The sequence below is a fragment of the Hypanus sabinus genome, unplaced genomic scaffold (genome assembly GCF_030144855.1).
Source record: "Hypanus sabinus isolate sHypSab1 unplaced genomic scaffold, sHypSab1.hap1 scaffold_1018, whole genome shotgun sequence".
NCBI classification, from domain to species: domain Eukaryota; kingdom Metazoa; phylum Chordata; class Chondrichthyes; order Myliobatiformes; family Dasyatidae; genus Hypanus; species Hypanus sabinus.
This window is the reverse complement of record NW_026779070.1, coordinates 1-125000: the sequence shown is the minus strand read 5'-3', so window position 1 is coordinate 125000 and position 125000 is coordinate 1. Positions and strand designations below refer to the sequence as shown.

At 47.6% G+C, this 125000-nt stretch overlaps 1 protein-coding gene across 3 annotated transcripts; it reads right to left on the bottom strand.

The window, feature by feature from the left end:
* Positions 1-59524: 59524 nt before the first annotated feature.
* LOC132386130 (oxidized low-density lipoprotein receptor 1-like) lies at positions 59525-124994 on the bottom strand. 3 transcript variants are annotated; one of them, XM_059958425.1, is made up of 9 exons: positions 124073-124994; positions 114033-114127; positions 112793-112903; positions 109671-109790; positions 66655-66771; positions 64908-65237; positions 61944-62086; positions 60704-60768; positions 59525-60366 (listed from the first exon to the last, which is right to left on the bottom strand). In XM_059958425.1, the coding sequence occupies exons 2-9, from the start codon at positions 114118-114120 to the stop codon at positions 60195-60197; spliced, it is 1146 nt and encodes a 381-aa protein (XP_059814408.1). In that variant the 5' UTR covers positions 114121-114127; positions 124073-124994; the 3' UTR covers positions 59525-60194. The 3 variants fall into 3 exon arrangements, with proteins under 3 accessions (XP_059814408.1, XP_059814407.1, XP_059814409.1); XM_059958424.1 differs by having other exon boundaries at positions 114033-114122; XM_059958426.1 differs by lacking the exon at positions 112793-112903 and having other exon boundaries at positions 114033-114122.
* Between the last annotated feature and the right edge of the window lie 6 nt (positions 124995-125000).

The following is a 125000-nucleotide window of genomic DNA, read 5'->3' as shown; positions in this document are numbered from 1 at the left end:
TGTTATGGGGCTACATTATAGACCAGCAAACAGTCTGCTGGATTAGGAGGAAGAAACCTGCAGAAAGATCGCAGACTGTTGCAGTATATATAAAATTGTTATAGCAGGTGATTTCGGCTTTCCACGTATTGACTGAGTCGCCTACTGCTCAAGGACCGGTGGGATAGAGTTTAACAAAAATATTCAGGGATGATTCCTTGATCAGTCCCAGTGAGAGAAAACACTACTTTATCATCTACTGCGGAATGAGACGGCAGGTCTCAGCGCTTTGTGCAGGAGAAGACTTTGTATCGAGTGATCATAAAGTCATTTGTCTCCAGGTGATTATAGAAAAGTATAGGGCAGTCGTTGGGTTGAGATTCGGAAATGGAGCAAGGCCATATTTGTTGGGTACAGAAAGGATCTGGAATGTGTGGATTTGGACAACATGTTTTCTGGAGCTTTAATTACCTTGGCAGCTTTACGTCACAAGATGCTGGATGTAGAGTAGAAATAAAAATAAGAATTGTCATTGCCAAAACCAACTTCCAAAAAATGAAACCCATTTTACCTACTGACAGATTTCTATGACAAGAAGGCTTAGGCTACTGAAATACTACTTCTTGTCAATCTTGCTGTGTGCTTCCGAAACGTGGACTGTAAGACCAGAACTCAAAAGAAACTTAGAAGCAACAGAAAGGTGCTTTCTTAGAAGAATGCTGAAAATATCACATAGAGATGGGGTACTAATGAGACAATACTCCAACGTCCCCATATAGCAAGATCTTTAGTGAGAACATAAAATGAGAGGAAACTAAAATTCCTGGGCAATGTCATCAGGAAGGAAGAAATGCAATGTTTTGTATTATATATAACCATCTAAAAATTACAGCACAGAAACAGGCCATTTCGGCCTTTGTAGACCGTGCTTAACGCTTACTCTCACCTAATTCCACTGTCCTGCGATCATCCCATAACCCTTCATTCCTTTCCTGTCCATATACCTATCCAAGTTTAACTTTAATAACAATATCGAGCCTGCCTCTAACACTTATACTGGAAGCTCGTTACACACAGCCAGCACTCTGAGTAAAGACATTCCCCTTTGTGTTACCTCTGAAATTTTGCCCCCTCTCCCTCAACTCGTGTTGTCTTGTTTGAATCGCCCGTCATCTCAATGAAAAAAGCCAATGCAGGTCAACTCCATCTTCCCCCTCATAATTTGAAATACCTCCATCAAGTCCCCCCTCAACCTTCTACGTTCTAAAGAATAAAGACCTAACTTGTTCAAACTTCTCTAACTTCCTTTAATGCCCCTCCTCCTCTCTTACCCCATCCCTGATTTATTTATTTTCTCCCTTCCCCTTTTAGTTCTCTCTCTGCCCATCACTGCCTGTTCTCCATCTCCCTCTGGTGCTCCCCTCTCCTTTTCATTCTCCCTAGGACTTCAGCGCCTTGTTCCTTTCCCTTCCCCAGTTCTGTATCTTTTCTTAGCCAATCACCTTTCCAACTCCTTGCTTCACGCAACCCCTTCCGGATTTCTCCTATGTTTTCGCGTCCCTCTCCCCTCCTCTCTTACTATCTTTTCTTTCAGTTAGTCCGGACAAGGGGTCTCGGCCCGAATAGACGACAGTGCTTCTTCCTATTGATTCTGCCAGGCCGGCTGTGTTCCACCAGCCTTTTGTGTCTGTTGCCTGAGTCTGCAGCATCTGTAGATTTCCTCGTGTTTCCTATACACAATACTTGGATTTATAAAGGGAAGCATACCAAAAGCTTTCATCACCACCCTATCCACATGAGATTCCACCTTCAGGGAACAATGTACTATTCTCCCTCGATCACTCTGTTCTACTGCATTCTTCAATGCCCTACCATTTACCATGTATGTCCTATTTTGATTATTCCTACCAAAATGTAGCAGCTCATACTTATCAGCATTAAACTCCATCTGCCATCTTTCAGCCCACTCTTCTATCTGGCCTAAATCTCTCTGCAAGCTTTGAAAAACTACTTCATTATCTACAACGCAACCTATCTTCGTATCATCTTCGGATTTACTAATCTAATTTACCACCCCATCATACAGATCATCAATGTATATAACAAACAACATTGGACTCAGTATAGATCCCTGAGGCACACCACTAGTCACCGGCCTCCAACCTGACAAACAGTTATCCACCACTACTCTCTGGCACCTCCCATCTAGTCACTGTTGAATCCATATTTCGACTTCAAAATTAATATCTAACGATTGAAACTTCCTCACTAACCTTCCGTGCGGAACTTTGTCAACGATGATACTGGTGTTCTGAGCTGTGTATATTTCAATGCTGTAAGTTTTTTTTTAAAGGCGGGTGAGCTCAGGGCATGAATTAACACATTTTGATGATATTGTAGACATTATTGAGTCCTTGCAGGAGGAACAAGTCGGACAGACCAATATTTCTCGGATCCCTATTTTCAGCCGTCTACATACGGAAGGAATTAAAGGAGGTGGGGTGACATTACTCGGGAGGGAAAATGTCACCGAATGCCAAATAGAAAACCTACGGTCACGCAGGCCGCAAAGCACAGAGGTAATGTACAAGACAGAAAGATAACTATCAGATGCATAATATAACAAGCAGACGGATAACAAGACAGAGATAGACCAGGCAACCGGTAGCTTTTTCATCCATCCTCGGAGAGAAATGACTAATAGCGCGGTGGAAGTGGAGAGGGAGTATCTTTTCAGGAGAGGTGAACGGCAATGTTTTGTTTGCCCAGAGAGTGCGATGAGTGGAATGTGCTTTCCGGGTTGGTGGTGGAGGCAAATCGACATAGGCGTTAAATTGGCTCTTTGGTAGGCACGTGTATGTGCAGGGATTGCATGGAGATGAGCAACTAAGTCGTAAAACCGGCTTAGATAGAAGGTATAATTGTTATAGCCGAGTTTCGGGCCGAAGGGTCTGCTCCGTTCTGTGATTTCTGGTCACTGCTCGGCATGAGGAAACAGAGTGATCAGGGACTATGACGATGGATTGGCAAAAACAAGGAATGATTTTTCAGCAGACGGAATGGGCAGTGATCGATCCACAAGGAGTGACAGATCAGACTCAAGCAGATGGATAATCTTCGTTTTAACAGCGACCCTCATTATCACGGGTATCTGCTGGAGGATTCATGGTGAGTTTCACACCGGTCGGAACGACCAAACCGCAGAGAATAAAAATGGCCACTGTAACAGCGACACATTCCCATCATTTCCCAGAAAAACCCTTTACGGTGATATCAACACACCCCTCACTGTGGTACTGACGGGTCTCTCAGCATGACCACGACTCACCCCTCACCGTCACACCGACACAACCCCCACCAACACGTCCCTCAACATGATACCAACATATCCCTCAACGTAATACCAATGTAATACCGAGTCACTGTAACATTGACACGTCCCGCACTGTGACGTAGAAACATCCCAAACTGTGACACAGACATGTCCATCACTTTTAAGCCGACTTATCTCTTATTATGACAGTAATTGCCACTTCACCGAAACACCGACGTAACACTCACCGTCACAATGACACCTTCCTCGCCGTGACACCGACAAGCCCTCAGAGCGTCACCCACTCAGTCCGCACCGTGTCAATAACACTACACTTACCGTGACACCGACACATCCACCGTGACAACAACAGGTCCTTCCTCGTGAGACAGACACGCCCCTCACCGTGACATCGGCATTTTGTCCACTGTCACACCAATACACCGGACATTATGACACCGACGAGTCTCTCTTTGCAACACCGTCACACCTCGCACTGTGACTCCGACATATCTCTCACCGTGACATAGAGAAACACCGCGATATGACCCGGTGCATTTCTCACGTTGAACTAGAAACACCTATCACAATGACAGCTAGACGTCTCTCACTGAAACACCACTCGGTTTGACACGGAATCAACTATCACCGCGATACTGACGCAGCTCCCATCGTGTCACCAACAAAAACCTCGCTGGTAACATAATATACCCCTCAGCATGTCCCAGACACGTATCGCACTGTGGCGCCGACGCCCCTCACTGTGCCAACAGCACACACCTCACTGTTACACCCTCACCGTGACACTGACACACTATAAACGCCAAACATCCTTCACCATCTCAGATCTCTCCTGAACGAAACTACAAACTCCTTTGGGCAGAAAATCAGGAGATCAACAGGAACCAACGCCAATGTCGAATACCAGTCCAAGAGTTAAAATCAACCTTTGAATGTAAGATATGTGAGATTTCCCACCCGTATGACCCCAGAGAACCTGTCACAAGGAGACTCCGAAACACACCTCACAGTAACACCGACACGCCCGTCACTGTGACACTGAGACACCACTGACACCTACAGGCTCCTCAACGTGACCCGTCCAGCTCCGCACCGTGACAAAGACTTACACGTCACTGTTACACCCCTCACCCCGAAGCAAATACCCACACCTAACCCTGGCACAGACAAAACCCTTACTGTGATACCGACATCTAAATTCACAACGGCGCCGACAAAGTTTTATCCATCATACCCACACACACCTCAGTGTGGCAACCGAACACACACCGTGGCCATGACATGCCTCCCACGGTGACACAGACACCATTCTCAATGAGAGCAGCATCCACACGTTACACAGATACTCCACCCACCGTGACACGAACAGACTCCTCACTTTGACATTTCCCTCTCCGTGATGTCGAGAGACACCTCCATCACAGCAACACGAGCATGCCCCGCGCTGAGACTGTGAATTGATCATCACCACGATACCGACACAGACCACATTGTAACAACAACAAAACCTTCACCAGGGCATTGATAACCCCTCAGAGATACACAGACACGCCCCTCATGTTTCCGATGACGCCTCTCACTGTGACACCGGCACATCCTTCACTGTGACACGCTTCACCGTGACACTGACTCAACACTCTCTGTGACCCGTTCGGTAGCGTGACGCTGACTCCCGTTTCTCTGTAAACGCTAAACATCCTTCACCATCTCTCTCAGTTTCACAGATTCGTCCGTCTTTTAAACGAATGCATAGCGATCTCCGTCAGCAGTTCACTGAGATGGAAACGAAGTACAGATCTGTCAACGAAACCAAGGCTCAAATCTGTGAATTGTTGACCAGCAGAAAAGGTGAGGCATCATCCCCCTCTTTCACCCTCTCCTCATCACAGGGCAGGCATGGAGAGACGATGCGTCACTCTGTGTTTGACCAAGTGATGTGTGATGGGGTTGCGTGGAAGAAGTTGCATCTTCACTACTGTGTGGATCCAGCTTCACTCTGTGTCTGACAGCGGGATTGTGTGATGGGACAGTGCACAGAGATATTCACCACATGTCTGACCCCTGAAGTGTGTCATGGCACCTTGGAAAGAGAGTTTCAATCTGAATCCCGGAGTGTGTGATGGGTTCGTGGAGAGACAGCTTCAGTCTGTGTCTGATATCGGGATTGTGTGATGGGACGTTATTGAGAGACGTTTATTCTGTGTGACAATGGATTGTGTGATTCGATGTTGTGGAGTGCGCCATTGGAGAATGTGGACGGAACTTCCCCTTGTGTGTGAACACTGTGGGGTGTGATTGAACGGTTCAGAGGGAGCTTCACTCTCTGACACGCCAATAATTGTGTGATAAGATGGGAGGAAGAAGATTCACGCTGTGTTAGACTAGGGTGTGTGCGATGGGACCATTTGGAGGCAGCTTCTCTTTCTGTCTGACCGGTGGAGTGTGTGATGGGGCCATGGAGAGAGAGATTCATTCTCCGTCTGATTGTGAGTGTGTGATCGGACGGTGTGCAGGGAGTTTAAGTCTCACCCCTCACCCCGTGTTTGTGATCGGACTCTGTGTTTGACAGTGCGTGCGTGTGATGGGAAGGTCTGGCTGGGCGGTGGGGGGTGAGTGCTTTTGGGATGGGATGTGCCGTGGTCATGATTGTGTCTTACACCAGTAACGGTGACGCGTGCCTGGACGGAATGCCGCCCCATATCTGGAACCAGCGTTGTTTGATTGGACGGTTCGGAGGGAGCTTCCCTCGTTCTCCGACCCCTGTACTGTGTTACGTCACTGGCTAGAAGGCGCATTATACTCTGACTGACCACGGGGGTATGCGGCGGGATGGTGCAGAGACTGTCTCATTTCCTATCTGATCACGGATGGGTGTATAGAGGTAGTGTAGAGGGTGGTTCACTCTGTGTTTGTCCGCAGTACTGTGTGATGGGAGAGTGTGCAGGGAGCTTCACTCCATGATTGACCAAAAGAGGGTGTGATAGTGCGGTGGAGTGAAAGCTTCAGACCGAGGTTGACCCCAGAGCTATGGGACAGTGTGGAAGGAGGTTCACTCTGTGTCTGACCCAGAGAATGCGCGATGGGACAGTTTGGAGAAAGCTTCACTCTGTACCTCACCTCGGCAGTGTGTGACGGGACGGTGGGGAGGTAGCCTCAATCTCTGTCTAACCGCGGCACTGTGAGGTCTGACGGTGCAGTGGGAGATTCACTCCCTCTCTGACACCAGGATCGTGTTTTCGGATGCTGTACAATGAACTTTTCTTTGTGTCTGACCCCGAGAGTGCGAAATGGGACAGGGAGGAAGAAGATTCACTCTGTGTTTGACCACAGGAGTGCGTGATGGGACCGTTTGGATGGAGGATCACTATGTATCTGACCCCTGGAGTGTGAGATTGGACGGTGCGGAGGAAACTTCATTCTGTACCTGATCGCGGGAGCGTATGATGGGGCTGCGTGGAGGAAGATTCACCCTGTGTCTGACCCCGGGTGTCTGTGATGGGACGAGGTGGAGGGAGATTCACTCTGTGTCTGACCCTGGGACAGTGTGATGGGTGACGCGGAGACAGATTCACTCTGTGTCTGAGCCCGGGAGTGTGTGATGGGACGGTGTGGAGGGAGATTCACTCTGTGTCTGACCCCGGGAGTGTGTGATGGGACGGTGTGGAGAAGCTTCACTCTGTGTCTGACCCCGGGAGTGTGTGATGGGACGGTGTGGAGGGAGATTCACTCTGTGTCTGACCCCGGGAGTGTGTGATGGGACGGTGCGGCGGGAGATTCACTCTGAGTCTGACCCCGGGAGAGTGTGATGGGTCCACGCGGAGACAGATTCACTCTGTGTCTGACCCCGGGATTGTGTGATGGGACGGTGTGGAGGGAGATTCAGTCTGTGTCTGACCCCGGGTGTCTGTGATGGGACGAGGTGGAGGGAGATTCACTCTGTGTCTGACCTCGGGAGTGTGTGATGTGACGGTGTGGAGGAAACTTCATTATGTACCTGATCGCGGGAGCGTATGATGGGGTTGCGTGGAGGGAAATTCACTCTGTGTCTGACTCCGGGAGTGCGTGATGGGACGGTGCGGCGGGAGATTCACTCTGTGTCTGACCCTGGGAGTGTGTGAGTGAGGAGGGATACCGATTCAATGCCTGACTCCGGGACGGGCAGAGGGAGAATCACTGTTGCTTGTTTCTGAATTCCAGGCGATGCTTGTTCCAAGGACTGGATCAGAAATGAAGACCGGCTTTATTTTCTATCCCCGTTTGCAATTCTCTACGGTGAGGCGAAGCAGCATTGTTGTAACTCAAAATCAATTCTTCTTGAAATAAATTCAGCAGAGGTAGAGATATGTTTCTGATCGACGGAAGGTATATATATATATATATATATATATATATATATATGTGTGTGTGTGTGTGTGTGTATGTTTATATACACCAGAGTGAATCTCGTTTCACATTCTCCCATCACACACTACTGCCGGGATCATGCACAGAGTGAAGCTCCCTTCACACCGTCCCATCACACACTCCCGGGATCATGCACAGAGTGAAGCTCCCTCCACACCGTCCCATCACACACTCCCGGGGTCAGGCACAGAGTGAATCTCCCTCCTTACAGTCCCATCACACACTCCCGGGGTCAGACACAGAGTGAAGCTCTCTCCACACCGTCCCATCACACACTCCCGGGGTCAGACACAGAGTGAATCTCCCTCCACACCGTCACATCACACACTCCCGTGGTCAGACACAGAGTGAATCTCCCTCCACACCGTCCCATCACATGTTCCCGGGGTCAGACACTGAGTAAGGCTTCATGCATCTTGCCATCTCATTCTCCTGGAGTGAGATACAGAGATAACTCCTTCTGCACTAGCCCTTCAACTCTCCCTGGGTCAGACATAACGTGGCACACCTGAAATTCAATCATTCATGATACTACTTTAATTTCACAGAATTTTGTTAACAAATTTGTCCAGGACCAAGGCAGTGCATTCTGGATTGGAAAATGCAAAGATGGGTGAGATTTGGGGTCTTGCATGTTCCTGAGAATAAAATGAGTCGTGAGATTGATACAGGTTGCGAGAGTCGAGTGGGCGGTAGGTTTAGTTTGCGGTCTGGCACAGGCTGCGGGAACGTTTGGGGACTATGGTGCTCTTTTGGGAACTGACCAACGTTGTTTGAGAGTGTGAAGGAGTGGCAGTATGTTGGGGTCTGTCACATGTCCGTGGGGAGAGATGAGGGAGGGGTGTACTTTGGGTTCAGACACAGATCTGTGGGGAGAGAATGGTTCAGTGGGAGTACTCTGGGCACAAAGTCACGTCCGTGGAGTGCATGGGACGTGGGAGATGTTTTGATGATTGACACAGGTCGCTAAGAAGAGGGTTGAGCAGTGGGATTATTTCGGGGACTTCGGGTGCTGTGGGGAGAGAGTCAGCCAGTGGGTGTACCTTGGACTGACACTGATCGGTGGGGTGGAAGTGGTGAGTGTGAGTACTTAGACAGATAACACAGTTCTGTGGGGAGACATTAAAGACGTGGGTACATTTTGAGGACTGACATTGGGCTTTGGGGGACACTGGCGCTACAGGAATATTTTGGGGACTGACACGGAGCTGTGAGGCGAATGTTGGGTACTGTTATTATTCTGGTCTCTGAAACCGATCTGTGGGGAGATAGTGAGGGAAGGGATTACTTTGGGGTCTGACGCAGGGCTGCAGAGAGAGAGAGAGTGGGTCAGTTTGAGTATTCCGGTTACTGTAAGGGGGGATGTGGGAGATTTTGGGGTGCCACAGGCCAATGATGAGGGAGGGCGTCTGTGATGTAGGGGATTGACACACAGCTGCCAGCTGGAGGTGCATTGAAATTCTTTACCCCTCCCTGATAGGAAAATGGCCACGAATGTCGTATACCAGATGAAAGCTTGAGGCTTCGAATGCGGTACATGTGAATGGTTCGGCGAGTTTGAGATTTGCACTGAGTTTCGTCAGCGCTTCATCTGTGAGAAGTCTGCACATTTATGCCCAGGGATTTCTGACCAGATCCAGATTCTCTGTCAACAGGCAGTGGGTCCGACTTGAAACAAATGATAACGCGCTCTTTCTAACCCATTTCCTTCTCTGACTCACATTAACCCACCCGCTCTGCCCCTTACCCTTACCCTGTTTTCCTCTTTCCCTCTATCGCAATCTTACCATCTCACCCTCTCTTTACCCTCGTCCCGATAAACTCTCTCTCTCATCCCTCTCCACTCTCGGCTCCTCCATTTCATTTGCATTTTTCTACCCCCCCCCCACCACGACTCTCGCCTCCCTTCCTCCCAACTCTTCCCCCTTCTATCCCGGTCTCTCCCTCGATTCTCTATTCCCCCTCTACACACTCTCCGCATTCCTCTTGTTCCCTTGACTCTACACCACTCGCTCTCCCGCTTCTGTCTTCAGCTACTCTCACCTTACTCATATTCGTCAATGTTCTCGTACCCGCGCCCTGGGGAAATAGAGTGCATGCATTCGCCTTAGCCGTGCCCCTTGTAGTTTTATACACCTCTATGAGGTCACTGAAAGAAGTCTCAGAATTCCCATCCTCGCTCCATTACTGAGTTCCCTCCTGTCCCGGCAGCATCCTTGGAAATCTCCCTCTGCAATCTTTCCAGTTCGTTGAGATTTTTCTTGGAGCAAGGCAAGCAGAACTGAACTCCATACTCCAAGTGCGGCCTGACCGACGTCATCTGCAACTGCAACGTGACCTCCGACTCCCGGACTCAGTGTCCTGACTGATGAAGTCCAGCGTGACAAATGTCCTGTCCACCTGTATCGCATCTTTTCTACCGGATTCACGGTCTGTTTTATTATCTGTGACTTAGACCACCTGAGATTTGTTATTTCGAAGGATCAGTAGCGCGCAAATATGTAAAATTAATGTCAAATGCAAAAAGCTAATAAATGCCGCAAAAATGTGGAGGTGGTGCTGATGCGTTCAATAATATTCTGGCGGAGGGGAAGAAGGTGTTCCTGGTTCATTGAGTTTTCAGTCTCCTGTTCGTTGTCAACCCTCCTTCCCAGCCGACCATCCCCGTCACCGTCATCCATGACATCCCCTACAGCCCTCCCCGTTTACCCCACCTCCATCTACTTCTACAAACCCTGTCTAAATCACCCCTCCATCCCCTACACTCCGTGCCGACTCCATTATCTCCTCCTTCCCCAAATCCTCTCCCCGTCTCCCTGACGCGCTCCATCCCCTGCAGGTCCACCACGATTCTATTAATCCTCTTCCAGCTCGACCCGTTTCCCTCTCTCTCAGTTTATATGGATATTTGTGGAGTAAGGGGGAGAAGTAACCTCTGTTGTTTCTCCATCCAGCCCCCTTCCTCCGGATATCGATCTCTCGCTTCTGAGCCTCTGCAATGTGCTGTGTGAACAGGCCGATCGTTTGGATCGATAACAATTCATCCCAGTGACCGCTATCTCACCACCATATACGTGCTCCCGACAAAACCAACCCTTCTTCCAATTCCATCCTGTTCCCTGCACACTTCCGGAACAGAAACGCATACACATTCTACGAGCCGGCACACAATTCAAGACTTCAGGATCGGCAGAGTTTTGGGGATTGGTGAGAGGGAACCTTCGGAACATCGTAGTTTCTGAAGGGACCCGGGGCAGTGAGCTTCAATTTGTGCCTGAACCCGGTTGTGTGCGCTAGGACGGTCCGGAGAAAGCGTCACCCAGTGTCTAAATTCAGGAGAGTGTGATGCGACTGTGTGGAGGGAGTGACACTCTGTGCCTGTCCCCGGAAGTGAGTGTGGAGGGAGCTTCACTGTGTCAGACCCCGGAAGTGTATGATGAGACGGTGTGGATGGAGATCCAGTCTGTGTCTGAACCTAGACGTGTTGAATGGGATAGTGTGGAGAGATTTTCACTGTGTGTGTGTGTGCGTGTGTGTGTGTGTGTGTGTGTGTGTGTGTGTGTGTGTGTGTGTGTGTGTGTGTGTGTGTGTGTGTGTGTGTGTGTGTGTGAGTGATGAGCCAGAATAGAGGGATAGAGCAGCGGGAAATTGGTTTTGAGCGGAAATAAGAAGGTTTCTATCTTTGACTCTTCAAGGAGGAAGCTTGGGTGAGAGAAGACACAGAACTGTTGGTGGATTTGTTTACTGATTAATTATTGTTTCTTTCTTTATATTCGCAAGGTCAGAGCAGTAGCAATGTCTGGCCGGACAGTTGAATACTCCTTTGCGAGATGTGGGAAGGCAGGGAGTCCTCAAGAGCTCCTGACAACTTCACTTGTAGGAAGGCCATCCAGATGCGCCTTCTAACACACTGTGTTACAGAGTTGGATCTGAAACTGGATGAACTCGGGATCATTCGGAAAGCCGGGGGGGTGATAGGGAAGACATACAGAGATGTATTTGCACCTGATGTGTAGGATACAGGAAACTGCGTGAGAGCCAGGAAGGCAAAAGGTGTTAAAAGCCAGAGTCAGTGCAGAGACCCATTGTGGACAACCCGCTCAATAACAGGTAGACCACTCTGGATACTTCTGGATGGGAGGAGATAGGTGCAAATTACCAAGCCGGGGAAAGTCTCACCGGTCAGGTGTCTGGCACTGACTGTGGTTCTGTGTCTTAGAAATGAATAGACTGAGATATGGTGAGCTGTATTGATAGGGTTGTCTTTGTTGGGGGAGTCGAAATAAAAACTACTGTGGACGAGAACGAGATTCCTCGATGGAATGCTGGCGTTATCGTAAGGGAGCCAGATCCACAAACTTGTGTATGTGCAGGTGTGCCCAAAATTAGAAAGTACATTCAGCCTAAAATGTGGCTAAAATGTTAGGATTGGAACGAGCTGTTCAGATATGTGAATCACTGGGATCTCTTCCTCGGAAGGTGCGCCGTCTATAGTTGAGACGGTTTCATTTCATTTCAATTCAATTCATTTTAAGCTTAATTGCAATTTCAGCACACATTACCGCCAGGGCCAAGCTACTAAACAAAATACCAACTGTCACACGAGGCACACAGCACATATAATATGTATAAAATAGAAAGATTAGAAGCATATATGAAAGACTTTAACGCTTTATGTACACGGCCGCACAAGCGTGCATTTACATATATAAACAGTTTCTGGTTCCAGGCGCATTAAAAACCACCGAAATCTACAAACTACAACAACCGAGCTTGCCAAGCGAACGCTGGGAGACAGCACAGAGCCCTGCCCGGAGGCCGCACCACACCGCCCCTCGTTGTGAAGCTCCTTCATTTCCTCCGCCATCTGGCAACCTGTCAGTTTACACCTGAACCGGAGTGAATCTAATATCCCAGCGGGAAGGTTTGCCATTAAAAAAAAGTGTCGTTGTGTTGTTTAAGATCGAGTTGCAGGGGGATGATAACCAGAATGATTGTACAGATAGTGGAATCATTGTTGGACGATGTTGTTAAGACCTCAGACAAAGTCAGGAAGCAACAAGGCTGAGCCCGTTGAGACTCATGTTCTGAGCTGCCTCCGATTCAATGTAGGAAGTATTGAACGAAAGGCAGATGAGCTCAGTGTAGGGGCCAACGACTGGAAACATGATGGTTTAGCCATTTGTAAGATTTTGTAGCAGGAGGGGCAAGTCTGTTATCTCACCCTTCCAGTTTACCACTGTTTTGGTTGTTCTAATGTATATGTAGTTTAGGCTGAGGCGAGTTTTTCGAGGTGAACTGAGGAATAAGAGAGGTATGAACTCCTGATTATCGACCACCGGGAGTCTTACCAGCAAAGATACAAGTATCCGTTGGAGTCTGTTGCGATTTTCAAAACAGTGTTTATTAGTCAAATATACAAATCAATATCAACAATGCAAACATACAGATAATCCACGTTAGCAATACTATACCTAAAAGTGTGGGTATAATAACAATCAAGCTCATTCGTCGTCGAGGGGATAATTCATTAACATGGGAAAGTATAAATGTCAGTTCAGTTCATGAAGCCTGAGGTAGTTGTTGGTTCTTTTGTTGTAACCGTTGGAGGGAAAGATCGAGAGAGAGATGGAGAGAGAGAGAGAGAGAGAGAGAGAGAGAGAGAGAGAGAGAGAGAGAGAGAGAGAGAGAGAGAGAGAGAGAGAGAGAGCGATCAAAAGGTTGAGCCACAGTCATTCAAAGCTTCTTTTATTTTCTGATCCGTCGATATGTTGTTGCGGCCATTCAGGCCTCTGTCCTTTAGCTAGACCGTTCTTCAATGGTGTACTCGTCACCTAGGCAAGGGTGGACACACAACCAAGCCCCCACCGACCTCGCTATAAACACTGTTTGTTAAAATTGACCGATTCTTCGTTCGGTCTCCTATGCCCCTCACTTTTTTTGTGGGTTCCAACATTTAAGCAGTGCTCACTAGTGTGTCTCCTGGTGTGTCTGAGGGGTGTCTCCCCAGACCTCACTTTTGTTCCTACTCACGGGGTCTCAGGTGTCAATCAGTTTTGAAAGGCTCAGTGCATCAAACCAGCCCACTCCGGCTGTCCACTGAGGAATTTTAATGAACAGAATAGGACCAAGTAGACAGCCCTCTCCAAAAGACATAACAGTAAATCAATGGCTTGTCTCCCCCCTCTTATCAGCAGCAGATGATTCAATTTGTTTTCCTCTTATCTGTGTGTCTCTCTCATTCTCTCTCATGAGCAGCGTGGTAACAGTAACGGTTTGTGATTCTCCCAAGCGGGAGACATGGGCAACTCTGCACCCTTCTGCCCATCAGAGCAGTTCATCCTTGGTAACATGGGCACAAGCAGTGTGGACAGTCGGCATTTCTTTCTCTGAGGAGGACCTTTAAAAGGCCAGAGGGCATATAGTTCATTAGAAAGGAAGAACAGTAACTCAATATTTCGTTCTTGCACTGTTTCTGCAGTGTGTAACTTCGTGGATGTTCTGTATATTTTCCCGACTCTGCTGCTGTAAAGACACACTTTAGTCAGATAGTGATGTTAAACCTGACTCAGAATGTTCAGAGAAGATGTGCGTTCAAGTCAAGTCAAGTCAAGTCACCTTTATTGTCATTTCGACCATAACTGATGGTACAGTGTACAGTAAAAACGAGACAGCGTTTTTCAGGACCATGGTGTTACAAGACACAGCACAAAAACTAGACTGAACTACGTAAAAAAAAAACAGCGCAGAGAAAGCTACTCTAGACTACACACCTACCCAGGACTGCATAATGTGAACAAAAAAACAGTGCAGGCATTACAATAAATAATAAACAGGACAATAGGGCAGTAAGGTGTCAGTCCAGGCTCTGGGCATTGAGGAGCCTGATAGTTTGGGGGAAGAAACTGTTACATAGTCTAGTCGTGAGAGCCCGAATGCTTCGGAGCATTTACCCAGAAGGCAGGAGGGAGAAGAGATTGTTACAAGTTTTGATTTGTATACTCATCGTGGTGGGCACAGTGAATGAATGCAAGTGGCGGTGGAGGATGCAGATGTGATAGAGGTTATTAGATACCAGATGAATGTGTGGAGAATGGAGTTATGCAGACCTAGCTCAGGTTGAAAGGATTGATTTGACAAGGCATACAATGAGCATGTCCATAGGTTCAGAAAAGCACATTGAGCAGCAGGGCCTGATTTCCTGCTGTACCATTCTATGTTGTTGAGACCACGTCTGGAAAACTGTGAGCATCTCTGGTCGGCCGCCTCTGGAAGGACTTGATTCACCTAAAAGCCGGAGTAAGAATTCACGGCTTTCGTTGCGGGGACTGGAGGCGATGCAACACCAATTCTTCTCTCCGTCGCCACAGGCCCCGCTGTAACGATGCAATCGTGGGATAATGAAAAGGGTGTCCAACATAGAATATATCGCATAGAAATCTACGGAAAATCAATGACCCTTCGGCCCACAATGTTGTACCATCCATGTAACCTGTTCTGGAATCTGCCTAAAATTCCATACCTCATAGCCGTCATTTTTTATCTAAATTCTACTTACCTGTCGAAAAGAACCTTAAAAGTCCCTAATTATTCCGCCTCCATCACTGTGCCCGCAGTCTATTGCACGGACCCACCAAACTCTGTGTAAATAAACTTAACCCTGACATCCTCCCACACCCCGCCCCCGGACTTACTGCCAATTGTTGTGTCATTAGTAAACGTACTAACACACCCCTCTACTTCCTCTTCCAGGTCATTTACAAAAATCACAATAAGGAGAGATCCCAGAACAGATCTCCGCGGATCACCACTGGTCACTATATCCCATGCAGAATACAAACCATCTATAACCACCCTTTGCCTTTTGTGGGCAAGCTAATTCAAGGTAAACATGGCACGTCTCATTGGATCCCATGCCTCCTTAATTTCTGAATGAGCCTCGCGTGGGGGACATTATCAAAAGCCATACTGAAATCCACGTATACTACCTCCATTGCCCTAACTTCATCAATGAATGTAGTTTCATTGTCTGATAATTCTATCAGGTCTGTAATGCACGACATGTCCTTGAAAAAGTCATGCTGACTACCGCTAATCTGATTATGCCACACCAAAGACTCACGAGTCCTGACTCCCAGGATCTTCTCCAACAACCTGCCCACGTCACTAGTCAATAATTTAATGGGTTATCCCTAATCCCTTTCTTGAACAAGAAACAACATTTGCGACTTTCCCTTCTTCCAGTACTTACTTCCACCCAAGTGATGATGCAAAGATCATTATCAGAGACTCAGCAATCTCTTCCATCGTTTCCCACCACAGGAGGCTGTCTCGGTGAATTATCTAACTTAATACCTTTCAAAACCCTGAACACTCCCTTTGTCTCAATCTCATTAAGTACCTCTGCTACCTCCTCCGATTCCATGCACACGCTTCCACTACTGACCCTCACTGTTCCTATTCTGACACGGCTCCACTTCTTGCTCTTCACATACTTTACCATGTGGTTTTCCTTAATCCACCTCACCAAGACCTTCATAGTTTCCAAACTCTCCTAATTTTATTCTTCAGTTCCTTCCTGGCAAGCTTGTAATTACCTGGAACTCTGTAAGTATCCAGCTTTTTATTTGAACCTGTCGCGTTTTCGTGTCTTCGAATCCAGATTCTTCACATCTCTTGCACACCATGGTTCTTTTACCTTCCATTCATTCCCTGCCTCGATGGAACATGCAAATGCAGAACGCCGTGCTTCTGTCCCCTGCTCTATCTCTGCCGTGCATTTCCCTGAGAACGTCTGTTCCCGATCTGTGCTTCCAAGTTCCTGCATATTAGCATTTTAAATGCCACAAATTATTCATAACACTAACGTTACATTGTTTATCCCCATGAGTTTAATTGAGTTTAGATTAACCAGTTTGATAAATTCTAAGGATTCCTTTTGGCCTGAGAGTGTAGTAGTTCATAAACATATTAAGGAAAACTAGTATGGTATATCAACCACTGTTTACATGTGGGTCAAACGATACTTTAATTAGCATTGTCGGTGTGCTATTAGTGCCTGAATTACAGGTATGATACAGAAACAGTATACAGAGCAGTATTGGTTTCCCACATATTCGCCTGACAGTAGGTGGGTGATATTTTTACATGTGGAGTTGTAATTTGTTCAGATTACTATTCTGATTTGATGAGTCTTAAAACAGGTCTTTCTGCTGGAGGTCAGATTTACTGTTATAAAATCATTAATTGTAATTCCACATACAACGTATTGATTTACATGTCATCTTCTGCAAGATCGTAGCTCACAGCGGCGTTGGGCGGAAGGAGCGAGTTGACGATTTTGCTGAAAAACAGTTAAGAGTCAACTCTGGATATGGACCTTCCACTTAGAAATCAGAAGCTGAGGAATTGCGGGGTTAACAATTGTGGGCTTTTTCCATGACTTCTGGCATAATGGGAACAAGGGCGCTTAACAAATGGTTAACATATCATACTAATTTACTGAATGTATTACAGAATACGTAAAAGTGTTATGTTGATGTGAAAAGGAGGCTAAACAAGAAGGGAAGGAATTACATAGACGTGACATAGACTTGGCCAAACATTGCTTAATTATTCCTTGTGTCATGTTGGGAGACATCATTCTGGGTCGTGTAGATTTTGTCATAATGAAAAAGTTACACACATACTATTTTAGAGTGAGGCATATCAGATAGAAAGAAATCAGATTCACGATTCAATACAATTTTTAAGGTTAATAGTTTTAATTTAAAAACGTTCCGAATTTGTGGGAGGGATTTTAATTTATTTCACAACATTTTGTTCCATTGACTATAATCTATTGGGTTTTTGGGTTAATTTATCATTCACCAGGAAAGAAAATAAGCAGCGAAGGTTTTATTTACAAATTTCCAGCACCGTATGACAGTCCAGTTGGTGGCACGAAAGCGCATTTAGGTTAGACTGTCCACCGCTCCTTATTCAAATCCCGCCCTGACCTCTTTGTCGTTAACTACTCATCCAAGGGGAAGGCCGAACCTGGTTTGATTGATATTCGAATAGACAAACAGTACCTGAAGAGTGCGGCAAGGTCGGACTGAGATTGATGGACGTGAATGGGAACAGATCGACATATTCACATACCAATGGATGGTCGGCTTTCCGGAATAGTTCTTTGACAGAAATCTGGTGGGGCCACGGGGGTTCAGGATCGGCAAGACAGTGGTTTTCCGCCAAAACCTATCCACACTCCCTTCCCCCCCCCCCCCTACACACACACACAAACACACACACACACACACACACACACACACACACACACACACACACACACACACACACACACACACACACACACCCACGCGCGCGCGCGCACGCGCACACACACTATTGTCACGGAGAAGTCAGTCGATGAGGCAACCCGGCCGGGAATTATAACTGAGGGTGAAATTGATATGCTGGAGCCCGGAATGGAGACACTTCGGCCGCCTCTGGATTGTACTCAGGACCTGGATTCATTAATGAGCTGAAGCACCCAGGTGACCGGATACGTCACGGCACTGATCACGTGCTCCCTGAATTTCGACTGTGTGACCATGTAAATAATGGTGTTGGTGCTGCTGCTGAGATCCCTCAGGAAACCGCCGACGTAGTGAAAGATCCATTCAGAATCATTGAAATCAAATCCTTTTCCTGAAACCTGATAATATATGACATTTAACGTGTGCGTCATCCACAGGAGGATGAAGCTGCCGGAGAGGGTGAAGAGTAAAACCACAGACCTCCTCCTGCTCTCCATCTCCGGGTCACTGCGACTCTCCCTCTTGCTCTCACCCTTCAGCCCCTTACGGACCCGACTGGCCACTAAAATGTGCCTGACTGTCAGAGCGTTGAGCAGCAGGATCCCAGCATAAGGTAGGAATGGGGTTAAAAATGTATCAAACCAGTCGTATCCAACCCACCCGGGGTCAGTGAAGTAATTCTCCAATTCAACACAGAGCCACGGTATATTGTCGATGATCATCAGGTGTTGCAACGTGAAATATCGCAGAAGGTTTTTCAGACAGAACAGTACGCCGGTTGTTGTTAGAACCACAGCCGCAGTTTGCCCGGTGCAATATTTCGTTTTCAGCTTCGTGCAGCAAATAATGACAAACCGATCAAAGGTGAAAGCGACGGTGAACCAGACAGAGCAGTCAGAGGCTGTGAATCTCAGTACATGGATAACACTGCACACAGGGGTGATGTCCAGGAAATTCACCGGGAAGTAATACACATTCAATTGAAACAATATGACCTCGGTGTCAATAGTCAGTAGATCCGCCGTTGCCATGGCAACCAGGTAGCGGGTGGTGCAGGTGGAGAGGCCGCACTTCCCCCGGGAAAGGATTACGATTGTCAGAAAATTCACTTGACAGAGAGAGAGAGAAGGAAAAGAACATCACCCAGAACATTTTCTCGGGGACGCAACACGGGATCGAGATTCAGCTGAAGATCCGGGGCTCGAGATTGTAAAATATGGAAATCAGACACGGGTTACAGTGACCCCTGACCTGCCTTTTTTTCAATTTGGATGTAGGACGAGCTGAGGAATCGGCGGCGAGAACACCGAGCGGCATGAACAGCAATGATCTGTGGTCTCCCGAGTCCAGTCGGTGAAGGGGCTGATTTAACTGATTTCACTGATTTAACCGTGACTGACCGCGCCTCTGGAAACTCTGCATCTGATGGGTCCAATAAAGGATCCGGAGGGGAGCCACACACACAAATTACTGGAGCAGCTGGCACGTCAGGCAGCAAGAATGGAGTTGTACAGACTCGCCGAGACCGTCCTCAGGACGAAGCCGTGCAACAATTCACGACACAAATTATTGGGGTAAAATAGGTCGTTTCCAGACAGCCGCCGAGCAGATTAGATTGGAACGTGTAGTGGTGTGTGTGTGTGTATGTGTGTGTGTGTGTGTACGTCAGAAGCCAGCTAGCAAACAGCTTTATTATTTATCCCCAGCGCGGGTCTTACACAAACACACTGGACAAGGATTGTCTGAATTTGCCCTATCTGTATAACACTCCTCACACTGTATTCCTCAATGAAATTTCCCATCGTGTTTCGAACTTCAAGTCCCCAGCCAACAGTCCCTGTAAATTTCATCAGGCCAAATTTATCTCCCTACTATTAAAGTTTTTTCCATTATTCACGAGGAAGAAAGATTGCCTCATCAAAAATATTAATATTAGCTCAAGATTGTTTGCTTTCTTATGTCTAATCATACACTAACATATACCATCCTTTCCTGGAGACGTCCGACCTGCATTAATAATAGCCCTCTTAATTCACACATAGACAACTCAACATCACTGATACTATCATTGCTCCACCTGACTGCCAACACACCAGTGCACTCACTGAGAACCTTATCCCTACACATTTAACCTCTTCGCTTAAGTTATCTTGTTTATGATTCGCGGCAAATGACACAGTCAATAACCCAACCGTCTCCATTTGAGTAGCAATCATTTTACCCTCATCAATCAATACTGAAACATCAGGTTCATTACGGACCGTACTACACATTTCCTTTAATGATTAGCCAAACTTCCCTAAGTTTAATATCCCTTCCAGAATAATCTCAATATGTCCTCCAGTAACGGCTTTTCGCAATCTTCAACAATTTCCTCAGCACAGCCTGTAGCCTTTTTATTGTTGATAAGGTCACTGGGAAAATGATACTTCTTAACTTGCCTAAACTCTTCAATTCCCTCCCTAATTTATCCTATGCACTCTTCAGTCCACCACGGTGCAGCTTTTCTCCCATGAATTCCATTTTAACAGGAATCACTTTCAATACTATTGGATGAATAATGTGACATTACATTTTATTGTTAAAATCGACATCAACCTCAACATTCAGCCCTGACAGACGCTGATCACGTAAAGCTTTAAACTCATCCCAATTTGGTTCAACAACAAAAAAAATAAAATCACGTCCGCCCGATCTGCCTCTTGTCCCTGATATAAATCTAAACAACGGCTTATAAAGACAGACAGATGTCACTTCCCAATCTTTCATCACCCATAGCGTCCAACATGCTGACGACAGCCAATATGTTCTGAACTAAAACTAAGTATCTCCGTGTATCAGAGTAATTATAAATATTGTGTTTCGTGTTGAGAGTTTCCTGAACACATATCACATCGGGAGGATTTCACAAGTCAGATATCATGTATTTTTATAGAGTATGGAACATCGCATTCCTCTGCAGTATTTTAATCCCATAATGTCGACTGGGATTCAGACACCAAACGCTTCAGAGCTTCATTTACAGCTTCCCACATAGCATCGGATATAACAAGATACTCCTCTGCAGGTTTCAAAATGCTTTCAATTTCCACAGTTTGATGTGACAACTCAGCGACAGAATTCGCCAGGTCGGTTCTAAACATTACGAAATTTATTTTATCCAGCTGTAAAGTACCGTTAATAAGAGAACTGTCATGCCGACATAGGTCCATTGATTTCACGGGCTCTTCTCCCACTGGGAAGAGAAGAAACTATCATCGTTTTGTTTAACTGTGTACAAGATCACTCTCACTGACTGACGATCATATGAACTGACCGTCGTATGAATTCATATTTGGCGACAGGCACCTCGGCCGCTGACAACTGCGGGAAAAAGTGGATCTGAGCAACGACAGGCCGCGTGCACATCTGCCCCAATCTCAGCCCAACCACTTCTGCTCCTTCGCCATTTTGGAGTTGATCGATTTGCTGCAGTCGGTAGGTCGCCAGCCCGCGGTTAGTCTCTTCGGGCGGTGTTTGTTGTGGATCAAGAACAGTGTTGAGGAGCGAACTAGGAGCAAACGCACCATCAATAACTCTCGGAGACGTGAGCTAAGGTAGGCTTTTATTGGCTGGAAGATAGCACAAGCAGCAAATGACTACCACAGAAGCAGTCAGCAGGGGGGCCGTGTCCAGACAGGTATATGTAGTTCACCACAATGACTACAACTCCCAGGCGGCTATGCGCCTCCCCAGCCCACAACCCCAGTTCAACAACTGCCGCTGAGAAAATCCAAAGACTGCCCGATTTCCCGTTATCTGGGCAATATCCTTGTATACCACCGTCCAAAACCTCCAGAACTTTTTTTTTTCTCTATAGTTTTATTGCAACACTTCAGGTGCGATTAAACTAGAGATCCATGAAAGTGCAGAGTAACTACTTCACACCAGAACTCAGCGCCGCGACTAGTAGTGACCACTACCCATCATCCTATGCAGCTACTTTCAGTGAGTTATTGTCATTGGCGCTCCGGCTCGCCGGCGAATGTTAACAGTGCCTTGTAAGATTTCCCATCCTGTCTCTCGTCCGTTCTCTTCACCTCAGATTACAAGTTAATTGAAACAATTGAGTGAACCATTTGCCGATACATTTATAAACAACAGAACGCGTTACGAGCCGGGGTTACTTGTGAGATAATGCCAGCTGTATGGGAACGAATCATGGCCAATCGTCACACCGAGTCCGCACTGACAGCAGATACACCATCGCACTGATGTTTCATTAATGAAGACCGTCTAATCTGTTCTGTCGGTTCGCAATCAGAGCAAGACATTAACGAACAATTAAACGACCTATTGTGAAGGCAAATTATATCGGTAACCACAACCTTCAGGAAAGGAGCGTCAAGACGACCAGCTTTGAGGTCACGCTCCAGCCGGAAGGACGTCAGTAGAATCGAGGAAGGTGTCGTCTCTTTAACAGAGGCTTGGTGAATTCGGGACATGTGAGAAAAATTTTATAATTCGGTACAGAAAGAATACAAATTCATGTTGAGAGAGAGAGAGAGAAAGACAGAGAGAGAGATCAGCATTTCGATACCAATTGTGGCCATTGAGGCTACGATTAATGTCTCTTTTTTTTCGCCTGTGTCTGAAACAATTCACCGAAACAGGTAAATATTGAGTTTACTCGACAGCACAACGAACCAAGGTGAGTTGTAGTGAGAGGTTTCAGAAGTATTCCTTCAGGAAGGGTAGGGTCCGTTCTTTCACCACTTTCAACAATGGGAAGTGCGTGTTGAATCAAATGAAACATTTCAGTGGAATGTTCAGCTTGAGAGACGCCTAGTCACCCGGGCACTGCCAGCATTAAAACTCACGAGTGCTCCAGGTGAGGCTCGAACACAGCCTCGCCATTTCTCCGCCGCGTACTGACATGTAAGTACCTCGCGCTAACCGATTGCGCCACTGGAGCCCAGTGCTGCAAATGCGTGTTTTTACATATGGAAAGAAAATTTAGAAGCCTTTTACAGATATCATAGAACATAGAACCTAAAAATATACAGCACGTGAAAAGGCCATTCGGCCCACTATGTATTGCCATACCAGACAAAAAGTAAATCAAAGGCACTCAAACTATAATCCCTCCATCCTACCATGTCCATATCCCTCGATCGTCCTTACATTCAAGTGCATATCGAATCAGCAAATGTGCACATCAAATACCACCTATAAATTTCCTGATATTGCAAGTATTGCTGGTCGAATCTCAGATGGAGACGAGAGAGCGAACAGGGGCGAGATACGCCAATGTGTGGTGTCACAGCAACAACCTTGCACTGAACGTCAGAGAGAGGAAAACAGATTATTGTGGACTTCAGGAAGGATGGAGATACCGATCCTCATCGGGGGGACGGGGGGGAATCAAAAGTGCAGAGAAGAAGCAGTTTCCAGTTCATGGGTGTTAAGATCTCTGCGGACATAACCTTGTGCCAGCATATCGATGCGGTTATAATGAAGACAAGACAGCGGCTATACAGTACTTCCGTACAATGTCCTCTGTATGTTACTCAAAAGGGCTTCTTTGGTTGGTTAAGAGTGCGAATGCTTCTTTGTCTGATAAGCGTTTCTCTCGCAGTTGTTTAGCTTTAGACTTCCTGCCGTGGGGATTGTATTCATTTGTTATTCATTTGTTCATTGCTAACCAATGAGGCTGGGAGCTTGGGGGAGGAGTGTCCCGGGTTTTCAGGAGAGGAGGGAAGGGGACGCCGAGGAAGGCGGACGTGCGCTGCACTGCTTGGTTGAACAGCGGGGTGGTCCCAGGACGTGGAGGTCGGAGAAAAGTGACGAGGGGCCGAACGATGTGCACGAAACTGACTGAACTTTGATGTTGGCGCCTTTTACTTTTTCTTTTCTTTCATATATATATCTAATGGTTCCAGTAAGCGAGGGGCGAGTTTCTTAGGCTCGTTTTTGAGAGGGATGTCTTTGGATGAAAGCCACACCAACTGCCCAGGTCGATACTCAGGCGCAGGAGTCTGGGGATTGCGCAGATTTATATGGATGCTTTCGAAATTCTGAGATCTCACAGAGTTTTGGTGTCTGCGGATTTGAGGTTCCCAGCGGGTTTGATGCACACGTGGATTTTGGGTACGCTCTTTCTTGAGGATGTGTGCGTATCTGGGGTACACATGGGTTTGAGATGCCCATGAGATTTTTCCGAGCAGTTCGAAACAGTTGAGAAAATGGCAGCCTCGACATCAACAATCCGCACTCAAAACATTCGTGTACAAATCTTGATCCGCCAACACACCCAGATCAATGTGTATCCCCAAATACGTTTGCACGGCCATATTTGAGACTAAATTTCGAGTGATGTCTAAGTTTCTTCCTGAAATCTCACCGGCGGTTGTTTTTTTCGACTTCTCTTAAATTGCACTAATTTCTAAAAGCGCGGCGCAGTACCTTTAAAAGTAAGTTTTAAAATGTTGCAGTATTGATTAAGAATTAGACCAATAGTCTGTAAAGTTGCCCAGCGCTCCGAATATCGGAATTTACTTTAGCAGAGGCTTTGCTTCGATAAATCAAAACAGCCCGCCGTGAATCCACAAAACACGTGCACATCACCAAATCAGTGCGCAATCCAAACACACTGACACACCACATAGATAATAGACAATTCCAAAGCAGAATTCATGTCCAACAGTTCAGAATATGGCTATTCCATAAAATTCGCACCACCCGAAAATATGATTTTAACTGTTGATTGGTAAACAAACAGCCCCCGGAATATGCGAACAGCACAACATCTAATTACGTCTCCGTAATTGACTACAGACCCCTAAATTGGCGCGTATCGCCAAATCCTTGTGCGTATTTGCCCCCAAACCCTAAATCTACTCACACCCAAATTCAGCGCTCACCACATATATTTGTGGATTCAATTTTAAATCCGTGCGTATTCCCAAATCCAAGTTCACACCATAGCAGTGTGCACCCCTTATTCTCCGAAAATGCCCAATATCTGCACGACCCAATTCAGTGCGCACACCAAAACCGCTGACATCCTGACATGAAGTTTAGAATCCTTTCAAGAATTCATTCCTCGACATTAAAATCCGCACACAGCCCAAAGTTAATGTGCAACTTCAAATGCGCCAACAAGCCTAAATCTTTATCTCACCCCAAATCCGTGATTACATGTACACTGTCCCAAATCCATGTACACCTCAAATACGGGCTCCATCAACTAGGAACGCACCCTAAAATTCATTTGAATATCATACCCGCGGAGAAAACCACTTGCACATTAGATTATCCCAGAGGAAGTATCATTTAGAATAATTCACGTCAAATTTCAAATTAAATTCATTATTCACGTGATCGAAATGAAACAACTTTGAGATTCGGCACACTTTCAAACCGCAGGCACCGCAAATACGTGAGAAATCCCCACAACTTCAAAACCGCACTAATTAGATTATCTCAAAAGAAAAAAAAACAGACAAAATCTGTGTACAACGAGCCCCACAAATGAATGTGAAGGTTTCAGCGTGTTTGGGCTGCGCACGGTGATGCGCACCAATTTGATGATGCACGTGGATTTGGTGATGCGCACCAATTTGACGATGCACATGGATCTTGTGACGCGCACCAATTTGACGATGCACATGGATTTGGTGATGCGCACCAATTTGACGATGCACATGGATCTGGTGATGCGCACCATTTTGACGATGCACATGGATTTGGTGATGTGCACCCATTTGACGATGCACATGGATCTTGTGACGCGCACCATTTTGACGATGCACATGGATCTGGTGATGCGCACCAATTTGACGATGCACATGGATTTGGTGATGCGCACCAATTTGACGATGCACATAGATTTGGTGATGCGCACCATTTTGACGATGCACATGGATTTGGTGATGTGCACCCATTTGACGATGCACATGGATCTTGTGACGCGCACCAATTTGACGATGCACATGGATTTGGTGATGTGCACCAATTTGACGATGCACATGGATTTGGTGATGCGCACCAATTTGACGATGCACATGGATTTGGTGATGCGCACCAATTTGACGATGCACATGGATCTGGTGATGCGCACCATTTTGACGATGCACATGGATTTGGTGATGTGCACCCATTTGACGATGCACATGGATCTTGTGACGCGCACCATTTTGACGATGCACATGGATCTGGTGATGCGCACCAATTTGACGATGCACATGGATTTGGTGATGCGCACCAATTTGACGATGCACATAGATTTGGTGATGCGCACCATTTTGACGATGCACATGGATTTGGTGATGTGCACCCATTTGACGATGCACATGGATCTTGTGACGCGCACCAATTTGACGATGCACATGGATTTGGTGATGTGCACCCATTTGACGATGCACATGGATCTTGTGACGCGCACCATTTTGACGATGCACATGGATCTGGTGATGAGCACCATTTTGACGATGCACATGGATCTGGTGATGAGCACCAATTTGACGATGCACATGGATTTGGTGATGCGCACCAATTTGACGATGCACATGGATCTGGTGATGCGCACCAATTTGACGATGCACATGGATTTGGTGATGAGCACCATTTTGACGATGCACATGGATCTGGTGATGAGCACCAATTTGACGATGCACATGGATTTGGTGATGTGCACCAATTTGACGATGCACATGGATCTTGTGACGCGCACCAATTTGACGATGCACATGAACATGGTGATGTTCGCTGATTTGGGTTGCCTTTTTCAGTCGTGGGACACAGATAGATTTGCTGAGTTGACGGATCAAAAATTGCGTCCGGTTTATTAATACCGAGGCTGCCACTTTTTCCATTGTATTTTATTGATTGTTTCTCCGGGAAAATCTGATGTACCAATGGCGGAGTCCGCGGGTTTAGGGTGTGCACTGAACTTACGATTGCGCAATTTTATTTCTTGTCGATGAATATGGGTTGCACACGGTCTTGTGGTTCATGTGGATCTGGGGTTGTGCTTGGATTTAGAAGTGTTCTCTAATAAAGAGTTGCAAACTGATTTAGGGGAGTGCTCTGATGTAAGGGTGCGCACCTTTTAGGGATAGCAAATTTAGGGTAGAATCTCCACGTTTTTGTGAGTGAATATCGATTTGGTGACGTGGTGGTTTTTAACAGACAGCCATTTTCTGTTAACAATGATTATCCGTCTGGGTCTTCTAATATGCCTGTGGTACTTGAGGATGTGCGCAGATGTGGGGCTGCAGGATTACTGATCCGGATTTTAGTGTAGTCTTGAATACGGGGCTGCACACGGATTTCGGTTGATCGGTGTGTCGCCGATCTGCAAAAGGACTTTGGCGCACACATGGCTTGCTAACCACGAGACGGTCATTGATAATCCCTTATGCCTCTCGGGTATTAGAGGGTTTGGGGTGCGCACCGAATTTGGGTTTGCGCAGATTTAAGGGTGCTTCGGCATAAATGGGTGGCAACCGATTTGCGATGCGAACAGATTTACTGAAATCACCGGATTTGGGGTTTCATGCAGATTAGGTCATTTTAGGTGAGTTTCGCCGAGTACTTGTGCACAGTGGTGTGTGGATTTGGATTTTGATGGTGCTTTCTAATTGCACTAAATTGCACAAACCAGTATGGGTGCACAGGACGTCAGTATGGATTTGGTCCTCGCGATTTTTTTAAGGTGAACGCTGTCACTCTAAAGCGATCCTTCCTTTGGGAAAATCAAATGTGTACACGTGAGTATCAGCAGGTTTGGTGAGGTACACGGTCTTCGATGCTCCCGGATTTGGGGACCTGACAAATCTCACGGTTGTTTAATTGATAGATACTTTATTAATAAATACACTTCCAGTTTTCTACGCTGCTCTTGCTACGATTTTTAAGTTGGAAGTTGCTACTTTCTGAATTATTTGAAATGATTTCTCCTCTCGGATAACCTAATCTGTAAGTGGGAGGTGTTGACAGGTTCGGAGTGCGCACCCATTTGGGTGTGCATACGGATTTGGGAGTGCACGTGGATTTTGGTTGTCGGTGGAATTGGGTATAATGCCAAAATTCAAATTGCTTATTTTACAGATACTCGGATAAATAATGCACTTTAACGTTGAGCCTTGTTCTTGCTATTTTTTAAAAGTGGATTTAGCTATCTTGTGAAATGTTTGAGATGTTTCTCTGAAAAGGATAAACAATTGTACATATAGGGGCGGACTCGGAATTTGGGGTTCTCAGAGATTTTGACATGTGCGCAGCGAGTTTAGGTACACACGGATTTGGGTGTGTCGGTGTACTGGGGGGGGGGGCTTGACGAATTACAATGTTGTTTCACTTACATATACTTTACTAATAGAATTCGGAAGTTTGTTTTAGATTTTGGAATGCGAAGCAATTTTGTGAACTGTTTGACCGGACTCGTGATTTCGGATAATCCAGCGTGCATGTGGGTTTGTCGTCAGAATTGGGGTGCATGTGGATTTAGGTCGAGCTCTTACTCGGTCATGCGCACAGATTTATGGTTGAATTCGGACTTGGGAATGTGCGCAGATTTAGGCGTCTGTTGTCTAATATGGAGGTGAACAGGTCTGTGTGTGTCAAATGATCTGGAATTGCAGCTGCATTTTGAGATTCGTGCTGATTTTAACGTCGAAGCAGTCATTTCTGATCGATTTGAAATGTTTCCCTCTGAGATAATTTATAATGCATGATGGAGAATCAGTGTGTATGGAGAGAGGACTGATTTCTGGGATTACGCAGATTTAGGGCGGTGTCGGCAAATATACCCTCGCACAACAGTCTGGGGATGTGAACAGATTTAGTGATGTGTCCGACAATGTGAATGTTTACTGGTTTTGGCAAATATGTCCTCACACACTACTCTGAGGATGCGAACAGATTCAGTGATTTGGACTTGTTAGATATCTGAAGGTTGTTTCATTCAGAGATAATTTCAGAACCAATGCTCCCTGAAATTTTCATCGGTATTCTTGTAACTTTATGCTGAACTTTATCTTGTGAACTGTTCGAAGTTATTCTTCCCAAACTCATTCGATTTCGTGTGGGAAGAGTTACATTTTGACGATGGTCTGTGAGAAAGTTCAGTTCAATCCACAGAACTGAGGTGAGAGAGAGGTATTTGTAATCTGAATAAACAGGGGTCGTCGGTCTTGCCCTTCTCCTGTGAATTCTTCAAGTTAGTCAAATGTGACTCCCCTAAGGGTACCTACTTCAGTGGAAAATCTACTCACCCAGGCCAGGGTTAAACACACCGGTAGTTTGCACAGCGTGACCCTTGCACTCACTGTGACGGCCTCTGATCAATCTCACTTGATCGATCCTCAAACCACCCTCGTGTGCACTCGAAGAGTTCATCCAGTGACTCCTTCGTCACCAGTCTCTGTGAGTCTCTTCTGTTTGTCTGCCAGAAAGACAATCGACATTACACAGGCTGAACATCAGCTGTCCTTCATGTAACTCCTCCTCTCTCTCCATAGCAATTCGGGCAGCAGTTGAAGACATCTGCTTTTCCTAAAACTGTATTTCGTCTCTCTCTCTCTCTCTCTCTCTCTCTCTCTCTCTCTCTCTCTCTCTCTCTCTCTCTCTCTCTCTCTCTCTCTCTCTCTCTCTCTCACTCTCTCTCTCTCTCTCTCTCTCTCTCTTTTTTCTCTCTCTCTCTCTCTCTCGCTCTCTCTCACTCTCTCTCTCCTTAAAAGGAATGAAACTTAATGAACAATGAATGAACAAAGGGAATGAAACTTAAGATCCCATCACAGGAGGGATGTATTTCCTCACAGTGTGGTAAGTCTGTGGAATGGGTTCCACAGGCGGCTGTGGAGTCTGACTTTAGATATATTGAAGTCAGAGTTGAACAGGTTGTTGATTACTCAGACCATGAAGGGATGCGGTGGAAAGGCAGGAGACTGGGGCCGAGGGGGACCTGGGTCAGACATGATGAAATGGCGCAGCAGACTCGATGGCCTAATTCTGCTCCTCTATCTCATGGTCTGATTTTAGGTTCCCGTGTTGCCGGGTGTCAGCATCTCAGTGGATCTGTCCTGGTGGGACCAACACATTCATGCAAACACGGAGAAAGGTGTCATGTTCCCGACTGAACAGCGCCAGGCTTCCAGAAGCCGGCACGCCCATTCCCCGGAGTGTGGAGAGCTGACACTTTCCCTATAAGTGTCAGACTGACAATTATCGCTCGTCAACATTGCGTCTTGGAATGCACTGGTGAGGCCTCACTTGGAAATACTCTGGGCGGTTCCCGGTCCATTATCTACACCGGCTAGATGAGCTTGGCATTGAGAAGGGTTGAAAGGAAGGACACGGGAATGATTCCGGGATCGAAACACTTATCAGATTTGGAGCGTTTGAAGAATGAGGGGGCTATGGGAAGAGGGTTGTTGTTGAAATCGATCGAATGTTCAAAGGCTTCGATAAAGTTGATGTGGAGAGAAGATTCCCCATGGCGAGACCGGTGGACCCACATCGCAATGAAGATGCGACCTTTTAGAACTGATACTGGGAGGAATGTGTTCAGCCAGAGTATGGTAAATCTGTGAAATGAGTTACGCAGGCGGCTGTGGAATCCGACGGTGTGTGTATTGAAGTCGGAGGTTGATAGATTCTTGATTACTCAGGGCAGGACGGAATACGGTGAAAAGGCAGGAGATTGGGGATGGGGGGTGATGGACCTGATTCAGACATGATGAATTGACGCAGCAGACACGATGGCCTGTTTCTGCTCCTGTATATCGTGGTCTGACTTTTGTGGGCCTTCACAAGACAGGGGACAAGAGCCATGACGTTAGGACACACCTGGAATTTTTTTCTTTAATTCTGGTCGCCTCTTTATACGAAGAATGCATAACACATTCATGCAACACATTCAAGCAAACACGGAGAATGTGTCATGTCCCGACTGAATAGCGCCAGGCTTCCAAAAGTGTGGAGAGCCTTTAAGACTCATTATTGCTCGTCCACATTGCTTCATGGAAAGACCGTCGTTGACGTCACCGAGCTGAGCACTTAGTGCTCAACCGTAGGAAATCCATTTCGAGAACTATCCTTTGTGATATAAACTTTAGATGTCTTTACTGTCGTCCTGTTTATTTCGAGTCTGGGTTTCAGTGTATTCCAGACCATACTCTACACTTCCCATCACCACCATAGATCTCCCGTTACAGAAGGAATTACGGCTTTTGAAGTTGGAGAGGATTTGCTCTTCCATTGCAGACGAGAAAGTGATCGCTGGGAGCATTCCGGCTTGTTGCATCGCCGCCTGGTGTCGAGGCTGCAACGCACAAGGTCACAAGAGGCGTGCGAGTGGTGTAGAATCAAACAGCTCCATCACGGGCACAACCCTCCCCAGCATCGAGGACATCGTCAAGATGCGATGCCTCGACAAGGCGGCATCCATCAGCGAGGCCCCTCACCCCGGGGACAAGCTCCCTGCTCATTACTACCATCGGGAAAGAGACACAGAAGACTGGAAGCTCAAAGATCCTGGAACACCTTCTTCACCTACGCATCACACATTTGAATGAATGCCTCGACATTTTTGCGGGATTTTTGTTTTATCTTTTTGCACCTTACATTAATTTTACATACTTGTCACGTATTGATCATACAAAGATACAAAGCTCAGGGCGGATAAGTTACGGATATGCGATACAGTCCTTTGATGCTGGGAGCGGGAGGCAGGAAAGTGACGGGAAGGAAAATGGGGATGAAATATGGGGAGATGGATGGGAAGAAAAGAGAGAGAGAGAGAGAGAGAGAGAGAGAGAGAGAGAGAGAGAGAGAGAGAGAGAGAGAGAGAGAGAGAGAGAGAGAAGAGAGAGAGAGAGAGAGAGAGAGAGAGAGAGAGAGAGAGAGAGAGAGAGAGAGAGAGAGAGAGAGAGAGAGAGAGAGAGATTAGAGGTAGGAGTGTAAAGAGAGAGCGAGATGGTGAAAAAGAATGCCATAGGTAGAGAAAGGAATCTAGGGTAGGGGCAAGGGGCCGAACCGATTCGCTTGTCACAGTCGGAGAGTGAGCTGGAATTGTGGTCAGAGAATAATGTCACTTCATTTATGTCGGCTCCACGGGCTTTTGACAAAGATCCCGGATCTTTTCAGGAATATCCCGGAACAAAGGTGCAGACTTCTCACAGATGAAACGGTGCTGATCACTTTTACAATCCCAAGGCCAACGAGATTTACATTCACCGCATTCGAACTTCCCAGCGTTCACCTTGTACACGACGTTAGACGCCATTTCCCTGTGAAGGAGGGATGAACATTTTCAAAAGGGAAAACACAACTCCAGCAGACTGTGTCCTGTCTCAGTCCCAAAATACTCCCACCGATGCAATCTCTCCTCACCGACGGATATCAGTTTCCAAAATACTCCCACTGATTCAATCTCTCCTCACCGACCGGTGTCAGTCCCCACAATACTCCCAATGACTCAATCTCTCCTCACCGACCGGTGTCCGTCCCCAACATACTCCCACTGACTCAATCTCCGCTCACTGACCGGTGTCAGTCCCCAAAATACTCCCACTGACTCAATCTCTCCTCACCGACCGGTGTCAGTCCCCACAATACTCCCAATGACTCAATCTCTCCTCACCGACCGGTGTCCGTCCCCAAAATACTCCCACTGACTCAATCTTTCCTCACCAACCGATTTGAGTCTCCAGAATACTCCAACTGACCTTCTGTCTCCCAACATACGTTCCACTTTCTAAAATAGTCTCACTGACCCATTCTCCGTGACCCTGTAACAGTCCCCGAATAATCCTTTGCCCAACGCTCTACCCTCAGAGCAATTTCAGTTGCCAAAATAACCCCACGATCACACTTTCTCCCCACAGTAAACTGTCACACCCCAGCTTACTCCCAGAGCCATACCCAATCTCCACAGCCCAACGACAGTCCGCAAGATACTCCCGAAGCCCTCTTCAACCCCCAACGGAACCTTGTCAGTCCCCAAATTCAACCTGTTTTTCCAATCTCTTCACAGCCCGTTCTCTTTCCCCAAAATACTCTCACTGACACTCTCCCAAAGCCGGGTGTCTGTACCGAAAATACTTGCACTTCCCACTCTCACCCATCAGCCCTCAGTCTGTCCCCAATATGATCCCACTGTCCAACCTTCTCCCTACAGACCTGTGTCAATCACCAAAACACTCTCACTTCCCATTCTCTTCCCACTGTCCATGTCAGCCCACAGATTAAACCAACTGTCCGCTCTCTACCAAGGGCCCGTGTCGGCCACAAACTAATCGCATTGCCTAATCTCACCACACTGACCCGTGTCAGTCCCAACTTAATCGGAATACACCATTCCCTGTCCACAGTACCCCTCCCCAAATACTCCCACCGTCGCATTTTCTCCCTATTGACCTACAGACCACAGTCGCCGAAACACTCCCCTTTCCATATTCTTCATACAGACTGCGCCGGTCAACAAATCAATCACACTGCCCAGTCCCTTCCTACGGGGATACCAGGACACAAAATACTCCTACTGTCTTACCCTCTCCCATAGACCCGTTTTTGTCCCCAAAATATCCGCAGTGACCCAACTCTCCCCACTGAATCGAGGCAGCACCCAAAAGCTCCCCGTACCGCGCCTCCCCCACAGACATGTGTCTATCCCCAGAATTAATCCCACTACCCAATCCCTTTCGAAAATCAGGCCTGACCCCAAATCTCACCCCTCTTTGCATGTTCCAATCCAGTATGAAACGTCTTGGCCGCGGACACGGTTGTTAACAAAATTCTGTGAAATTAATTTGCTATCATTAATGATTGAATTCGATCTCAATGTAAGGAGCGTCACTCTGTGTCTGACCGCGGGTGTGTGAGATAGGTCGGTGTGGAGGTAGATTCACTCGGTGTCTGACCCAGGGAGTGTGTGTTGGGACGGTGTAGAGGAAGATTCAATCTGATCTGGATATATTATCTGTCCATCAGACACATACCTCTTTCTCCTCTGTATCTCTTTGAAGAAGTTTTGAATCAGCGACAGAACAGAGTTGCTTCGCCCCCTGGTAAGAACTTTCAAAGGAGGAAATGAAATAACACAGGTCTTCATTTCTGATCCAATCCTTGGAACATGTTTGCTCTGGAAATCAGAAACAAGAACAGTGAATTACTCATTACATCCGCTGAGTGTCAGATGCAGAATGAGGAACCCGCCACAGAGTCCCATCACACACACCAGGGGTCAGACACAGAGTGAAGATCCCTCCACACCTTCGCATCACAGACTCCCGGGTTCAGACGCAGAGTGAATCTCCCTCCACACCGTTGCATCAGACACTCCCGGGGTCAGACACAGAGTGAAACTTCCTCCACAGTGTCCCATCACGAAATGCCGGGGTCAGACACAGAGTGTAACTAGCTCCACATAGTCCCATCACACAGTCTCGGGGTCAGACACAGCGCGAAGCTCCCACAACACTGTTACATCACTCATTTTTGGGATTAGAGCTTCTTTGCTCGTCCTGTGAACGCAGCGTGAAGCTTCCCCTGTGGCGCCGCAATAACGCACTCCCGGGTTGAGACAGCAGGTTCCCTGACGCACTGCCAGCGTTCAGACACCAGGTGGCGGTCTCGCCGCACGTCTCAGCGCACTTTCCCGAGAACACCCTCCCCTCCCTCTCTGCCTTCTGATTAGGTGCGGGAAAATTTCTGATATTACCTCAGCATTTCTGCTGCTCAGCATTTTACAGATTTCAGTCTTGGTTTGGCTGAGATTTTCGCACTTCATTTCGCGGTCATTGAATTTGCCTCGGAGATCAGTTTGCGTTTGATGCTGATCAGACAGATCAGAGTTCAGGACGGAGAGGATGTTTTCCAGGACCAGCAATTTGTTTTCAAGGATGGAGCGCTTGCTTTCGACGACAAACAATTTGCTTATGAAGATGGAGACGTTGTTGTTGAGGGCCGAAACATTCTTGAGACAGGTCCTTGGATCCAGTCGGGAATCTCGGATTTCCTGCTTTTAAGGGTTGAGTTCAGCTCGTGGAGTTGCAGTTGATGCTGGGTCCTGTTCATGTCCTGATATTTTTTCAAAAGGCTCCGGTATTGGATGCGATCTGACACTGACGGATCTGTAACGCTGAGAGAGATGGTGAGCGGGGTGCCGGCGTCACGGTGAATCGTGTGTTGGTGCCGCAGTGAGCGGTGTGACGGTGTCACGTTGAGGGGTGTGAGTGGGAATAACAGGATCCTTTTCTGGTCGGCTGCCAGTGACTGGTTGTGTTCCGCAGGAGTCGGTGTTGTCACCGCTTATGTTTATGTTGTATAGCAATGATTTACATGATGGAATCACAATATCCAAGGACAAAGGAGCAGAAGTAGGCCGTTCGGCCCATTGAGTCTGCTCTATCACTCCACCATGAACTAAACCATTCTCTCGTCTAGTTAAATTTTCGGGCTTCTTCCCTATATCCCTTGATAAACGGACTAATTAGATACCTATCAATCTCATCGTCAAACACCTTAAATGATCGGGCATCCACAGCTGTATGTGGCAACGAATTCCACAAACCCACCACGCTCTGGCTAAAAGAAATTCTCCTCAACTCTGTTTTAAATGGGTACACTCTATTTCTAAGACGGTGGCCTCTTGTCTTGGCCTCAACCACCAAGGGAAGCAGCCTTTCCGCATCTACTCTGTCCAACCCTTTCAACATTCATTTTTTCTTGTAGATATTTCATCTACTCTGCGCCGAGTTCACGCGCCTGCGCAGTCGTGCCTCTTTTAACCCAAGTAGTTAAAAGTAATATCGTTCAACTTGACTGCCAAAGCAAACTCATGGCTTCCTGTAGCACGCCTGATTTATTTCTTAAGTATGTTCTTGCACATTTTATATTCCTCAAGCGCCTTATTTGCTCCGTTTGTCTAGACTTGTCATATATGGCTCTCTTCTTCTTTATCAGATTTCCAATATCCCTTGAAAACCAATTTTTCGTATTCTTATTCATTTTTCCTTTAACCCTGACAAGAGCATACAGACACTGCTCTCTCAAAATTTCTGCTCTGAAGGACTCCCACTTGCTAATCACATCCCTGCCAGAGAGCAACCTGACCCAATAGACTGTTTTCAGATCCTTTCTCATTTCTTCAAATTTGGCCTTTACCCAGTTTAGTACCTCAACCCGAGTACGGGATCTATATTTTTTCCATGATCAAGTTGAAACTAATGGCGTTATCATCACTGTACACAAAGTGCTTCCCTATACACACTTCCATCACTTGTCTTAACTTGTTTCAAAATGGGAGAACTGATGTTGCTTCCTCTCTCGTCATTACCTTTACATATGGATTTAGAAAACTTTCCTGAACACATTTTATAAACGCTAACACCTCTGAACCTTTAACAGAATGGGAGTGCCAATCAATATGTGGGAAATTAAAATCCCCTACTATCAAAACTTTATGTTTCCTGCAATTGTCTGCTATCGCTCTGCAGATTAGCTGCACCAGTTCTCACTGACTACTGGGTGGTCTGTAATACAACGCCATTAAGGTGGTCATACCTTTCCTGTTTCTCAGCTCTGCTCCAACATATGGCTTCGGTAGACAAGCCCTCTCAAGTCCTGCCCGAGCACTGCTGTAACATTTTCCCTCTCCAGCAATGCCATCACCCCACCCTTCATCCTTCTGCGTCTATCAAGTCTGAAACATCGGAACTCTGGAATATGAAGCTGCCTGTCCTGCCACTCCTGTTGCCAAGTTTCACTAATGTCCACAATGTCATAATTGCGTGTGTCTAATCCACGCCCTCAACTCGTCAGCCTTCCCCACAATCCTCCTCGCATTGAAATAGACCACATCCGAAGCTTAGCCACTCCTGTTGCCAAGTTTCACTAATGTCCACAATGTCATAATTGCGTGTGTCTAATCCACGCCCTCAACTCGTCAGCCTTCCCCACAATCCTCCTCGCATTGAAATAGACCCACATCCGAAGCTTAGCCACTCCTGTTGCCAAGTTTCACTAATGTCCACAATGTCATAATTGCGTGTGTCAATCCACGCCCTCAACTCGTCAGCCATCCCCACAATCCTCCTCGCATTGAAATAGACCCACATCCGAAGCTTAGCCACTCCTGTTGCCAAGTTTCACTAATGTCCACAATGTCATAATTGCGTGTGTCAATCCACGCCCTCAACTCGTCAGCCTTCCCCATAATCCTCCTCGCATTGAAATAGACCCACATCCGAAGCTTAGCCACTCCTGTTGCCAAGTTTCACTAATGTCCACAATGTCATAATTGCGTGTGTCAATCCACGCCCTCAACTCGTCAGCCATCCCCACAATCCTCCTCGCATTGAAATAGACCCACATCCGAAGCTTAGCCACTCCTGTTGCCAAGTTTCACTAATGTTCACAATGTCATAATTGCGTGTGTCAATCCACGCCCTCAACTCGTCAGCCTTCCCCACAATCCTCCTCGCATTGAAATAGACCCACATCCGAAGCTCAATGCCTCCACACACAACACGTGTATTTCTGACTTTGCGTGAACTTTTAACACCATGTATTTACACCCCCCCCCCACCCCTCCACTATCTGCTCTGTCATTCCGGTTCCCATCCTCCTGCAAATCTAGTTTACCCGCCCCCCACCTCCAATAGCTGGCAAGGTTATTGGACACTCCTGTACTTTAGTTTTAATACCTCCCTCTTGTACGTGCCACCTGCACCAGAAGAGGTCCCAATGATGCAAAAATCTGAAATTCTGCTCCCTACACCAATTCCTCAGCCACGTGTTCATCTTGCAGAGCATCCTACACTTATTCTCACGGGCACGAGACACAGGTAGCAATCCATGCAGAGAAGTTCCCAAAACACTCTCCCAAACGCATTCCAGGGATCAGACATAGAGTGAAGATCTCATAACACAGTCCCAGTACATACTTGTTGCGTTAGATATAGAGTAAATATGTTTTCACAACAGCCCATCACAAAATCTATGGGTCAGATGCATAGTGATGCTCCCTCCACTCTGCCCCATCTCACACTTCCACTCTCGGGCCCGGAGTGATGCTTCTTCCAGAAGATGCCAACACACAACACGTTCTCAGACACAGATTGGAGCACTTTCACACCGTCCGATCACACACTCCAGGTTTCAGAAAAAGAGTGATAATGCCTCTGAAGCATTCACAGAATGAAGTATCTTCCACAACATCATTTTACTTTCAATTAAAGTAAAAATGGATAGGCATATGGACCGGAAATGAATGGACGGTTATGTGCTCAGTGCAGGTTGGTGTGTTTAGGTGAGAGTAAGCGTTCGGCACGGACTAGAAGGGCCGAGACGTCCTGTTTCCGTGTTGTAATTGTAGTATGTTTATATGGTTATAACCTTTCAGAGTCTACAGAGGTCAGACTCAGCGTGACGATGGCTTCAATACACTCCCATCACACTCCCAGGGGTTTAACACATTGTGAGCTTAACACTACTAGTATAAGACACAGAGCGATGTACCCTCCGCACTCTTCCAAGACACAGTTCCTGGGACAGACACAGAGTGAATCTCCCTCCACACCGTCCCATCACACACTCCCGGGGTCAGACACAAAGTGACGCTCCCTCCACACCGTCCCATCACACACGCCCGGGGTCAGACACAGAGTGAATCTCCCTCCACAGCGTCCCATTACACACTCCCGAGGTCAGACACAGAGTGAATCTCCCTCTGCACCGTCCCAGCGCACACTCCCGGGGTCAGACACAGAGTGAATCTCTCTAAACACCGTCCCAGCACAAACTCCACATGTCAGACATAGAGTGAAGCGCTTTCCACACCGTCTCATCACACAGTCCCGCGTCAGATACAAACTGAGTCTCCCTCCAAACTGCCCCATTATACATTTCCGGGGTCTGTACAAACACCCTACACACCCTCCTATCAAGTATTCCCGTAGTAAAAATCAATATACGTTCTCACCGTTCTATCACACTCTACTGGTGACAGACATAAATTGAATCCCCCGGCACGACACCCATTACACACTCTCCGGACCCATCACAAGATTTAACTCCCTCAACACCTTCCCATCAAAAGCCTCAAGTGTCAGTTATAAAGCTCCTTCTGCCCATACTAGACATATTTCCCGAAGGACAGAGACAAATAGAATTTCAATCCACAGGTCCCGTCACACACTCCGGGGTCAGACACAGGATTTAGCCCCCTCTGCATCTTCCAATCATCCAACTCTTAGCCGGACACTGAGGGAATCTCCTTCAACAGTGTCCCATTACACAATCAAATGGACAAACATAAAGTGAAACTCCCTTATGCTGTTACGTCATATCCAGCCAAGGTCAGACAGAGAGTGAATATCTCTCTCCCTACGTCCCATCACGAGTTCAGCCTGCACGCTGATCACTGTCACATCATACGGTCTTGTGGACAGCCACAGAGTGAAGCTCCATCCACACCATCCCACCAGACACTGCCTTGGTCAGACACCATGTGAATACCTCTCTCCACGGCTCCATTACACACTCCAGCGTTGAGACACGGAAAAAAAACTTCCTCAGCACACGAGACAAATGGACATAGGCATAGAACATAGAATAGTACAGCACAGTACAGGCGCTTCGGCCCATCATGTTATCCCGACCATTAAACCCTGCCTCCCATCAACCCTCCACCTTAAATTCCTCCATATACTCATCTGGTAGTCTCTTGAATTTCACTTGTGTGAAATCCGTGCACTGCCTTACCCCAAATGTTTTTACTTCTTGATCAATTCAGCCAGCTTTCTGGCTATAAACTCAATCTACACAAGTGTGAAGTCTTTCCAATTATTAAAGAAGCACAGACATTAATACTCCGTGACCACCCTTTTAAAGTAGTGAATACTCAATTTACTTTCTTTTTCGTGAAAATTTTGCTAATCTCCTAAACTCTACAAAACAGAGTTTGTCACAATAGTCACCCTTATCTATTTCTCTGGTAGGTATTGTTTATGTTATTTAAATGTATATCCTTTCTAATTTATTATGCTTATTTCAATCTAGTCCAATGATTTTTTTTTCTAAAAATTTTTGACTCCTGAGATTCTATTATTTTGTCCTATTTATTGAAGAGTAAACGTTCTAGACTTAATAAAACTTACCCCCAAAATTCTAAAAAAAAGAAGGTGGTATGGCTTTATCTAACTTCTGTTTATTTTATTGGGCAGCTAATGTTCGCTGTCGTACTTTCTGGTCCTTTTTTCATAGCCAGTCTGATTCTTCAAAATGTGTGGCAATGGATTTGATCTCCACTGAGGATCTCTCTGTTTCTGGACTGCTTGGATCTGCAATCCCTAGTCGTTTGCCTTGAGTAATTGTTAATCCTCTTATTAGACATACTCTGAGAATATGGGCTCTAAGAATACTCTTAGAAAATGTAATGGTCTTCATGCTTTCTCCCTTTCTAGTCCTATCTTGCTTAATCATCTTTTCTTTCCTTCTATGCAAGATTTAACATTTCATAATTTGTGTGATTTTGGCATTAGGCATTTTAAAGATCTTTTCATTTATAATTGTTTCGAAACTTTCCAACAACTTTCTACAATGTTCAATCCACCTAATGTCCACTTATTTTGATACCTTCAAATTTGACATTTCCGTAATCCTTTGTTATCCAGATGCAGTGTTACAGTGACTTCTGAATCACTTCTGAATGCTGTGCAGAGCGGATCACGTTGAGGAGGGTGAAGGTGTCACGGTGTACGGTCCCTCAGTGTCACGGTAAGGAGCGTGTCGGTGTCACTGTGAGGTGTGTTTCGGAGTTGCCTTGAGAGGTTTATCAGTGACACGGTCAAGGGCAATGGCGATGTTACAGTGAGGGGTGCGGTATGGTCATTGTTACTGCCATGTGTGTGTGTCTCGGCGAAGGCCGTGTCAGTGTTGCAGTCAGGAGTGTATCTGTGTCTCGTTGAAGGTCGTGACTGTGCTACAGTAACAGCATTGTTGATGTTATGGCGAATGGCGTGTCGGTGTCAGGACGAGTCTTGATTGTGTTACGGTACAGGCCGTATTTTTATCACGGTAGGGGTGTGTCCGTGTTATGGTGAGGGGTGATAATTAGTGTTACGTCAAACAACGCGTCGGTGTCATTGTGTTGTTTTACAGTAACAATTTATTCCACTCTCTTTATTTACGGTCTGACTCCACCCGGAGCCCGTTCCATTCACCATGGATCGAGAGACCGGCCACTATCACGAGGAAGACGCCTATAACTAGGCAGAGTAGGCAGATCTGACGGACCGGTTCAGTTCCGATCTTCACTTTCGACTGTTGTTCATGTGCAACTGTGGAGAGACCAGAAGACCATGAAACCATAAGAAGTAGGTCATTCGGTTATTCAATTCTGCCCCGTCATTGAATCATGGGCTGAACCAATTATTCCGTCATCCCCACTCCAGCTGCAACTGCAAATACCCTTCGATATCCCGACTAATCAAGAAACTATCGATCTCTGCCTTAAATGCACCAAATGATTTGGCCTCCACAGCCGCTTGTAGCAACAAATTCCACAGCTTTACCAGTCTCTGACTAACTCGTAATTTAGCTGCATCTCTGTTCTAAAGGGACCATCTTCAATCCTGAAGTCGTGACCTCTTGTCCTAGTCTTCCCTATCATGGGAAATAACACCATATTTAATATATTCAGACCTTATAACATTCGGAAAGTTTCTAAAAGTTCCTGCCCCTCATTCTCCTGAACTCCAGGGAATACAGCCCAAAAGCTCCAGATTTTACATACAGTAACCCTCTCATTTCTGGAACCATTCTGGTGAATCTTCCCTGAAACCTCTCCAATGTCAGCATTTACATAAGGAGCCCCAGACGGCAGAGAATACTCCAAGTGTGGTCTCCGAGTGCCTCAACATCACATCCCTGTTCTTATATTCTGTACCTCTAGAAATCAATGGCAACATTGCACTCGCCTTCTCCACCCCCGACTCAAACTGGAGACTGACCTTCAGCACTTCTGCATTTTGAATGTTCTGTCTATCTAAACAATAGTCCGTTCGTTTATTTCTCCCACTAATGTGTATACACGTACATTTTTCCAACGTTGTATCTCGTTTATGGTAAGATACCCTAGGGTCTTTTATAGAAACATGGATAGATACGCTGCACACAGAAATAGGGTGTTTTCAGAGACACCAGGGCGGGTACATGGAACTTAGCAAAATAGAGGGCTAACGGGAAGTCTAGTAATTTCTATGGTAGGGGCATGTTCGGCACAATTTGTTGGCAGAAGGGACTGTGTTGTGCTGCAGGTTTTCCATGTTGGCAGACGGTGTCCTGTGGTGTTCCACAGGGTCTTGATGTGACCGATTACTTTTCTATTATGTCAAAGACTTGGATGAATGAATTAATACGCTGGTTGCAGTTTGCAGACGACATGAAGATTGCTGGAAGCTTTGAGCCATGAAGGAGTCTGTAGGAGGACGGGAGTTACAGGTAGACAGGGCGGTGAAGAAGGCGTTTGGCACGTTAGCCTTCATCAGTCAGGACACTGAGTACGGGAGTCGGGAGGTCACATCCCAGTTGTACAAGACGCCGGCGAGGAGGCACTCGGATTTCGGTGCTCAGTCTTGGTTCGCCCTGCTGTGGGAAAGATGCCACTCAGCTGGAAAGAGTGCAGAGGGAGATTAACCATGATGTTGCCCGAGCTCGAAGGATTGAGTTACGAAGTGGTGTCAGGCATTTCAGGACTTGATTCCTTGGATCTTAAGAGTGACCTCACAGAGGGGCTTTGACCTTGGAGTGTACGGGTGACCTCACAGCTGTGTACAAAGCCAAGAGGGTCACATCCAGTACAATCACGGACGAGAGTGTACACGGCGAAGGTGAGAAAGAGAAGAAATTTAATTAGGTACCCTGGTGACGACTTTTTGTATCCAAATGATGGTCGGTATGTGGAATGAGATGCCAGAAAAGTGGCTGAAGGAGAGAAATTTGAAATACTTTAAAATACACACACTTCATCATATCCACAGTGGCGTCATAATTGTGAACTCTGACCTGTTTGGGCATTGGTTAGCAGCTCACGCGGTCTCGCGGCAATGGGAGGATCCTGATCCTTATCGATGACGGGCCCGTCGTTCGGAACGTTCACATCTTCGTAGATGGAGCTCAAACCACCTGGGACGCAGAGCGAGGGAGAATGAAAGAGAAGGTAATAGAAAGAGGAGTGAGGACAGAGAAAGAGAGCAGAGACAGCGAAGAGAGAGCAGGGAGAGTGCGGGTTAAGTATAGGAGGGAAACGATGAGAGCCAGAGAGAAAGAAGGTGCGGGATCGGGGGAAGACAGGGTTGAGAGAGGATGAGAGAGGGATGGAAAAGAGAAGACTGTGGTAAGCGATAGAGGCAATGAGCGGTAATGTAGGAGAGAGAGAATTAGAATAAGAATGGCTGGGGAGACGGAGAGAGTGGCAGAGAAAGAGAGAGTGGAGATAGAGGGTAAGAGTGAGGGTGGAGGGAGACTGACGTGAGAGAGCAAAGAGAGTGGAGGGAGATAGGAGAGTGATGGCAGGAGAAATGTGGGAGACCGAGAGGGTAAGGGACAGTGGATGAGAGAGCGGAGGTAGAGGGTATAAGTGAGTCGAGATACGAGAGAAAGCGAGGAGGGCGGAAGGAGATAGGAGAGTGAGGGTAAGAGAGAAAAGTGGGAGACCGAGAGGGTAAGAAACAGAGGAAGAGAGAGAGATTGGGAGAGAGGGGAAGGTATATGGGAAAGACTGAGCGAGAGGGGAAGGTATAGGGGAAAGACTGAGCGAGAGGGGTAAAAGGGGAAGGGACCGAATGAGAAAAGAGGTTCCGGAGTGGGAGATAATTGGAAAATGGGGCGAGGGGCGAGAACAGGGAGATAAGGGGGAGGGAGATAGCTGGAGGTGAGAGAATGAATAAATAATGAGGGAATGAGTGAGAAGGAGAGAGCGAGAGTGAAGAAGGGAGAAAGGGGTAGTGAGTCGGAGGGGCGAGTTTGGAAAGTGAAGTAAGTGAAAGAAGGGCAGTATGGTTGATATTGGGGAAAGTAGGATAGGTTGGGGAGGAGGGGAGAATGCAAGGGGGTAGAGAGACGGATGGAGAGAGATAGAGGGATATTGATAGACAAGCGAGTTTAGGGCGAGTGGGCAGAAAGGGGGAAGGGAGGGAAGCGGAGTGGGAAAAGGTGGTGAAAAAGTGGAGAGCAGAAAGTGGTGTGGGAGAAGGGTGGTGGAGGGCAGAGGAGAGGAGGGAAGGGAGGGAATGCAGGGAGAGGAGGAGAGTGAGGTTGCGACAGAAAGAAGAGAACAGAGAGAAAGGTGGTTCTAAAGTTGAGATATTCTTTCTACTGTTCGACAGTGTTTCTCATTTTCGCCTCTTCCAATACCCTCCGTTTTCATCAATCCTCCTATGGTGTTCCCGTCTTACCGACCATCACACGGAGGTCCCTCCTCTCCGACCCCTCCCAGGGCGTACCATCCGCTCCGTGCCTTACACAATGCTCCTTTGATCCTTTCTCCTTAGGCACCACACCCACAACAATCCCTACTCACCGAATTCCATGGCACACCCGCCACTGCACGCCTCCCAGACCACCCCCTGCTCAGCGACCCTCCCACAGAGGTCCCTCCTCTCCGAGCCCTCCCACGGCGTTCCGTCCGCTCCGTCCTCCCCACCGTGCTCCCTCTTCAATGTCCTTTTCCCCACAGCGAACACCCCTCACCGAATTACAAGCCACACCCACCACTCTACGCATCTCAGAGTATCCTCCCCTCAGCGCCCCCTCCCACAGCACTGCCTCCTCACCCCATCCCACAGGGCACTGTCCACACATCCCCTCACGAAGGCACCATCCATACGAAACACCTCCCCTCTCCCCCGGTCCCAAGATGCTGAATCCTCACTGTACGTCCCAGGGCCCACCCTCCCACAGAGCTCCCTCATCATGGCAGGAACCATGGGTTCTCTCTGACCTATTCTACAGCAGCGAATCATTGGGGTCAATTGCACGTTTGCCCTGACATTTCTCGATAGGAATGGACACGTCACCGAAACAGGTACAATCAATGAAAGATGAAACTGACCTCCATCTCTCCGGACAGGGCCGTGACATTCAGTTCCGCGTACGATACAACTGGTTCAGCTGGGAACACAACACTGAGGGTGAGAATCAGGGTGAGGCTACCTCGTTATCTTCACATCATACACTCCCGGGGTCAGACACAGAGTGAAGGTCCCTCCACACCGTCCCATCACACACACCCAGGTCAGACGCAGAGTGAAACTCTTTCCAACAAGTCCTATCGCACATTTCCTGGACAGAAATACAGTGAAGGTCTCTCCATACCGTCCCTGCACAGATCTCTGTGTCAGTCACTGAGTGCAGCTCATTTCAATGCGACTCGTCATATGCTCCTGGGGTCAGACACCGAGTAAAGAGCCCTCAGCACCGATCGAGCAGCCCGCCTCCCAGCGGTCAAGCACAGAAGCAGCTCCGTCAACACTGTCCTATCTCACACTCCCGGGGTAAAAGAGAGCGGTAACCTTTCTCCCTCTCTCTGCACCTCTCACCTCTCGAAGGAGCTTGTGGGTCCGATCCTCTGAGCCGCATGTTCGCGTAGTTCTCGCTCTCGTCCATCCTGTATAGCCTTTGAGTTTCTGAAAGGGATGCGACCGTGGGGAGAGGAAACCCGGAGTGGCAGACCGTCGCCCACGAACACCTAACGGACCGCCGATAAAGGGAGGGACCGACAGATGGGTGAGGAAGTGCGGGGAGGAGAGAGATTGAGTTTTGCGAGAGGTGGTTGAGAGAGATGAGAGTGGCGGGGCGGGGTGGTGAGAAATAGTGGGAGGACAGAGACTTCGAGACTAACTAGCCAGAGGTTACACTCCCAACATACCCTAGGCTTCCTAGACTTCCTCGTCTATCTTCCCTTCCTTATCGCTCGGGATTCTCTCTCTCTCTCTCTCTCTCTCTCTCTCTCTCTCTCTCTCTCTCTCTCTCTCTCTCTCTCTCTCTCTCTCTCTCTCTCTCTCTCTCTCTCTCTCTCTCTCTCTCTCTCTCTCTCTCTCTCTCTCTCTCTCTCTCTCTCTCTCTCTCTCTCTCTCTCTCTCTCTCTCTCTCTCTGTCTCTCACCCCACCTCTACATTTCTCTCTCTCTCTCCTTCCCCGTCACTCTCCCATTGCCACTCTCTCACCTTCCAGATCTCCCACCACTCTTTCTTCCCTCCGACTTTTCGAGGGTGGGGAAGTGTTTAGGTGTTTTTTGGCTCGCAATATCAGGCCGTCCCTCACATTCTCACATCCCCATTTCCCGCCCTCCCCCTCGTTCTCTCCGTCTCCTTTCTCAATTTTTCTGCCCTTCCCTCCACACCCTCTTTCGCTTCCTCTTCTCATTCCCACACCGTTCATCTTTCCCTCTCCCCTATTTGTCCTAACATGCCCTCTCCCCTCCCCCTCTCCCTCTGTCTGCCTCACCCCAACCCTCACAACTCATCCGCTCTTTCTCTCCCTCTCACACTACTCCTCCCTTCCGCACCAGCTCCCTCCCTCTGGCCGTTCCAGGTCTGAATTGTGTCTGCCTCAGAGACTGCGCGGCTGAGTCTGTGTGTCTGAGAACCGTTGTGGTACAGATGGAAGAGGAAGGATCGAGAGGAGAGGGGTGGGCGTGGACGAGTTGGTGACATTGCACATACGACAGGAAACACATGATAGGCCTATCTGAACAGAACAGTGGACAGCTTCGGAACCTCCTTTAGAACAGATCTTCCTGTTCGGGATGTACATGTCCTATTCATTCCGAAATTCTTACTGAAATTCCAGCCATTGCTGTTCTGCCGTCATCCCTGCCAGTGTCCTTTTCCATTCAATTCTGACCAATATTATCATCATACCTCTGTATTATTTTTCTTTTCCTCCACTGTAATACTGATACATCTGATTTAAGTTTCTTCCTCTAAACTGAAGGATGAAACTTTTCATAATGTGATCACTTATCCGCGAGGGTTCTTCTGTCTCAACTCTCCGATCAGATATGGTTGACTGACTAACATCCAATGCAGAATAGTTGATCCCTAGTTGGGACTGCAGAAAAAAAAAATCAAATTGTAGGCATTCTAGAAATGTCTCCCCTGGAATCCAACAGCAACCTGATTTTCACAATCTACCTGCATATTGTAGTTCTCCATGACAATTGCAAATTTGCCCTTTTGGCATGTATTTTCCATGCCCTGTTGTACTTTGTAGGCCAGACCTTTACCACTGTTTGTGTGTCTGTGTCAAATTCTGATCAGATGTTTTTGCCCGACCATTACAGTATCCCTACACTCAATGACGCAACACCTAACGACCCCAGGTCACTGCTGAAAGGACTCGGCCCGAAACGTCGTCTGTATTCTTTCCCATAGATGTTCCCTGGCCTGCCGAGTTCTTCCAGCATTTTGTCTCTGTTGCTTGGACGGCCTCTCTTTCTTATAATTTAATTTCGCTTTTTCCAACAGAGCCCAGACACGCTCTCTGCATTCCTGGCTGTGCCTTCGACAGAATATGTATCTTTGAGCATTAAGTTTCCAGCTAAAATATTTCAGCCGTTATTGATGCTTGCAACATCATACATGCCAACCTGCAAGATCAGCATTGTGTTTTGGTTACCGAGCACATTCAAAATCCACACATTCAGTCCTGTGTTCATTATTTTCATATTTTTTTTATTTTATCCTTTTCGATTTTCTCCACCGTTTCGAACTGCAGCTCAGCTGACTGACTTTAATTTCGCCCAGACATCCTTTGCCGCTATTTGTAAACAAGTTACTTTATCGTCAGCACTATTATCGGCTTTCCCGACGATCCTTCCACATTGAAATGTGTGACGCTCAGGACACGAGTTGCACTGAACGCAACCATTTGATTCCGAACGTTGTCGTAGGGCTTCCAAACATCTGCCTCCACAAATTCTCCATGAACTGTTCTGGCAATCTGGCTCCCACCCCTCCGCAATAACCTCGAGCCGATAACAAGGGTTTTAGATCGGGTGCTGTTTGTTAGGTGTGTTCAAGAAGGTTTCGTGACACAATATGTAGATAACCCTACAAGAGGAGAGTCTGTACTTGATTCAGTATTGGGAAATGAACCTGGTCAGGTGTCAGATCTCTCAGTGGGAGAGCATTTTCGAGATAGTGATGACAAATCTATCACCTTTACAATCGTTATGGAGAGAGATAGCAACAGACAAGTCGGGAAAACGTTTAACTGGATAAAGTTGAATGATGAGGCTATCGGGCAGGAAATTGGAAGCTTGAAGTGGAAACAGTCTCCTCAGGGAAAAGTATGGAAGAAATGTGGCAAATGTACAAGAGATATTCGTTTGTAGTTTTGCATAGGTGCGAACCAATGAGACAGGCAAATAAGACAGTGAAGTTAGGGTAGGGTACAGGAACTGTGCTGTACGAAGGCAGTAATAACTCTAGTCAAGAAGAAAAGAAAATCTTACAAAAGGTTCAAAGAGCTAACTAATGTTGCAAATCTAGATGATTACAAGTCTAACAGGAAGGAGGTTAAAAAAGGAAATTATGAGAGCTAGAAAGGGGCCATGATAATTCTTTTGGCGGGCAGGATTAAGGAAAACACCAAGGCATTCTACAAGTATATGAAGAGCAAGTTGATAAGACGTGAAAGAATAGCATCAATCAAGTACGACAGTGGGAACGTGTGCTGGAACCGGAGGAAATAGCAGATGTACTTTCTGAATACTTTGCTTCAGTATTCACTATGGAAAAGGATCCTGGTGATTGTAGTGATGAGTTGCATCAGAACTAAAACCTTGAACATGCAAATATTAAGAAAGAGGATGTGCTGGTGCTTTTGAAAATCATCAGTTTAGAAAAGTCTCCGGGACAGAATGGGAAGTACACCAGGCTACTGTGGAAGGCGAGGGTGGGGATTGCTGAGTCTCTGGCGATGATCTTTGAATCATCAGTTCGGACGTGAGAGCTTCCAGAGGATTAGAGAGTTGTGGCTGTTTTTACTTTATTCAGGAAAGGGAGTTGAGATTGCCCAGGAAATTATAAACCAGTAAGCCTTACCTCGTGATTGGTAAGCTGTTGGAGAAGAAGCTGAGAGACAGAAGTTATGAACATTTGGAGAGGTATAATATGATTAGGAATGGTCAGCATGGCCTTGTCAAGGGCGTGTCCTGCCTTACGAGCCTGACTGAATTTCATGAGGATGTGACTAAACACTTTGATAAAGGAAGAGTAGCAGATGTAGTCTATATGGATTTTAGCAAGGCATTTGATAAGATGCCCCATACAAAGCTCATTGAGAAAGGAAGGAGGGATGTGATTGAAGGGAACATTGCTTTGTGGATCCAGAACTGTCTTGCCTACAGAAGGGAAAGACTGGTTGCAGGTGGGTCATATTCTGCATAGAGGATGTTGACTAGTGGTGTACCTCAGGGATCAGTTCTGGGACACTTACTCTTCGTGATTTTTATAAATGACCTGGATGAGGAAGTGTAGGGATGGGTTAGTAAGTTTGCTGATGACACAACTGATGGTGGTGTTGTGGATAATGTAGAGGACTGTCAGAGTTTTCAGCGGGGTATTGAGCTAATGCAAAACTGGGCTGAGAAGTGGCAAATGGAGTCCAGCCCAGATGAGTGTGAAGTGCTATATTTTGGTAGATCAGAAATGATGGCGGAATATGATATTAATCTATAGTATTGTAGTTTATAGTATTATAGATGGTAATAATCTCTATTAATCTAGTATTAATCAGTGTGGACAATCAGATGAATCATGGGGTCCGAGTCAATAGGACGCTCAAAACAGCTGCGCAGTTCGTCTCAGTGGTTAAGAAGACGAATGGTGTATTGGCCTTCATCAATCATGGAATTAAATTTAGGAGCTAAGAGGTAATGGTACAGTTATACAGGACCCAGGTCGGAATCAACTTGGAGTACTGTGCTCAGTTGTGGTCGCCTCATTACAGGATAAACGTGGAAGCCATGAAAGGGTACAATAAAGGTTTACAAAGATGTTGTCTGGATTGGGGAGTATGTCCCATGAGAATAGTTTGAGTGAACTTGGCCTTTTCTCCTTGGATCGACGGAGGACAGAGGTGACCTGACAGATGTGTATAAGATAATGAGAGACATTGATCGTGTGGATAATCAGAGTTTTTTTTTTTCTTTTTCGCCAAGGCTGAAATGGTTGCCACAAGAGGACACAAGAGGTTTAAGCTGCTGCGGAGAAGTTACAAAGGCGAAGTCAGGAATAAGTGTTTTACTCAGAGTGGTGCATGCGTGGAATGGGCTGCCGGCAGCGGTGGTGGAAGCTGATACGAGAGAGTTTTTTTAAGAGATTTTTGGATAGGTTCGTGGAGCTTAGTAAAATAGCTCGCAATGCGTAAACCTAGTCATTCGTAAGGTAGGGACATGTCCGGCACAACTTGGTGGGCCGAAGTGCCTGTTTTCTGCTGTAGGTTTTCTATGTTTCTATATTTCTAAGTCAGATCGTGTTTGGCTTGGATACCGATGGCATGGGTATGACGAATGACGAGGCAGTGGGAGGAGTTAGGTTAAAGGTCAAGATGTCCAGAGCAGTGATCTCAGTTTTGAATTCCGTGCCACGTGCTAGTCAGGCAAGAACCTATCCCTGTCATTAATACTCACAAGGAACAAGATTTTACTTGCTCTGCACTGGGCCTTGGACCATCAAGTCAATAGCAATACTTACGTCAGGCTGTGCTTTATTGAAAAACAGCTCAGCGTTCAACACAGTCATTTCCTCAGTTCTAATCAGCAAGCTCCAAATACTGGGCCGTTGCATCTCCCTCTGCAAAATAATGCTTGACTTCCTCATCGGGAAGCCACAGTCCGTGGAGATCGGCCTTAACATTTCCGATCTGCTGGTAGTGTTGAGTTAGCAGAGAAGCTGCCCATCTTATTCAGATTAGAAAACTGTTCAAAGTATTGGCAGATGGAATGCAGTGACTGGAAATGTATGTTCGTACAATTTGCCGGAGAAAAAATAAAAGTGTAGTCTATTTTCTTAAACAAAATCAACAATCTGCGGCGCAATGGTATTTGGAGTCCTGGTGCATTAGTCCTTCCCATGTAATTTACAGGTGTCGGCAGTGGTGAGGAAAACAAATGCAATGTTCGCGTTCATTTCCAGATGTCCAGCATACAAGAGTAAAGATTTATGTTTTAGGCTTTGCAAGGCACTGGAGAGGTCTCATTTGTAGTATTACGAGCCGTGTTGGTTCCCTTAGATAAAAATGTAATCGCTGACATTGGAAATCATGCGACCAGAAGACATATACAAGGAATTTGACCACTCAGCCCATCGAAACTGCTTTGGTATTCCATGGCTGATCCCGCATCGCACTCAACTCCATACACCTGCTTTGTGTAAGGAAACTGTCAAACAGTTCCCATAGATATAATGACTGGCTTGGCTTCCACCATGGTTTGTGGCAGAACATTCCGCTTACTCGCTTCTGTCCAGCTGCAAGCATTGCTCATTGCTTCTGGTCTGAAAGGACACCTCGCAATTTTGGGCGTAAGCCTTCCAGTTCTGGATATCCCCAACAGAGGAAACATCATCTCCACATAAACCCAATCTAGTGTTTTCAACTTTCGGTAGTTTGAACTAGATTATCCCGTGTTATTCTGAATTCCAGTGAGTACAGGCCCAAAGTTGCCGAACGCTCCTTATATGTTAACCTCTTCATTTCTAGAATTTTCCTCGTAATCCTCGTCTGGACTCTCTGCAAAGACGACACATCCTTTCTGAGATATGGAGCCCAAATCTTTGGCCAATACTCCAAGTGCGGTCTTGTTGTTGCTTAAAAGATCTCCCCGTCATCTCTTTTCTTACACATTCGTTTGCCCTTGAAATAAATGCCAACATTGCATTAGCTTTCTTAACCCAGACTCAACCAGTCCCTCTGCACCTATGATGGTTGAAAATTTTCCTCATTTAAATAATTCCCCTAACGTTACTTTTACCAAAAGGCATTATCATATATTCCCGACCACTGAATTCCTTATGCCACATTCCTGCTATTTTTCCCATTTGTCTGTCCTGTTGCAATCGTTTTGTTTTCTCAGCACTACCTGCCCCTCCACCTATCATTGTAAATTCCGCAAAATTTGCTTCAGAACCATTCAAATCATTATTCAAATAATTATCAAACAATGTGAAAAATGTGGGCTGATTATTGCCAACTGGAGAACACCACCAGTCACTGGCAGCCAACCAGAAAAAGGCCCCTGTTATTCCTTCTCGCTGCCTCCTGCCTGCCAGACGTTTCTCTATCCATGACAGTGTCCTTCCCTTAACGCCACGGGATTTTGTCTTGTTAAGGAGCCTCTTTTCTGGCACCTTATCAAATACCTTCTGAAATTCCAAGAGAGTGACATCCACTGTCTCTCCTGTGTCCACTCGGTTTGTTACTCCCTCTGAGAACTCTAACAGGCTTGTCCGGCAAGATTTGCACTCACAGACACTCACAGTGACATCCACTGTCCCCCTGTGTCCACTCGGTTTGTTACTCCCTCTGAGAACTCTAACAGGCTTGTCCGGGAAGATTCACACTCACAGACACTCACAGTGACATCCACTGTCTCTCCTGTGTCCACTCGGTTTGTTACTCCCTCTGAGAACTCTAACAGGCTTGTCCGGCACGATTCACACACACAGACACTCACAGTGACATCCACTGTCTCTCCTGTGTCCACTCGGCTTGTTACTCCCTCTGAGAACTCTAACAGGCTTGTCCGGCAAGAGTCGCACTCACAGACACTCACAGTGACATCCACTGTCTCTCCTGTGTCCACCCGGTTTGTTACTCCCTCTGAGAACTCTAACAGGCTTGTCCGGCAAGATTTACACTCACAGACACTCACAGTGACATCCACTGCCTCTTCTTTGTCCACCCTGTTCGTTACTTCCTCTACGAACTCAAACAGGCTTGACAGGCAAGATTTCTCTCAGCAGAAACCATGCTGACTTTGACTTACTTCATCATTCCTCTCCAAGAACCTCGAGAATTCATCCTTAATAATAGATTTCAACACTTTCTCAACAACTGCGGTTAGGCTGACTGGCCTATAATTTCAGTTCTTTAGTCTTCCTTACTGCTCAAAGAGTGGAGCGATATCTGCAATTTTCCAGCCCTCCGGGAATTAGGTGAATTTGAAGATTATGACCAATGCATCCGTTTTCCTTTCGCAACCTCTCTCAGGACACTGGGATGTGGGTTGTCTGATCCCGTCGACTTACCCGCGTAAGACCTTTGAGTTTTATTCGCCTCGCACATTACACTTCGTAATCGCAGTGACACTCACGCCTTCTCCCTGACACTGACTTGTGTCTGGTGCACTGCTAGTTCCCAGTACTGTGAAGAACTATGCAAAGTACAGATTGCGCTCATCTGCCATTTCTGTCACTCATTAATCTGATTTGTGTCACCAGCATTATTTTCCAATGGATCAAAATCAACTCTCACCTTCCTATTAAACGTTGCATCACTGAAAAATAAACTTATAGTATCCAGATTAATATTTTTGGATCCTGTGCCACAATATTCCACTTTTATTCCAATTTTATAGCCTTTTTCGTTGCCTTTTGTTCGATTTTAAAAGCTTTCAAATCATCCATCTTCCCACTCATATTTGCCACCTTATATAGAACATATAACCCGAGAACATTCCAGGGTTTAACTGCCATCCTTAAACTTATTCGTCAGCCACGGTTGCCTACCGTTGCCATTTGAGAATAACCTATTCTGTGGGACATATCTAAACTGCTCATTATGTATAATTACCAGAAACTTCAGACAGCTCTTCTCTGCAGGCATCCCAGCCATTATCTCCAGCTGTTTGTGATACGGATGCATGTGAATTATGCTTCTCCCTCAGAAAATTCAGAAGGAAATTAATCACACCTCTTCAGTAAACAGACTTCTATCTTCCGGCCATATCACTTACGAATGCTGAGGACTCGGTGTGAGATAACCCGGACCCTGGCGCGCGGGAATCAACACACCATCCAGGAGCCGCTTTCTGGCACAGTGACCCTCCTGTCTGTTCCACTAACTAACGAATCCCCGATGACCACATCTTGTCCCTTCTTCCCGACACCTTCTGAGTCAAGCGGCAGACGTACCGCCAAACAGCCAACCACTGGGACATCGCTCTCTCAGGCCGTCCGCCACCACGATCTCTCCAGTCACTGTTCTGCCACTCTGGCTCCAATCAATCTGCAACTGGTTGGCACCCATGAGTGTGAACTGTATAAACCTTCTGGTTATTGACCGACAAGCACGTGACTTGTGTTTCATCACTACCTTGAAGGTCCTGCCCTTTAATCTAACTCCCTGTACCCCCTCGTCTCTTGTCCCACCCATGCCATGGGTAGTCAAATGGATCACGATCGGACAGGCTCCCCACTGGGCGCTGGACCATCTGGACAATTGCAATACCGACGTCAGGATGTGGTTTAATGACAACAGCTCAGAGTTCAGCGCAAACATTTCCTCAGTTCTTATCAACGAGCTCCAGATCCGGGACAGTGCATCTCCCTCTGCAACAGGATGTTTGACTTCCTCATGGGGAACCACAGTCAGTGTAGCTCGATCATAACATTTCCGATCAATAAACAGTGTTGCAGTCACAGAGAAGCTGCATCGGAGTTTTTATAACCAAACAAAAAGAAAGGAGGAGATTTAATAACCAAATAACCATGCAACAATTACAGCACGGAAACAGGCCATCGCGGACCTTCTAGTCCATTCCGAACACTGACTCAACACATAGTCCCACCTACCTGCACTCAGCCCATAACCCCATCCCTTTCCTGTCCATATACCCATCTATTTGTTTAATGACTAAATCTATCCTGCCTCTACCACTCTTACTGGAAGCTTGTTCCACACAGCTTCCACTCTCTGCGTAAAGCCCCTCTCGTTTCCCCTAAACTTTTGCCCCCATCTTTCATCTCATGTCCTCTTGTTTGAATCTCCCCTACTCTCAATAGAAAAAGCCTATCCACGTCAACTCTATCTATACCCGTCATAACGCTAAATACCTCTATCGTCCCCTCTTTCAAACTTCTATCCTCCAAAGAATAAAGACCTAACTTGTTCAATATTTCTCTGTAACTTAGATGCTGAAACGGAGATAACATTCTAGTGACCAGAACAGTACACAATACTACCAATTTGGCCTCATCAAAGGCTTGTACAATTTTAACATTACATCCAAACTCCTACACTCAACACTCTGATATATAAAGGCCAACACACCAAAAGATTTCTTCACCATCTTCTCCACATGCGATTCCACCTTCAGGGAACTGTGCACCATAATTCCTAGAGAACTCTGTTCTACTGCATTCCCCAATGCCCTATCATTTACCATGTATGACTTGTTTTGATGAGTCCTACCAAAAAGTAGCACCTCACACTTATGAACATTAAACTCCATTTGCCATCTTGCAGCTCACTCTTCTAACTACCCTAAATCTCTCTGCAAGCATTGAAAACCGACTTCATTATATACAAGGCTCCTATCTTAATATCATCTACATATTTACTAATCCAATTTACCATCCCATCATCCAGATCATTAATGTATATGACAAACAACATTGGACCAAGTATAGATCCCTGAGACACACCACTAGACACCGGCCTCCAAACTGACAAACAGTTATCCACCATTACACTCTGGCATCTCCCATCCAGCCATTATTGAATCCATTTACTACTTCCATATGAATACCTAACGATTGTACCTTCCTAAATTAGCTTCCGTGTGGAACCGTGTCAGAGGCCTTACTGAAATCCATAGAGACAACATCCACTACATAACCCTCGTCAAATTTCCTTGTAAGCTCTTCAAAATATTCAATAGGTTTTGTCAAACATGACGTTCCACGCACAAATCCATTTTGACTGTTCCTAATCAGACCTTGTGCATTCGGATAATTATATATGCCATCTCTAAGGATACCTTCCACTAATTTACCCATCACTGACGTCAGACTTACAGGCCGATCATTGCTAGGTTGACTCTGAGAACCCTTATCAAACAATGGAACCGGATGAGCAATTCGCCAATCCTCCGACACCATCCCCGTTTCTAATGACATTTGAAATATTCCTGTCAGAGCCCCTGCAGAGTGACCGGCAGTAAACCTCAAATAAGTCTCCGTTCATTCCCACACTTTGTCTCCTGCCACGGAAACACCACTTTATCCATTATAATCCGCACGTTAATGCCTTCAGTCCTGTATTCATCCCTTTCGATGGTGTCCACAATTTACCAGGAATCTCAGACGATTGACTGCAATGTCTCCCCCTCAACAGCCTCTCCTCAGTACAAATTGCCTCGGTTTGTAAAACCAGTTACCTCATCCTCAGCACTGTTTTCAGTCAATGTCGATCTTTCTGCATTGAAATGTGTGCAGCCCGGGACAATATTTGCACTGATCTCAACCATCTGATTTCCATCTTTTTGTGATTTCTTATCAACATCCGTCTCCACATCCTCTCCAATAACTGTTCTGGCACTTTGGGCCCATCCCTTTGGAACTAGTTGACACCCATGATTGTAAACTGTATAATCTCTGGCTCTGGCCCGGCGTGAACGGTGCTCGGTTTTCAAGACTGAGATCACTACCCTGGAGATCCTGCCCTTTAACCCTTATCCCTCTACTCCCTCGTCACTCCTCCTAGCCATGCCACTGGTAGCCAAGTGGGACACGATCTGACTTGCTTTCCATTGGGCCTTGGGCATTCTGGACATTTGCAATACCCACACCGGGCTGCTGTTTCTTGACAACAGCTTAAAGTTCAGCAGAATAATTTCCTCAGTTTTTATCAACAATCTGAGCATCCGGGGCAGTGCATCTCCATCGGCAACAGAATGTTTGACTTCCCCATTGGGAACCCACAGTCAGTGCAGCTCGGTCACAACATTTCCGAACAACAAGCTGCACAATAGAGGCCTATCGGCCCAGAAAGCATTGCCGAAAATGCACTTATCTTGGAACCTACCAAGGGTAAACCATAGCACCATATTTTCGAGGCTCCATGTCCCTGTCCAGGAGTCTCTTAAAAGATCCTATCGTAACCGCCACAGCCACTAGCGCCGGCAGGCAATTCCACGAACACTACGTAAACAAAAATAAACCCTGACATCTCCTCTGTAACTGCTTTGAAGCAGATTAAAACAGTGCCCCCTCGTGCGATCTATAGTTTCTTGTGCCCTGCACCGTGCGTGTAACTACCTCTCTGTACGTTCAATCTATCACCCGGAAAGGCTCTCGAATTATTTGAAAATTTCCCGGATATTAGCATCTTTGCTGAGCCCAGCACGTTGACCCCGTTGACCTTGTCTCTCTCCACAAGAGGTCTGCAGTGGCTTGACTGTCCTGGTTCCCAGTGGCCTCTGTCCGTCTGGAGAATTGGAATATCTCCATCAGACTGCGGTTCATTGACAACAGCTCAGCGTTCAGCACAATCACTTCCTCAATTATAATCAACAAGCCCCAAATCCTGGGTCAGAGTATCTCCCTGTGCAACCGAATGTTTGACTTCCTCATCGGGAAACCACAGTCAGTGCAGGCAGGCCATAACATTACCCATCCACAGGTAGGGCTCAAATAACAGAAGGGCTACAAAAGGGCTGAGACCGATTGCGGAAATGGGCAAAGCGATGGCTGACGGAATAGACTGCCGGGAAGTGTATTGTCTTGCAATTCGGTAGAATAAATAAAAATGCGGACTATTTTCGAAATTGAGAGAAAACTCAACAATCTACGGCCGAAAGGGATTTGGGAGTCCTTCTGCAGGATTTCCTTAAGGTTAATTTATTGTTGGAGTCGGTGGTGAGGAAGGCAAATACAGCGGTCTCATTGCTTTCCAGAGGACTAACAAATAAAGACGATCATTTAATTTTAAGGTGATTTTCGGAGGCCTAATCTTGGGTAATATGGACCTATTTTTGGACCTTATGCAGGGAAGGATGTGTTGACGTTCTGAAGGGTGAAATGGAGTTTCGCGAAAATGATTCCGGGATTGAGGAGCGTTTGAGGAATCTGGGCCTGTACTCACTGGAATTCAGATGAATGAGTGGTGACGTCATTGTCGCTCATCAAATGTTGAAAGTCCTCGATCGAGTGAATGGGGAGAGAGATGGTGAGGTCGGGACAAAGGCCTGCGGGGAAAGCATCAGCATGCAGGGATGGGAATTTAGAGCGTAGGTTCGGAGGGATTTCTTCTGCCATGAGGGGTGATTGGAGGAATACCTTGCGGCTGGCGGCGGTGGAAACCAAGTCAATATTTCAAATGCAACATATCGGTAGATCGATGTAAACGCTTCTGCTGAGGGAATTAAGCAACTACGGACTTAAAAACTAAAGCTAAAACAAAAAAGGATGCAATCTCCTGGCTACAGCCTCAGCCATGTGAAATTTGCCTAATGTAAAGAAGATTAGAGTTAAATGCGTGGCTCAAGGATTGGTGTGGGAGAAGTGGGTTTGAATTCACGGGAAATTGGCACCAGTACTGGGGAAGGAGGGAACTGTTCCAATGGGACGGGCTAGACCTGAACCGGGATGGGACCTGGATCCCAGATAGCCACATAATGCGGGTATGTATGCAATAGATTGGCGGAGTATGGATAAGGTATAAGAGAAAAGTGTGGATAAAGTTAAAGTAAAATCAAAAGATAAAAAAGAGAAAGGTAAGAGTGGAGTAAAGCGACGCGAAGAAACTTCAAGTGTAAAGAGAGAAAGGTGACATGATTTTAAAAGCACAATGAGTGTAAAATCACTTTATCTGAATGTCCGTAGTTTTCCAAATAAGGTCAGTGGCCCAAATCAGTACAAAGGGGAGTGATTTAGTGGTCGTTATGGAGACGTGGTTGCAAAGAGGAGAGGACTGGAAATTCAATACCCAAGGATATCAGGGAATACGAAAGGATGAGCAGGAATGTCAAGGAGGTGGGGTAGCGCTCTTGATTGAGGCTGAGGTCAGGGCGATAGTGGGGGACGATATGGGATCTATGGAGCAGAATGTGGAATCCATCAGCGTGGAAATTACACATTCACTCAAACACGAAGAAGGTGTCACGTTCCCGACTGAACAGCGGCAGGCGTCCCATTTCAGCATTCCCATTCACCGGAGTGTGGTTAGCTGTCACCTTCCCTTTGAGGCTCAGAGTGCCAATTATTGCCCGTCAACAACCCTCCCCTCCATCGCGGACATGGTCAAAAGTGAATACGTCGGGAAGACCGTATCCACCAGCAAGGACGCCCTCCCGCCGGGAAATGCCCTCTGCTCATAGGTGCCATCGGGGAGAGGGTACAGGAGCCTGAAAACACAACAATTTACAAGCAGTTGCCTCCACTCCTCCATCAGATTGCGAACGCTCCCTGAACACTTAAACACTCCCTCGGTATTTACCTTCATTGCAGTATTTATTAATTCTCCCAATTTACGTTAATTTTACATCTTTGCATCGTCCCGGGGTCACGTTGAAGTTGTTCAATGCTTCGGTGAGGCGGCGCTTGGAGGGCGGTGTACAGTTCTGGTCCCCCTCCTGTAGGAAAGATGCCACTGAGCTGGAGAGAGTGCGGGGGGAGATTTACGAGGATGTTGCCGGGTCTCGAGAGTCGAAGATACGGAGAGAAGGCAAGAAGGACGGATGAGTCTATATTCCCTGGATTGTGGTTATGAATCCAGGAGGGGTACAGATAGGGTGAATGTGCACAGTCTTTCCCACCTGGGTTGGGGAATTGAGAGACTGAGTGCACAGAATTGAGGTGAGAGTGTGTGGAGAGAACGGAGAGCGGAGAGGCAGAGAGTGGGGTCCGAGGGAGACAGAGCCAGAGCAGAAGCGGAATGAGTTGAGGAGAAGGACAAAGAGAGTAGAAAGGGGGAGTAAATGGGGGGAGCGGAGAGCGGGGCGGGAAGGGTGAAGAGTGGTCTAGATGGGGAGAGGGTGAGTAGTGGGGAAGAATGGGGATGCGATTAGAGGAGGAGACTGGGGTAGGAAGGAGGGGAAGAGAGGGTGGTAAGGAGTAAAAGGATGGGGGTTTGAGAGTGGGTTAGATTGAATGGGGAGAGGTGGGGTGCATTCATTTGATTTAAGTCTTCTCCACGGGGTGTTGACAGAGACCTCTGATCTCTGCAGGAATATCCGACTTCTCGCAGATGAATCTGTAATTACTTTTGCAATTATTGTAGCCCCGGTACGCGTTGCATTTACTGCAGCTGGACCATCCAAAGGACTTGTCGAGAACATTAGAGTCCACATTCCTATGAAAAAGGGTTAGACAATTTCAACAGAGATAAAACAGGTACAGCAGGCAACCGGAAATAGTCGAAAAAAATAGTCCACTAATCTGCGCTCGCCTCCCAGCCCCGGAAAAATTCCACTACACCTCTCTCCCTTACAAACACGAGTCAGTTCCCAAATCAATTCCACTGCGCCACTCTCTCCCGAAAACCGTGGGTCAGTCAACAAACTAATCCCACTCTCCCATTCTGTCCAAACGGCCTCGTGTCAGACTCCAAACTAATCCCACTGTCCCATTCTCTCCACACGGCCTCGAGTCACTCGCACACCACCGACCTGTAACAGTCCAAACCTCACCCGTCTCTGCATTTTCCAATCCAGTAAGTTCTGTATACATAGCCGATGGATGTGGAAACAAAATCCTGTGAAATTAAATTCCTTTGATTAATGTGCATGCAACTCACTGGGAAATGTTTCACTGCTAATGTAATGGTTTCTCTGTAGCAGCAGTGGGTTTGTGCTATGACGAGAGTTAACGGGGGCTTTGGAATGGGTGGCGTCCCCTGATGGGAGGGGTTTTCTTTCCTGAGAGCCCGAGAGCGAGGGACTCGCGTGTTTTTGTTCTGCTGAAGATGGGGAGAGAAGATGCCAGAGCGGGGTAATCGTAGACTGCAGGCCTGAGCGGACTTGGAATGGGGTCGGGAGTGGATCACGCCCGGGGGAAATCGATGGAGAACGGACGGACGGGAAAACAGTGAGCTCCAAGGAGCGCATTAGACTGTTTCCTTAAAATGGGCCCTTTTTCTCTTTATTTCTGTACTAACCCGCTAGTCAAATGAAGAATCATAAAGCCCAGTCGTTTAATTGCAAATGGTGAACTGTTGGTTGTTTCGTGGGATTCATTTGTAACTGGGCAACACATCACACAAGCGAGATTTCTCAGTAACGACCCCACCCCCCACCACCGACCCCCAGACTAACGCATGCTGGTCGAACCTGAGAGTCACATTTATCCTCCCTCCATACCTGACCACGGGAAAATGTGACGAGATGGCACAGAGGTGGCATCACCAAGTGTCTGATCGATGGAATGTGTGACGGGACGGCGTGGTGGGACTTCATTCGGTTACACGAAAAAAAAATACTTCTATAGTTGTACCGTTGAGAGCATCCTCACAGGCTGCATCACTCTCCGGTATGGAGGAGCTACATTCAGTGATTCAGGAACAGCTTCTTCCCCTCTGCCATCCGATTCCTGAATGGACTCTGAAGCTTTGGACACTACTTCACTTTTTATAATGTACGCCATTTCTGTTTTATTTTACACTTTAAATAATCAATTCAATATCTGTGTTTGATTTACTTGTTTACTTTTATTATGCTTTATTTTATTTATTATTATTTTCTGTCTCTCTGTTATGTATTGCATTGAATTGCTGATGCTCAAGTTAAGAAATTTCACGTCACATTCCAGTGATAATAAACCGGGTTCAGATTGTGCTTCTAGTGGGAGTTTCATTCTGTGTCAATCCCCGGGAGTGTGTGATGGGACGGTGTCGAATATTTCGATCTATCGTAGACCTCGGGAATCACTTACCTCTTCCTTTTTTGAATTTATTTCGAGGAGCCTTGCATTAAAGTTTGAACAATGTTCCCTCGCTCCATCATAAGCTTTCTCCATGGAGGATATGAAATAACACCGACTTCCGTTATTGATCCAGTTCTGAGGACACGGATGCACTACAAATAATGAACAAAAAACAGTGAATCTCCCTCCATAACTTCCATTGCACCGACTGGGATCAGAAAATGTCAAACACACTCAACAACGACCAATCCCGGATTCAGACAGCAGGTGTCGCTGCTTTCACACCGTCCGATCACGCACACCTCCGGCCAGACATAGACTGAACCTCCCTACCTCCCTCCGCACCGTCAGACACAGAGAGTGAAGCTCGCAATCTCTCTCTCTCTCTCTCTCTCTCTCTCTCTCTCTCTCTCTCTCTCTCTCTCTCTCTCTCTCTCTCTCTCTCTCTCTCTCTCTCTCTCTCTCTCTCTCTCTCTCTCTCTCTCTCTCCGCACAGTCACTTTACACACACATAGGTTCAGACTGCACGCTGTCCACTGTTAAACTACGCGCTCCTGCGGGTAGACACAGAGTGAAGCTCCCTCCACACCGTTCCATCACACATTCCCAGAGTGAGACACAGAGTTAAGCCAATGTCACAGTGTCCAATCGCACAATCCAGGGGTCAGACACAGTTTAGCAGTTTAGCTCTTTCAGCACCGTCCGATTACTGGCACCCGGAGAAAGCAATGGAGTGAAGCTCTTTCTCACTCTCCTATGACACACGCGGAGGGTCAAAAACATTGTGCACCGTCCGCACCGTCTCATCACACTCTCGCGGGATCAGACACAGAGTGAGTCTCCCGCCACACATTCCCGAGAGCAGACATGAAATGAAACTACCTCGGGATCGTCCCATTAGTTGTCGAGTGAAAGTCCCTGCAGACAATTCAATCACACACTTCCTGACCAGTCAGAGAGAAGTTTGGGTTCCGCACACAATGTCCCGTCACACACTCTTGGGGACAGGCGAAGAAGGAAGCTCTTGTCTCACGTTCCCAACATACGCTTCCGTTGTCAGACATAGAGTGAGGTTCCTTCCCCAGTGTCCCAGCACACACGACCCTAACGCTAATCAGCACTATCGCACACTCCTTGTGTCCCATCATTCGGTCATTTCTTCCTCCACACTACCCTAATACTACCTCCCCTGGTCAGATAGGAAATGAAACACTCTCTACTTCATCCCGCCGTACACTCCCGTGGCCAACCATAGTATGATGCTCCTTCCACCCGGTGACATCACAGGGGTCAGTAAACGAGAGAAGTTCACTCCGCACCGTCCTATCATAGAGATATCTGACACAGAGAGGAACACCATCCAGACTCACCGTTACCGGTGTCAGGCAAACACATAACACCCCCCGCCTCCCCCCGCACGAAAGGCATTTACCCACCCCACATCCCGTAGTAGCTTCTCATCACACACAAATGGATCGAACACAGAGTTCCATCAAACACACACGGGGTGAGTTCAGAGCTTTACGTTCCCTGCACATCTTCCGATCACACACTCCCGGAGTGAGACACATCGTTTTTCTACCTCTGCAAAGCCTCGTCACGCACTGTCTGGATCAGACACAGAGTGAATCTCCTTCGCCATGGCCTCATCACACATTCCAGCGTTCAGACGTGTAGTGAAATTTCCTGCACGACGTCCAGTCACACTCCTCCGGGGTCAGTTTATCTGTGTTACTCCATAGAACCATAGAACATTACAGCGCAGTAGTGGCCCTTCAGCCCTCCACGTTGTGCTGACCCATATAGTCCTTAAAAAATTACTAAACCCGCACTACTCCATAACCCTATATTTTTCATTCATCCATGTGCCTCTCCAAGAGGGTCTTAAATACCTCTAATGTTTTAGCCTCCACCACCATTCCTGGCAAGTCATTGCAGGCACTCACAACATTCTGTGTAAAAGACTTACCCCTGATGTCTCCCCTAAACTTCCCTCCCTTAATATTGTACATATGTCCTCTGGTATTTGCTGTTGGTGTGCTGGGAAACAGGTATTGACTATTCAATCTATCTATGCCTCTCAGAATCTTGTAGACCTCTATCAAGTCCCCTCTTATTCTTCTACGCTCCAAAGAGAAAAGTCCCAGCTCTGTTAAACTAGCTTCATATGACTGTTTCTCCAATCCAGGCAACATCCTGGTAAATCTCCTTTGCACCCTCTCCATAGCGTCCACATCATTCCTATAATGAGGTGACGAGAAGTGAACACAATACTCTAAGTGCGGTCTCACCAGAGATTTGTAGAGTAGCAACATGAACTCTCTACTCTTGAACTCAATCCTTTGTTAATGAAGCCTAGCATCCCATAGGTCTTCTTAACTACTCTATCAACCTGTGCAGCGACCTTGATGGATGTATGGATTTAAACCCCAGGTCCCTTTGTTCATCCGCACTTTTAAGTAACTGACCATTAATCCTGCACTCAGTCTTCTGGTTTGTCCTTCCAAAATGCATCACCTCACACTTGTCTGGGTTGAACTCCATCTGCCATTTTTCTGCCCAACTCTGCAGCCTGTATATATACTCTTGTATCCTTCGACCACATATAGCTCCATCCACAAATTTTCCAACCTTTGTGTCGTGCATAAACTTACTCACCCATCCTTCCACCTCTACATCCAAGTCAGTTATAAAAATCACAAATAGCCGGGGTCCAGGACTCCACGAGTCACTGACCTCCAGGCAGAATACTTTCCTTCCACAACTACACTCTGTTATCTTCCTTTAAGCCATTTTTTTTTATCCAACTCCTTCCACACCGTCTTATCACACACTCACCGGGTCAAACACAGAGTGAATCACCCTCCATACCATCTCTTCACACAGTCCAGATGTCAAGCACAGAGAGACGCTTCCTCTCTCCATGCCTGCCCTGTGATGAGGAACTGGAGAAAGAGTGTGATTATGCCTCACCTCTTGTGCCGGTCAACAATTGACAAATTTGAGCCTTGGTTTCGTTGGCAGATCTGTACTTCTTTTTCACCTGAATAACCTGGTTACGAAGTTCAGTGTTTCTTCGTTTAAGAACGGACAGATTAGAGTTGAGCGCAGAAAGATAGTTGAGACAGGTTCCCTGGGTCAGATTCAGGAGGGAATTCTCGGATATTGTGGATTCAAGGGTTGAGTTTAACTCAAGGACTTGTAGTCGACATTGGCGCTGGGTCCTGTTCATCTCGCGATATTCTTCCCGAAGGAGCTGTAAGTTTCGGCTGGATGTGATCTGAGACTGACGAATCTGTGACACTGAGAGAGATGGTGAAGGATGATTGGCATTTACAGTGACACGCGAGTCAGCGTCACGCTACCGAACGGGTGACAGAGAGTGTGGTGTCAGTGTCACGGTGAAGGGTGTCACAGTGAAGAATGTGCTGGTGACACAGTGGGAGGCGTCAGCGCCACATTGAGAGGGGTGTCTGTGTCACGCTGAGTGGTATATCAATGTCCCGCTGAAGGGTTTGTTGATGGTACAAGGGGGGTCTGCGTCAGTATCGTGCGGGGCATGTTCGAGTTGCTCTGAGGAAGGAGTCGGTGTCACTGTGATAGGAGTTTAGGTGCACTGTCGAGAGTTGAGGCGGTTCATAATGAAGTGTTTCTCGATGTCACTGCGAGGGAAATCTCAGAGTGAGGGGCGTGTGGGTGTCCCGGTGTGTAGAGTAACTGTGTCACGGTTTGTGATGCGCTGGTCTCACAGAGAGAGGTGTGTCTGAGTCACGGTGAGAGACATGTCATGGCTACGGTGGGTGTGACAGTTTCACGCTGAGGCGTGGATCAATGTCACGGGGTGTACAACGTAAGTTGTGCATCGGTGTTATGTTGAGGGGTGATACTGTCTCGTTGAAGGGTGTTACAGTGATATGTGAGTCTTTGTCACGGTGCGGAGCTGGACGGGTCGGGTTGAGGAGCGTGTTGGTGTCACAGTGAGTGATGCCTCAGTGTCACGGTGAAGGGCGTCTCGGTGTCTCTGTCGTGTTTTACAATAACAAATTATTTACATTTGGATCCCGTTCGGCTCACCATTGGTCGAGAGACCGGAAACAATCACGATAAGGGCGGACGTAAAGAGGCGGAGTAGTCAGATCCCATGGTTCGAACTATTTTCCATGTTCTCTTTCACTGTGTGGGTGAATTCAGCTGTGTCCCCCATTGGGACTCCCTTCCACCCACCAGCCGCGGCCTCTCCTTCCACGACGATCATCCCTCCCTCTCTCATTCCCAGTTACATTGAGCCTCATTGCTGAGAGTCCAAATCCTTTCTCTTGCCAGGGCTGATAAGCGTCTCTCTGATTCCAGAGATTTTGTCACCTCTCCCGAATGTGATCGATTAAGTTGGAGCCGGGGGCTTTTGACTGGGTCCCTCAGGGGAGGGTTATCCAGGTATGCACGGGGAATTGGCCGTCCGGATTCAGACTTGCTTTTCTCGGTGTCACGGTGTGGACGTAACTGTGTCATGGTGGGAGTTATGTCCCTGTACAGGAAAGCTAGTGTCAGTTCTACGGTGAGGGGTGTGACAGTGTCATGGAGGCCCGGAACGGTATGTGTCAGTGTCATGGTGAAGTACACGTTCAGCGGCGAGTCCGGGTCACTGTGAGGTTTTACACTCATGTTTTATTCCACTTTGTTATTTTACGGTCTGACTCCAACCGGAGTCCGTTCGACTCACCATAGATCGACAGCCCGACCACGGCCACGAAGAGGACGGACGTCACTAGGCTGTGCAGGCAGATCTTACGATCCGGTCTATTTCCAATGTTCTCATTCGGCTCCTGTTTATGCGGACCTGTGGAGACGCCATTCAGAGAAACAGAAGGAGAATTCAGGGGATGGTGAGAGGACGGCGATGGGCGGGAAAATGTGAGAGAATGGGGGAGAGAAAACGAGAAGAGAAAGGGGAGAGGAAGTGGCCGCGTGAGAAGAGGAAGCGATGTTCTGTGTGAATGGGGAGTGGGATGTCTGAGAGAGACAGGGAAAGATTGGGAAAGAGAGAGAGAGTGAGGGGAGAAAAATGTGGGAAAGAGGGGGAACGGACAATGAAGCGAGAGAGAGGTGCGTGAAAGAGTGGAAAGAGAGAGTGTCACAAGTTTATTATTTACCGTAGCTGTATTATTGTTCGCCCGCCTTTTTCCTTTTTCACACATAAGATCAATGACCGTCTTGTGGGGATTAACATGTTGTGGGGATTTTCGGGGACTCCATTGCGTTTTGTATGTTTAGTGATTGCTGTCAAGGAGAAGGGCGGCACGGGCATGTGATGGTTAGCGCAGCGCTTTACAGAACCAGCGACCCGGGTTCTATTCCCGTCGCTTCCAGCAAGGAGTTTCCAATTTCTCCCCACGAGCGTGTGGATTTCCTCCGGGCGCTCTGGTTTCCCCCCACTGTACAAAGACATACCGGTTGGTCGGTTTATTGGTTATTGTAATTTTAAAAGTCATTAGGAAAGGAATAAATCGGAGAATTGTTGTGCAGCGCGGCCTGAATGTTCGGAAGACCCTACTCCGAACTGTTTTTCAATGAAAAACTAAATAAAATATATTTAAAAAATATAAGAAAAGAAGAAAAACGATGGTGCAAAATGGTATTCATATACAACCGGACCATCCGGTGTTTTTGATCTGGATGAAAATAGAGATGGATGGTTGTAAAATCTCAGACGACACAAAGACTGGTGGTGTTGTGGACAGTGAGGAAGATCCCCAATAGTTTCGGTGGGGTATGGATCAGTAGTAGATCTGGGTGGAAAATGGCAAACAGAGTTTAGGTCAGGTAACTGTGAGGTATTTTCCTTTGGGGAGTTAAATATCACTGGACAGGAGGCAGTTAACGACCGAACCTTTAACTGTCGAAACGGAAAGGGATCTCGGGTTGATCACGCGGTTCAATGGAGTGATAAAGATTTGACTGCAGACGGGTCTTTGACAAAGTCTCTCTCATGGGAGATCCATTCACAAGATTGCGATGACAGGGATTCACAACTGAGTTTCCCTACTGGCTTGTCCACAGAACACAGAGGCCGGTGGACGTCATGACTGGTGGTGTTACCCACGTATCCACACAGGGAACTCTGCTGTCTGCGGCAAAGACTTGTGAGAACCTGGACATTTGACAATGTTTTGTGTGTTTCGAACATCCTGCATCGTAGACCAGCCAGTACAGCAGAGGAACAGGCCCTTCGGCCGGCAATGCTGTCCGGGATGCTTTCCCTCCGGTGTTAGACGTTTCACATTTGGGAATGATACCGTCTAGAACTCTTATGATCTTCTGCTATCTCTGAGCATTTCGCCTACCAGGGTCAAAATTTTACGTTTCGCCGGGTTAAACACCATCTGCCATTCCTCCATCCCATATCGGAAACTGATCCGTGACCTATGGAATTGAATGCAGATCCGCTAAGCGATCCTCAACACCCATCAGCCTGTCATCTGCAAACATACCAAACCATTCACCTCCATTCACATTCAGATCGTTCATATATATAACCATATAACAATCACAGCAGTGAAAGAGGCCATCTCGGCCCTTCTGGTCCTTGCAGAGCGCTTACTGTCACCTAGTCCACCGACCCGCATTCACCCAATTGGCTCGGAGATCGCAGACACGGTTTAGTGTTGCAGTCCGTTTCTCAGACCGGAAGCTCGTCACTAGCGCTGTTCACGGGTGGTCGGTGGTGGGACGATCGATCTTTGTCAAATATATCGACCATTTATAGCAGATTACACAGTATGCAGAAGGTGAGCTTGCAGACGGCATTAACGCTGATGTCGTTTTAAACAGTGAAGACAGATTTCTCCTACAGTGGGATCTCAATTCGCCGGGGAAGTCGACCGGGCAGAACCAGATGCAATTTAGTTTGAGCTATAGTATTTCAGGAAGACAAACAACAGGGTAGGGCTTGCACGGTCAACGGGAGGAAACTTGGGAAAGATTATCGAATGTAGGGCGAGAGGTACCCTGATACCTGAAACTGAAGTCACAGGTAGACAGGACCCTGGAGAGTATTGTCGAACAGAGGGACCCAAGGGTATAAGGGTACACGGTTCCCTGAAAGTGGAGTCACGGGTAGACGGGGACCGTGGAGACTGTTGTAGAACAGAGGGATCCAGGGGTACAGGGACACGGTTCTCTGAAGCTGGAGTCATAGGTAGACAGGGACCCTGGGGAGTGTTGTAGGACAGAAGGACAGAGGTATAGATACACGGTTCTCTTAAAGTGGAGTCACAAGTAGGCAGGGAGCGTGGAGAGTTTTGTAGAACAGAGGGATCCAGGGGTGTAGGTGCACGGTTCTCTGAAGCTGGAGTCACAGGTAGACAGGGCGGTGAAGAAACCGTCTTTCGAACCGCCCTTCAACAGTCAGGGCAATAAGTACAGGAGTAGGGAGGTCATGTTGGAATTGAAGAGAGAGAGAGGGGTAGGGACTGCGAGGGAGGAGAGAGAAGGCTGTAGGGACAGAGAGGAAGGATGGAGTGAGGGATAGGGACCGAGCGGGATGAGAGAGAGAGAGAGAGAGAGAGAGAGAGAGAGAGAGAGAGAGAGAGAGAGAGAGAGAGAGAGAGAGAGAGAGAGAGAGAGAGAGAGAGAGAGAGAGAGAGAGAGAGATTGACAGAGAGAGAGGTCTGAAAGTTCAGACCGTCTGAGAGATGAGAGAGAGAGAGAGAGAGAGAGAGAGAGAGATTGACAGAGAGAGAGGTCTGAAAGTTCAGACCGTCTGAGAGATGAGAGAGAGAGAGAGAGAGAGAGAGAGAAATAAAAGTAGAGACCGGTAGAGAATGTACGTTGCCTATCGGCGGCGTCAACGGACGTTTACGAAGTGGGATTTCTCGAGGGTCTGCGGGCGGTTATTTAAAAATGTGGCATGGAGAGCGTTAGTCCACTGTACGTGGCCTGTCAGTCGCTGTAACTGGGACAATAATCGTCAGCTGGACAACAGGGCAGGTTCAGTCATAAAAAGGAGACACTGCCGAGCGGAGCGTTCATCAGAGGAGCGGTTATCAAAGGAGTAATCTGAGACAGAGTGGTAGGCCTTTGGTTCATTCAGGCCTCGGCGATAACGGGTCGAGGAGAGGTGAGCTGCCCGTGAGGAACAGAACAGGAAGTCTGTCTGTGAGTCCGGTGTTCTCTGCTGGGTGTTAGATGCGGGATGTCCGGGAGAATCCCAGCCTTCCAGTCGGCCACATCCGCGCCAGCTACTTCGAGCTACAGCTCCTTAGCGACCACGTTAGGGAAGTAGAGAGGCAGCTCGATGACCTTCGTCTAGTCAGGGAGAGTGCGGAGATGATAGACGGGATTTACAGGCAAGCAGTCACAGCGGGTCCTCGGGAGACAGAGAAGTGTGTAACAGTCAGGAGAGGGAAACGTCTGGTCAGGGAGAGTGAGGAGATGATAGAGGGGATTTACAGGCAAGCAGTCACACCGGGTCCTCGGGAGACAGATAAATGGGTAACAGTCAGGAGAGGGAAACGTCTGGTCAGGGAGAGTGAGGAGATGATAGAGGGGATTTACAGGCATGCAGTCACACCGGGTCCTCGGGAGACCGATAAATGGGTAACAGTCAGGAGAGGGAAACGTCTGGTCAGGGAGAGTGAGGAGATGATAGACGGGATTTACAGGCAAGCAATCACACCGGGTCCCCGGGAGACAGATAAATGGGTAACAGTCAGGAGAGGGAAACGTCTGGTCAGGGAGAGTGAGGAGATGATAGACGGGATTTACAGGCAAGCAATCACACCGGGTCCCCGGGAGACAGATAAATGGGTAACAGTCAGGAGAGGGAAACGTCTGGTCAGGGAGAGTGAGGAGATGATAGAAGGGATTTACAGGCAAGCAATCACACCGGGTCCCCGGGAGATAGATAAATGGGTAACAGTCAGGAGAGGGAAACGTCTGGTCAGGGAGAGTGAGGAGATGATAGAGGGGATTTACAGGCATACGGTCACACCGGGTCCTGGGGAGACAGATAAATGGGTAACAGTCAGGAGATGGAAACGTCTGGTCAGGGAGAGTGAGGAGATGATAGACGGGATTTATAGACAAGCAGTCACACCGGGTCCCCGGGAGACAGATAAATGGGTAACAGTCAGGAGAGGGAAGCGTCGATCAGGGAGAGTGAGGAGATGATAGAGGGGATTTACAGGCATTCGGTCACACCGGGTCCTGGGGAGACAGATAAATGGGTAACAGTCAGGAGAGGGAAACGTCTGGTCAGGGAGAGTTAGGAGATGATAGAGGGGATTTACAGGCAAGCAGTCACAGCGGGTCCCCGGGAGACAGATAAATGGGTAACAGTCAGGAGAGGGAAACGTCTGGTCAGTGAGACTGAGGAGATGATAGAGGGGATTTACAGGCATACGGTCACAACGGGTCCTGGGGAAACAGATAATTGGGTAACAGTCTGGAGAGGGAAACGACTGGTCAGGGAGAGTTAGGAGATGATAGAGGGGATTTACAGGCAAGCAGTCACAACGAGTCCTGGGGAGACAGATAAATGGGTGACAGTCAGGAGAGGGAAACGTCTGGTCAGGGAGAGTGAGGAGATGATAAAGGGGATTTACAGGCAAGCAGTCACTCCGGGTCCTCGGGAGACAGATAAATGGGTAACAGTCAGGAGAGGGAAAGTCTGGTCAGGGTGAGTGAGGAGATGATAGAGGGGATTTACAGGCATACGGTCACACCGGGTCCTGGGGAGACAGATAAATGGGTAACAGTCAGGAGAGGGAAACGTCTGGTCAGGGAGAGTGAGGAGATGATAGAGAGGATTTACAGGCATGCAGTCACACCGGGTCCTGGGGAGACAGATAAATGGGTAACAGTCAGGAGAGGGAAACGTCTGGTCAGGGAGAGTGAGGAGATGATAGAGGAGATTTACAGGCAAGCAGTCACTCCGGGTCCTCGGGAGACAGATAAATGGGTAACAGTCAGGAGAGGGAAATGTCTGGTCAGGGAGAGTGAGCAGATGATAGACGGGATTTACAGGCAAGCAGTCACACCGGGTCCCCGGGAGACAGATAAATGGGTAACAGTCAGGAGAGGGAAACGTCTGGTCAGGGAGAGTGAGGAGATGATAGAGAGGATTTACAGGCATGCAGTCACACCGGGTCCTGGGGAGACAGATAAATGGGTAACAGTCAGGAGAGGGAAACGTCTGTTCAGGGAGAGTGAGGAGATGATAGAGGAGATTTACTGGCAAGCAGTCACTCCGGGTCCCCGGGAGACAGATAAATGGGTAACAGTCAGGAGAGGGAAATGTCTGGTCAGGGAGAGTGAGGAGATGATAGACGGGATTTACAGGCAAGCAGTCACTCCGGGTCCCCGGGAGACAGATAAATGGGTAACAGTCAGGAGAGGGAAACGTCTGGTCAGGGAGAGTGAGGAGATGATAGACGGGATTTACAGGCAAGCAATCACACCGTGTCCCCGGGAGACAGATAAATGGGTAACAGTCAGGAGAGGGAAACGTCTGGTCTGGGAGAGTGAGGAGATGATAGACGGGATTTACAGGCAAGCAGTCACTCAGGGTCCTCGGGAGAGAAATAAATGTGTAACAGTCAGGAGAGGGAAACGTCTGGTCAGGGAGAGTGCGGAGATGATAGACGGGATTTACAGGCAAGCAATCACACCGGGTCCTCGGGAGACAGATAAATGGGTAACAGTCAGGAGAGGGAAACGTCTGGTCAGGGAGAGTGAGGAGATGATAGAGGGGATTTACAGGCAAGCAGTCACTCCGGGTCCTCGGGAGACAGATAAATGGGTAACAGTCAGGAGAGGGAAACGTCTGGTCAGGTTGAGTGAGGAGATGATAGAGGGGATTTACAGGCATACGGTCACACCGGGACCTGGGGAGACAGATAAATGGGTAACAGTCAGGAGATGGAAACGTCTGGTCAGGGAGAGTGAGGAGATGATAGACGGGATTTGTAGGCAAGCAGTCACACCGGGTCCTGGGGAGACAGATAAATGGGTAACAGTCAGGAGAGGGAAACGTCTGGTCAGGGAGAGTGAGGAGATGATAGAGAGGATTTACAGGCATGCAGTCACACCGGGTCCTGGGGAGACAGATAAATGGGTAACAGTCAGGAGAGGGAAACGTCTGGTCAGGAAGAGTGAGGAGATGATAGAGGAGATTTACAGGCAAGCAGTCACTCCGGGTCCCCGGGAAACAGATAAATGGGTAACTGTCAGGAGAGGGAAATGTCTGGTCATGGAGAGTGAGGAGATGATAGACGGGATTTACAGGCAAGCAGTCACACCGGGTCCCCGGGAGACAGATAAATGGGTAACAGTCAGGAGAGGGAAGCGTCGATCAGGGAGAGTGAGGAGATGATAGAGGGGATTTACTGGCATACGGTCACACCGGGTCCTGGGGAGACAGATAAATGGGTAACAGTCAGGAGAGGGAAACGTCTGGTCAGGGAGAGTTAGGAGATGATAGAGGGGATTTACAGGCAAGCAGTCACAGCGGGTCCCCGGGAGACAGATAAATGGGTAACAGTCAGGAGAGGGAAACGTCTGGTCAGGGAGACTGAGGAGATGATAGAGGGGATTTACAGGCATACGGTCACACCGGGTCCTGGGGAAACAGATAATTGGGTAACAGTCAGGAGAGGGAAACGACTGGTCAGGGAGAGTTAGGAGATGATAGAGGGGATTTACAGGCAAGCAGTCACACCGGGTCCTGGGGAGACAGATAAATGGGTGACAGTCAGGAGAGGGAAACGTCTGGTCAGGGAGAGTGAGGAGATGATAAAGGGGATTTACAGGCAAGCAGTCACTCCGGGTCCTCGGGAGACAGATAAATGGGTAACAGTCAGGAGAGGGAAACGTCTGGTCAGGGTGAGTGAGGAGATGATAGAGGGGATTTACAGGCATACGGTCACACCGGGTCCTGGGGAGACAGATAAATGGGTAACAGTCAGGAGAGGGAAACGTCTGGTCAGGGAGAGTGAGGAGATGATAGACGGGATTAATAGGCAAGCAGTCACACCGGGTCCTGGGGAGACAGATAAATGGGTAACAGTCAGGAGAGGGAAACGTCTGGTCAGGGAGAGTGAGGAGATGATTGAGAGGATTTACAGGCATGCAGTCACACCGGGTCCTGGGGAGACAGGTAAATGGGTAACAGTCAGGAGAGGGAAACGTCTAGTCAGGGAGAGTGAGGAGATGATAGAGGAGATTTACAGGCAAGCAGTCACTCCGGGTCCCCGGGAGAAAGATAAATGGGTAACAGTCAGGAGAGGGAAATGTCTGGTCAGGGAGAGTGAGGAGATGATAAACGGGATTTACAGGCAAGCAGTCACACCGGGTCCCCGGGAGACAGATAAATGGGTAACAGTCAGGAGAGGGAAACGTCTGGTCAGGGAGAGTGAGGAGATGATAGAGAGGATTTACAGGCATGCTGTCACACCGGGTCCTGGGGAGACAGATAAATGGGTAACAGTCAGGAGAGGGAAACGTCTGGTCAGGGAGAGTGAGGAGATGATAGAGGAGATTTACTGGCAAGCAGTCACTCCGGGTCCCCGGGAGACAGATAAATGGGTAACAGTCAGGAGAGGGAAATGTCTGGTCAGGGAGAGTGAGGAGATGATAGACGGGATTTACAGGCAAGCAGTCACTCCGCGTCCCCGGGAGACAGATAAATGGGTAACAGTCAGGAGAGGGAAATGTCTGGTCAGGGAGAGTGAGGAGATGATAGACGGGATTTACAGGCAAGCAATCACACCGGGCCCCCGGGAGACAGATAAATGGGTAACAGTCAGGAGAGGGAAACGTCTGGTCAGGGAGAGTGAGGAGATGATAGACGGGATTTACAGGCATACGGTCACACCGGGTCCTGGGGAGACAGATAAATGGGTAACAGTCAGGAGAGGGAAACGTCTGGTCAGGGAGAGTGAGGAGATGACAGATGGGATTTACAGGCAAGCAGTCACTCCGGGTCCTCGGGAGAGAAATAAATGTGTAACAGTCAGGAGAGGGAAACGTCTGGTCAGGGAGAGTGCGGAGATGATAGACGGGATTTACAGGCAAGCAATCACACCGGGTCCTCGGGAGACAGATAAATGGGTAACAGTCAGGAGAGGGAAACGTCTGGTCAGGGAGAGTGAGGAGATCATAGAGGGGATTTACAGGCATGCAGTCACACCGGGTCCTGGGGAGACAGATAAATGGGTAACAGTCAGGAGAGGGAAACGTCTGGTCAGGGAGAGTGAGGAGATGATAGAGGAGATTTACTGGCAAGCAGTCACTCCGGGTCCCCGGGAGACAGATAAATGGGTAACAGTCAGGAGAGGGAAATGTCTGGTCAGGGAGAGTGAGGAGATGATAGACGGGATTTACAGGCAAGCAGTCACTCCGGGTCCCCGGGAGACAGATAAATGGGTAACAGACAGGAGAGGGAAATGTCTGGTCAGGGAGAGTGAGGAGATGATAGACGGGATTTACAGGCAACAATCACACCGGGTCCCCGGGAGACAGATAAATGGGTAACAGTCAGGAGAGGGAAACGTCTGGTCAGGGAGAGTGAGGAGATGATAGACGGGATTTACAGGCAAGCAATCACACCGGGTCCCCGGGAGACAGATAAATGGGTAACAGTCAGGAGAGGGAAACGTCTGGTCTGGGAGAGTGAGGAGATGATAGACGGGATTTACAGGCAAGCAGTCACTCCGGGTCCTCGGGAGAGAAATAAATGTGTAACAATCAGGAGAGGGAAACGTCTGGTCAGGGAGAGTGCGGAGATGATAGACGGGATTTACAGGCAAGCAATCACACCGGGTCCTCGGGAGACAGATAAATGGGTAACAGTCAGGAGAGGGAAATGTCTGGTCAGGGAGTGTGAGGAGATGATAGACGGGATTTACAGGCAACAATCACACCGGGTCCCCGGGAGACAGATAAATGGGTTAAAGTCAGGAGAGGGAAACGTCTGGTCAGGGAGAGTGAGGAGATGATAGACGGGATTTACAGGCAAGCAATCACACCGGGTCCCCGGGAGACAGATAAATGGGTAACAGTCAGGAGAGGGAAACGTCTGGTCTGGGAGAGTGAGGAGATGATAGACGGGATTTACAGGCAAGCAGTCACTCCGGGTCCTCGGGAGAGAAATAAATGTGTAACAATCAGGAGAGGGAAACGTCTGGTCAGGGAGAGTGCGGAGATGATAGACGGGATTTACAGGCAAGCAATCACACCGGGTCCTCGGGAGACAGATAAATGGGTAACAGTCAGGAGAGGGAAACGTCTGGTCAGGGAGAGTGAGGAGATGATAGATGAGATTTATTGGCAAGCAGTCACTCCGGGTCCCCGGGAGACAGATAAATGGGTAACAGTCAGGAGAGGGAAATGTCTGGTCAGGGAGAGTGAGGAGATGATAGACGGGATTTACAGGCAAGCAGTCACTCCGGGTCCCCGGGAGACAGATAAATGGGTAACAGTCAGGAGAGGGAAATGTCTGGTCAGGGAGAGTGAGGAGATGATAGACGGGATTTACAGGCAAGCAATCACACCGGGCCCCCGGGAGACAGATAAATGGGTAACAGTCAGGAGAGGGAAACGTCTGGTCAGGGAGAGTGAGGAGATGATAGACGGGATTTACAGGCAAGCAATCAAACCGGGTCCCCGGGAGACAGATAAATGGGTAACAGTCAGGAGAGGGAAACGTCTGGTCAGGGAGAGTGAGGAGATGACAGACGGGATTTACAGGCAAGCAGTCACACCGGGTCCTCGGGAGAGAAATAAATGTGTAACAGTCAGGAGAGGGAAACGTCTGGTCAGGGAGAGTGCGGAGATGATAGACGGGATTTACAGGCAAGCAATCACACCGGGTCCTCGGGAGACAGATAAATGGGTAACAGTCAGGAGAGGGAAACGTCTGGTCAGGGAGAGTGAGGAGATCATAGAGGGGATTTACAGGCATGCAGTCACACCGGGTCCTGGGGAGACAGATAAATGGGTAACAGTCAGGAGAGGGAAACGTCTGGTCAGGGAGAGTGAGGAGATGATAGAGGAGATTTACTGGCAAGCAGTCACTCCGGGTCCCCGGGAGACAGATAAATGGGTAACAGTCAGGAGAGGGAAATGTCTGGTCAGGGAGAGTGAGGAGATGATAGACGGGATTTACAGGCAAGCAGTCACTCCGGGTCCCCGGGAGACAGATAAATGGGTAACAGTCAGGAGAGGGAAATGTCTGGTCAGGGAGAGTGAGGAGATGATAGACGGGATTTACAGGCAACAATCACACCGGGTCCCCGGGAGACAGATAAATGGGTAACAGTCAGGAGAGGGAAACGTCTGGTCAGGGAGAGTGAGGAGATGATAGACGGGATTTACAGGCAAGCAATCACACCGGGTCCCCGGGAGACAGATAAATGGGTAACAGTCAGGAGAGGGAAACGTCTGGTCTGGGAGAGTGAGGAGATGATAGACGGGATTTACAGGCAAGCAGTCACTCCGGGTCCCCGGGAGACAGATAAATGGGTAACAGTCAGGAGAGGGAAATGTCTGGTCAGGGAGAGTGAGGAGATGATAGACGGGATTTACAGGCAAGCAGTCACTCCGGGTCCCCGGGAGACAGATAAATGGGTAACAGTCAGGAGAGGGAAATGTCTGGTCAGGGAGAGTGAGGAGATGATAGACGGGATTTACAGGCAACAATCACACCGGGTCCCCGGGAGACAGATAAATGGGTAACAGTCAGGAGAGGGAAACGTCTGGTCAGGGAGAGTGAGGAGATGATAGACGGGATTTACAGGCAAGCAATCACACCGGGTCCCCGGGAGACAGATAAATGGGTAACAGTCAGGAGAGGGAAACGTCTGGTCTGGGAGAGTGAGGAGATGATAGACGGGATTTACAGGCAAGCAGTCACTCCGGGTCCTCGGGAGAGAAATAAATGTGTAACAATCAGGAGAGGGAAACGTCTGGTCAGGGAGAGTGCGGAGATGATAGACGGGATTTACAGGCAAGCAATCACACCGGGTCCTCGGGAGACAGATAAATCGGTAACAGTCAGGAGAGGGAAACGTCTGGTCAGGGAGAGTGAGGAGATGATAGACGGGATTTACAGGCAAGCAGTCACTCCGGGTCCTCGGGAGAGAAATAAATGTGTAACAATCAGGAGAGGGAAACGTCTGGTCAGGGAGAGTGCGGAGATGATAGACGGGATTTACAGGCAAGCAATCACACCGGGTCCTCGGGAGACAGATAAATGGGTAACAGTCAGGAGAGGGAAACGTCTGGTCAGGGAGAGTGAGGAGATGATAGATGAGATTTACTGGCAAGCAGTCACTCCGGGTCCCCGGGAGACAGATAAATGGGTAACAGTCAGGAGAGGGAAATGTCTGGTCAGGGAGAGTGAGGAGATGATAGACGGGATTTACAGGCAAGCAGTCACTCCGGGTCCCCGGGAGACAGATAAATGGGTAACAGTCAGGAGAGGGAAATGTCTGGTCAGGGAGAGTGAGGAGATGATAGACGGGATTTACAGGCAAGCAATCAAACCGGGTCCCCGGGAGACAGATAAATGGGTAACAGTCAGGAGAGGGAAACGTCTGGTCAGGGAGAGTGAGGAGATGACAGACGGGATTTACAGGCAAGCAGTCACACCGGGTCCTCGGGAGAGAAATAAATGTGTAACAGTCAGGAGAGGGAAACGTCTGGTCAGGGAGAGTGCGGAGATGATAGACGGGATTTACAGGCAAGCAATCACACCGGGTCCTCGGGAGACAGATAAATGGGTAACAGTCAGGAGAGGGAAACGTCTGGTCAGGGAGAGTGAGGAGATCATAGAGGGGATTTACAGGCATGCAGTCACACCGGGTCCTGGGGAGACAGATAAATGGGTAACAGTCAGGAGAGGGAAACGTCTGGTCAGGGAGAGTGAGGAGATGATAGAGGAGATTTACTGGCAAGCAGTCACTCCGGGTCCCCGGGAGACAGATAAATGGGTAACAGTCAGGAGAGGGAAATGTCTGGTCAGGGAGAGTGAGGAGATGATAGACGGGATTTACAGGCAAGCAGTCACTCCGGGTCCCCGGGAGACAGATAAATGGGTAACAGTCAGGAGAGGGAAATGTCTGGTCAGGGAGAGTGAGGAGATGATAGACGGGATTTACAGGCAACAATCACACCGGGTCCCCGGGAGACAGATAAATGGGTAACAGTCAGGAGAGGGAAACGTCTGGTCAGGGAGAGTGAGGAGATGATAGACGGGATTTACAGGCAAGCAATCACACCGGGTCCCCGGGAGACAGATAAATGGGTAACAGTCAGGAGAGGGAAACGTCTGGTCTGGGAGAGTGAGGAGATGATAGACGGGATTTACAGGCAAGCAGTCACTCCGGGTCCTCGGGAGAGAAATAAATGTGTAACAATCAGGAGAGGGAAACGTCTGGTCAGGGAGAGTGCGGAGATGATAGACGGGATTTACAGGCAAGCAATCACACCGGGTCCTCGGGAGACAGATAAATGGGTAACAGTCAGGAGAGGGAAACGTCTGGTCAGGGAGAGTGAGGAGATCATAGAGGGGATTTACAGGCAAGCAGTCACTCCGGGTCCTCGGGAGACAGATAAATGGGTAACAGTCAGGAGAGGGAAACGTCTGGTCAGGTTGAATGAGGAGATGATAGAGGGGATTTACAGGCATACGGTCACACCGGGTCCTGGGGAGACAGATAAATGGGTAACAGTCAGGAGATGGAAACGTCTGGTCAGGGAGAGTGAGGAGATGATAGACGGGATTTATAGGCAAGCAGTCACACCGGGTCCTGGGGAGACAGATAAATGGGTAACAGACAGGAGAGGGAAACGTCTGGTCAGGGAGAGTGAGGAGATGATAGAGAGGATTTACAGGCATGCAGTCACACCGGGTCCTGGGGAGACAGATAAATGGGTAACAGTCAGGAGAGAGAAACGTCTGGTCAGGAAGAGTGAAGAGATGATAGAGGAGATTTACAGGCAAGCAGTCACTCCGGGTCCCCGGAAGACAGATAAATGGGTAACAGTCAGGAGAGGGAAATGTCTGGTCAGGGAGAGTGAGGAGATGATAGACGGGATTTACAGGCAAGCAGTCACACCGGGTCCCCGGGAGACAGATAAATGGGTAACAGTCAGGAGAGGGAAGCGTCGATCAGGGAGAGTGAGGAGATGATAGAGGGGATTTACAGGCATACGGTCACACCGGGTCCTGGGGAGACAGATAAATGGGTAACAGTCAGGAGAGGGAAACGTCTGGTCAGGGAGAGTTAGGAGATGATAGAGGGGATTTACAGGCAAGCAGTCACAGCGGGTCCCCGGGAGACAGATAAATGGGTAACAGTCAGGAGAGGGAAACGTCTGGTCAGGGAGACTGAGGAGATGATAGAGGGGATTTACAGGCATACGGTCACACCGGGTCCTGGGGAAAAATATAATTGGTTAACAGTCAGGAGAGGGAAACGACTGGTCAGGGAGAGTTAGGAGATGATAGAGGGGATTTACTGGCAAGCAGTCACTCCGGGTCCCCGGGAGACAGATAAATGGGTAACAGTCAGGAGAGGGAAATGTCTGGTCAGGGAGAGTGAGGAGATGATAGACGGGATTTACAGGCAAGCAGTCACTCCGGGTCCCCGGGAGACAGATAAATGGGTAACAGTCAGGAGAGGGAAATGTCTGGTCAGGGAGAGTGAGGAGATGATAGACGGGATTTACAGGCAAGCAATCACACCGGGCCCCCGGGAGACAGATAAATGGGTAACAGTCAGGAGAGGGAAACGTCTGGTCAGGGAGAGTGAGGAGATGATAGACGGGATTTACAGGCAAGCAATCAAACCGGGTCCCCGGGAGACAGATAAATGGGTAACAGTCAGGAGAGGGAAACGTCTGGTCAGGGAGAGTGAGGAGATGACAGACGGGATTTACAGGCAAGCAGTCACACCGGGTCCTCGGGAGAGAAATAAATGTGTAACAGTCAGGAGAGGGAAACGTCTGGTCAGGGAGAGTGCGGAGATGATAGACGGGATTTACAGGCAAGCAATCACACCGGGTCCTCGGGAGACAGATAAATGGGTAACAGTCAGGAGAGGGAAACGTCTGGTCAGGGAGAGTGAGGAGATCATAGAGGGGATTTACAGGCATGCAGTCACACCGGGTCCTGGGGAGACAGATAAATGGGTAACAGTCAGGAGAGGGAAACGTCTGGTCAGGGAGAGTGAGGAGATGATAGAGGAGATTTACTGGCAAGCAGTCACTCCGGGTCCCCGGGAGACAGATAAATGGGTAACAGTCAGGAGAGGGAAATGTCTGGTCAGGGAGAGTGAGGAGATGATAGACGGGATTTACAGGCAAGCAGTCACTCCGGGTCCCCGGGAGACAGATAAATGGGTAACAGTCAGGAGAGGGAAATGTCTGGTCAGGGAGAGTGAGGAGATGATAGACGGGATTTACAGGCAACAATCACACCGGGTCCCCGGGAGACAGATAAATGGGTAACAGTCAGGAGAGGGAAACGTCTGGTCAGGGAGAGTGAGGAGATGATAGACGGGATTTACAGGCAAGCAATCACACCGGGTCCCCGGGAGACAGATAAATGGGTAACAGTCAGGAGAGGGAAACGTCTGGTCTGGGAGAGTGAGGAGATGATAGACGGGATTTACAGGCAAGCAGTCACTCCGGGTCCTCGGGAGAGAAATAAATGTGTAACAATCAGGAGAGGGAAACGTCTGGTCAGGGAGAGTGCGGAGATGATAGACGGGATTTACAGGCAAGCAATCACACCGGGTCCTCGGGAGACAGATAAATGGGTAACAGTCAGGAGAGGGAAACGTCTGGTCAGGGAGAGTGAGGAGATCATAGAGGGGATTTACAGGCAAGCAGTCACTCCGGGTCCTCGGGAGACAGATAAATGGGTAACAGTCAGGAGAGGGAAACGTCTGGTCAGGTTGAATGAGGAGATGATAGAGGGGATTTACAGGCATACGGTCACACCGGGTCCTGGGGAGACAGATAAATGGGTAACAGTCAGGAGATGGAAACGTCTGGTCAGGGAGAGTGAGGAGATGATAGACGGGATTTATAGGCAAGCAGTCACACCGGGTCCTGGGGAGACAGATAAATGGGTAACAGACAGGAGAGGGAAACGTCTGGTCAGGGAGAGTGAGGAGATGATAGAGAGGATTTACAGGCATGCAGTCACACCGGGTCCTGGGGAGACAGATAAATGGGTAACAGTCAGGAGAGAGAAACGTCTGGTCAGGAAGAGTGAAGAGATGATAGAGGAGATTTACAGGCAAGCAGTCACTCCGGGTCCCCGGAAGACAGATAAATGGGTAACAGTCAGGAGAGGGAAATGTCTGGTCAGGGAGAGTGAGGAGATGATAGACGGGATTTACAGGCAAGCAGTCACACCGGGTCCCCGGGAGACAGATAAATGGGTAACAGTCAGGAGAGGGAAGCGTCGATCAGGGAGAGTGAGGAGATGATAGAGGGGATTTACAGGCATACGGTCACACCGGGTCCTGGGGAGACAGATAAATGGGTAACAGTCAGGAGAGGGAAACGTCTGGTCAGGGAGAGTTAGGAGATGATAGAGGGGATTTACAGGCAAGCAGTCACAGCGGGTCCCCGGGAGACAGATAAATGGGTAACAGTCAGGAGAGGGAAACGTCTGGTCAGGGAGACTGAGGAGATGATAGAGGGGATTTACAGGCATACGGTCACACCGGGTCCTGGGGAAAAAGATAATTGGTTAACAGTCAGGAGAGGGAAACGACTGGTCAGGGAGAGTTAGGAGATGATAGAGGGGATTTACAGGCAAGCAGTCACACCGTGTCCTGGGGAGACAGATAAATGGGTGACAGTCAGGAGAGGGAAACGTCTGGTCAGGGAGAGTGAGGAGATGATAAAGGGGATTTACAGGCAAGCAGTCACTCCGGGTCCTCGGGAGACAGGTAAATGGGTAACAGTCAGGAGAGGGAAACGTCTGGTCAGGGTGAGTGAGGAGATGATAGAGAGGATTTACAGGCATGCAGTCACACCGGGTCCTGGGGAGACAGATAAATGGGTAACAGTCAGGAGAGGGAAACGTCTGGTCAGGTAGAGTGAGAAGATGATAGAGAGGATTTACAGGCATGCAGTCACACCGGGTCCTGGGGAGACAGATAAATGGGTAACAGTCAGGAGAGGGAAACGTCTGGTCAGGGAGAGTGAGGAGATGATAGAGGAGATTTACTGGCAAGCAGTCACTCCGGGTCCCCGGGAGACAAATAAATGGGTAACAGTCAGGAGAGGGAAACGTCTGGTCAGGGAGAGTGAGGAGATGATAGAGGGGATTTACAGGCATACGGTCACACCGGGTCCTGGGGAGACAGATAAATGGGTAACAGTCAGGAGAGGGCAACGTCTGGTCAGGGAGAGTTAGGAGATGATAGAGGGGATTTACAGGCAGGCAGTCACACCGGGTCTGGGGAGACAGATAAATGGGTGACAGTCAGGAGAGGGAATCGTCTGGTCAGGGAGAGTGAGGAGATGATAGAGGGGATTTACAGGCAAGCAGTCACTCCGGGTCCTCGGGAGACAGATAAATGGGTAACAGTCAGGAGAGGGAAACGTCTGGTCAGGGAGAGTGAGGAGATGATAGAGGGGATTTACAGGCAAGCAGTCACACCGGGTCCTGGGGAGACAGATAAATGGGTAACAGTCAGGAGAGGGAAGCGTCGATCAGGGAGAGTGAGGAGATGATAGAGGGGATTTACAGGCATACGGTCACACCGGGTCCTGGGCAGACAGATAAATGGGTGACAGTCAGGAGAGGGAAACGTCTGGTCAGGGAGAGTGAGGAGATGATAAAGGGGATTTACAGGCAAGCAGTCACTCCGGGTCCTCGGGAGACAGGTAAATGGGTAACAGTCAGGAGAGGGAAAAGTCTGGTCAGGGTGAGTGAGGAGATGATAGAGAGGATTTACAGGCATGCAGTCACACCGGGTCCTGGGGAGACAGATAAATGGGTAACAGTCAGGAGAGGGAAACGTCTGGTCAGGGAGAGTGAGGAGATGATAGAGAGGATTTACAGGCATGCAGTCACACCGGGTCCTGGGGAGACAGATAAATGGGTAACAGTCAGGAGAGGGAAACGTCTTGGTCAGGGAGAGTGAGGAGATGATAGAGGAGATTTACTGGCAAGCAGTCACTCCGGGTCCCCGGGAGACAGATAAATGGGTAACAGTCAGGAGAGGGAAATGTCTGGTCAGGGAGTGTGAGGAGATGATAGACGTGATTTACAGGCAAGCAGTCACACCGGGTCCCCGGAAGACAGATAAATGGGTAACAGTCAGGAGAGGGAAACGTCTGGTCAGGGAGAGTGAGGAGATGATAGACGGGATTTATAGGCAAGCAGTCACACCGGGTCCTGGGGAGACAGATAAATGGGTAACAGTCAGGAGAGGGAAACGTCTGGTCAGGGAGAGTGAGGAGATGATAGAGAGGATTTACAGGCATGCAGTCACACCGGGTCCTGGGGAGACAGATAAATGGGTAATAGTCAGGAGAGAGAAACGTCTGGTCAGGAAGAGTGAAGAGATGATAGAGGAGATTTACAGGCATACGGTCACACCGGGTCCTGGGCAGACAGATAAATGGGTGACAGTCAGGAGAGGGAAACGTCTGGTCAGGGAGAGTGAGGAGATGATAAAGGGGATTTACAGGCAAGCAGTCACTCCGGGTCCTCGGGAGACAGGTAAATGGGTAACAGTCAGGAGAGGGAAAAGTCTGGTCAGGGTGAGTGAGGAGATGATAGAGAGGATTTACAGGCATGCAGTCACACCGGGTCCTGGGGAGACAGATAAATGGGTAACAGTCAGGAGAGGGAAACGTCTGGTCAGGGAGAGTGAGGAGATGATAGAGAGGATTTACAGGCATGCAGTCACACCGGGTCCTGGGGAGACAGATAAATGGGTAATAGTCAGGAGAGAGAAACGTCTGGTCAGGAAGAGTGAAGAGATGATAGAGGAGATTTACAGGCATACGGTCACACCGGGTCCTGGGCAGACAGATAAATGGGTGACAGTCAGGAGAGGGAAACGTCTGGTCAGGGAGAGTGAGGAGATGATAAAGGGGATTTACAGGCAAGCAGTCACTCCGGGTCCTCGGGAGACAGGTAAATGGGTAACAGTCAGGAGAGGGAAAAGTCTGGTCAGGGTGAGTGAGGAGATGATAGAGAGGATTTACAGGCATGCAGTCACACCGGGTCCTGGGGAGACAGATAAATGGGTAACAGTCAGGAGAGGGAAACGTCTGGTCAGGGAGAGTGAGGAGATGATAGAGAGGATTTACAGGCATGCAGTCACAGCGGGTCCTGGGGAGACAGATAAATGGGTAACAGTCAGGAGAGGGAAACGTCTTGGTCAGGGAGAGTGAGGAGATGATAGAGGAGATTTACTGGCAAGCAGTCACTCCGGGTCCCCGGGAGACAGTTAAATGGGTAACAGTCAGGAGAGGGAATTGTCTGGTCAGGGAGAGTGAGGAGATGATAGACGGGATTTACAGGCAAGCAGTCACACCGGGTCCCCGGGAGACAGATAAATGGGTAACAGTCAGGAGAGGGAAACGTCTGGTCAGGGAGAGTGAGGAGATGATAGAGAGGATTTACAGGCATGCAGTCACACCGGGTCCTGGGGAGACAGATAAATGGGTAACAGTCAGGAGAGGGAAACGTCTGGTCAGGGAGAGTGAGGAGATGATAGAGGAGATTTACTGGCAAGCAGTCACTCCGGGTCCCCGGGAGACAGATAAATGGGTAACAGTCAGGAGAGGGAAATGTCTGGTCAGGGAGTGTGAGGAGATGATAGACGTGATTTACAGGCAAGCAGTCACACCGGGTCCCCGGAAGACAGATAAATGGGTAACAGTCAGGAGAGGGAAACGTCTGGTCAGGGAGAGTGAGGAGATGATAGACGGGATTTATAGGCAAGCAGTCACACCGGGTCCTGGGGAGACAGATAAATGGGTAACAGTCAGGAGAGGGAAACGTCTGGTCAGGGAGAGTGAGGAGATGATAGAGAGGATTTACAGGCATGCAGTCACACCGGGTCCTGGGGAGACAGATAAATGGGTAATAGTCAGGAGAGAGAAACGTCTGGTCAGGAAGAGTGAAGAGATGATAGAGGAGATTTACAGGCAAGCAGTCACTCCGGGTCCCCGGGAGACAGATAAATGGGTAACAGTCAGGAGAGGGAAATGTCTGGTCAGGGAGAGTTAGGAGATGATAGAGGGGATTTACAGGCAAGCAGTCACAGCGGGTCCCCGGGAGACAGATAAATGGGTAACAGTCAGGAGAGGGAAACGTCTGGTCAGGGAGACTGAGGAGATGATAGAGGGGATTTACAGGCATACGGTCACACCGGGTCCTGGGGAGACAGATAAATGGGTAACAGTCAGGAGAGGGAAACGTCTGGTCAGGGAGAGTGAGGAGATGATAGAGGGGATTTACAGGCAAGCAGTCACACCGGGTCCTGGGGAGACAGATAAATGGGTAACAGTCAGGAGAGGGAAGCGTCGATCAGGGAGAGTGAGGAGATGATAGAGGGGATTTACAGGCATACGGTCACACCGGGTCCTGGGCAGACAGATAAATGGGTGACAGTCAGGAGAGGGAAACGTCTGGTCAGGGAGAGTGAGGAGATGATAAAGGGGATTTACAGGCAAGCAGTCACTCCGGGTCCTCGGGAGACAGGTAAATGGGTAACAGTCAGGAGAGGGAAAAGTCTGGTCAGGGTGAGTGAGGAGATGATAGAGAGGATTTACAGGCATGCAGTCACACCGGGTCCTGGGGAGACAGATAAATGGGTAACAGTCAGGAGAGGGAAACGTCTGGTCAGGGAGAGTGAGGAGATGATAGAGGAGATTTACTGGCAAGCAGTCACTCCGGGTCCCCGGGAGACAGATAAATGGGTAACAGTCAGGAGAGGGAAATGTCTGGTCAGGGAGTGTGAGGAGATGATAGACGTGATTTACAGGCAAGCAGTCACACCGGGTCCCCGGAAGACAGATAAATGGGTAACAGTCAGGAGAGGGAAACGTCTGGTCAGGGAGAGTGAGGAGATGATAGACGGGATTTATAGGCAAGCAGTCACACCGGGTCCTGGGGAGACAGATAAATGGGTAACAGTCAGGAGAGGGAAACGTCTGGTCAGGGAGAGTGAGGAGATGATAGAGAGGATTTACAGGCATGCAGTCACACCGGGTCCTGGGGAGACAGATAAATGGGTAATAGTCAGGAGAGAGAAACGTCTGGTCAGGAAGAGTGAAGAGATGATAGAGGAGATTTACAGGCAAGCAGTCACTCCGGGTCCCCGGGAGACAGATAAATGGGTAACAGTCAGGAGAGGGAAATGTCTGGTCAGGGAGAGTTAGGAGATGATAGAGGGGATTTACAGGCAAGCAGTCACAGCGGGTCCCCGGGAGACAGATAAATGGGTAACAGTCAGGAGAGGGAAACGTCTGGTCAGGGAGACTGAGGAGATGATAGAGGGGATTTACAGGCATACGGTCACACCGGGTCCTGGGGAAAAAGATAATTGGTTAACAGTCAGGAGAGGGAAACGACTGGTCAGGGAGAGTTAGGAGATGATAGAGGGGATTTACAGGCAAGCAGTCACACCGGGTCCTGGGGAGACAGATAAATGGGTGACAGTCAGGAGAGGGAAACGTCTGGTCAGGGAGAGTGAGGAGATGATAAAGGGGATTTACAGGCAAGCAGTCACTCCGGGTCCTCGGGAGACAGGTAAATGGGTAACAGTCAGGAGAGGGAAACGTCTGGTCAGGGTGAGTGAGGAGATGATAGAGAGGATTTACAGGCATGCAGTCACACCGGGTCCTGGGGAGACAGATAAATGGGTAACAGTCAGGAGAGGGAAACGTCTGGTCAGGTAGAGTGAGAAGATGATAGAGAGGATTTACAGGCATGCAGTCACACCGGGTCCTGGGGAGACAGATAAATGGGTAACAGTCAGGAGAGGGAAACGTCTGGTCAGGGAGAGTGAGGAGATGATAGAGGAGATTTACTGGCAAGCAGTCACTCCGGGTCCCCGGGAGACAGATAAATGGGTAACAGTCAGGAGAGGGAAACGTCTGGTCAGTGAGAGTGAGGAGATGATAGAGGGGATTTACAGGCATACGGTCACACCGGGTCCTGGGGAGACAGATAAATGGGTAACAGTCAGGAGAGGGCAACGTCTGGTCAGGGAGAGTTAGGAGATGATAGAGGGGATTTACAGGCAGGCAGTCACACCGGGTCTGGGGAGACAGATAAATGGGTGACAGTCAGGAGAGGGAATCGTCTGGTCAGGGAGAGTGAGGAGATGATAGAGGGGATTTACAGGCAAGCAGTCACTCCGGGTCCTCGGGAGACAGATAAATGGGTAACAGTCAGGAGAGGGAAACGTCTGGTCAGGGAGAGTGAGGAGATGATAGAGGGGATTTACAGACAAGCAGTCACACCGGGTCCTGGGGAGACAGATAAATGGGTAACAGTCAGGAGAGGGAAGCGTCGATCAGGGAGAGTGAGGAGATGATAGAGGGGATTTACAGGCATACGGTCACACCGGGTCCTGGGCAGACAGATAAATGGGTGACAGTCAGGAGAGGGAAACGTCTGGTCAGGGAGAGTGAGGAGATGATAAAGGGGATTTACAGGCAAGCAGTCACTCCGGGTCCTGGGGAGACAGATAAATGGGTAACAGTCAGGAGAGGGAAACGTCTGGTCAGGGAGAGTGAGGAGATGATAGAGAGGATTTACAGGCATGCAGTCACACCGGGTCCTGGGGAGACAGATAAATGGGTAACAGTCAGGAGAGGGAAACGTCTGGTCAGGGAGAGTGAGGAGATGATAGAGGAGATTTACAGGCAAGCAGTCACTCCGGGTCCCCGGGAGACAGATAAATGGGTAACAGTCAGGAGAGGGAAACGTCTGGTCAGGGAGAGTGAGGAGATGATAGAGAGGATTTACAGGCATGCAGTCACACCGGGTCCTGGGGAGACAGATAAATGGGTAACAGTCAGGAGAGGGAAACGTCTGGTCAGGGAGAGTGAGGAGATGATAGAGGAGATTTACTGGCAAGCAGTCACTCCGGGTCCCCGGGAGACAGATAAATGGGTAACAGTCAGGAGAGGGAAATGTCTGGTCAGGGAGTGTGAGGAGATGATAGACGGGATTTACAGGCAAGCAGTCACACCGGGTCCCCGGAAGACAGATAAATGGGTAACAGTCAGGAGAGGGAAGCGTCTGGTCAGGGAGAGTGAGGAGATGATAGAGGGGATTTACAGGCAAGCAGTCATAGCGGGTCCCCGGGAGACAGATAAATGGGTAACAGTCAGGAGAGGGAAACGTCTGGTCAGGGAGAGTTAGGAGATGATAGAGGGGATTTACAGGCAAGCAGTCACACCGGGTCCTGGGGAGACAGATAAGTGGGTAACAGTCAGGAGAGGGAAAGGCAGGTGTCAGATAATTGAGAGTACCCGTGTGGCTGTCCCTTTTAACAATAGGTGCTCCTGTTTGAGTATTGTTGGGGAGATGTGAGGCCTGCAGACCAATGGGATGCAACAATTGACGTTCTCCTGGCGCAGGGTCTGGCCCTGTTGCTCAGTAGGGTAGAGAAAGCAAGAAGACAGCAGTAAATCGTGACTCTATAGTTAGGGGGTCAGACAGTCGATCCTGAGGACGCGGATAAGATACACTGGTGGTTACTTCCCTCTCTGTTGCCTGGGAGCGGGATGTTTCTGATCGCGTGCATGATATCCTGTAGTGGGATTGATAACAGCCTGAGGTCGTGATACCTATTGGTACCAACGATATAGGAAGGAAAAGGGAAGAGGTCCTGAATATAGGGAGTTAGGAAGGAAGATGAGAAACAGGACCTCAAAGATAAGAATATCGGGATTACTATCTGTGCCTGGGGACAAGTGAGTTTAGGAACAGAGTGATGTGGAGGATAAATGAGTAGCGGAGGATTGGAGCAAGGGCCAGGAACTCAGAGTTCTGGATCATTCGTTCCTCTTTTGGGCCAGGTGTGACCTGTACAATAAGGACGGGTGGCACCTGAATCCAAGGGGGACCAATAGTCTGGCGGAGAGGCCTGCTAAGGCTACTGAGGAGAGTTTGAACACGAATTGATGGCGGGTGGGAACCGGACTGAAGAGACTGGGGAAGAGGAGGTTGGCTCACAGGTTGGCTTGGAGACAGCGCGAGAGGCTGGACAGACAGGTGATAGACAAGGGACGCGCTCAGACCGATGGTTTCAGATGTGTCTATTTTAAGGCAAGATGCATCATGATCAGAAACATCCCGCTCCCAGGCAACAGGGAGGGAAGCAACCACCAGTGTATCATTCCTGCGTCCTCAGGATCGCCTGTCTGACCCTGGGGCTGTCCCTCTTTACAAAAAGTGCTCCTGTGTGAGTATTGTTTGGGGTGACATCCTGCCTGGGGGAAACACCAATGGCCGAGCCTCAGGCACAGTCTGGCGCCGTAGCTCAGAAGTGTAGGGAAAGGAAGGGGATGGCAGCAGTGACAGGGAACTCTCTAGTTAGGGGGTCGGATAGGCGATTCTGAGGACGCAGGAAATATACACAGATGGTAGTTTGCCTCCCTGTTGCCAGGGACCGGGATGTTTCTGCTGGCGTCCACGATATCCTGTAGTAGGAAGGTGAACAGCCGGAGGTTGTGATAACTATTGGTACCAACGACATAGGAAGGAAAAAGGAAGAGGTGCTGATGGAAACAGGACCTCAAAGGTAAGAATGCCGGGATTACAATCTGTGCCCCGGGACAAGTGAATTTAGGAACAACGTGATGTGAAGGATAAATGCGTAGCTGACGGATTGGAACAAAGGCCAGGAACTCAGATTTCTGGATCATTCGGTCCTCTTTTGGGCCAGGTGTGACCTGTAAAAAAGGACGGGTTGCACCTGAATCCGAGGGGGACCAATAGTCTGGCGGAGAGGCCTGCTAAGGCTACTGAGGAGAGTTTAAACACGAATTGTTGATGGGAACCGGACTGAAGAGACTGGGGAAGAGGAGGTTGGCTCACAGGAAGAGAACGCTTGGAGACAGCGCGAGAGGGAGGACAGACAGGTGATAGACAAGGGACGCGCTCACACCGATGGTTTCAAATGTGCCTATTTTAAGGCAAGAAGCATCATGAACAAATCGGATGAGCTGAGAACATGGAACAGAGCTTGGAGCGATGATGTTGTGGCCGTTACAGAGACTTGGATGGCTCAGGGACGGGAATGGCTCCTTACAGTGCCGGTCTTTAGATGTTTCAGAAAGCAGAGACGTAGGCTACAGAGGTGGGGGCGTGGCACTGCTGATCAGAGATAGTGTCACGGCTGCAGAAAAGGAGGAAGGCATGGCGGGATTGTCCACTGAGTCTCTGTGGCTGATGTTCGAAGCAGGAACGGGTTAATAACTCCATTGAATGTTTTTAATGGACCACCCAATAGCAACACGGGCATCAAGATATAGATAGGGATATAGATTCTGGAAAGATTTTATTATAAGAGAGTGGTCGTCGAAGGAGATTTTAATTTCGCAAATATTCGTTGTCATATCCCTAGACCAAGGGGTTTAGATAGGATGCAGTTTGTTAGGTCTGTTAGGAAGGTCTCCTGATACAATGTGTAGATAATCCTACAAGAAGACAGGCTGTACTTGATCTGGTATTTGGAAAAGAACATGGTGAAATATCATGCAGGTCAGTGGGAGAGCGTTTTCGAGATAGTGATCGCAATTCTATCTCCTTTACTTTTGTATTGGAGAGCAAGAGGAACAAACAAGTTGAGAAAGCGTTTAATTGGAGTAAGGGGAAATACGAAGTTATAAACCAGGAACTTGGGAGCATAAACTTGGAACACATGTTTTGAGGGAAATAGACGGCAGAAATGTGCCAAATCCTCAGGGTGCGTTCCAATGAGACAAGAGCAAGATGGTAGGGCGCAGGAAACGTGGTGTATAAAGGCTGTTGAAATTCTGTTCAGAAAGTAAAGAAAAACGTTCAAAAGTTCAAACGCCTAGGTAATGATAGCGATCTAGAAGATTATAAGGCGAGGAGGGACAAACTTGAAAAAGAAACTAGGAGAGCCAGAAAGATCCATGAGAAGTCCTTGGCGGACAACATTGAGAAAAACCCTTGTACAAGGCTAGTAAGCAGCTCCCTCCCACAAGCTGTCAGACTGCTAAATAGCTGCTCTACCTGATTCTGCATTGGACACTTGCACTGGACACCTATAACTTCTTTTTAACCGACATGTGGCTGTTGTGTTTTACTATTTATGGTTGTGTTTACTATTTATTGTTGCGTTTGTTGTTATGATTGCACTGCTCCTGGGAACCGCTGTCTCATTCTGCCCTGCGGAGCTGATATACGGTTAGAATGACAATAAAGTTTTTGAATATTGAATCTGGAATCTTACAATGCTTCCCCTCCCTTCCTATAGTAAGGCGAACAGAACTGGACACAGTACCTCGTCTGGCCTAAAAGTTTTATAGAGCTGCATCATTACCTCGCGACTCTTAAACTCTAGCCCTCGATTCATGAAAACTAACACTGTCATATGTTTTCATAACTACCCTATCTAACTGTGAGGTAACCTTTCAGGGATCTGTGGACATGTATGCCCCGATCCCTCTGCTTCTTCACACTATCCACTATCCTGCCATTTACTTTGTACTCTGCCTTGGAGTTTGTCCTTCTGAAGTGTACCTTCTCACACTTCTCCGGGTAGAACTCCATCTGCCACTGCTCAGCCCACTTCTGCATCCTATCAATGTCTCTACAATCTTCGACAATCCTCGACACTATCCACAACAGCACCATTTTATTTGTCGTCGGCAAACTTGCCAACCCAACCTTCCACCACAATATCCAGGTCGTTTAAAAAAATCACGAAAAGCAGCAGTCCGAGAGCCGATCCTTGGGGGACACCACTGGTCCTAACCCTCCAATCTGAATGTTCTCTCTTCACCACAACGCTCTGCGTTCTGCACGGAAGCCAATTCTGAATCTACCTGGCAAAACACCCCTGTATTGCCTTCTGGCATTCTAAATATGCCTACCGAGCGGAACCTTATCAAATGCCTTACGAAAACCCATGTAGACCACTTACACTACACTACCCTCATCGAAATGCCTGATGACCTCATAAATGACCATGATTTTCTGAATGCCCAGAGATCATATATCTAAGAATCTTTTCCAAATATTACGTCTGCCCCATGAGAGACGTAAGGCTCACTGGTCTATAATTACCCGGACTAGCCCTACTACATTTTTTTTATAAGGGGACAACTTTCGTCTCCCTCTAATCCCCGTCGACAACGAGGACTTAAAGATCCTAGCTACAGGATCAGTTAATCTCTTCCATCGCCTCGTCCTGCAGCCTGGGGAATATTCCGACAGGCCCCGGGGACTTATCCGTCCTACTGTATTTTAACAACTCCAACACCTCCTCTCCCTTAACATTAACGTGTTCCAGAACATCAACCTCACTCATACTGTCCTCAAATTCAGAACTTTCCCTCTCATTGGTGAATATCGAAGACAAGTATTTATTGAGGACCTCGCTCACTTCCACATACACCAGACACATCTACCCACTTTTATCTCTAATCGGTCCGACCTTTACTCCTGTCAGCCTTTTGTTCTTCACATAATTGAGGAATGCCTTGTTGTTTTCCTTTACCCTACTAGCCAAGGCTTTCTCATGCCCCCATCTTGCTCTCCTCAGCCCCTTCTTAATCTGCTTTCTTTCTAGTTTATATTCCTCAATAGCCCCATCTGATCCTTGCTTCCTAAACTTGATGTATGCTGCCTTCTTCAACCTGAATAGATTTTCCAACTCACTTGTCAACCATGGATCATTCACCCTAACATTCATTACCTTCTTCACCGGGACAAATGTATTCCTAACATCATGCAAGAGATCCCTAAACATTCATCACTTTTCCATAGTACATTTCCCTCAAAAAAAAAACATCATCCCAATTCACACCCCTAAGTTCTAGCCTCATAGCCTCATAATTTGCGCTTTCCCAATTAAAAACAAAATCCTGTTTTCTCTGGTTTTATCATTTTCCATGATAATGTTAAAGGCCAGGGAGAGATGTTCACTGTCACCCAGATGCTGCACAAACTGAGAGACCTGTGACCTAACTCGGTTCGTTACCTAATACTAGATCTAGTATGGCATCTCTCTCTACTCGGCCTACCAACATATTGTGACAGGAATCCGTCCTGGACGCACTTAACAAATTCTGTCCCATCTGGAGCATTAGAACTAATCAGGTGCCCATCGATATTAAGAAAGTTAAAGTCACCCATGATAACAACCCTGTTATTTTTGCATCTTTTCAAAATCTGCCTCTAACTCTGCTCCTCCGTATCTCTGCTGCTACCAGTGGACCAATAGAATACTCCGAAAAGAGTAACTGCTCCCTCGCCGTTCCTGACTTCCGCCCAAACTGCCCCAAAAGAGGATCCTGCTACATTACCTACCCTTTCTGTAGTTGTAATACTATCCCCGACCAGTAATGCCACCTCTCCTTCCGTTCTCCCCACCCCCACCCCTCATCTATATTCCTTCTAAATCATTGAAATCCAGGAATATTGAGAATCCTTTCCTTCCCTGGTACCAGCCATGTCTCTGTAATGGCCAGAACATCATAATTCCATATATGTATCCAAGGTCTCAATTCATCTCCTTTGCTCCTGCAGTTTCTTGCACTGAGGTGGACGCAGTTTAGCTCTTCTACCTTAGTACCTCTGCACCCTTAACTGCTTATCTTTCCTCAAATCCTCTTTATATGTTAAATATGGCTATACTCCATGCACTGTGCCTGCAGTTCTGGAATGACCGTTATCCTCCTCGACCTGACTATCGGCTCTATCGGCTCAGGGGTGGTTCCCCTCCCCCTGCAAATCTAGTTTAATCCCCCCTCCCCTCGGAGCAGCTTTGCAGGCCTTCTGCACGATCCACAACACCACCTATCTCTGTATCATCTGCAACCGTACCAACACACCCTTCTGCATTGCCATCCGGATTAATTATATCGATCACAGACACGGGAGAGTTCCCAGACACATACATAGATACAGATCACATCATTGGAGTAAAACGGAGTGAAATAAAAAACGATTGCAGAATAAAAGGAAAATGCACGCAGGCAGACAATCATACGCAAGGGCCACGAAGGGGTATAATCTGAGGTCAGGTTTATATCTTACTGCAGTAAGGGACCCTTCAATAGTCTGGTAACAGTGGTGTGGAAGATGTCCCTGAGCCGAGTGAGACATGCTTTTTATCTTCTCACGGATAGGAGTGTGCAGAGGAGAGATTATTTAGGGTGGGTCGAGGTAGTTCTTTGAGGATGCTGGCTGCTTTCCCGAGGGAGGAGGATGTGCAGAAACAGTTCATGGAGGGTGGGCTGGTTTTGGAGCTGGGCTCAGCTCTTTCCACAACGCGATCATGGGTTTCTTGCGATCATGGGTGGAGCAGTGTTTATATTTGTAGTGAGGAACCAGGAAGTTTCATGAGAACAGGGTGGTAGACAAGGTGACCAGGGAAGTCAATAAGACATTTAACTATTTTCCCTAGGTAGACTAACTGTACAGAATGGTGTGGACCAAGAGGGGTTTGAAGGATTAACATGCATCGATTGATAGACAGAATGGAAGCTTGACAAGTCCGGTACCAAGATCCCAGATGGTGGATCAGTCTGGAAGATGGGAGAGAGGACCGAGAAGGAATGGAGCCGTGGGACTGGGCGGGAGAGGGGAAAATAGGTAGAGTAGAAGAGAGAAGGACGAATGAGATGACACGTGGCGTGAGACGCAGGGAGATTTGTCAGGCTGATTTGAATGGTGGGGGAACAGAAGAGGAATTGGTAGCAGATGTACAATACAGATGTTTGAACAGGCTATTAACAAGGGCTCAGATGGTAGACTGTTCTGGAGATGGAGATTTGAGTCACCAATTTGATTGTGGAGGACAGATCGGGTGCTGGATGTAATGTACATAGATTTTCATAAGTGCCCACTAACAATAGGTATTCCTGCCTGATTCCTGTTGGGTGGTGACAGCCTACCTGGAGGAAGCAACAATGGTCGTGCCTCTGTAAGAGAGTCTGGTCCCGTGGCTCGGATGTACAGGGAAAGGAAGAGGAATGCAGTAGCGATAGGGGACTGTAGTTCGGAGTTCAGATAGGCGATTCTGTGGACGAACGAAAAAACGCGGATGGTCGTTTGCCTCCCAGGTACCAGTGTCCGAGATGTTTCTGATCTGGTCCACGATATCTTGTAGTGTAAAGGAGAACAGCCTCAGATCTTATTGTACCCCTTGACAATAAGTACTCATGTTTGAGTACTGTTGTGGGGGACAGCCTACCTGGTGGAAGTGACAGTGGCCGGGCCTCCGGCACAGAGGACGGCCCTGTAGCTCAGAAGGGTAGGGATAGAAGAAAGAGGACCATAGTAATAGGGGACTCGATAGTCAGGGGTTCAGACAGGGGGTTCTGTGGAGGTTATCGGGAGTCCCGGATGGTAATTTGCCTCCATGGTGCCAGGGTTCGGGACGTTTCTGATCGCGTCCAAGTTATCCTGGAATGGGAGAGTGAGGAGCCAGAGGTCGTGGTACATGTAGGTACCAATGACATAGGTAGGAAAGGGGAAGAGGTCCTGAAACGAGAGTATAGGGAGTTAGGAAGGCAGTTAAGAAGAAGGACCGCAAAGGTAGGAATCATTGGGAACTCTTCTGGGGCAGGCGTGACCTGTTCAAGAAGGACGGGTTACACTTGAATCCTGGGGGGACCAATATCCTAGCAGGGAGGTTTGCTAGGGCTACAGGGCAGAATTTGAACTAGTAAGACGGGGGGGGGTGGCGTTAATCAATTTAAGGAAACTATGGGAGAGGAGGTTAGTTCACCAGTAGAACAAGTAAACAGACAGTGTGAGGGAGGAAAGGCAGGTGATGGAGAAGGGATGCGCTCAGCCTGAAGATGTAGTCGAGAAGAAAGAAAAGGATAATAAATTTGAATGCATTGATAGGGATGAAAAGAGATGAGGAGGTAGAGAGTATCTTAAATATATCGATTTTAATGCTAGGAGCATTGTAAGAAAGGTGGATGAGCTTAAAGCGTGGATTGATACCTGGAAATATGATGTTGTAGCTATTAGTGAAACATGGTTGCAGGAAGCGTGTGATTGCCAACTAAATATTCCTGGATTTAGTTGCTTCAGGTGTGATAGAGTAGGAGGGGCCAGAGGAGGAGGTGTTGCATTGCTTGTCCGAGAAAATCTTATGGCGGTGCTTTGGAAGGATAGATTAGAGAGCTCCTCTAGGGAGGCTATTTGGATGGAATTGAGGAATGGGAAAGGTGTAGTAACACTGATAGGAGTGTATTACAGGCCACCTAATGGAGAGCGTGAGTTGGAAGAGCAACTGTGCAAGGAGATAGCAGATATTTGTAGTAAACACAAGGTGGTGATTGTGGGAGTTTTAATTTTCCACACGTAGACTGGAAAGCTCATTCTGTTAAAGGGCTGGACGGTTTAGAGTTTGTGAAATGTGTGCAGGATAGTTTTTTGATACAATACATAGAAGTACCGACTAGAGATGGGGCCCTGTTGGATCTTCTGTTAGGGAATACGATAGTACAGCTGACAAATGTATGCGTTGGGGAGCACTTCGGGTTCAGTGATCACAATAGCATTAGCTTCAATATAATTATGGAGAAGGACAGGGCAGGACCGAGAGTCGCGATTTTTGATTGGAGAAAGGCAAACTTTGAGGAGATGCGAAGGGATTTAGAGAGAGTGGATTGGGTCAAGTTGTTTTATGGGAAGGATGTAATAGAGAAACGGAGGTCATTTAAGGGTGAAATTACGAGGTTACAGAATCTTTATGTTCCTGTCAGGTTGAAAGGAAAGGTTAAAGGTTTGAAAGCACCATGGCTTTCAAGGGATATTAGAAATTTGTTTCGGAAAATGAGGGATGTCTACAATAGATATAGCCAGCATGGAGTAAAGGAATTGCTCGAGGAATATGAAGAATGTAAACGGAATCTTAAGAAAGAGATTAGAAAAGCTAAAAGAAGATACAAGATTGGTTTGACAAATAAGGAGAAAGTAAATCCGAAAGGTTTCTATTGTTATATTAAAAGCAAGAGGATAGTGAGGGATAAAATTGGCCCCTTAGATAATCAGATTGGTCAGCTATGTGTGGAGCCGAGTGAGATGGGAGGGATTTTGAACGATTTCTTCTCTTCGGTATTCACTAAGGAGAAGGATATTGAATTGTGTAAGGTGTGGGAAACAAGAAAGGAAGGTATGGAACCTATGACAATTAAAGAGGTGGAAGTACTGGCGCTTTTAAGAAATTTAAAAGTGGAAAAATGTCCGGGTCCTGACAGGATATTCCCCAGGACCTTGAGGGAGGTTTGTGTAGAAATAGCAGGAGCTCTGACGGAGATCTTTAAGATGTCATTAGAAACGGGGATTGTGCAGGAGGATTGGCATTTTGCTCATGTGGTTACATTGTTTAAAAGGGTTCTAGAAGTAAGCCTAGCAATTATAGACCTGTCAGTTTGACATCAGTGGTGGGTAAAATAATGGAAGGTATTCTTAGAGATAGTATTAAAAATTATCTGGATAGACAGGATCTGATTAGGAGTAGCTAGCATGGATTTGTGGGTGGAAGGTCATGTTTGACAAACCTTATTGAATGTTTTGAAGAAGTTACGAGGAATGTTGAAGAGGGTAAGGCAGTGGATGTAGTCTATATGGACTTCAGCAAAGCCTTTGACAATGTTCCACATGGGAGTTTAGTTAAGAATGTTCAGTCGTTAGGTATTAATGCTGGAGTAATAAAATGTATTCAACAGTGGATAGATGGGAGATACGAGTGAGCAGTGGTGGATAATTGTTTATCGGGATGGAGGCCGGTGACTAGCGGGGTGCATCAGGGATCTGTTTTGGGCCCTATGTTGTTTGTAATATACATAAATGATCTGGATGATGGGGTGGTAAATTGGATTAGTAAGTATGCCGATGATACTAAGGTAGGAGGTGTTGTGGATAATGAGGTGGGTTTTCATTGCTTGCAGGGAGATTTATGCCGTTTAGAAGAATGGGCTGAACGTTGGCAGAAGGAGTTTAATGCTGAGAAGTGTGAGGTTCTACATTTTGGCAGGAATAATCCAAATAGAACACACAGGGTAAATGGTAGGGCATTGAGGAATGCAGTGGAACAGAGAGATCTAGGAATAACAGTGCATAGTTCCCTGAAGGTAGAGTCTCATGTAGATAGGGTGGTGAAGAAGGCTTTTGGAATGCTGGCCTTTATAAATCAGAGCACTGAGTACAGCAGTCAGGATATAACGTTAAAAATTGTACAAGGCATTGGTAAGGCCAAATTTGGAATATTGTGTACAGTTCTGGTCACCGAATTAGAGGAAAGATATCAATAAATTAGAGAGAGTGCAGAGGCGATTTACTGGGATGTTACCTGGGTTTCAGCACTCAAGTTACAGAGAAAGGTTGAACAAGTTAGGTCTCTATTCATTGGAGCGTAGAAGGTTGAGGGGAAATTTGATCGAGGTATTTAAAAGTTTGAGAGGGATAGATGGGGTTGACGTAAATAGGCTGCTTCCACTGAGAGTAGGGGAGATTCAAACGAGAGGACATGATTTAAGAGTTAAGGGGCAGAAGTTTAAGGGAAACACGAGGGGGTATTTCATTACTCCAAGAGTGATAGCTGTGTGGAATGAGCTTCCTGTAGAAGTAGTAGAGGCCAGTTCAGTTGCGTGATTTTAGGTAAAATTGGATAGGTATATGGACAGGAAAGGAGTGGAGGGTTATGGGCTGAGTGCGGGTAGGTGGGACTAGGTGAGATTAAGAGTTCGGCACGGACTAGGAGGGCCGAGATGGCCTGTTTCCGTGCTGTGATTGTTATATGGTTATATGGTTAATCTTGGTACATATTGGTAGCAACGACAAAAGCAGGAAAAGGGAGGAGGTCCTGAAGAAATACTGCAAGATTTAGGAAAAAAAAATTAAGTAGAACCTCAAAGGTAGTAATCGCGGAGTTCCTGCCTGAGCCACGTGAAAGTGAGAATAGGAATAGAATGAGGTGGAAGATAAATGCGTGGCTGTGGGATTGGAGCAGTGGACAGGAATTCATATTTCTGGATCATTTGGAGCTCTGTTGGGGCCAGGGTGACATCTACAAAAAGGATGGGGACTAATTCGAAGGGGACTAATATCCTGGCGGGGACGTTTGCTAAGGCTTCTGGGGAGGGTTTAACCGAGAATTGCTAGGGGTTTGGAACCGAACCGAATTGACAGAGGAAAGAGAGGTTGGCTCACAAATAGAGAAAGCTTGGAGACAGTGCGAGAGGGAGTATAGTCAGATGGTACAGAAGGGACGCGTTCAGACCGATAGTTGGCTCACAAATAGAGAAATTTTGGAGACAATGCAGAAAGGAAGGATAGGCAGCTGAAGGAGAAGAGACGCGCTCAGTATAATGTTTGAGACGAGTCTATTTTAATTCGAAGATCGGATGAGCTTAGAGCGTGGATCAGCACTTGGAGCTATGATGTTGCGGTCATTACAGAAGCTTAGATGTCTCAAGTTCAGGAATGGCAAATTCAAGTGCCGGGTTAAGATGTTTCAGAAAAAGTAGGGAGGAAGGAAAAAAAGTGAATGCATGGCAATGTTGATCAGGGATATTGTCACCGCTGTGGAAAAAGAGGACGCCATGGAGGAGTTGTCTGCGCAGTCTCTGTGCGTGTACGTTAGGAATAGGGAGGGGTCAAAAACTCTAATAGGCGTTTTGCATAGACTATCCAATAGTAACAGGGACGTCGAGGAGCAGAGATGGAGATAGATTCTGGAAAGTTGTAATAACAACTGGATTGCTTTGGTGGGAGTTTTTAATTTCCCAACTATTGATTGGCATCCTCCTAGAGTGAGGGTGTTTAGATGGGGTGGAGTTTGTTAGGTGTGTTCAGGAAGGATTATTGACACAATATGTAAATAGTCCTACAGGAGGAGAGGCTGCACCTGATCCGGTTTTGGGAAGCGAACCTGGTCAGGTGTCAGCTCTCTCAGTGGGAGAGCATTTTGGCGATACTGATCACAATTCTATCTCCTTTACAATAGCATTGGAGAGGGATAGACACAGACAAGTTAGGGAAACTTTTATATGGATTAAAGGGCACTAGGCACGAAGTTGGAAGGTGGATTTGGAAACAGATGTTCGCAGAGAAACGTACGGAAGAAATGTGGCAAAGTTCAGGGTGTTCTTGTGGGGTGTTCCACTGAGATGGTCAGGTATAGGAACCCCGGTGTAGAAAGGCTGCTGTATATCACATCAGATGAAAAGAAGACCGTACGAACGTTTCAAAAACAAGGTACTGATATGAATCTAGAAGATTTTATGGCGAGCACGAAGGAGCTTAAGAAAGAGATTAGGAGAGCCAGAGGGAGACATGAGAAGGTTTTGGCCGTCAGAATTAAGGAAAACCCCAATGCATTCTATAGGAACGTTGAGATCAAGAGGATGAGACGTGAGAAAACAGGACAAATCAAGTGAGACAATGGAAATATGTGTATGGAACCGGATGAAGTGGCGGAGGTTCTGATTGAATATTTACTTCTGTATTCACTACGGAAAATGATCTTGGAGATTGAAGGGATGACTTGCAGTGGATTAAAAAGCTTAAGAATGTAGAAATTAAGAAAGAGGATGAGCTGGAGATTTTGGAAAGCATTAAGTTGGACAGGTCACCGGGACCGGACGAGATGTACCCCAGGCTACTATGGGAAGTGAGGTAGGAGATTGCTGAGCATCTGGCAATGACCGTTACATCATCAATGACGACGAGAGGGTTTCCGGAGTATTGGAGGGTTGCGAATGTTGTTCCCTTGTTCAAGAAATGGAGGAGGGATAGTCCACGGAATTATTGGCCAGTGAGTCTTACTTTAGTGGTTGCTTAGTTGACGGAGAAGATCTTGAGAGGCAGGATTTATGAATATTTTGACAGGTTTAATATAAATATGAATAGTTATCTTGGCTTTATCAAAGGCAGGTCGTGCCTCACGAGTCTTTTAAAGTTTTTTGAGGACGTGACTAAACACATTGATGAAGGTAGAGCCGGAGATGTAGTGTTTTTGGATTTTAGCAGGGTATTTGATAGGATACCCCAAGCAAGGATTATTGAGAAAGTAAGAGGTCATTGGATTCAAGGGGATATTGCTTTGTGGATCAGTAACTGGCTTGCCCACAAAAGGCAAATTATTCTTGTGGTAGGTTCATATTCTGCATGGACACCTGTGACAAGCGGTGTGCCTCAGAGATCTGTTCTGGGCCACCTACCCTTTGTGATTTTTATAAATCACCTGGATGAGGAAGTGGAGGGATGGGTTAATAATTTCGCTGTTGTCAAAATGGTTGGAGGTGTTGTGGATAGTGTTGAGGGTTGTCAGATGTTACAGCGGGACATTGATAGGATGCAAAACTGGGCTGAGAAGTGTCCGATGGAGTTCCACACAGATAAGTGTGATGTGGTTTAATTTGGTAGGTCAAATATGATGTGCAATATAGTATTAATGATAAAACTCTTGGCAGTGCGGAGGATCAGAAGGATCTTCGGGACTGAGTCCATAGGACACTCAAAGCTGCTACGTAGGTTGAATCGGTGGTTAAAAAAGAAATACGGTAAATTGTCCTTCATCAATCGTGGAATTGAATTTAGGAGCTACGAGGAAATGTTTCAGTTATGTAGGACACTGTTCAGACCCCAGATGGAGTACTGTGCTCAGTTCTGGTTGACTCACTAAAGGAAGGATTTGGAAGCAAGAGAATGGATCCAAATGAGATTTTCTAGGATGCTTCCTGGATTGGGGAGCATGCCTTATGAGAACAGGTTGAGTGAACTCGGCGTTTTCTGTTTGGAGCGACGGAGGATGATACAGGTCAGGGCTGAAATTGTTGCCACAAGAGGACACACGTTTAACGTGCTGGGGAGTAGATGCAGAGGACATGTCAGGGGTACGTTTTTTTAAGCAGACAGTGGTGAGTGCGTGGAATGGGCTGCCGGCAACGGTGGTGGATGCGGACCCGATAGGGTCTTTTCAGAGGCTCCTGGATAGGTACATGGACCGTAGAAAAATAGAGGGCTATCGGTAAGCCTAGTAATTGCTAAGGTAGGGACATGTTCGGCACAGACTTGTGAGCTGAAACGCCTGTATCGTGCTGTAGGTTTTCAATGTTTCTAACTACATTAAGGACTTGGAAACCGTAAGAGATTTACAAGGGTGTTTCCTGGATTGGGGAGCATGCCTTATAAGAATAGGGTGAGTGAACTCGTCCTTTTCTCCTTGGAGCGATGGAGGATGAAAGATGAATTGATAGTGTTGTACAAGATAAGGAGAGACACATCGTATAGATCATGTAGTCTTATTCTCAGGGCTGAAATGGTTAGCACGAGAGGGAATACTTTGAAGGTGCTTGGAAGTAGGTGTAGAGTAGATGACAGAGGTAAGTTTTTTACACAGGGAGTGGTGAATGCGTAGAATGGGTTTCCGGCGCCTGTGATGAAGATGGAAATGATACGTTCTTTATCGGACTCCTGGATAGCAAAATCCAGCTGAGAATAACAGAGGATATGGGCAAAGTCTTGGTAGTTCTTAGGTAGGGACATGTTCGGCACAGCTTTGTGGGTCGAACGGCCTGTATTGAGCTGTATGTTTTCTATGTTTTTATGTGTCTAAAGCACCCCTCTACAATTTAATCCAGATCATTTATATACATCACGGACAGGCGAGGGCCCAGTTACATCCAGAGATACAAATCCTTTCATAATTGTAGAGCAGCGTAAAACAATCACAGACTGCAGAGTAAAGCGGTACAGTTACAGAGAGAGCGCAGTGCAGGCAGACGATAAGGTGCGAGGGGCAACGACGAGGTCGATCGTGAGGTCAGGAGTCCATCTGAACGTTCCAGGGGGCCTTTCGATAATCTGATATCTCAACCCCACCACACCCCCACCCCGATGGGAGGGAGTCCGTGCTGGGTAGGGGTCTATGATTAATCTGGCTGCTGCACCTTAGCAGCAGGAAGTGTAGACAAGTGTCCACGGAGGGAACATGGCAGTTTTCCATCTTTGGAGAGAGGCACCAAGACGGCTGATGAGACAGTGTAGTTGACATGATGTGCAGGGACTTCAATAAGGCATTTGTTGGGCTGCTTTACATAATGGCGTGAGGTCTCGGGCGATTAGATTGACCGATTTTATTGCGGATGACCCGCTTCTCCTGACTGATTGATAAAATGCGCACTGACATTAACAAGTGCAGTCATAAGATCGCAGACGGCAGATCACTCTGGGAGTTGGAAGAGAGGAAGGGACGGAGAGACGGGGAATGGATTGACCGATGAGAGAGGGACGGAGTGGAGAAATAGGGAGGGTGGAAGATGGAGGAGGGAGAGTGGTACTGGATGCCGTGAGACCCAAGGAGAGCTGTCGGGCTACTTTGATCTGGAAGGACGGACCAAGCACGGGAAGTAGACGTAATCTACCTAGACTTTAATAAGGTCTCAGATGGTACACTACTCCGGGGAGCTGGGAGCCAGAGGGCACAGGATTAAGTGAAAGTGGATGACGAGGAGGAGAGAGAGCTGCGGGTGGGAGGGTGTGTTAGTTAGAAAGGAAGAAGACAGGGACGAGAGAAGCGAAAGGAGACAAGGAGGGGAAATAATATGGGCGGTGGGGGAAGAGTGGGGAGATAGAAGGGGAAAGACTGGGATTTTTTTTTGAAGAGAGTGGTTGGGGAGAATCGGGGAGATAGAGGAGGAGATTGGTGGAGGAGGAGGCTGTGTGTACGGGAGGGGCAGAGAGTGTGGGGTGGGTAATGTGAAAGAGGTGGAGAGCGAAGGAGAACGAGGATGTTGTGTAGTCTCGAGGGACTGATTTGTGCAGAGAGGTCGGGCAGTTTGGGACTGTAATTCTTGGAACGTAGTGGTGACCTCACAGAGACGTATAAAACCACGAGCGCTGAATGGGGAGGCTTTAAACTCGATTTGCAGGGGTTGGCAACTGGAGGGCCATAGCAGATCATGGAGCGGGAGACGAAATAAATTGTGTTAAAAGTTCATGCAACTTCAGAAATAGAAGTGTTGTGTATAGGTGTTACAATCTTCTGAGGTGTGTCTATTTCAATGCGAGGAGTATTGTCCGGAAGGCAGACACGCTGAGGGCGTGGATTGACACGTTGAACTATCACATCATAGTCATTAGTGAAACTTGGCTACAGGAGGGGCAGGACGGCAGCTTAATGTTGCAGGGTTCCGTTGTTTCAGACGTGACAGAGGCAGAGGGATGAACAGTGGGGGTGGGGGTGGTGACATTGACAGTCAGGGAAAATGTTACAACAGTGCTCAGGCAGGACAGATTAGTGGGCTTGGCTACCGAGGCCATATGGGTGGAGCTGAGAACCAGGAAAGACATGATGACCACATTAATGGGGTTGGATTATAGAACACACAATAGTCAATGAGAACTGGAGGAACAAATCTGCAGAGAGACAGCAGACAACTGCAGTAAACATATAGTTGTAATAGTATGGTATTTTAATTTTCCACATATTGATTGGGATTCCCATACTGTTAAACATCCAGATGGTTTAGTGTTTGTATAACGTCTTCAGCAAAGTTTTCTATATCAATATGTGGAGGTACCAACTAGCGAGGATGCAATTTTAGATCCCCTATTAGGAAACAAGTTAGGACAGGTAACGGAAATCTGTATGGGTAAACACCGAGGGACAGTGATCATACCGCCATTAGTTTTAACTTGATCATGGATAAAGATAAATCTTGTCCTGGGTTTGAAGTTCTAAAATGGAAAAGGGCCAAATTTGAAGAAATGAAAAAAAAAATCTAAAAAGCGAGGATTATTTCTCTGAGTGGAGGCCTGTGACTAGTGGTATGTCACAGGGATCACTGCTGTGTCCATTGTAATTTGTCATCTATATCAATGATCTGGATGATAATGTGGTAAATTCGATCAGCAAATTTGCTGATGATACAACGTTTGGAGGTGTACTGGACAGTGAAACAGATTTTCAAACCTTGCAGAGGGAATTGGAAAAGCTGGAAAAATGGGCTGAAAAATGGCAGATGGAGTTTAATACGGACAAGTGTGAGGTATTGCACTTTGGAAGGACAAACCAAGGTCGAATATACAAGGTAAATGGTCGGTCATTGAGGAGTGCAGTAGAACAGACTAATCTGGGAATACAGTTACAATAATTCCCTAAAAGCGTAGTCACAGGTAGATCGGGTCGTAAAAAGAGCTTTTGGCACATTGGCATTTATAAATGAAAGTATTGAGTATAAGAGTTGGAATGTTATGGGGAGGTTGTAAGAGACATTGGTGAGGACGCATTTAGAGTGTTGTGTGCTGTTTTGGTCACCTAATTACAGGAAGGAATTAATAAGGTTGAAAGATTGCAGAGAAGGATTACAAGGATGTTGATGGGACTTGAGAAACTGAGTTACAGAGAGAGGTTGAATGAGTTAGGACTTTATTCTCTGGAGCGCAGAAGAATGAGGGGAGACTTGATAAAGTTATATCTACTTGGATAGAGAGTTGTTCATTTGGCAGGAAAAAGAGAGTGGAAAGAAAGAGATCCCATTCTGGTTGGCTGCCGGTTACCAGTGGTGTTCCACAGGGCTCTGAGTTGTGGCCGCTTCTTTTTACGTTGTATATCAACGATTTGGATTATGGAATAGATGGCTTTGTGGCTAAGTTTGCTGATGATACAAAGATTGGTGGAGGACACGGTAGTGCTGAGTAAACAGAGAGTCTGCAGGGAGCCTTGGATAGATTGGGGGAATGGGCAACGAAGTGGCAAATGAATTACAAAGTCGGAAAGAGTACGATCATGCACCTTAGTAGAAACAAATAAACGGGCAGGCTATTATTTCAATGGGGAGAGAATTCAAAGTACTGAGTTGCAACGGGACTTGGGAGCGCTCATGCAGGATACCCTTAAATTCCAGATTAACCTCCAGGTGGAGTCGGTGGTGAAGAAAACGAATGCAATGTTGGCATTTATTTCGAGAGGAATATAGTATCGGAGCAGGGATGTGATGTTGAGGCTCTATAAGGCACTGGTAAGACCTCACTTGGAGTACTGCGTGCAGTTTTGGGCTCATTATTTAAGAAAGGATGTGCTGACCTTTGAAAGGATTCAGAGAAGATTCTGTAGAATGATTCCGGGAATGAGAGGGTTAACATAGGAGAAACATTTGACCGCTCCTGGACTGTGCTCCTTGGAGTTTAGAAGAATGGGGGGGGGGAACCTCATAGAAACATTTCGAATGCTGAAAGGCATGGACAGAGTGGATGCGGCAAAATTGTTTCCCATGGTGGGGGAGTCTAGTACGAGAGGGCATGAATTGAGGATCGCAGGGCGCCCCTTCAGAACAGAGATGCGAAAAAAAGAAATAAAATTAGCCCGAGGCTGGTGAATCTAAGGAATTTGTTGCCACGGGCGGCAGTGGAGCCCAAGTTATTGGGTGTATTTAAGGCAGAGATTGATAGGTATCTGAGTAGTCAGTGCATCGATGGTTATGGTGAGAAGGCGGGAAATAGGACGAAAGGGGAGATTGGATCAGCTCACGATGAAATGGCGGAGATGACTAGAAGGGCCGAATGGCCGACTTCTACTCCTTTGTCTTATGGACTTATGGGCAGTTAACAACGACCTTTTCATTTGAGATTCGTTCACAAGTTTGCGTGACTGGATTCATAATGAACTGGGAATTTGGGCCCTGAGATGACTCTGCACAGACCTCAGACGGCGGACGCTGTGTGGAAGTCCGTGACTCCCAGTGTAGTGCACAGATCCGCCCCACTAATTCTGCTTTTTGTGGCAAAGACTTGGATGGAAATCTGGATATTCAACTAGGCTTTGTGTGTTTAATGTCCTGTCTCATAGAGTTAGTGAATTATTTTATTATTTCCAGATCTAGAACAGAGACCACCCAGCGGAGTACAGAAGCTGGCCTACAATGTTGACCACAATGCATTCCCTCTGGTATTAGACATTTCAGCTTTGGTGAAAGGAGCTGTTGGTCTACTCAGTCTATGCCTCTTGTGATCTTAGAAACCTCTGTCGGATCTCCCGTTCAGCATCTTAGGAGGATGTCGAAGGCCTTCTAATCCTCCCAATAATGTGGTGACCAGAACTGTATGCAATACGCCGGATGCAGCCTAAGCAGAAATTTTGATAAAGCTGCATCATAACGCACTGACCTTTGAACCCCCAAGTTTGAAGTCAAACGTGTTATAAGTACCAAACCACTCAACTAAATTGCCTTCCGGGTCATTTACATACGTCACAGACAGGAGTGGAGCCATTTGCATCCAGGGATACCGATCACTTCATGGTAGTAGAGTAATGTTTCTATATTTTGAGTGATGAACCAAGGCGGTTCATGAGAATAGGCAATTCAATAAGGCATTTAACTTTTCCAATTAGTGGGTTTCTCTGTAGAATGGTAGGGGCACAGCGAAATTTGACTGACTGGCGTGCGCATTGGCAGAGATAATATACGCTGATTAACAAGTTCCCGGATTGTATATCGCACTGGATGTTGGGAGAAAGGTACACCGGGAGAGACGGAGAAGCAACGAAGCAATGAGGGATGGATGACTGGACATACTATTGGCTAGGCGGTCGGAGCAAAGGTTAAGTGTCGAAGTTCGTTTCTCAGACTGCAGGCCGCTCCCTAGCGGTGTTTATCAGAAGGTCGTTGGTGGGACTCGGGATCTTTGTCAACTATATCGACTATTTGTAACTTATTATACAAGCCGTGGACGATAAGCTTGCAGATGACGTTGTAAGCAGTGAAGACGGTTATCTTTTACAGTTGGATCTCGATTTGCTGGGAAACTGGGCCGAGCAGCAGCAAATACAATTTATTTCGGATAACTGCGTGCTGCAGTATTTGAGGAAGACATGCCACAGTGGGACATTCACAGTGAAGAGTTAGAGTGCTATAGAATAGATGGACCCCGGGCTACAGGAAACTGTTCCCAGAAACTGAGGTCAAGGATAGATAGGGCAGTAAAGATTGCATCTTTATCAATCAAGGCACTGAGTACAGGAGTCGAGAGGTCATTTAGTAGTTGTACAGGATGTAGGGTAGGCCGATCTTGGATAAAAGTGTTCAGGCTTTGTCCAACTGCTCCAGGTGAAATGCCACTGAGCAGCAACAATTGCAGTGGGTGCTTTACGGGGATACTGCCGAGACTCGAGGGACTGAGCTATGGAGATAAGTCAGCCAGGTTAGGATTTTATACCTTGGAGTTCATGGGTGACTGACAGAGGTTTATATAACCACGTAGGGCAAGACAAGGTGAATGCGCAGAGTCATTTTCTATGGACATGCAGATTCGAGTGTCGGAGCGCACTGTTCTGAGGTGATCGCAGAAATGATTTAACTGCGGACCACAGTGACATTTATTTTTTTAATCAGTCGGTACTCTGTCTGTGGAAGGAGCTGCCAGAGAAATGGACGATGCAGATGTATTAGTATTTGTACAGTTGTGCGTATAGCACGTGACCCCTTCAGAATAGCGTCATCAATGTGAACTCTGACCTGCCTGAGCAGTCACTGGCTTTTCCCCTGCACTCGACGTGACCGGAGGATCTTCATCCTTAGCGATGAGAAGATCATTGTTGCGAAGGTTCAACTGAGAGTAGGTGGGGTCCAGACCATCTGGAAGAGAATGGAAGAGAATGTGAGAGAGAAACAAATAGAAGGGCTATAAACAGGTAGAGAATGGGGTGGGGCGGAGTGAGAGACTGGGAGAAAATATGAGGGAGATGAGGAAGTGAGTGTAGAAAGACGTGGAGAATGAGCAGCAGCGAGAGTGACGGATGGAGAGCGGAAACACGGTGAGAGATGAAGGCGCCGGACGGGAAAATGGGAGAGAATGGGGAGGCAGAAGGAAGACAGAAATTCGACAGGCAGTGGGAATGGAAAAGAGGGACTGAGGTTATGAGTGAAGTGGCAATGAGAAGTGTGAGAGCGTTATCGAAAGAGTCAGAGAGAGAGAGAGAGAGGTAGAGTGAGGGGAGAAAAATGTGGCAGAGGGACAGAGAGGGCCAGAAGGGGCGAGGGTCAATTGGTGAGAGAGAGAGAGGGATACGGTTTTATTATTTTAGTCGTCGTTTTATTATTGTTTGCAACCTCTGATCTTTTTTTATACATTGGAAATATGACGGGCTTGTGAGGCTTAACATGTTGTGGGGATTTTCGCGCTCGATTGTGTTCCTTTCTTCCCTGGCTTCTTGCAAGAGGAAGAGCGGTAGGTAACCTAGTGGTTTACAGTACCAGAGTCTCAAGTTAAACAAATCTCAACATATTTTTACAAAGACGACTCTCAAGTTTGATTGGTGTTCGTTTTTATTTTGTGTGTGACGTGAATGATTGACCTGAATGAAAATGGCTGCTAAATTTATAAGACCATAAGACAGAAGTAAGCCATTTTGTACGTCGAATATTCTCCGCCATTCAATCATGAGCTGATCCAATTTTTCCAGCAATCCTCAACTCCCTTCCTTCTCCCCATACCCTTTGATATCTTGGCTAAGCTCTATCTCTATCTCTCTAAGAGAGTCACCCAGAGACGTGGCATCCGCAGCCGTTTATGGCAACAAATACGGCAGATTTTCCACCCTCTGACTAAAGTAATTTCTCTGCATTTCAGTTCTAAATGACGTCCTTCAATCCTGACTTTGCCCTCTTGTTCCAGACTCCGCTAACATGGCAAATAATTTTGCCATATTTCATCTGTTCTGGCCTTTTAAATTTCGGAATGTTTTTTATGAATTCGCCGCTCATTCTCATGAACTCCAGGGAGTACAGCCCAAGAGTTGCCAGACGTTCAGCGGACGGTAACTTTTAATTCGTGGGATCATTCTCGTGAATCTTCTCTGCACCATCCCCAATTCCAGTACACCTTTTATAAAATAAAGAGCCCAAATCTGCAAACAATACTCCAAGTGTAATCTCACGAGTGCCTTATAGGGCCTCAAAATCACATCTCTGCTCTAATATTCGACACCTCTAGAAATGAATGCCAACATAGAATTCGCCTTCTTGACCATCGACTCAACCTGGAGGTTAAGCTTTAGGGTATCCACAAAGACTCCCAAGTTCCTTGGTATCTCTGTATTCTGAACTCCCCTCCCCTTCTAAATCATAGTCTGCCCGTTAATTTCTTCCACCAAAATGCATGAACGTACACTTTCCAACATTGTCTTTTATTTGCCACTTCGTTGCCCATTCCCTTATACTATTTAAGTCTTTTTACAGGCTCTCTGCTTCCTCAACACTACTCGCTCCCCCACCCATATTTGTGTCATCGGGAAATCATTGACATCCCTTTATTCCCATTCTGTCTTTCCTGCCGATCCGTCAATGCTCCACACACGCTAGTATGTGCCCTGTACGTTTATGGGTTCATTTCTTCCTAAGCAGCCTCATGAGCGGCACTTTGCCAAAGGCCTTCAGACAATCGAAGCTCACGATGTTTACTGCATTTCCTTGGACTACCCTGCTTGTAGTTTCTTCAAAAAATTGCAGTAGGATATTCAGGCAGGATTTTCCGATCAGGAAACCATGCTGGCTTTTACCTGTAGCCATATAACCATATAATATTTATAGCACGGAAACAGGCCATCTGGGCCCTTCTAGTCCGTGCCGAAAGCTTACTCTCACCTCTTCCCACCGACTTGCACTCAGCCCATAATCCTCCATTCCTTTCCTGTCAATATACCTATCCATTTTTAATGACAATATCGAACCTGCCTCTACCAGTTCTACTGGAAGCACGATCCACACAGCAACCACTCTCTGATTAAATAACTTCCCCCTCCTGTTACCCCTACGCTTTTGCCCCTTGACTCTCAAATCATGTCCTCTTGTTTGAATCTTCCCTACTCTCAATAAAAAGCCTATCCACGTCAACTCTATCGTATCATTTGCCTCCAGGTATTCTGTAATATCATCTATAACAATGTCAGTCTAAAAGGCCTATGGTTTCCTTTTCTGCAGCGTCACCGTCGCTAAATAGCAGATTCACTTTTCCAGTCATTCGGGACAATTCCAGCATCTATAAAATTTTGAAAGATCATTGTCAATGCCTCTGTAAACTGTCCAGCTACTTCACTTCCGAACCCGAGGGTGCATTCCATCTGGTATAGAGATTTCTCCACCTCAGACCTTCCAGATCTTCCTGAACACCTTCTCATTCCTAATTTTCACTTCAGACATCACTTCCCTGACACTCTTCCATGTTCCAGGAAAGAAGCTATCGAACTGGAAATGAGTGCACGGGGAGATTTTCGAAGTCGTTGCCAGGAATTCAGGGACTGAGTTAGGGAAAAAGGATGGGTTGATTGCGACTTTATTCCTTGTAGCGCAGGGATGATCTTTAAGGGGTATATAAAGCTACGAGGGGCACAGACAGAGTGAATGGACGCAATTATTTCACCTGGACTTGGGCAAAACAGGACCTGAGCGCACAGCTGTAAGGAGACAGGGGAAAAAGATTCAACTGGTGAGCCGATTGACAACCGTTTGTTACCCAGATGGTGGTCAGTCTGTGGAACGAGCTGCCAGGGAATTGGTGGAGAAGAATGCCTCACACAATAGGGCCTTTGGGAGTAGGACATGAGAACCATCTGGACTGATGTCGTTGTTGCATTACTGACCTGCGTGTGTATTGGTGAGGCGTTCGCCTTTCCGAATGTTCAGCTCGGTGTAGGTGGAGGTCTGATGTTCTGCGAGAATGTTCAGCTCGGTGTAGGTGGAGGTCTGATGGTCTGCGACAGAGAGATAGACAAGGATGAGAGAGCGCGGTAGAAAATCGCAGACAGTGAGGTGCAGAGGGAAAGGAAGAGAGTACAGAAAAGGGGGAGAGAGGGTTGGCGGAATACGAGAGGGATGAAGGGAGAGAGGCAAGAGAGGGAAGCGAGACAGGCAGTTCAACGACAGAGAGGGTGAAATGGTATGGTTGAGAGAGGGGTGATCGAAGAGAGTCGATGGGATGGAAAATGCAAGAGAATGGGGAAACGAGAACAAGGAGAGATGGGGAGAGTGAGCCGATAAAGTGGGAGAAAAGAAGGATAAAGAAGCGAGTGAGGTAGTCAGCGGGGAGAATGGATTGAGAGGCAAGATAGAAGGGTGAGTGAGTAGAAAGTGTAGGGAGGATAAATGTGGGAGAGGGAGGGTGGAAGAGACAAACGGAATGAGAAAGTGCGGGGAAGAGTGCAGAAGGGAGAGCGAGAGTGAGAGACCGGGGGAGGGTGACAGAGGGGAGCGGATTGAGAAAGTGAGCAGTGAGAGAGGTAATAGATAATGAGGGAGAAGGAATAGAGAGATGCTGGGAGATAGTTAGAGAGCAGACGCCCTCTCACCCTCTCACACTGCTCCCTCCTAGTCATCACTCCTGCGAGTACCCTCGGACATATTCTCAAACAGCGAATCGTTAGTGTCAACTGTTAGTTTGCCCTGTGGTTTTATCGACAGGAATGGACAAATTACATGACCACAGTCAAGGCAACAACGATGAAACTGACCTCCATCTCTACGGACCTGGGGCACAGAGAGGGTCTAGGATTTAGGCTCCGCGTACGATACATCAGGTTCAGCTGGGAGCAAAACAGTCAGGTTCAAATTGGCTGAGGCTTTCTCATCATCGACCCTGCGCGCACACCGGGGATCACAAGACTGTTCCATCACACACTCCCGGCGTCAAGCACAGAGTGAATCTCCCGCTGCAGCGACTCACAGTCCTGGGCTCAAGCAGAGATTGATGTTCCCTCCCCACTGTGCCATCACAAACCACCGGGGTCAAATGCAGATGCAGTTTCCATCCACAGTGTCCATCACACGGTCTGGGAGGCAATCTCAGATTGAAACTCCCTCTCTCCGTCTTACTGCCCCACTCACCTCGGGAAGGAGCCCGTGAGCCAGTTATTCTGGGCTTCTTATTCATGTGGGTCTCGCTGTCGTCCATCCTGTCGAGGATTCTCTGCATCTCTGAGCTCAGGAAGGAGAAGCAACCATTGTTAGAGGAAGCCGGTTTTGACAAGGGAGTCAGACCGACGCCAACAAACACGAGCTGAACAGCTGATAAAGAGAGGATCGAGAGCAGGGGAGGGAGAGGTGAGGTGCCGCGGAGAGGGATTCAGAAAGAATGGACTTCAGTAAGGCCTTTGACAAGGACCCGCATGGGTGGTTAGCTAGGAAAATTCATTTGTTTGGATTAGACATTGGCTCAATCAAATAAAGTGGTAGTGGAGGATTGCTTCTCCGAGTGGAGGCCATTGGCTAGTGGTGTGCCATAGGTATCAGTGCTGGTTCCATTGTTATTGTTCGCCTATATCAGTGGTCTGGATGATAATGAGGTAAAATGGATCAGCATATTTGTTGATGATCCGACGATTGGAGGAGTAGAGAACAGAGAGGAAGTTTTTCTAAGCTTGCAGAGCAATTTGGATCAGCTGGGAAATTGGGCTGAAATATGACAGATGGAGTTTAACGCAGACAAGTGTGAGGTATTGTAATTTGGAATGATAAACCAAGGTAGAAGATACAGGATATATGGTAGGGCACTGAGGACTGCAGTAGAACAATGGGATCTGGGAATAAAGATACAAAATTCCTTAAAGTGGCGTCACAGGTAGATCAGGCAGTAAAGAGAGCTTTTGGTTTATTGGCCTTTGTAAATCAAAGTATTGAGTATAAACGTTGGAATGTTATGATGAGGTTGTATAAGGCTTTGGTGAGGCGAATTTGGAGTATTGCGTGCAGTTTCTGTCACCAAATTACAAGAAGGATGTTAATAAGGTTGAAAGAGTGCAGAGGTTTACAAGGATGTTGCCGACATGAGTATCTGAGTTACAGAGAGAGGTTCCATAGGTTAGGGCTTTATTCCCCGGAACGTAGAAGAATTTGGGGAGATTTGATAGTGCTATATAATATTTTAATGAAGATAGATAGAGGAAATGCGAGCAGGCTTTTTCCACTGTGACTGCGGGAGAAAATGAAAAGAGGACATATGTAAAGGGTTAAGGGGAAAAAGTTTAAAGGGAATATTAGGGGGTATTCTTCATACAGAGAATGGTGGGAGTGTGGAATGAGCTGCCCGATGAAGTGGTGAATGCGGGCTCACTTTTAACACTTAAGAACATCTTGAACAGGTACATGGATGAGAGGGGTATGGAGGGATATGATGCAGGTGCAGGGCACTGGGACTAGGCAGATAAATGGTATGGGGCTGCCAAGAAGGGCCAAAAGACCTGTTACTGTGCTGCAATGTTCTGTGGTTCTATGGTTCTAAATTAATTGAGGGGAAGCTCAAGCAGTTCGTTGCTTAACAGTCAGAGGGATAAAGAGACGCTGACTAGACAGAGAGTGCAGAGCAGACTTGTAACCTTTCCCTGAGGAATATATATACCACATGGATACTGTCTGTGTGGACGAACGACCAGGGGTGAGCCACGGTGGCAGGGTCTCCAGCACTCAGTCTGACCCTGTGGTGCAGAAGGATGGGACGGAGAGGAGGAGAGCTGTCGTCATTGGAGACTCTATAGTCAGGGGAGCAGACAAGAGATTTTGTGGACGTGAGAAGGACACCCGCATGGTTGGTTGCCTCTCGGGTTCCAGGCTCCGGGATGAATCCGACCGGGTGCATGACATCCTGATACGAGAGATAAAGCAACCAGAAGTCGTGATACATGTGGTACCAACGACACAGGCAGGAAGAGGGATGAGGTGCTGAAGTGCGAGTTTCAGGAACTAGGCTGAAGATCAACAGTGGCTTTCTCCGGATTGTGGCCCATGCTACGTGATAGTGATGGTAAAAAATTGGAGGAGATGGCAGTTGAATGCGTAGCTGAGGAGTTGGTGCAAGGGACAAGGGAGCCGGAGCGATAGAGCAGTGGAAGAAGTGCATGGAGTAAAGCCAGATCTAACATATCGAGAGTATTTGAGGAAAGAGTAGCAGAATAAATGGTGTAAAGGTAGTAAGGTAGAAGGACTAAAGTGCCTGTACATCAATGCAAGAAGCATCAGGAACAAAGGTGATGAACTGAGAGCTTGGATACATACATGGAATTATGTGTAGAGGCCATTACGGAGACTTGGCTTGGACCAGGGTAGGAATGGATTCTCAATATTCCTGGATTTCAGTGCTTTAAAAAGATAGGGAAGGAAGGGGAGGAGGGATAGCATTACTAGTCAGGGATACAATTACAGCTACAAAAGGGTGGGTATCGTCGCAGGATCCTCTTTTGATTCAGTATGCGTGGAAGTCAGGAACAGGAAGGGAGCAGTTACTCTTTTGGGAGTATTCTGTCGGCACTTTGTTAAGCAGTAGAGATACCGTGGAGTAGACTGGAATGCAGATTTTGGAAAGATGCAAAAAAGCAGGTTTTTATCTTGGGTGACTTTAACTTCCCTAATATTGATTGGCAGATGAATAGATTCAATGGATTAGGCGGGCCAAAGTTTTTTACATGTGTCCAGGAAGGATTCCTGTCACAGTATGTTGACAGGCCGACTAGGGGGGAATGCCATACTAGGTCTAGTATTACGTTAGGAATCTGGTCAGGTCATCTGGAGGACAGTGATCACCGCTCCCTGGCATTTAGCAATGTCATGGAAAATGATAGAATCAAAGAGGACAGGAACATTTTTTAATTGAGGAAGGGCGAATTAAAAGGTTATGAGGTTGGAACTTGCGGGTGTGAATTGAGATGATGTTTTTGCAGGGAAATGTGCTATGCACATGTGGTCGATGTTTACTGATCTCTTGCAGGATGTTAGGGATAAATTTGTCCTGGTGAGGAAGATAAAGTATGGTAGGGTGAAGGGACGATTATTCACTTTCGAGGTCGAAAATCTTGTCAGGTGGAAGAAGCATACATGATGTTTAGGAATCACGGATCAGATGGGTCTATTGTGGAATATACGATAGGAGGAAAAGAGCTGAAGAAGGTGCTGAGTAGGCCATGAAGGGACATGAGAAAGCCTTGGCGAGTAGGGCAAAGAAAAACCCCAAGGCATTTCTCAATTATGTGAAGAACAAAAGGATGGCTGTAGTGAAGGTAGGACCGATTAGAGATAAAAGAGGGAAGGTGTGACTGGACGCTGTGGAAGTGAGCAAGGTCCTCAATTAATACTGTTCTTCGGTATTGACCAATGAGAGGGCACTTGATTTGCGGTAAGGACAATATGTGAGGTTGATGTTCTGGAGCAGGTTGATAATAAGGGTGAGGAGGTGTTGGAGTTGTTAAAGTTCATTAGGACCGATAGGTCCCCAGAGCCTGACAGAATATTCCCCAGGGTGCACCGCGAGACGAGAGAAGAGATTGTTGAGCGTCTGTCTAGGATCATTCAGTCCCCGTAGTGCTTGGGAATGGTACCGGAGGATGGGAGGGAGTTGAATGCTGTCCTCTTGTTCAAAAATTTAGCAGGGATAGTCCAGGTAATTATAGACCAGTGAGCACCACATCTGTGGTGGGAAAGCTGTTGCAAAAAATTCTTAGAGATTGGATCTATGGACATTTAGAAAGCATTGGTCTGATCAGGAACAGTGAGCATGGCTTTGCGGAGGGCAGATCGTGCCAAACAAGCCTGATAGAAGTCTTTGAGGAGACGACGAGGTATATAGACGAGGGTTGTGCAGTGGATGTAATCTACATGGATTTTGGTGAAACATTTGACAATCCGCACAGTCGGTTTATTCAGAAAGTCAGATGACATTGGACCGGGGAAGTTCGGTCAGTTGAAATTAGAATTGGGAGGACTGTAAGGAGCAGAGGGTGTGGTAGAGAGAGTACATTTGGATTAGATGGCTGTGACTAGTGGTGTCCCATAAGGATTGGTTCAGGGACCTCTATTACTAGTGATTTTTATTAACGGCCTGGATGTGGGAGATTCGACATGATAGGCTGTAATAGCGGGTCTGTGTCAAAATATGATCGAAAAGTTGAAGGGCCGAAGGAATTATAGATGGGGAGCAGCGAGAAAGGGATCGATTTCCCCCTCCCCCCACTACTTTCAAAACCCTTACTTTCTTTCCTTTCAGTTAGTCTCGGCCCGAAACGTCGACAGCGCTTCTCCTGAAAGATGCAGACAGGCCTGATGTGCTCCACCAGCATAGTGTGTGTGTTTTTTGAATTTCCAGCATCTGCAGATTTCCTCGTGTTTGCTCTTTAAATTCACTACTGCGAAGCCTCTGCCGGTGATGCTCACACTGAAGAAGTTTAAATCTTCTCTTCGACGGGAGTTCAATTGGACCCTCTCTTGCTGCTCCTTATCTATAATTCCTTCGGCCCTTCAACCTTTCAACTATTTTGACACAGACCCGCTATTACAGTCTATCATTTTCGCATTTCCACTTCCCCCCACTACTTTCAAATCTTTAGTAACTTTCCTTTCAGTTAGTCCTGACGAAGGGACGCGGCCCGGAACGTCAATAGTGCTTCTCCTTATAGATGCTGCCTGGCCTGCTGTGTTCCACCAGCGTTTTGAGTAGTTTGTTATCATGGATGAGTTTAACTTCCCTAATTTTGATTAGCACCTGATTCGTTCCAATGGTGTAGAAAGGGCAGAGTTATTAAAGTGCGTCCAGGTCGGATTTCTGTCACAATATGTTGACAGGCCGACTGGGGGATGCCATACTAGATCTAGTATTCGATAACGAACCGGGTCAGGGCACAGATCTCTCAGTGGGTGAGCATTTGGGGACAGTGACCACCGCTCGTGGCCTTTAAAATTATTATGGGAAAGCATAGAATCTGAGAGGACAGGAACAATTTTAATTGGGGAAGGGGAGATTATGAATTGCGGGTGAATTGGGATGATTTTCTTTTTACAGGAAAATGTACTATGGACATGTGGTCGATGTTTAGTGATCTCTTGCAGGAAGGTAGGGTTAAATATGTCCCGGTGAGGAAGATAAAGAATGGAAGGGTGAAGGAACCATGGGTGACGAGAGAAGTGGAAAATCTAGTCGGGTGGAAGAAGACAGCATACATGATGTCTATGAAGCAAGGATCAGATGGGTCTATTGAGGAATATAGGGTATCAAGAAAGAAGCTAAAGCGGCTGAGGAGAGCAAGAAGGAGGATTGAGAAGGTCATGGCGAGCAGGGTAAAGGAAATCCACAAGACATTCTACAATTATGTGAAGAACAAAAGGATGACAGAAGTTAAAGTATGGCCGATTAGAGATTAACGTAGGATAATGTGTCTGAAGGCTGTGGAAGTGCGCGAGGTCCTTAATGAATAGTTCTCTACGGTATTCACCAAAGAGAGGGGACTTTATGACGGTGTGGTCAATATGAGTGAGGTTGATGTTCTGGAGCCTGTTTATATTCAGGGAGAAGATGTGTTGGAGTTGTCAAAATACATTAGGGCTGATAAGACCCCGGGGCCTGACGGAATATTCCCCAGGCTGCTCCACTAGGCGAGGGAGGAGATTTCTGAGCCTCTGGATAGGATCTTGATGTCCTCGTTCTCCACGGGAATGAAACCGGAGGATTGGAGGGAGACGAATGTTGTCCCTTTGTTCAAGAAAGGTAGTAAGGATAGTCCGGGTAATTATAGACGAGTGAGCCTTACGTCTGTGGTGGGAAAGCTGTTGGAAAATATTCTTAGAGATACAATCTATGGGAACTTAGGGAATCATGGTTTGACCAGAAACAGTTTGACCTGACAGAGATTTTTTTTGAGGAAGTGAACAGGCACATAGATGAGGGTAGTTCAGCGGATGTGACCTACATGAATTTTAGTTAGGCATTTGACAAGGTTCCGCACGGTAGGCATATTCAAAAATTCAGAAGGGATGGGATCCAGGGAGGTTAGACCAGGTGGATTCAGAATTGGCTTGCCTGCAGAAAGCAGAGGGTCGTGGTGGAGGGAGTACATTCAGATTGGAGGATTGTGAGTAGTGGTGTCCCTCAAGGACCAGTTCTGTGACCTCGGCCTTTTGTTTTATTCTTGAACGACCTAGATGGGGGGGGGGGTAGAATTGTGGGTTGGCAAGTTTACAGACGACACAAAGTTTGGTGGTGTTGTGAATAATGTTGAGGATTGTCGAAGATTGCAGAGAGACATTGATAGGACGCAGAATTGGGCTGAGAAGTGGCAGATGGAGTTCAACCCGGAGAAGTGTGAGGTGGTACACTTTGGAAGGACAAACTCCAAGGCAGAGTACAAAGTAAATGGCAGGATACTTGGGAGTGTTTATTTGCAGGTTACGAAGTGTCTCGGCCCGAAATGTTGACTACTCGTTTCAACTGATGATGCTTGACCTGCTGATTACATTCAGCTTGTTTGCACTTACGAAGTGAATGTGGCTTTCAAAGAAGTGATGTGTGAGTGTGAGTGTGTGTGTGTGTGTGTGTGTGTGTGTGTGTGTGTGTGTGTGTGTGTGTGTGTGTGTGTGTGTGTGTGTGTGTGTGTGGTGTGAGAGTGTGTGTGCGCGCTGCGGGAAGAGCAAGGAAGGGGAGGAGAGAGGGGGCGAGAGAAAGAGTGTTAAGATTGCAGATACAGACGCAAGTTGTGTGGACCCACACGACCGGACTGTGCATACAGAGCTGTGAACAAACTCAGATCATGATGATAGATATCCAGTGGAACGGGCGAGGTGGAATGCTGGACGTCATTTCTCCCTCATATTTCCCAGAATTGCCGGTAATAGAGAGGGGGCGGGGAGTAGGGAGCTGTAGGGCCGACGTTGATGGATGCGTTTAGCGGATGGAGTCCATCACGCAGACGGAGAGCAGGAGGGGAGGAAACTTAAAGGAGGTGAGAGGGGTTAGAGCGAGTGTGTGAAATCGAGGCGACAGAGAAAAAATGAAGAAAGTCAGCGTAGAAAGGGACAGAAGCAGAGTGTGAGAGTGTGCGAGAGGCATAGAGAGTTGGGGGTAGACAGAGTGTGCGTATGTGGGGGTCGAGTGAGCGAGAAAGAAAAAGAGAGACAGAACAATAACCACTGCATCGCCCGAACAAACACGATGAGGCTAAGACACAGAGAGAATCTCCTTCCATACCGTCCCATCACACAGTACAGGGGTCAGACACAGAGAAAATCTCTCTCCGCACTGTCTCATCACACACTCCCTGCGTCAGACACAGGGTGAATCTCCCTCCACACCATCCTAACATGCAGTCCCGTTGTCAGAGACAGGGTGAATCATCCTCCACACAGTCCGATCACACACTCTCAGGGTCCGACACAGAGTGATTCCTCCCTCCTGGTGTCAGCCAAAGAGAGAAGTTTTCTCCAAACCGTCCTGCCACACAGTTCCAGAGTCAGATAACCAGCGTAGCTCATTAGATATTATCCCAACACACTCGTGGGGTTAGGAATGTAAAGTAACTCGTTCACCATCGCATCACACTCACCTGTGGACTGAAAAATGCACAACCTTCTCCCTCCTCTGTTCTTCCCACTCACTAACACCCAACTTTGTGGCATTCCCGCAGTCTCGAAGTGAATGTGCCTCTCTGAGATGTTCTGTGTGTGTGTGTGCTGTGTGCGAGAAGAGCAAGGAAGGGGAGGAGAGAAGAGGCCAGAGAAAGGGTGTTCAGATTTAGATACTGATGCAAGTGGTGTGGAAACACACGACCGGCCTGTGCTCAGATCCTGGTGGTAGATATCCAGTGGAAGGGGCGAGGTGTAATACTAGACCTAATCACTCCCTGAATGATCCCACGATTGCCTGTGACACAGTGAAGGAGGAAAGAGGGAGCGGGGGCGACGTAAATATGGAAGTTTAGCAGAGGGAGTTCATCTAGCAGAAGGATATGGGCATAGGGAAAGTACAGTATGTGCGGAGGGTAGAAGGTGTGTGAAATAGCGGCGGCAGAGCCAATGAATACAGGTACCCGTAGAAAGAAAGAGAGGGAAAGGGTGGGAGATAAATAGAGAGTTTGGGGTAGTCAGAGTGTGTCTGTGGGGGCGAGAAGTCAACAAGAGAGAGACAGACAGAACAATAACCCCTGGATATTCCAGAAAACACCCTCCACACTGTCCCATCACACAATGCAGGGGTCAGACACAGAGTGAATCTCCCTCCACACCGTCCCATCACACAATGCAGGGGTCAGACACAGAGTGAATCTCCCTCCACACCGTCCCATCACACAATGCAGGGGTCAGATACAGAGTGAATCTCCCTCCACACCATCCCAAAGCACACTCCCGGGGTCAGACACAGAGTGAATCTCCCTCCACACCATCCGCAAAACACACTCCAGGGGTCAGACACCGAGTGAATCTCCCTCCACACCGTCCCATCACACAATGCAGGGGTCAGACTCAGAGTGAATCTCCCTCCACACCGTCCCATCACACACTCCCGGGGTCAGACACAGAGTGAATCTCCCTCCACACCTCCCATCTCACACTCCCGGGGTCAGACATAGAGTGAATGTCCCTCCACACAATCCCATAACACATTCCTTGTGTCAGAAACGCACTGAATTTCCCTCCACACCGTCTTATCACAAAAATTCCAGTGTCACCTGAAGAGTGAAGCCTCATCCAAACCTTCCCAACACACAATTCCAGGATCAGATAACCATTGATGGCGTGGGAAAGTACATGATCCGAGAGGGTGTTGGGAGGCTGGGTGAGATAGTGGCATCAGAGTAAAAAAAGAAGCGAGTCCGCGTAGAAAGGGAGAGAGGAAGCGTCTACGAGACACGTGGACAGCTGGGGGTAGAAAGAAAATGAGTGGCTGGAAAGAGCGAAAGAGAAGAGAGAGAGAGAGAGAGAGAGAGAGAGAGAGAGAGAGAGAGAGAGAGAGAGAGAGAGAGAAGAGAGAGAGAGAGAGAGAGAGAGAGAGAGAGAGAGAGAGAGAGAGAGAGAGAGAGAGAGAGAGAGAGCTATAATCCTGGACCATCCAACGAACACTAGAAGGGTCAGACACAGAGTGATTATTCCTCTACACCGTCCCATCACACTCTCCCGGGGTCAGACACAGAGTGATTATTCCTCTACACCGTCCCATCACACACTCCCGGGGTCAGACACAGAGTGATTATTCCTCTACACCGTCCCATCACACTCTCCCGGGGTCAGACACAGAGTGATTATTCCTCTACACCGTCCCATCACACACTCCCGGGGTCAGACACAGAGTCATTATTCCTCTACACCGTCCCATCACACTCTCCCCGGGGTCAGACACAGAGTGATTATTCCTCTACCACCGTCCCATCACACACTCCCGGGGTCAGACACAGAGTGAAACCCCATCCACACAGTCCCATCACACACTCCTGGAGTCAGATGCTGTGTGAAACTCGCTCTACACAGTCTTATTACACACTCCAAGAGTAGACAGACACAGAGTAAATCACCCTCCGCCCCGTCCCATCACGCACTTGCGGGGTCAGACGCAGAGTGGATCTCCCTCCACACCGTCCTATCACACACTCCCGGGGTCAGACACAGAGTGAATCTCCCTCCGCACTGTCCCATCACACACTTGTGGGGTCAGCCACAGAGTGAATCTCCCTCCACACCGTCCTATCGCACACTCCCGTGGTCAGACACACAGGGTATCACCCTCCGCACCGTCCCATCACGCACTTGCGGGGTCAGGCACAGAGTGAATCTCCCTCCACACCGATCCATCACACACTTCCGGGGTCAGATACCGGTTATTTTTATTGTTAAGGTTATATCTCTCTCTCTCTCCCCCTCTCTCTCTCTCTCTCTCTCTCTCTCTCTCTCTCTCTCTCTCTCTCTCTCTCTCTCTCTCTCTCTCTCTCTCTCTCTCTCTCTCTCTCTCTCTCTCTCTCTCTCTCTTTCTCGCTCTCGTTCTCTGTCTCTCTCTCTGTCTCTCTCTCTCTCTCTCTCTCTCTCTCTCTGTCCCTCTCTCTCTCTCTCTCTCTCCCTCTCTCTCTCTCTATCTCTATCACCCCCCCCCCCTGTCAGCATTAGGAGCGGGTGATGGGGGATTTTACCTCAGTTGGCAGAATAATTCGCTTTCCGGGATAGAGAAGTTCTTTTTGAACGTCTAAGCATTCTTGAGGCAGGTGGTCTGCGGGAGTTCCAGAGGGGAAGTCACGGTTATCCTGGATTCAACGTTGGCATGCAACTCATTGACATTTATTCGATATTGTCACCGGTTCCTGTTCATCTCCTGATATTATTCCCAAGAGTCTGCTAGTCTCGATCGGAAGTGATCGGAGAGAGACCAATCTCTGTCAAGAAGAAAAGAAAAGCTTAGGACTGGTTCCGAGAGTTAGATAATGTTATAGATTTCGAAGACTAGAAGGCTAACAGGAAGGATCTAACGAGTGAACCGGATGAAATAGCAGAGGTATTTAATAAATACTTTGCTTCTGTATTTACTACGGAAAAGGTTTACTATGAAAAGGATCTTGGTGATAGTCGTGATTACTTGCAGCAGACTGAAAAGTTTCAGCATGTAAATATTAAGAGAGGTTCCGGCGGATTAGAGGGTTGCTGATGTTATTCCTTTATTCAAGAAAGGTAGTAGAGATTGACCGAAAATTTATAAAATTTATAAACCAGTGCGTCTTACCTCTCTTGTGGGTAGGTTGATAGAGAAGATCCTGAGAGGCAAGATTTATGGAAATTTTGAGAGTTATGATATGCTTAGGAACAGTCAGAATGGCTTTGTCAAGGGCAGCTAGTGCCGTACGAGCCTGATTGAATTTTTTGAGGATGTGGCTAAACACGTTGATGGAGGAAGAACAGTAGACGTGCTGTATAAGGATTTCGGCAAGGGATTTGATAAAGTACTCCATGCATGGCTTATTGAGAAACTAAGGAGGCATGTGATACAGGGGAACATTGTAGATCCAGACCTGGCTTGCCCACAGAATGCAAAGAGTGGTTGTGGACGGCTCCTATTCTGCAAGGAGG

Excerpts from the sequence above, each read along its gene's own strand:
- LOC132386130 (XM_059958425.1), bottom strand. The coding sequence starts at position 114,120 with ATGCAGAGAATCCTCGACAGGATGGACGACAGCGAGACCCACATGAAT. Across the intron at positions 112,904-114,032 it reads CTCACGGGCTCCTTCCCGAG|ACCATCAGACCTCCACCTAC; the intron begins GTGAGTGGGGCA and ends TCTCTGTCGCAG. Across the intron at positions 60,367-60,703 it reads ATTGGAAAATGCAGAGACGG|GAATGTGGACTCTAATGTTC; the intron begins GTGAGGTTTGGA and ends CCTTTTTCATAG.